The sequence below is a fragment of the Haemaphysalis longicornis genome, unplaced genomic scaffold, assembly GCF_048455015.1.
Source record: "Haemaphysalis longicornis isolate Haplotype H1 unplaced genomic scaffold, Haemaphysalis longicornis Haplotype H1 scaffold_27, whole genome shotgun sequence".
Taxonomy (NCBI): Eukaryota; Metazoa; Arthropoda; class Arachnida; order Ixodida; family Ixodidae; genus Haemaphysalis; species Haemaphysalis longicornis.
This window is the reverse complement of record NW_027526325.1, coordinates 744,954-851,864: the sequence shown is the minus strand read 5'-3', so window position 1 is coordinate 851,864 and position 106,911 is coordinate 744,954. Positions and strand designations below refer to the sequence as shown.

General features: G+C 50.3%; 3 protein-coding genes across 4 annotated transcripts in view; 1 reads left to right on the top strand and 2 right to left on the bottom strand.

The window, feature by feature from the left end:
- LOC144172921 (protein LZIC-like) overlaps positions 1-1,738 on the top strand; it is an 11,799-nt gene extending 10,061 nt beyond the window's left edge. Inside the window, exon 2 of the mRNA XM_077701516.1 lies at positions 1-1,738. This exon is cut by the window's left edge and continues 477 nt beyond it. The gene's annotated coding sequence lies outside the window, so the exon portion shown is untranslated.
- A 15,681-nt stretch (positions 1,739-17,419) lies between these two features.
- Positions 17,420-98,113, bottom strand: LOC144172920 (E3 ubiquitin-protein ligase Topors-like). Of its 2 annotated transcripts, none has more exons than XM_077701512.1 (4): positions 97,954-98,113; positions 86,708-86,884; positions 75,693-75,973; positions 17,420-19,328 (listed from the first exon to the last, which is right to left on the bottom strand). In XM_077701512.1, the coding sequence occupies exons 2-4, from the start codon at positions 86,873-86,875 to the stop codon at positions 18,359-18,361; spliced, it is 1,419 nt and encodes a 472-aa protein (XP_077557638.1). In that variant the 5' UTR covers positions 86,876-86,884; positions 97,954-98,113; the 3' UTR covers positions 17,420-18,358. The 2 variants fall into 2 exon arrangements, with proteins under 2 accessions (XP_077557638.1, XP_077557639.1); XM_077701513.1 differs by lacking the exon at positions 97,954-98,113 and adding an exon at positions 97,647-97,882.
- Positions 90,215-94,252, bottom strand: LOC144172919 (uncharacterized). The gene has a single exon (XM_077701511.1). The coding sequence runs from the start codon at positions 92,731-92,733 to the stop codon at positions 90,427-90,429; it is 2,307 nt and encodes a 768-aa protein (XP_077557637.1). The 5' UTR covers positions 92,734-94,252; the 3' UTR covers positions 90,215-90,426.
- Positions 98,114-106,911: the final 8,798 nt, after the last annotated feature.

The following is a 106,911-nucleotide window of genomic DNA, read 5'->3' as shown; positions in this document are numbered from 1 at the left end:
GCCTGCGGCGTCCTGCGGTGCCTGTGCAGAATCCTTGCAGGCGGGTTTTCAGTGACCCTTGCACATTCTTCTTCAAAGAATACTTGACAGTACGCACAGCCCGCTCCGCGAGCCCATTGGACTGGGGGTGATACGGTGCTGTTCGCAGGTATGTTGTTCAACTTCATAAAATTGTGAAACTCACAACTTGTAAACTGTGGGCCATTATCGGATACCAGCGTCCGGGGCAACCCGAATGTACTGAACAAGGTGCGCAGAGCCTCTACGGTGGCGTGCGTGGTGGGACTCTCTATGGGTATCGCTTCTATCCACTTACTGTGTGAATCCACCACAATCAGTAGCATGTGACCATCGATCGGCCCCGCAAAATCTATGCAGTGCAGCCTCGACCAACGCTCATCTGTTTCCGGCCATGCAACAGGGGGTTTCTTGGGGGGCATAGGGGCAGGTTGGATGTAACTGGGGCAGAACACCATGTGCTCATGCAATGTCATTATCGATCCGGGGGTACCACATCAAGGAGCGCCCTAGCCGCTTCATTGAGCAAATTCCTTGGCGAGTATCGTGCAGCAGACGTAATATCACTGATCGGGCACTCTTATGGACGATCACTCGATGGCCCCAGTAGAGAAGCCCGTAACTCCCCGTTGTCTCGGCCTTCCGGTTGAAGTATGGCATCAAGTGCTGGTCCTCGGGCCCAAATTTCTTGGCCACCCCTCCTGCACCCATTTTTGCACCTTTGCTAAATCGTCACCGAGCTCCGTGAGAGTGCCCAGTTGCTTCCCGGACATGACAGCATCATTGAGGGTTTTCGTGAGCAGGACATACTCACCGTACCCAGTTTCTTCCTCCGTCTCTGGCTGGGAAGTTGCTGACGTGGGGAGCCGGCTCAGGGCATCTGCTAGAACGTTCTTTCCCGGGCTGGTGTTTGATGACGTAATCGTATGCGCTGAGCAGCTGGGCCCATCGCTGGATTCGCGCAGCAGCCATCACGGGTACTGGCCAGTCTGGATGAAAAAGTCCCACAAGCGGCTTATGGTCCGTCATCAATGTGAAAGTATTGCCGAGTAAGTATTGTCGGAATTTCGATCCACTAAACACAAGTGCCAAGGCTTCACGCTCCCGCTGCGAGTAATTGTTCTCAGCTTCCGTCAATAAGCGAGAACGGAACGTTATGGGCCGAAGTACCCCGCTCCCGACATCGTGTGAAAGCAGTGCGCCGATTCCGTCCGGGGAGGCATCGCATTCCGGGACTAGCGGCCTGTGTGGGTCAAAATGCGCCAGAAAATCTGCGAGGATGAGAAGGTCTTTCACATTGCTGAATGACTGTTGTTGAGGGTCGCCCCACCCCCACTTAGCTTCTTTCCGGAGTAGTTGATATAGGGGCGCCATGGCGGTCGATGCATTGGGGAGAAACTTGTGGTAGTACGTGACCATGCCAAGGTAGGACCTTAATTCTGCAGGATTTCGCGTTCCTGAAACTGAAGGATGGCGTCTATGTTTTCCGTCTTTGGTTGAAGCCCTCGAGCGTTAATTCGATGTCCCAAAAAATCCACCTCTGGTTGGCGGAACTTCTGTCCCTCAATAGTACAGCAAGTGTTTGTGGCACACGGCGTCGGTGAAGTGTGACGAGCGGCTTCGTATCTCCTTCTATCGTGAAATTTTCGGTTTTTCTTGTGCTTTTGACTATTAGCATATATATGTGAAAAGCCAAGGAATAAACCTCAGTTGTAAGTCAGCGCTCGTGTTTGTCACCTCCTCCTTCTTGTGTCTTGTCTGAGTTTGCGCTGTACCCCTTTTATAATCATGCACCAACTCGCCTAAGCCTTAACCCTTGCAGACTCGATTCAGCCACCCGGCCAAAGCAAAAGAATGCCTGCGCAATAGTCTTATATAGTCACAGCTATATCTACCCGTCTTGGTCCGGTGTAATGTTCATACTTGTCAACATTGTTGAAGAAGAACAAGACATTACGCAAATATGAGACAACAAATCAATACAGAAGTGATATTTGCAGTGTTTCTTTATAAAAATTCAAACATGCTTGACTTTTGCGAAATTAAATACTTCATCAACTGCAGAAAAAGAATTCACTCCGCTGTCGCCCGCACCACTATAGCTGCTGGCGCCATTTTAAGAAATCAACCTGCAACAGTTACGCAAGGTTCCACTAGATTCCACGTTCTGCTTGCAACGCACGTGGAGTAGGGAAACGCGGTTCTATAAACGTTGAAGTAGGCTGCCTCGATTAACGCGCGTCTTCGCCGTACGGCAGCGTTCGCATCGAGACACCCGGTTTGGAGCAGGGGAACGCGCAAAATTTAAAATGATTTAAGCAAACATTTGGCGTCTTTACCTTGGGAGGAGCGCGACGCAAAAGGAACAACATGAGAGGTGAGCGGTAAAGCGAAGGGAGGCATTTACTTCGCAAAAGCCGATAAAGACTATCGTCTTTTGACGTCATTTGCAACGAAAGGAGCAGATACGCGGCCAATTTTTCTCTCTGCATTTTTGTAAAAATAAACGTCACGAGGAGACTGCACGTGCTTTAATTCATCAGTGAAGAAGGCATTCAGGAATGCTTTAATTATATTTCCTCCCTGTTAAGTCGCTTAAGGGGGGACACTGGTCTTGAGGACCGAAAATTTGCCAAAAAATCAATTTTCTGTATTAATTTTATTTGCAGTCTACAGGTCCCAAAGAATGTACCTGCAAAATATCATAGCTGTATCGTAAGTATTCACAAAGCTGTCGCCCTTTGAAGTCGCCTAAATGACCATTTTTGCCTATGTTTGCAAACTTCGTGCCCTGTTTTCTCAGAACCAATTTTTTTCCCACATGGTCAGCTGTCAGGTACAATATCTTGGGATGTACTGGTTCGATTTACATCATTTTTGCTGCATTCGAAAGCTTATGAACTGAACAGTGCAATAAAACCACAATAATATAGAATGTCTTTTTGCTGGCACAAGATTTTATGCAATTAGTTTTACAAAAACATTGGTAATTTATGACCTGACATTTACGGATTTTACAGCGTTCGCAAAAACCATGCTAAAATTACTGCAGTGGTATAGTTGCACTCCCTGGTCCTTCTAGAGCACAAAGGGATAAAAGCTATTTGAATATTTCATAGGTATATAATGAAAAAATTGCCCGAAACGGAGTGACATAACATGTTGCACAACTCTAAACTCACCCCGTAGACGAAAACTGACTGCATTTTTGTGCTCAGGATGTTGAAATACACTCAATGTGTAAATAACTCACGATGTCACCCGCGTTGACGTCCGTAGACCGCACCGTCGTTGTCCCTACTATATATATAAAAAAAACTATCCGACGCCCGGTTTCGATCCCTCGACCCTGCGGGAGGAACGGAATGTACATGGTGCTCTAACCACTGCACCACAAAGCCGACACAGGAAGGGACGCTACGGACGCGCCTTATATCCTTGACTCGTTCAAATTACTTCTGACGAGCGCTCTCTCGTCAGCAGTTGCCACAAGTGCAACAACATTAACGTAACGCAAACTACTTAACGTCGTGCGCCCCTGGAAATGCTCTGCATTTGATCGTGCCCCTCGCGAGGGGGATGTTTCGCACTTGATCGCACTTCCACTGCTCTCTGCGCATGCGGGCACGTCGCTATAGCAACGGAGGCGCGTCGTCTGCTTCGAGGACGCCGCGGCGCCAAATTGAAACGGGTGGTGCCGCACGCCGCTCGTCGAAACGCGCCGTCGGAAGCGAGAAACGTCGTCGCCACATCTACGATCGAGATAAATAAATGCAAACGTAAAGCTCCAGACATTCTTTTTAATTAAGCGCCTCACTAGATCAGTACGTGGGGGCATTCGCAGAAACTGCCGTCGATGCGGATTCAACAGTGCTATTTTTTGTCCTTCTCTCGGGGCGGCGGACACCGCTTAGCGCTTCGGCGGCAGCTGGGAATCGGTTGTCCCTAATTCTCGGAAGCATGCGAGGGGCGGGGGCCATGCGGTTTCGCACCGGGCGGCTTATTTCTAAAATGCAGGGAGCCCAGCGCATAGCAACCATACCGACACAGGATTGGCTGGTTTCAGAGGAGCGACGCCGAAACGTCCCACATAGCAACGCCGGCAAAGCCACCGGGCGCGTTGAGTGTCTGGGCTGCGGCGCGGAACCGGTAACGGCAGCGCAGCCGCCAGCTCATAAATCGCTGGGTCGACTCCTCACGAAGACGCGGAAAGTCAGAGCGGCGGCAGCGCTGGCGACGGCTTTCTTTGAAACTGTAACACGTTGTGTTTTACTTTGCAATGGGTAGTTCGGGGATGACCGGAAACGGAGCGACAACTGGACAAATTCTCAGAACCGTTGGCCGCGGAAACGGGCATGGTGCGGCGGCGGCGACCTGTTGCAAAAAAAGAAGCGGGGACACGCCGCAGGCGTTTGTTGGCATGTGGTGTTCGGGGAGTGTCGGCCTTGTCGGGTGCTTTGGGGCCACTCCCGAATCGGAGTAAGAACGCGTCAGACTTGATTACGAGTGAAAAAACAGCGCTAAAAAGGCAGGACAAGAAAGGACACAGGACCACGGCGCTGTCCTGTCTTTTTAGCGCTGTTTTAGGGGCGAAGCTCCTTAAAGGGGGCCTGAGATGGATTTCAAAGTGTTTTTGTTTGTGTCAGAAATCTACTCTATAGTTCTTGTAGAAACAAGTCCAAAAATAGTAAGCATATTCGCTCACGCTAACAAAAGTTATTACCCCGACGAGACAGAGCTATTTGTTGTCTCGGCGGCTTGCGATGACGACATAGTCCGACCTCGTCCGAGGCGAACATGGAGGAAAGAAAAGCTTAGGAGAGGCCCTGACGTCACACCCAGCGCAGCCGGAAACGCCATTTCTGTAAGTCGAATGGCGGACCATTGGCCCTCCATGCCATTGGCGGACTCTTTTTGCCTCTCTCTCTCGGTGCACCTTCTCCGCCTCCTCCGTCCTGTATCGCCTCTCTTGTCGTCGGCATCTGCCAGCGCCGAGCCGGCGGAAATCAGCTGATAGGCAGGTAGAAGGCCGTTTTGCAGCGCGTGACCGTGAACCTAAACGCGCGGTTACACTGTTACACGTCTTCAGTGTGGCCGCAGCAGGTTTGCGAAGCGGCTCGCTCTAACAATGCCGCAATGCTCGGTGCCAGGCTGCAAGTCGCGATCGGTACCCAAGGAATTGGGCGTCACTTTCCACCGGTTAGTGCATCATTCCGCTGACAAGTATTGCTGTACATGGGTGTGCATTCATCCTTTGTTTGCAATCGCCGCCGTTTATAGGTTCCCAAGCGATGGAGAACGCCGCAAACAGTGGGCGAACGCCATGCGGCTACCGGACTGGAAAGTGCCCAAGTTTGCGTTGCAGTTTCACTGGCAATCCCAGAGATGACTAGTCAATTAAACGGCCGTTCTATATATATAGGTAAGCAGTACTTCATGCAGATTTCACGCTAAAAAATTGTGGAATGTTTTTACCGTTGTTCGCGTGCCTTCGATAGAATTTTTTGCGAAGGAGGAGGAGGAGGAGCAGGAGGCAAAACGTTTTATTGAGTAAAAAAAAATGAGAGGGTGGGTGGCGTCAATAAACTTTTTTTCGCCAAGTTTCAACTTGTCTCAGTGTCAATAAATTCAAGGTGATATCAGTTGAAAACGTTCATACACTAAACTCGCAGTATGAAGCGTTGAAAAGCGAAATCCAGAGCGAGACCACAAAAAGATCCAGATTCCAGATCCAGCACTCTTCCAGTCAACAGACGGACACCTACTAAGGTAATAGGACGATGGAATTATATCAACTGGGAATCTACCTTGTAACAGTTGCAAAAGCACTGCCGGCCTACCAAACTATGTATTGCAGCGGCGATAACCAAAAAATTGAGTTGCGAATCGTTCGGTTGCAAGTCGCCTACGTACTGCACACCGTGTATCACTTCCCGAAAATCTACCAGACGGGTGTCCGCGCGTACGACGGGACGGCGCGTTCACGATATCTGCACTTCAATAGGCGCGTCGTGATCGCGACCGGAGCAATAGCTTGACGCGGTACAAGGTGCACTTGCAAGTAGAAATTAAATGACATATTCACATCGGCGCAGCTGTCGCAACTCGCAGCATCCTTTTCGAGTTCCGCAAGACCACAGCGCAGCAAAGCGAAGCAGCAATCTTCGCAATCGGACGACAAGGCAGGCGCTGCCTTTCCTCCATGACTGGCGAACGGCGGGCGGGCTGTTGCTAGGACGCCGTTGCTAACGCGACTTCCAATGGCCGCCGAAAACACGTGACTTCCTCCACACTTTTGCCAATGCGCGGGGATAGCTGGGGGCCTCTCCTAAGCTTTTTTTTTCCTCCATGGAGGCGAAGCACTCATTTCATGGTTGGCCGCCGGAATGTCCGCGATTTTTGACGGCGGCGGTTTGGTTTAGAGCGTCGTCGTTACCATGGTTACTTCAGCGAGTGGGTCGCACATGAGACGACGACGTCCTTTTTTTTTTTTTTTTAAGCTATGTTTTCAGTCTTTACGGACTTTGAGCAGGAGATACTGGTGATTGCGGAAGTCGACCTTGCATGCGCGAGAGTTTCCGTGAACGGTAACTTATTTTTACCGTCGCTACATAGCGATACAGAGGCTAGAATTTCTACCGACTGTAGTAGCGAGCCCCCTGCGCCGCCCACCCCCTTTTACGGGTGAAATATTCAATTTACTGAAAGACGCGCGCCCACCCCGTAAAATCCATGGCTTTAGCGCCGATGAGTGAACAAAACAAACCCGAATCATCTCTTCATGTGTAGATGCGGTCACTTATTCGTCCTTTCCGCGCTTGACCCGAAATTTCGCCCATCTCGTATTTTTCACTTGATATCACTGTACTTAAATTTGGGTGGGCGTTCTTCCTAAACTTTACGGCACAGCAAATGCGCTGTGCTCTGCGCTTCATGCAAGCAATCTTAGTTGATGTTGTTTACTACATTCTTGCTAAATGATGATCAGGAGCACGATAAATGACAATTTTTTTTTAGAATGAGCGAGCAAAATTTCCGCCCCTACTCCAGCTTCCCACGCTTCCAATGGTTCAGATGTCTTTATGAACTAGCATAGCTCTTTTATGCTTTCAAAATCGTCTTGGGCAAGGTAATATAGGTAACTGCGGAATCATTACAATATATCTTACCCATTTTATATCGAAATATTTAGCGGTGGCGTGAATTCTGGTTAATGCAATACTTGGTCCTAATTCTTCCCACTAGATGGCGGCGTCAACGTCATGTTTTAGATTTTTTAAGCTCTACAGTAGAAGTATACGGCTCTTTTAAAAAAAATTATTGTATTGTGAGAGTTCAATCTAAGACGTCTAAGATTCAAGCCATTTCAAGCGGAAGCGAACAGTTCTGGGCAACAAACGTTTGTGTCATTTGCTTTGCGACAAATTCGCCAGATGTCGCTACTCGGCAGAGCCGGTAAGCCGGAATGCAGAAACCGCAGAGTGCAATCCTTTCGTTTTCAGCGGCAAACGGCTACTCTTGCTTCATTTAACACGGTAAACGGTAAAGCGCGCTAAGGACACTAGGCAACAGGTTCATTCAGAAGGCCGGTGCAGCAAACCACACTTTCCTGCGATCATGACTTGATGGGAAGCAATGAAATGAAACTCTTTGGCAGTTGTCGTTACGGGATGAGCATGCTCTTGCCCTTGTCGCGACCGCCGCAGAGAATCAGCTGCGACAGCGTTTGGGCTTGAACTGATTTAAGGCCTGAATACATGGAGCGAACTTTCACGACGAAGTTCGCCCGGCGGAAAATCCGCTGCGGGACAGCGCCGAGTGTTCGTCGGGCTGCGCTACACGGGGCGAAGACACAGCGTCCGCCGCAGCCTCGCCGCTGGGTCACTGTCAGCGTGGCTAGATGAAGCAAATGCAGCGAAATAAAGTGCATCACAAACAAAAAGCTCTCGATACCACTACAACTTTTTGTAAAATTATGAAGCATTTCAAAAAAGCTTAAAATTATTGTTTAAAAATAGTTTCTAATCTTGTTGTTGTGTTGCCGATATGCATGTGCCGCCGCAGTTGAAAGAAAGCGGCGATCTGAATGTGGTCTGGCTACAGAGGGCAAAAATCGTCTGCACTTCATCGTCTGCTCCAGCTACGCGGGAAGCTTTCGTCACTACCTCCGCTGAATGGTTACGGTCATTAGGTAGGTCGGTGTTTGGGTGGCCGTGAAGTAGCCGAAAGCGGCTTATGGACAGTCGCTTATTCCCAGCTGCACAGGTTACCGCCACTTCACCGTGTGCACGTCGAGTGTGTGCACCAGCGTGAGCGGTGAACATCACGCCCATCAGACGACGCAGACAAGCGGAGCAGGCGGAAATGGGGGCGAGCGGCGAGACCTCCTGATTGGCCAGTTTTGGTACACTGTTTGTTTGCCGCTTCCGGTGCCGTCGACGCCGGGCGAACTTATCTGTCCTCGGCAGATCGGTGGCAGACGACGTTTTTTCCGCCGCCGCGCGTCGGGCGGACGCCGCCGGGCGTTGTTCGTCGACTTTTCGTCGCATATTCGCTCCATGTATTCAGGCCTTATTCAGCCCGCGTGAGCGCACTTGAGCGTGCGCCTCGTGATCACGAGCAGTGGCCGGCGTCGTCCAAGCGCTGCGTGCGAAGCTCCTCCTTCGTCGTCGGCGCGGCGCTCCCTTGGCGCGCCGTTCGTTACCACCTCTGAAACAACGTCGAGGCTACGCTCGAAACACAGATGGTGCAAAGAATCTATTCGGGTACAGCGTCAAGAAAGCAAATGCAAAGAAAACTGATGATACTCTAACACCAGACACGGAGCGCTGAGCGATCACGCTGGCTGCAAGCGTCGTTGCTCCTGCGCTCACTGTATACTTCCGCCGAGAACGGAGGAGCGTCAAGCCCGGTTTGGCCCGGTGTGTAAGTGCTTTACACTCCGGTATAAAACAAATATGTGTGACTGTGTAAAAGCACCCACACACAAAAGATGTTTTTTGTAGCTTTCTGATGTTTTTACGCTCGTAAAAAATTGATTAAATCAAGAGCGCACAAACACGTCACGATTAGTTCAAGAAATAGCCGTTGCGCTCCGATACCATCGACCCCCAAAAAACCCCATCTCAGGGGCCCTTTAAGGCGTGGGTCTGTCCATCCTCGACGTATGTATGTAGCCACCTCTAGTTTAGTTCTTGGATTGTTTACTAGATGGCGTGGCTACCTCTAGTTTAGTTCTTGGATTGTTTACTAGATGGCGGTACTTGTATATGATGAAAAGATGCGCTTGGATTGTTTACTAGATGGCGTGGCTACCTCTAGTTTAGTTCTTGGATTGTTTACTAGATGGCGGGGAGCGTTGTAATAAAATCCGTTCGCTGTTGGCGCGCGCTCGGAGTCGCCCGATGGATAAGGCTGCAGATGTGCGAGCCCGCGAGGCAGAAGCGCTCCGTGAAGCTGCGCGACGCCGCCGCCAAGATCCTGCCGTACGAGAGCGGGAGGCCGAAGCGTGTCGTCTGGCTGCGCGACGACGCCGCCAAGATCCCGGCGTTCGAGAACGAGAGGCCCAAGCGTCACGGCAACGGCGCGAGGAACCTGCCGTACGCGAAGCGGCACGGCTGCGGCGCGAAGAGGATCTCCAAAACGTCAGAGAACGGGAAGCGGCGAGAAAGCGCGCGTATCGGCAGGCAGACCCCGATGCAGTGAGAGCTCGTGAGGCATCTGCAAAACGCATCAGGCGAGCTCAGCCCCAAGGTGCCGACGCGCGGTTTAAGCGAGACTTTCTCGACGTTACGTTCGGACACAGATGTAGTGGGCGAACTTTCACTGAAGAGTCACGGTTTTACCGATGATTTCCCCTCAGGAGCTTCGCCCACTCATCATCATTCACCCCGTGGATATGCTGCGAATTTTTTTTTTCACTCGTAATCATGAACCAACCAGCCCAAATGCGTACCTTATTGCAGACTTGGTTAGTTTGTTTGTTTTTCGTCTCACGGCTACCGGTGCGAAGCCTTTCTGAGTATTGACGTCTAGTTTGCGTGGGAATGGGAAATGAGTTTGGGACAAGGGTGTCTCCGCCTGTGGCGGCTGTGTGGCCTATGAATGGCCAGTTATGTTCATTATGTGTCCTTCTTGGTCTCTGTGGTTCCGCCTTCCTTGGAGGCGTGGTTGTTTTTTATAAAACCAAGGTGTTGGTTGTAGAGTGGAGTGGAGAGAGCCGCGCTTGATGCAGGCTCGTCTCGAGCTATCCTCGAGCAATGGTACTGCGATGTCTGTCGTAACCTAGCTGTAAATATTGTAAGTGTACAGTTTGAGGAGTACACCGTCGTCAGTTATGTGCCTTCGATCAGCGAGCCATCGTCAAAATCAACATCATCATCGACAGACTTCATCCATCCTCATAATTTCAACTCTGCCCCACCTGATCTCCCGTCATCCCTTCCTTCCAAGTCTACTTCCAACCTGGGTCCGGTGCTTCGGGCGATGGCAAAAGGCTTCGCGTATCTTCTTTTTTTATGTGAAGGTGCACCCATTATTATATTCCTCCTGCAGGCAAATTGTATAGGTTATGGCGGCTGATTTAATGCTTAATTTTTTCGCGTAAAAATAATAAAAACTCGCCTACTCATTATAGTTTTATATGTTTTCTGCTTTATGGCTATTCATTTTTATTTATTTGTATTGCTCACATTTGTCTTTACATTTGTTCTTTTATATTTTTAGATTCATATATTTTATATTTGTTGTCAAATTTTCAACCCCCCCCTCCCCCCCTTCCCGCAGACAAAAATCCTGGGTGCGCTAATGCCTTTAAGCAAGGCTACCACTCGTGGGTACGAAGGTTCATTCACCTTATCCGGAGCACAGCGTCCGCTCAGTACGTCGACGGTGTGGGTGGACAGTGCAGTCACCAGCAGGGCCCGCTTCTTTTTGTCTTCCGTGATGTCATTTCCCTCAAAGAAGGCTTCCAGCCGAACCTGGTACGCGGGTCACTTGTCGCTCGTCTCGTCGAACTGCGGCAGGCTGGCGTATCCTCCCGCGGGTACAGCGGTCATGGTGGACTGAGTTGACGCCCCGTTCTCATCCCATCCTCGTCGCCACTGAAACGAACACGCCGGGGCAGTGGCTGGGCCAAGACAAAGCGTTTATTGCGATAGCGCGGGTTAAGTAGCGTTGTGTGAAAGGGGTTAAGAGGGAGGGAATTGAGAAGTGGTGATAACGCCGGCTTCGGCGGGCGTGACGTCGCAGATACATCATAAAAACCGAACCTTTCTTTTTTATTTAACGTGAGAGGGAGGGCTATGTAAGCTCGTACAAAGCTTAATATTGAAGTAGGATGGAGAGTTGGGCGAGTATATGGTTGGTTGGAAACAGCGCGTTAAAACGGGATCGCGAAGCGCTACGATCACGAACAGGACGAGCGCTAGCTATCAACTGAGATTTATTGAAGAAGAGCATTGAAGGGGAGCATTCAGAAATTCCCCTGCCCAAGTACACTGTTTGTGTCACTAAAAAATTTCTCATTATTTTTCTTAAACTACTTCAAGTTATATGCAAGTTGGTCCACACAGTCGTAAACGCACAGTCTAGAAAGCGCGTACTCTCGCTTTTTTAGTTTTGAATACTGGTCAAACAATATTATTCGAGATTTAACTACGAATGTACAGTAATAAAAGCTTCCGAAACTACACACTTCGCTTGGTGAACTTCGGTTTTGGTTCAATGGAAGAGGTTTGGGTCGACGAACCTCTGGGAAGGGGGGGGGGGGGGGGGTGAGGTTACCCCCCCTTAGGTGCACCACTGCCTGGAGAAGACAGAGTCGAACCGTGCCTCACAAGTTACCCTCTGGACCTTTCACAGCCGGAAGGCCCACTGAGCATCGCAACGCACAGTTGCCGGGAAATTTCCGAGGACTTTGGCAATGCTAGCTAGCTGCAGGCTCTTGCATTCCGTCTGTTAAGCTTGTCAATGGCGCACGGTCATTTCAGTGGCCTTAAAGGAGTACTGACACCACTTTTCGGCGTTAATATTACTGCAGTTTGCTTCCTTTACTCAACAGAATATCCTGGCTGAAGTATGAGCGGCCTGCGACGCGAAGAACACACTTCAATTGGATCTCATTTATCGCGCCGACGGAGCAGCGCGCGGAGCGGCACCCAACAAATGGACATCAGCGTGGCATCACTCCGTGAGGAAAAAAGTGACACGACAGATCTCGTCAAAAAAAAAAATAGCACTGTCGAATCCGCATCGACGGCAGTTTCTGCGAATGCCCCCACGTAGTGATCTAGTGAGGCGCTTAATTAAAAAGAATGTCTGGAGCTTTACGTTTGCGTTTATTTATCTCGATCGTAGATGTGGCGACGACGTTTCTCGCTTCCGACGGCGCGTTTCGACGAGCGGCGTGCGGCACCACCCGTTTCAATTTGGCGCCGCGGCGTCCTAGAAGCAGACGACGCGCCTCCGTTGCTATAGCGACGTGCCCGCATGCGCAGAGAGCAGTGGAAGTGCGATCAAGTGCGAAACATCCCCCTCGCGAGGGGCACGATCAAATGCAGAGCATTTCCAGGGGCGCACGACGTTAAGTAGTTTGCGTTACGCTAATGTTGTTGCACTTGTGGCAACTGCTGACGAGAGAGCGCTCGTCAGAAGTAATTTGAACGAGTCAAGGATATAAGGCGCGTCCGTAGCGTCCCTTCCTGTGTCGGCTTTGTGGTGCAGTGGTTAGAGCACCATGTACATTCCGTTCCTCCCGCAGGGTCGAGGGATCGAAACCGGGCGTCGGATAGTTTTTTTTATATATATAGTAGGGACAACGACGGTGCGGACTACGGACGGCAACGCGGGTGACATCGTGAGTTACTGAAATGCTCTGCCTTTAAAAGCGACCGTGGATGTGACGCAGGAGCTGCGAGTGCAAATGCTACCGCGGCTAAAGAACGACGCGCGACGCTGCTCGTGACGGGGGGTGGCAAGACGCGCGCTGGGAGCAGCCCGCCGGTCTGCCTACAGATGTGTTCGGCTTAGCACTGCAGCGGATATTCGAGTGCCGCTCTCGTAAGCGGTGCAGATGCCAATTTTAAGTCACTTCTTAAGCGACCCTGAACCTGCGTCCACCGGCGATGTCCGCACACGTGGAGATGGGCGCGCGCAGCCTGGCCGCTGACATGGCACATACCCACGTGGGGGATTGGCCAGGAATCTCCTCGTCTTTCTTGGCAACGGGGGGAGATGGGCGCGCGCTGCCTGGCCGCTGACATGGCACATACCCACGTGGGGGATTGGCCAAGAATCGGGCGTGAGAAGGGCTAATGCACCTGCTTAAAGGAGTACTGACACGAAATTTCAAAGCTGAGATCCGCTCTAGCAATCAAGTACAACGACAACACAAATAGGTGTCTGTGATTAAATGCATCTTTCTTTCTTTGTAGGTGTGTGTGTGTGTGTGTGTGATCTCTCTTTCGCGAACATTACCGAACCGCGCAAATTCAACTCGTGCATTCGCACTTTCACATCCTTCCCCTCGGGGAAATGCGGGGAATTTTTTAATGCAACCCGCCATCGGATCATTAACTCCTTACTCATGTAAGCCACTATGGTCGGGACTTGGGGACAATTCCGTGCAGCGGTAACAAATTAAGCTATCACTCGAGCTACCTGCGCCGGCCTGGGCCACTTCGCGGCCGCCGCCTGCATAGCGACCGTGCGGCTAGCTCAGTGGGCTTTTCGTGCCTCCGGCGCGTTTTCGCATCCAATGGTAATAAACAGTAATAGAAACAGAGTGCCTGGAATCGCTATAGAACTTTGGTCGCGGCCAGCTTCCCGATGAGCTGAAGAAATCACGGCGCCTCCGCCGCCAAAGATCGGGTCGTTCGTTCTCGAGAGCAGAAGCTCCGCCCTCCGGCCCTCCGATTGGAGCGGCGTGCCGGCGAAAACCGCCGGCAGTGCGGAAGCGGCAAACACAAACTCGTGACGTGTTTGCATGTTGTTTATTTACACAATATCCTCGGGATGTCGATTGCGCGTGATCCTCTGCTGGCTGCTAGGTTGCGTTTCGCACACTTTAAAATTGATTTTAAATATGCTCTAGGCTGTATTCGTCGCTGATATTTTGCAGATGATGTATATGTGTTCCCACCAATCTATCTCCGAAGTTATCTCGCCTTCAAAAATTTGTGTCAGTGCCCCTTTCAACTGCGGTGAAGTTTTTACCACGATAGACTTGCGGGAGGAGTCTGTTCAGCTTCACTCCCCTGCCGTTTGGAGTGGCCTCCGCGCCGGCCGTGTTTCAACGTCGTATGGAGACCATTTTGCAGGGGCTTCCGGGTGTTCAGGTCTACCTAGACGTCATCGTGGCAGAGAAACACAATGACTGCACCACACTGCGCGCAGTATTGAAGCGTATCCAGGATTGTGGCGTGCGCTTGAACGCAGACCAGTGCAAGTTCCGCCAACCAGAGGTGGATTTTTTGGGACATCGAATTAACGCTCGAGGGCTTCAACCAGAGACGGAAAACATAGACGCCATCCTTCAGTTTCAGGAACGCGAAATCCTGCAGAATTAAGGTCCTACCTTGGCATGGTCACGTACTACCACAAGTTTCTCCCCAATGCATCGACCGCCATGGCGCCCCTATATCAACTACTCCGGAAAGAAGCTAAGTGGGGGTGGGGCGACCCTCAACAACAGTCATTCAGCAATGTGAAAGACCTTCTCATCCTCGCAGATTTTCTGGCGCATTTTGACCCACACAGGCCGCTAGTCCCGGAATGCGATGCCTCCCCGGACGGAATCGGCGCACTGCTTTCACACGATGTCGGGAGCGGGGTACTTCGGCCCATAACGTTCCGTTCTCGCTTATTGACGGAAGCTGAGAACAATTACTCGCAGCGGGAGCGTGAAGCCTTGGCACTTGTGTTTAGTGGATCGAAATTCCGACAATACTTACTCGGCAATACTTTCACATTGATGACGGACCATAAGCCGCTTGTGGGACTTTTTCATCCAGACTGGCCAGTACCCGTGATGGCTGCTGCGCGAATCCAGCGATGGGCCCAGCTGCTCAGCGCATACGATTACGTCATCAAACACCAGCCCGGGAAAGAACGTTCTAGCAGATGCCCTGAGCCGGCTCCCCACGTCAGCAACTTCCCAGCCAGAGACGGAGGAAGAAACTGGGTACGGTGAGTATGTCCTGCTCACGAAAACCCTCAATGATGCTGTCATGTCCGGGAAGCAACTGGGCACTCTCACGGAGCTCGGTGACGATTTAGCAAAGGTGCAAAAATGGGTGCAGGAGGGGTGGCCAAGAAATTTGGGCCCCGAGGACCAGCACTTGATGCCATACTTCAACCGGAAGGCCGAGACAACGGGGAGTTACGGGCTTCTCTACTGGGGCCATCGAGTGATCGTCCATAAGAGTGCCCGATCAGTGATATTACGTCTGCTGCACGATACTCGCCAAGGAATTTGCTCAATGAAGCGGCTAGGGCGCTCCTTGATGTGGTACCCCCGGATCGATAATGACATTGCATGAGCACATGGTGTTCTGCCCCAGTTACATCCAACCTGCCCCTATGCCCCCCAAGAAACCCCCTGTTGCATGGCCGGAAACAGATGAGCGTTGGTCGAGGCTGCACTGCATAGATTTTGCGGGGCCGATCGATGGTCACATGCTACTGATTGTGGTGGATTCACACAGTAAGTGGATAGAAGCGATACCCATAGAGAGTCCCACCACGCACGCCACCGTAGAGGCTCTGCGCACCTTGTTCAGTACATTCGGGTTGCCCCGGACGCTGGTATCCGATAATGGCCCACAGTTTACAAGTTGTGAGTTTCACAATTTTATGAAGTTGAACAACATACCTGCGAACAGCACCGTATCACCCCCAGTCCAATGGGCTCGCGGAGCGGGCTGTGCGTACTGTCAAGTATTCTTTGAAGAAGAATGTGCAAGGGTCACTGAAAACCCGCCTGCAAGGATTCTGCACAGGCACCGCAGGACGCCGCAGGCTGGGCTACGATTTTCGCTCCAGGCTGGACAACGCAGTGTCCATTCCGCCCTCACCAGTTGACCGTCCCTCCCTCGATGTGTGGCAGCCCGGTGAGCCAGTCTGGGCGAGAAACTTCGGGCGAGGTGAGCCGTGGGCTCCAGCCAGCATTACATCGACAGACGGAGCCGCCTGGTGAATGCCGACGGTCCGGAGCAACATTTATAGAAAGGATCTATGAACGTTGGTCCGGAGGGGGAAACTATTCGCCGCCACGGCGGCCAGGTGAAGCCACGGGAGTTGGAGCACGACAAGGGAGAAGCCAGTGACTCCGGGTGCCAGGAACCTGCCGGCGGACCCCTGGCAGGAGGAACACCGAGGCGAGTGCCAACAAGGAGCGAGACCGCCAGGAGCACCTCAACTCCGGTGTTGCGTCGCTCAGGCTGGCAACGCAGACCCCCAGACCATTACTCACCGTAGGGGGAGCGAGATGATGTACCTGCGATGCCGCGCCAGCCAAAGCCGCTGTTATCACCACTGCTACATTAACCTGCACTATGGCGAATAAGCGCTTTGTCTTGGCCCAGCCACTGCACCGCGTGTTCGTTTCAATGACGACACTGACAACTAATCCACGGTCATTCGATGCGAGCCAGGTGCTGGTCACCTTTGGGGACCTCCAGATCGCTGTGGCAAGCGGCCACAAGAGGGAGCTCTTTGAATAAATGTCCTCTCTCCCTCGCTCTTCCGTGTGCCATATTTTGTTTCCGGCAGTTGCGTGCAGTCCTGGGAAAGCAAGCATTGGCCCTCGTGAGGCAACCCTGGCCCTGGTGAGGCAACCCTGCTCCCACCGAGAGAGTGCCGCGGGAGCCCCTGGGAGTGCCCTCTAATGCTGAAAGAGCGCAGCTACTGTTCCAATCAACTGGAGCTCTCCGCTATGCAGCTGCAAAACTTCGTTTCAGAAACTGAGCGGCCCCAGCACGCCGCTTCGCACCAGCTCAGGGGCAAGTGCATTGGCATTGCAAAGGAAGAAACCTAAGCTTGGTGTAAAGTCCGTTCCACACGATGCGAATTTACCTGCGAATTCGCAGCTGCAGCGGCGCTCTTGCGGCAGAACAATCTATTTTCATTTGTGCCGAAGCTACGGAGATAAGTTGTTTTGCTGCACAAGTGGTGCTGCAGCTGCGAATTCACGGGTAAATTCGCATCACGTGGAACACCCCTTAACATTTACTCAATGTGACTTAATAAATAAAGCTTGCTTTTCAAATCGGAAAACATCAACCTAGGTAACACTTACTCGTGTTTCCACAGTTATGATTTACGGCAGCAGCTGCGAGCACAACTTTCTATCAATAGATGGCAGCCTGGCTGACTCGCCTCACGCTTGCCCCCAGCACAGGGGGCCAACCACGACCAGTTTTATTGACAGCGTTCACGAGGAGTTCCGCAACTGTTGCACGTGGAGCAACCGTGCCAATGAACGCATGCGTGCGAGAGCACTCGGGGCCCACATCATTTATTGTCCCCCACAAGGGTGCCCTCAACGCAGGGGCCGCGTGTGGCAGCGGCCGAAGGCAATTTGGTCACCCATGCCACGGGAGCAGTGCTCTGCCACACTGCTGTCGGCAGCAAAAATTGGGTCGCCCTTTTAAGAGCACCTTCGCAGCATAGGAACGAGTGTCATGTGGAAGCCACGAGGAGTGGCACAGCCGATTTCTGGCCACAAATTTACACCAACTCTGCATCGTGCCGGGCCCGTCCGAAAACCATGCCGCAGAGAAGGCACTCGACAACAACAAAGGAGGACTGGTCAGCAGGGCGGCGCTTGTTTTCTTCCAGCGACGGAGACCATGCAATCAGCAGGCGACAGGACAGCGTCAAGGTCACACTTGCGGCCAGCGCGTGCACGCATCTGCTGAGCTGAGGCCGTTCAGAATGATTCCGCCTTGGTCAAAGCCTGGCCTCCCACCCACATTCCCAACAAGTGCTGCGGCCCCCATCGACGGCTTGCATGGCTTACTGGCAGGCAGTGGAACACCGCTCACCACCTGCGAAGGAGGGAGAGCTGCCCTGTAGCCCCGCCAGGCCCCCCGCGTCCTGTGCACTGCAATCTGCAAGCAACCTTCACAGACCGTCAAGCACACTTGGAGACCACCTCGGCAGCTTCCTGCGTGCTCCCTGCCACCGAACACACCACTGGGTGCCTCCCACACGGCCACAAGTTTCGGGGACGGCCACGCCCCAGGCGCCAGTCAGTCACAGTGGCAGCCACACCGGCAGGAAATTTTACCCCCTCTTGGATTCAGTAGTCCCGGCCAACCCGCGGCACCAATTGAAGGCGTCACTCGTCGCCCGACAGCCTCGCCCGGTGCGCGGCCCTCCGGGGCCGCTTCCTCTGCACGGTGCCACCACAGGGCGCCTGCAGCCTCCGCGGGGCCAGGCTCCTCCGCTGCAGGGGCCGTGCCTGCAAGCGGGGCTCTTCGTAGTCGCTGCCGCTCTCAGTCGAGCTGTCCGAGTCGCCCGACCAGAACTTGGAAGGCCGCTGCGAGAACACCTTGCACCTCCGCAGAGGCTGCGGCCGGGGGGCAGCCCCGGGGCCAGCGGACACCCGCGACGGGCCGGCTCCGCCTTCGTCGTCCGACGAGGACAGCTCGATCACCACGGGCGCCCCCGGCTGCGCCGGCACCACCACGCAGTCCGAGTCGTCGGAGTCGCCCGCCGCCACCAGGTCCACCGTCGTCCCGTGGTGCAGGCCACTGGGGCCCGGCTCGCTCGGGTCCCTCGGCGCCAGCAACACCGGGGGCCGCGCCGGGGCGGCCTCGTCGTCATCCGACTGCGCCGCCACAAACGGGGCCGCACGGGAGCCCCGGGCGAGCACGCTGGCCGCCGAGTCGTACACGGCCACCCGGTCATAGGCGACCATATCGAGCGGCGAGGCCACAAAGGCGGCCAGCTCGTGCAGGAAGTGAGCCGTGCGAGCGCCGAAGAAGGGCCGCACGTGCTCGGCGAACTCGGCGCTGCACACCTCGTAGCGGGTGATGAGCGTGAGGACCAGCTCGGTGGTGAACGCCAGCTGGGCCTCGCCGCCAGCCAGCAGGGCCTGCAGCTCGCGGTCCAGCCAGGGCATCAGGCGGTGCGTGCACCCAGGGTTGTCGCGGAAGAAGGCCGGCGTGAAGTGGCGTGCCGACCGGCGGTTGTTGGGCGGGCACACCCACAGGCCCAGCTCGTACAGGCTGCGCCGCTCCGCGCTCGAGCTGGGCAGCGGGCTCAGCTGGGCAGCCGCCACCGCCGCGGCCGACGATCGGCCAACCCTGCACGCCAGCCACCCACACTCTGGCTTCACAAGGCAAGCGGGTTGTGTGGCGCCCAGCAACAAGATCAAGGGTGCACTCTCTTTAAAGGGACACTGAAGTGTATGTATGTTTGTGTTTATTGGCGCAAGGGTAACTAGGACCAAAGAGCGCCAAAACTATGTTAAGTGGTCTGTCAATAGTCAGGTTTGAGCTTAAAATATGTATGAAATGAGTATGATATATCCTAAAATACTGTATATATGGGTGTAGAGGGCCCGTAGACTAAAAAATGGAGATGTTCATAATGGCGGATGAAAGGGATTGTGAATGGAACGCGACTGTAGCTCGAACCGAAGAGCACGCTACGGCAGCGGGCCCCTCGTGCGAACAATGAAAACATGAAGGCTTTGCTCAATGCTTGTAGGCTCTGAGGTCACGCACTGTACGAAATGAGCTTTAAAAACTTGACATCTGCAAGATAACTTAAAAGGGACTTGTTTGTGAACATAGGTTCATCTCCTAAGAACAGTGACGGGTGTAGCGGAATGTTGAAAGTATAGATTTTAGGGAAATGCCGTTTTCTGGCCTCATTGCAGGATGCGCACTCAATTAACACATGGAGGACGGAGAGCCGGTCCCCACACTTATCACAAACCGGTGGGGATGTGCCATTTAAAAGATATGCGTGCGTAGCGTAAGTGTGGCCGATGCGTAGTCTGCAAATCGATACTTCAATGAATCTGTTTTGTTTTTCTGTTGTGTATCTTCCTAGGTGGGGTTTTATTGAGTGGAGCTTGTTTTCTGTGTGTGTGTCCCACGTGTCCTGCCAGCGTTTACGGATTCCCCTTCGGATCACTGGCTTCAGATCGAGGTAAGGGATTTCCGCGACGTCAACACCACTATGGAGGGCCGCCAAAGTGGCGTTCTGGTCGGCAATTTCATTGCCTAGAATGCCACTGTGTCCAGGGATCCAGCAAACAAGTATTTTTAGTTGTAATTTATGAGCAGTCACGAGAGCTTTAAAAAGGTGATTGAGGACAACATTTTTTGTAGGTTTAAAGGAACCTAGTGCCGTAACGACACTTAAGGAGTCTGTGTAGATAACTGATTCTTGTATTTTGTTCTGTGTAATGTGCTCCACTGTGATTAAAATACCATAAGCTTCTGCTGTAAAGATACTGGTATTTTTGTTCAAGGTCCTCGTGCTGGCGAAGTCCGGGCCATGTGCAGCACACGACACAGCGGAAGCACACTTCGAGGCATCCGTGTAAAATGAGGTGTATGGATATGTGTGTTGTAGTTGTAAAAAATGCTGGGAGATCAGCTCACGAGGTGCACGGCGCTTATCAATGCGTTTAAAGGATGTGTCACAACGAATCGTTGACATTTCCCAAGGCGGGACTTCGTCGGCGATGGAAGTCTTCATGCCCTCATCGAAAGACACCCCTATTTCCTCTGCAAGGCCTTTGACACGTAAGGATAAAGGGGCAAGGATCGAAGGGCGCGCTAAATACAAATGGGCAGATGAGACGTCATTCAGAAATGAACTGCACGGGTGATTCTTCACAGACATTGTCCTAGTAGCATAGAGCAGTGCTGTATAAGCACGCTGGTGCTCTAGGCACCAGTGGTCACATTCTACATATAGACTTTGAATTGGACTTGTCCTGAAGGCTCCCGAGGCAAGGCGAAGGCCCAAATGTAGCACTGGGTCCAACATTTTTAGGGCAGTTTTAGATGCAGACCCGTATGTTACGCTTCCGTTGTCTATACGGGACCTAACTAAACTGATAAAGAGGTGTAAAAGGCAATCTTTATCAGCACCGTAAGACTGAAGCGACAAAACTTTTAAAATGTTTATGGTGTTTAGGCATTTCTGTTTGAGTGTTTTTATGTGCCGTATGAATGTTAGCTTTTCGTCAAGTATAACACCTAAAAACTTGTGTTCTTTTTTGACGGGAATCCGTTCTCCGTTCAGCGTAATGTCAGGTTCCGGATGGATTCCACGCTGTCTTGTGAATAAAACACATGTACTTTTCTGAGGATTCAGTTTAAAACCATTTTCCTCTGTCCATTTCCGGAGCCTGTTTACACCTAACTGTATTTGCCTTTCACAGATGGACAGGTTGGAAGACCTAAAGCTAATATGAACATCATCAACATACAGTGAGTAGGAGATTGTGGGTGGCAAGGATTTTCCAAGCGAATTCATTTTAACTACAAATAGAGTACAGCTTAATACTCCACCTTGGGGAACACCATTTTCTTGTATGTACGTTCTGGATACAACTGTCCCTATTCTTACCCTAAACATTCGCTGTGACAAATAACTTTCAATAGTGTTTAACATACGCCCAGACACACCGAAAGCCTTGAGATCAAGCAGTATGCCGTGGCGCCAAGTTGTGTCATATGCTTTTTCTATGTCAAAGAAAACAGAAAGACAGTGCTGTTTGTGGATGAAAGCATCTTTGACATATGACTCGAAGGCTACCAGCTGGTCAGTTGTGCTTCGACCTGATCGAAAACCCGCCTGACAACTGTCCAGGATGCCGTTATATTCAAGAAAATACACTAGCCTCTTATTTACCATTTTTTCAAAAAGCTTTCCCAAGCAACTTGTTAAAGCTATTGGTCGGTAACTGGCAGGTAGTGAGGCATCTTTCCCTTCTTTCAGTACGGCAACTACAACAGCTTCTCTCCAAGCTCTCGGAAAGTATCCTGCCGCCCAAATTTTATTGAAAAAGTGCAAAAGTGTTTGGAGAGTTTCTGTGTGCAGATGTTGTATCATTGCATAGGATATCCTATCTGCCCCCGGTGCTGAAGCCTTACATGTTCCTAGGGCAACCAAAAGCTCTGTTGAAGAAAAATCCGAGTTGTATGGTTCATCGGATGTTCTGTTATCTGTAATCGGTTTTTTCTCCATGGATGATTTGTGTCGTAAAAAAGTATTCGTGTAGTGAGTAGAACTTGAAACACATTGAAAGTGTTTTGCAAGTGCGTTGGCCTAGTCCTCCAGGGTGTCGCCCACACTGCTAATCAAGGGTAGGCTGTGTGTTTTATGCCCATTAAGCTTTTTAATTCTATTCCATACCTTGCCTGTATCTGTGTATGAATTGATAGAAGTCACAAAAGAGCGCCAGCTCTCCCTTTTGGCTTGCTGGCGAATGCGCCTTCCTTGTGCTTTCGCGCGTTTGAAGGAAATTAGGTTTTCAGAAGTGGGATACCTGCGGAGGACACCCCATGCCTTATTTTGCGCCTTCCGTGCATGCCGACACTCGTCATTCCACCACGGCCTCCTAGCGTTAGGTGTGGCACCAAATGTTTGTGGAATTGAGCACTCAGCGGCATGAAGTATATGGGCCGTAATCAGTTCACAGGCTTCATCAATGCCCAAATGGCTTAAAGATGTGTATGAAAGCTGAGATAGTTGTTTAAATTTCAGCCAATCTGCAGCAGATTCCCTAAACCTTTTATAGGAGTTGAAGATGTTAGGGATTTTGTCAATGCTTTTCAGGATGACTGGGAAGTGGTCGCTCCCATAAGGATTATTGTCAACTCCCCATTCAACAGATGGAAAGAGGACAGAAGAGCCGATTGTCAGGTCTATGTGTGAGTATGTGTTGTGTGTAGTGTTGTAGTATGTCGGCTGTTTTTTATTGAGTAGACAAGCTCCGGAAGAAAATAAAAACTTTTCTAGCAAGCGGCCCCGGGCATCTGTCCGTTGAGACCCCCAGAGTTCACTGTGAGCATTAAAGTCGCCTACCAATAAGAAGGGTTCCGGGAGCTCATCTATGAGGGACTCGAATTCTGAGCTCGATAGACGGTAATCCGGGGGAACGTATAAAGAGCAAACTGTTATTAACCTATTAAAGAGGATTGCTCGGACTGCCACAGCTTCGAGGGCAGTCAGCAACTGAAGAGGTGAGCAGGGGACAGACTTTTGCAAAACAATCGCTACACCACCAGAGGAGTGAGTGTAGCAGTCCCTGTCTCTCCTGAATACCGAGTATTGTTTGAGAAAGTTGGTTTGTGTAGGTTTTAAGAGTGTTTCTTGTAGGCATAGGATATTTGGATGGTACTTATTAAGGATTTCGTAGACATCATCGAGGTTTCTAATTAATCCCCTACAGTTCCATTGGATAATGCTTTGAACTGCCATAAAAGGTTAGAAGAAAGGTGCTGAGCATACGTTTTGTTTAGATGGAGATCCCTATGTCACTGAGCCCGAATCAGGGCCAATGACTCGGGGAGCTTGTGATTTTTTGCCGCGGCCAAAACTACCGCGCTGGTCTTTAGATGACTGCGATGCAGGCCGGGATGGCGTGACATCCATGTCCTCGTCCGGGTTTTGGGGCATTGACGGGAGGGAGGTTTTACGGCGCCCATCCCGCAACGCGTTTGATGGGATGGCAGAAGATTCAGCCACCACCTTTTTTGATGTGTTGGACATGGCTGCAGAAGAGGCGCCTCCTGTACTCACATCCATTGCCACCGCAGTTTCGGCGGTCGGGGTCTGTCGAGGAGTGACAGCAACGCCACTCCCAGAGCAATTCTGGTCAGGTGCAACGCCTGCGGGCACTGCTGGCGATGCACGAGTTGTTTGGCCTGCCAGGGGCAGCACCTCGAGGGGTGTGTGCGCCACTAAGTCAGTTTCACTATACTGAGTGGCCGCAGAAAGCAGACGCCGCCCCACCCCCCGGCGGGCAGCGCTGGCGTAGCTCCCTGAAGGAAGCAGAGCATAACGCTTACGGGCTTCTGGAAATTAAAGATTTTGCGTCACTTTTAGGTTGATGATTTCTTTTTCTTTCTTAAACTCCTGGCAAGAGCGAGAGTATGCTCCATGGGGTCCTCCACAGTTGCTGCACTTTAGTTGTGTGCTTTTGCAGTCGTCAGCATAATGGTCCTGCTCAGAGCACTTTGCACACGTTTGTTTTCCTCGGCACGAATTGCTGCCGTGCCCATACCTCTGGCAGATGAAACAACGTCGCGGGTTTGGTATGTATACTCTGGTCTTACAGCGCAGAAACCCTGCGTTTACGTACTCTGGCAAAGTGCATCGATCAAAGGTCAGTATTATGTGCTTCGTTTTAATTTCGTTTCCGTCCCGTCTAATGGTGATGCGTCGCACAGCGGTTACCCCCTGCTCGCGCAAACCTTCGAGCAGGTCAAAGTCTGTTTCGTTGATCAGTTCTGATTCGGAGATGACACCCTGGCAGCTGTTAAGGATACGGTGGGGAGTTACTGTGATCTCAAGGACGGCTAGCTTGGTTTGCTTCAAAAGAGTGTTGGACTGCTCTCTACTCTTGACTTCGATCATCAGGTCTCCAGAACTGAGCTTTTTCGCTTCATAGTTTTTTCCTATCAAACCTTCAATAAATTTCGCAACCAAAAATACAGATTTGCTGGTAACGGGAGTTTCTTTATCAGCTGACTGCATCACTAGGAAGCGTGGGAAGTTGTCAGGGTTGTTGAAGGCGAGGTTAGAAATCGGTTTGAAAATTTCTTCGGTGCGGCCTCGTTTCGGAGGCCGATCAGTTCGTTTGGATGGAATGGAGAAGGAAGCCATAAACTATGGAATGAATTCGGTGGCAAGGCCAGTCACCCACCACGGAGCCCAACAAGGGAACGTGGCTTTGCAGCGCACGCTAACTGTACGTTGCCACTATAACCCTATGCTCGGGATCTAGGTTGAAGCCTTCGCACAGGGTTAACCCTCGCCGCCTGGGGAAAACGGAGAAATGAAGAAAAGAGAAGATGACAGGACAGGGTTAGGAAGGACAATAGGAAAGCAAAAGAATGGAGAGGAGGACAGGAAAAGGCGACTGGCTGATTCCCCCCAGGTCGGGTCAGACTGGGGGCACCGTCTACGGGAAGCGGGGGCCGAAGTGGTGTGTTGCCTCTGCCAGGGGGCCATGAAGGTCCAAAACAACCCTGGCTTTGGCTCAACCACCAGGATGCCCTTTTCCCCGGACACGGCAAAGCCACGCACAGCCAAGGGCGTGGGTGGGTCCAACCCACATGGGCTCGGGGTCCGCGGTGTCGCCACTACCGTCACCTTGAATAGACAAGGCGCCCCTGCGGGCAGGGACACTGAAGTGACGGTCAAACTTCCGTTCGTGTCTCCACTGCACAGAAAAGCTCACATCAGCATACTTTTCACCGCTTACCGTATTTACTTGCGTAAACGAACCCACTTTCAAGGGTGAGACAGCTCAATCAGATTTGGGAGCAGTTTTTGGAGCAGCGAAATCTCGCGGGCGCACTAACCGTCGCTTATTGAGGCGCTATCCGTTTGCGATTGCGGCGCGCAAACATTAACGCCACAGCTAAAACGCTATACTAAAACTCTCTGTAATTAATAGCGTGCAGTAATAGCGCCCGTCCCGCTATCGGACATTGCTTGAACATTTTGCGGTGATGTAGCCTGCGCCGCCAGTTCTGCAGTGCCGATCGTCCCATTCCTACCACTCGCAAGCTCTCTGTCCAAAGCAGCAATAACTCGGCGTTTTATAACACCGCAATGAGTCCGAAATTTCCCTTCAAGCAAGCACCGTGCAGGCCCCACGTTGTTTTTGATGAACTCCCCCGTCTTTCAAGAGGCGCAACTTCCCGCCACGGATCAAACGACTAAATGTACACCCAGCCACTCCAGATAACCAAAAGCACAGCAGAAATCGACGAAGAGCACACTGCCTGAACCACGAGCAACTGCTTCACCTGGCTGCCATGTTCCCCAGTCTTTACCACACCAAGATGGCGGCGCCCCAGTATTGTCGTTCCGGAGATCCGGCACTCCGAAAATTGCCGTTTTTCATCAACAACTTGCACAAGTAGTAGTTTGTCGCCTCAGTACACAAACACAGAAGTATTTTTTCTACAGGACTTCATAATTGTTTCCGATGGGAAAACTTTAAAAACTCACAGAATATAGCATGTGCAACCCAACATTGTGACTTTAGAAAAAGCTATCTTGGGGACCATTTTATGCGGGTTTTTTATTGAATGTTCAATTAATCAATTGAACCTTTACAAACAGCAACACCTTGAAGATGCTGGAAAAGTATGCCGTCAGTAAGCATTTTTCCCCACTGAAACTGACGGGAGCGTTAAAATCCTTGGCTCTCACACTGTTTGGAGCAGATTGGTGCCATTTTTGCAATTTTCAAGCTTTTGGAGCAGCCTGGCGCAGGGAGAAAAATTTGTATCAAAAGTGCACAATATGCGCAGCTGTCCCACCCCTGCACCTTTTTTTCAGAAAATTCGGCACAAATGGACGGGAGGGTTCATTATGCGGAAAAAATTGCAACAGATTTTTAAAAGTTGAAATTTCATACAATAAAGTTGCTCAGAGAAGCACTGTCAGAGCCTTACGATTTTCGTAAAAACACGTGGGTAATTATGTAATCAAATTTCTTTTTCATTCCCAACATGCCAGTGGCCCCGTACACACCATGCCCTCCTCACTGACGTCACTTGCCACTTCACATTTGTCGTCGGCCCACAGTGCACCATCTTCCCTGCCGCCAAGGCACTCCATAACTTCGTTTCCCACACCTGGAAACTTCCCTTCTTTGGGACCACCAAACACACAGCAATACCTGTTCACTGCCCACAAGCCTCGTTTTCACCCATGGCGTACAAGTGCCGCCCAGCCGTGCAGTTTCCATGTGCATCAACGCATACCCCACTACTTTCAGTTTAAAACCGGCTGTGTAGCTCATGTATGGGCTAGCCCATTGTAAGGCGCGCTCCACGAGCACACACACACACACACACACACACACACACACACACACACACACACACACACACAAAAAAGGAACACAGTTGAACAACAAAACCACAGAGCGTAATGGCAAAGTTGCAGAAGAGCAACAGCAGAGGAGTGCGGAGTATGTATAGTGGTTTGTTCGCACACTGCCAGAACCAGCCGCAAGAGCAGAGAAGAGAGAAGGAGCGCAGGGTGTGTTTCGTGCTTTGTTCTCATGCCGCAACGCACAATTTTTAAATTGTGAGCCACGGCATTCGCACTCACGTCTTCGGCTACTGTTGAGATTTATTTTTGCTGGAATGCCTTTTTAGTGTTTCTGCGCATACTGTAGTGCGACATGAAGTTTCTGTGATTGTCTACGGCGTCAAACCATGCTGAAATAAAAACATATTCCCACTGCATTTTCTATTCAAAGTGACAAATTCTCAAGGAAGAAAAAGTTGTGGGGGGGGGGGGTTCACAACGCGACGCGAGTAAATACAGCATATCCTGTTGCTAAAGCATTTACGTTCGTATATCTCGAGGCTGGATCTGTACATCATCTGTAGCTGGGGCAATGATGGATTCACAGTTGCTTTCCACCCACTTCGCTGAGTGCACGAATAGGTCACCGGGCGCACCAGGCACAGAGGAAGGAGGAAGAAAAGGACACACGAAGTTTGCCGGTAACTGGGGCAGCCTGCCTGGGTGCTCCAGTGACGACACACTCGCAACCTGCGGGTTCCCTGCCAGTGGAGCACGCTGTTTGGGCCGGGAATGCACCTGCTAAAGGAGACATCTCAAAGAGGAGAACAACCACTGTGCTGTGGCGAGGGTATTTTCAACTTCATTGAAACAACGAACGTGGATGCACAAAACTGGGCCTCGTTGACAATGGGAAACGCCCCTGCACACCTTCTTCCCCATGTGGGCACCCACGCTTCCTCCACTAGTGGCTTTCCTGCAATGATGATGATGATGATGTTTGGATGTTTATGGCGCAAGGCCAACTGGGGCAAAGAGCGCCAAAACAATAGTGATATATGAGGGGTGAAACCTTAAACCCTACGTAAACTCAGCAAAACAAAAGTAAAATCACAAAACAACAATGAGCATGACTGGTGTATAGGGCCAGATTTCATTATGCATGATAGGAAATGAGGTTTAAAAACTTGACTTCTGACAAAAACTCAAACACACGTTTCACGGAAACAATGGCATCATCACCTAGAAAAAACAACGGATGTAGGGGAATATGTTGTCTGTAGAGTTCTCTGAAGTGTTTGTGTCGTGTTGTGTGAAGTGCCTTGCATGTGATTAGTATGTGTACTACGGATAGGGCCTCTCCGCACCTGCTGCACTGGGGTCTAGATGATCCCGTCAGCAGATACGAGTGCGTCGCATGGGTGTGCCCTATCCGCAGCCTACCCAAGGCGACTTCCGTGTGTCTGTTGTGTGAGTCAGTTGTGTATCGTCCCAAGTGTGGCTTTATTACGTGTAGTTTGTTATCTGTCTGTTCATTCCACTGTGCTTGCCATTTCCTACGAAGGTGTTGTCGAATTTGTGGCTTAAGGTCACTCTGTGGTAGCATTGTTATATCTACTGTGTTCCTTAGTGCAGCAACTGCGGCGTTCTGATCCGCAACCTCATTGCCAGCAATCCCAGCATGGCCTGGAACCCAGCACAACACCAGAACAAGTTTTTGGGCATATATAGACATAATAGTGTTGAAAACCATATGGACAATTCTGTTTTTGCATGGCTTGTACGATGCCAATGCGCGCACAACGCTCAAGGAATCTGTATATATGATGGACTTCGAGATTTTGTGTTCAAGAATGTGTTGTGCAACGAGTAATATGCCATATGCTTCAGCTGAGTAAATTGTGGTGTATGTGCTCATGGTTCTGCATGCATCAAAGTTTGGTCCATGAGCAGCGCAAGACACTATGGTTGCAGTTTTTGATGCATCACTATAAAACTCTGCATATTGATACTTGTACTGGAGGGACAAGAAGTGCTGCAAAATTGCAGTTTGTGGCACCCTAGTTTTATCAATATTCGTGAAAGACAAGTCACAACACACAGGTTGAAGCTGCCAGGGTGGTAAGACGTCAGTAAAAGAAGATGTGTGAATGTCTAAAAAGGAGATGTCGAAATTTGAAGCTTCCTGTCTCACTCTAAGTGAGAACGGCAAAGGAACAGACGGGCGATTTACAAACAGTGGCGATGTGGATGTATCATTAAGAACACGTTTAAAAGGATGGTCATTCAAAGATGAAATTTTAAAAGCGTACAGAAAGTCCACATACGTTCGTTGGTACTCAAGGCACCACTTATCACATTCAACATATAGACTCTGGGCCGGGCTAGTGCGGAACGCACCCGACGCAAGGCGCAGACCCAAGTGCAGTACTGGATCAAGACTTTTTAGCGTTGTTTTCGATGCCGACCCATACACGACACTGCCGTAGTCTAATCGAGACCCGACTAACGCTGTAAAGACCCGGAGAAGCAGTTCTTTGTCTGCACCATAGGATTGGTGGGAGAGGACCTTGAGAATGTTTAGTGTTTTGAGGCATTTCTGTTTAAGTGTTTTGACGTGAGGTATGAACGTGAGCTTGTTGTCAAATATGACACCTAAAAACTTGTGCTCCCGTTTAACAGGAATAGGTGCACGGTTAAGCGTAATCTCAGGGTCGGCGTTAATCCCGCGCTTGCGGGAAAATACAACACAAGTACTCTTGGCCGGGTTCAGTTTAAACCCGTTAAGGTCCGCCCAGCCAGCTAGTTTCTTAACACCGAGTTGTACTTGACGTTCGCATATTGACAGGTTACAGGATTTAAAAGATATTTGCACATCGTCTACATAGATGGAACAGGAAATGGTCGGCGGCAATGACTTTCGGAGGGAGTTCATCTTAACTATAAACAAGGTGCAGCTTAGAACTCCACCTTGCGGCACACCATTTTCCTGCAAATATACATTGGAAATTGCACTGCCAACCCTCACTCGAAAGGTTCGTTCGGCCAAATAACTACAAAGAGTGTTCAACATGTTGCCGGAGACACCAAATGACTTAAGGTCCCTGAGGATGCCGTAGCGCCAGGCTGTATCATAAGCTTTTTCAATGTCGAAAAATACTGTAAGGCAGAACTGGTTATGGACAAATGCATCTTTTATGTAGGATTCCAGTGCAACAAGTTGATCATTGGTAGATCGCCCCACCCTGAAGCCTGCCTGGCAGCCCTCGAGAAGACCGTTGTACTCCAGAAAGTACACTAGCCTACGGTTTATCATCTTCTCGAGGAGCTTACACAGGCAGCTTGTCAGGGCGATGGGACGATAACTTGCGGGAGAGGAAGGGTCCTTCCCCTCCTTCAGAAAGGCCACAACTATAGCCTCCTTCCAAGACCTTGGAAGCTGCCCCGAAAGCCATATTATGTTGTAGAGGTGTAGGAGTGTCTCAAGAGTGTCTGTGTGTAGGTGTTGTATCATGGTGTATGTAATGCTGTCTGCCCCTGGAGCTGAGGGCTTACAGGTGGAAAGAGCAACCTTCAGCTCATGAAGTGTGAATTCAGAGTTGTAAGCAGAATTCGACTTGTTCTTGTCTCGTAAGGGCTTCTTTTCTGCATTAGTTTTGTGTTGCATGAAAGTATTAGTGTAGTGTGCTGAGCTGGACACGTGTTGGAAGTGATGATGATGGTTTGATTTTATTGGCGCAAGGCCGACATGGGCAAAGAGCGCCAAACACAAAGTGATTTGATGAGGAGAGAACAAGAAATAAAATCAGTTAAAAGCTATGAGCATGGCTGGTGTAAAGGGCCAGGGTGAAGAACAAGAGTGGTTAAAAATAAATAAGGTGGCTGGTGTATAGGACCAGGGGTAAAAGCTATGGGTGGTATGAGATGAGTTGTAAAAAGTGAACTTCTGATAGGAACTGAAAGGTGCGTTGAACAGAAAACATGGCATCGTCTCCTAAGAAGTATGACGGGTGTGGTGGAATATGTCGTGTGTGTAGTTGAGGGAAGTGTTTGCGTCGTGTAGTGTCGAGTGCCTTACATTGTATGAGAATGTGCATCACGGATAGGGCCTCTCCGCACCTGCTGCAAAGAGGTCTTGGAGATCCAGTGAGCAGGTGCGAGTGCGTTGCATGAGTGTGCCCTATCCGTAATCTAGCCAAGGCGACTTCTGTGTATCTATTGCGTGTATCGGAGGTGTACGGTCCCAAGTGTGGTTTTATTACGTGTAACTTGTTGTCTGTCTGTTCGCTCCAATGTGTTTGCCATGTTTTGCGAAGTTGTTGTTTGATGTGTGGTTTCACGTCGGTGTAGGGTAATGTGGTGATGTCTACTGCATTCGAGAGTGTAGCAGCAGCGGCCATTCGATCCGCGGCTTCGTTCCCGGCTATACCACAGTGGCCAGGGACCCAGCAAAGGACGAGTTCAAATTTGTGGACATACACCGACATAATACCTTTGATGATAAGATTTACGACGTGATTTTTTGAAGACTTTGTAGAAGACAATGCCCGCACAACACTGAGGGAGTCTGTATAGATAATGGATCGTGGGATGTGACTTTGAAGGACATGATTAACAACAAGAAGTACACCATAAGCCTCTGCCGTAAAGATACTGGTATTACTGTTAAGAATTCTAGTGACACTAAGGCCGGGCCCATGCGCAGCGCAGGACACAGAGGTGGAAGTCTTAGAGGCATCCGTATAAAATTCAGAATAATGATACTTCTCCTGCAAATACAAGAAGTGCTGCTGAATTGCACATGCGGGAGCTCGGTTTTTATCTACATGTGTGAAAGATGTGTCGCATGACACAGGGCGGAGATGCCATGGTGCTATGAAATCTGTTACGGAACTTTGGATGGTGTCTAAAAAGGAGACAGCAAGCTCTGACGCTTCCTCTCTAACTCTGTAAGAGAAGGGCGCAGAGAACGATGGTCGGTTTAGGAGTAGTGCAGTCATGGAGGTATCATGAAAAACTGATTTAAAAGGATGGTGAGGCATGGATGAAATTTTAAAAGCATAAAGGAGGTCTGTGTATGCTCGCTGACGTTGTAGGTTCCATTTGTTGCACTCTACATACAGACTTTCGACTGGACTAGTCCGAAAGGCACCGCAGGACAAGCGGAGCCCTAGATGAAGCACAGGGTCCAGCATTCTGAGGGATGTTTTAGTGGCTGACCCATAGACAACGCTACCATAGTCCAGTCGTGAACCTATCAAGCTGGTAAAAACACGTAAAAGAAGTTGTTTGTCAGCACCAAAAGAGATGTGCGACAGAACCTTCAGGATATTCATTGTTTTTAAGCATTTATGTTTTAGTTGTTTTATGTGTGGGATGAATGTGAGCTTTTCGTCAAAGATTATACCTAAAAACTTGTGTTCCTTTTTGACAGGAATAGAGACACCGTGGAGTCGAATGTCTGGATCCGGCCGAATGCCACGCCTCTTGGAAAACAGAACACAAGTGCACTTTCCTGGATTAAATTTAAAACCGTTGCTATCTGCCCAGCCGGCTAGCTTGTTCACACCAAGCTGGACTTGGCGCTCGCAGACAGACAGGTTACAAGACTTAAAGGATAATTGAACGTCGTCTACATAAATGGAGGAGGCAATCGATGGTGGTAGCGCCTTACGAAGAGAATTCATTTTTACAATAAAAAGGGTGCAACTTAAAACTCCACCTTGCGGCACGCCGTTTTCCTGCACATGAACCCTAGAAAGTGCAGTTCCAACTCGCACGCGAAACATTCTTTCAGACAGGTAACTGGCAAGCGTGTTCATCATGTTACCCGACATGCCAAAGGACTTCAAGTCGCTAAGGATGCCGTACCGCCAAGCAGTATCGTACGCCTTTTCAAGATCAAAGAAGACCGTCATGCAGTACTGCTTGTGGAGGAAAGCATCTTTGATATAAGACTCTAACGCAACGAGTTGATCGTTGGTAGATCGCCCCGCCCTGAAGCCCGCCTGGCAGCTCTCGAGAAGACCATTGTACTCTAAGAAGTACACAAGTCTCCTGTTTATCATCTTCTCGAAGAGCTTACACAGGCAGCTTGTCAGGGCAATGGGGCGATAACTGGCAGGAGAGGAAGGGTCCTTCCCTTCCTTTAGGACAGCCACTACTATGGCCTCCTTCCAAGAGCGAGGAATGTGCCCCGAAAGCCATATTTTGTTGTATAGGTGTAGGAGTGTTTCAAGGGTGTCTGAGTGTAAGAATTGTATCATTGTGTAAGTAATCTTATCTGCACCTGGAGCTGAAGGTTTACATGTGGTCAAAGCAGCCTTCAGCTCATAAATTGAAAAAGGAGAGTTGTAAGAAGTGTGCGACTTATTGCTATCACGCAGTGACTTCTTCTCCGCAGATGTTTTGTGTTTCATGAAAGTGTTCGTGTAGTGTGCTGAACTGGACACGTGTTCGAAGTGTTGTGCAAGCGTGTTAGCCTGGTCTTCCAGTGTGTCCCCTGTTGTACTAACCAGGGGCAGGCTGTGTGTCTGTTGTCCTTTGAGCTTGCGTATACGTGTCCAGACTTTGTGTGTGTCCGTGTATGAATTAATGGATGTCAAGAAGGTGTGCCAACTCTCTCGTTTCGCCTCACGGCGCACACGTTTTCCTAACGCCTTGGCCCGTTTGAACAAAATGAGGTTACCCGACGTGGGGTACCGACGAAGGACACCCCACGCCTTGTTCTGGGCCTCTCGCGCCCGCCTACAGTCCTCATTCCACCACGGCCTCCGCTGGTTGCGCAGGGCACCAGAGGCGTGGGGAATGGACTTTTCGGCGGCGTCGAGGATGTGCGCCGTGAGGAGTTGGGTAGCTTCTTCAACGTGTAGGTGTCCTATGGATGTGTGGTGTAGTTTGGATGTCTCTGTAAATGTATTCCAGTTAGCTCGTGCTTCATTGAACCTATTATGGGAAGATGGACTGCTTGGGCCTTTGCCTATGTATGTGAGTGAGGTGGGGAAGTGGTCACTGCCATATGGGTCAGTTCCCACTCCCCACTCGACAAGAGGAAAGAGAACTGCGGAGCCAATAGCCAAGTCAAGACATGAGTATGTGTTGTGACCTATGTTATGGTATGTAGGCTGTTTATTGTTGAAAAGGCATGCTCCAGAAGATGTAAGGAATTTTTCTATCAGGCGACCTCGGGCATCCGTTCTGGAAGAGCCCCAAAGAGAGTTGTGAGCATTAAGGTCGCCTGTAAGGATGTATGGTTCGGGCAGCTGGTCAACCAGCGCCTCGAAGTCGGAGCTCGTGAGTGAAACATCAGGAGGAATGTATATGGAGCATACCGTTATCAACCTATTAAATATTATTAAGCGTATTGCTACAGCCTCAAGGATAGTGTTCAAGGTGACAGGGTGGCATGCTAAGGATTTCCGGACGATTATGGCCACACCGCCAGAAGAGTGTGTGCAGCCATCCCTGTCTTTCCTGTATACCAGGTAACTATTCAAGAAATTTGTGTTCTTGGAATTCAGGTGTGTTTCCTGAACACACATTACACTTGGCTGATTAGCATGCAGAATCTCATAGACGTCGTCAAGATTATTTAGAAGGCCTCTGCAGTTCCATTGTACTATGTTCTCTCTTCCCATTATGAAGTGTTCGGAGCTACTGGACTGTGTTGTTTATGTGTCGTCTTTCGGGGCTGTGACTCTCGTCTTTTTTGGCTTGTCGGGAGGCTTTGGCGTCGGGACGCGTTCCTTGCGGTGCACCGCAGACAAGAACGGACCGACGTCCATTTCATCCTCGGATGTCCTCGGAGCGCCTGAGGGATCAGGCTCCTTGGACCGCGAACCCTTTGGGGCGCGCTTTTCCTTGCCCGCAACCACCGAGGGGTTCAGGAACGCCTCGGATGGCACAGGCGGTGCGGTGGGGGTGGGAGCTGGCGCTGGCTCCCCCAAGTCCATCTCCTCTGCGCCCTCGCCTGTGGCTTGGGACGCTGGAGTGGAAGTGGAGGATGCAGCATCGCTTCCACCAGACGTGGTTGACCCCACAGCCGCTGCTGGCTCAGCGAGCGGTGCGGAGGCGGGTTGGGCTGCCCGAGGCAACCCAGGGGGGGGCGGGGGCGGGACCAAGTCCGACTCGCGGTACTGGGTCCCCGCAGAAACCACACGCCGCTCCGCCCCCCGGCGAGCTGCGTCGGCGTACCTCCCCAGAGGGAAAGAGGCGAACCTCTTCCGCGCCTCTGGGAAGGTGATGTTTTCAGTGACCTTGATGTTAATGATTTGCTTTTCCAATTGGAACTTTTCACATTTTCTGGAGTAGGCCGCATGTGGGCCCTGGCAGTTTACGCAAAGGAGTTGTTGAACGTTACAGTTGTCAGACGGGTGGTCGTGCTGGGCGCATTTTGCGCAGGTAAGTCGGCCGCGACAGGAGTTTGTGCCGTGCCCGAACCGCTGGCACTTGAAACAGCGCCGCGGGTTCGGGATGTACGGCCGGACTGAACATCGGATGTAACCTGCGTTGATGAATTCTGGAAGGATGGACTTGTCAAAGGTTAGGATGAGGTGCTTTGTCGGTATTTGTTTATCGTCTCTGCGGATGGTTATGCGCCTGACCGCTGTTACGCCCTGACTACGAAGGCCCTCCAGCAGGTCAGCTTCAGATTCATTTAGCAGGTCATACTCGGAAATCACGCCCTGGGAGCTGTTTAAGCTGCGGTGGGGCGTGACTCGGATTGGCAGATCGGCGATGCTGGTTTGAGCAAGAAGTTTATTGGCCTGATCCTGGCTACTGACCTCGACAAGAATTTCACCGGTTCGTTGTTTTTTGGCCTTATACGACCCTCCAACAATACCGTCAAGAAACTTTGAAATGAGAAATACAGACTGTGAAGCAAGAGGTTTTGATTGGTCTACAGATTCCATCACGATGAAGCGAGGATAGTTGTTCGGTTTCGGAGGACTCAAGTTAGGAAGTGGTGGAAAAGAAACTTCGGTGCGGCCCCTTTTCGGGGGCCGATCACGTTTGGGGGGGGGTTTTGAAAATGCCATATAGCATAGTATAAAAGCAGGGAGACTGGGGTACTTTCTTCTTTGACCTTACCCTGGCAGCCAAAGAGGTCCCGGAGCTCCCTGCCTGGTAGACAGACAGGGAGCCCATCCGCCGGAGCTTGACCTGGGCTCCGACGGCCACCGTTCGTGGTTTCTAACCCTCCACCTATAAACACATTGCCACGGTTGGATCCAGCGTATGTTTGGGGGCTCGGGGTCCGCGGTATCGCCAGTACCGTCACCAAGATTGCTCAAGGTGCCCCGTGCGGGGACGTGTTGGAAGTGTTGTGCGAGTGTGTTAGCCTGGTCTTCCAGTGTGTCCCCTGTTGTACTAACCAGGGGCAGGCTGTGTGTCTGTTGTCCTTTCAGTTTTCGTATTCGTGTCCAGACTTTGTGAGTGTCCGTGTATGAGTTTATGGAAGTGAGGAACGCGCGCCAACTCTCCCTTTTCGCCTCACGACGCACTCGCTTCCCAAAAGCCTTTGCCCGTTTAAAAGAAATGAGGTTATCTGACGTGGGGTACCGGCGAAGGACACCCCACGCCTTGTTCTGGGCCTCTCGCGCCCGCCTGCAGTCCTCGTTCCACCAGGGCCTCCTTGGGCTGCGGGACCCACTGGAGGCCTGGGGAATGGACTTTTCGGCGGCGTCGAGGATGTGCGCCGTGACGAGTTGGGTGGCTTCCTCAACGTGTAGGTGCTTTATGGATGTGTGGTGTAGTTGAGATGTTTGTGTGAATGTGCTCCAGTTTGCTTTTGATTCATTAAACTTTTTATGGGAAGATGGACTGCTCGGGCCTATACCTATATACGTTAATGAAGTGGGGAAATGGTCACTACCATATGGGTCTGTGCCCACACCCCACTCAAGACATGGAAAGAGAACTGCGGAACCAATAGCCAAGTCAAGATGCGAGTATGTATTGTGTCCTAAGTTATGGTATGTAGGCTGTTTTTTGTTGAAAAGGCATGCTCCGGAGGATGTAAGAAACTTCTCTATCAGGCGACCTCGGGCATCCGTTCTAGAGGAGCCCCAAAGAGAGTTGTGCGCATTAAGGTCGCCTGTTAGTATGTATGGTTCGGGCAGCTGGTCAACCAGTGCCTCGAAATCAGAGCTCAGAAGTGCAAAATCAGGAGGAATGTAAATGGAGCACACCGTTATCAACCTATTAAATATTATCGTACGGATTGCTACAGCCTCAAGGACAGTGTTCAAAGTGACAGGGTGGCAGGCTAAGGATTTCCGGGCGACAATTGCCACACCTCCTGAAGAGTGTGTGCAGCCAACCCTGTCCTTTCTGAATACCATGTACCTATTCAAGAAATTTGTTTGTTTAGAATTGAGGTGGGTTTCCTGGAGACACATGATACTTGGCTGACTGGCATGCAGAATCTCATACACATCGTCAAGATTTTTAAGGAGGCCTCTGCAGTTCCATTGGATGATGTTTTCACTTCCCATTATTTAAATTTAAGAATAACTGGAGTGTGTGTGTGTGTGTTTGTTTATGTGTCGTCTTTCGGGGCAGTTATTCTAGGATTTCTAGGCCTTTCTGTCGGCTTGGACATCGGAGGCCGTTCCTTGCGCTGCGTTGCAGGCAGGAACGGCGCGACATCCATCTCCTCATCGGATGCCAGAAGGGTGCCTGGCGGACCAGGCCCCTCGGACTTGGCCCCCCCCCCCCCCCTTTCGGGAGCCCTTCGTTTGAGCCGCCACCGCCGAGGGCGTCCGGGGCACCAGAGGTGGCACGGCAGGGGCGGTGGCGGACCCGCCGCGGTGGCTCAGTGGCTAAGGCGTTGCGCTGCTGAGCACGAGGTCGCGGGTTCGATTCCCGGCCGCGGCGGCCGCTTTTCTGATGGAGGCGAAAAGCAAAAACGCCCGTGTGTACGAGATTTCGGCGCACGATAAAGATCCCCAGGTGGTCAAAATTAATCCGGAGCCCTCCACTACGGCGCGCCTCATCGCCTGCGTTGCGTCGGCGCGTTAAACCCCACAATCAATCAATCAGGGGCGGTGGCGGTGGGAGCCGATGCGGGGCCCCCGGTGTCCATCCGGTCGGCACCCTCCAACGCACTGGAGGACGGGGAGGCAGAGGCGGGAGCGGCACCGGTCCCTACAGAAGAGGTTGTCACCACAACCGCTGCTGCCTCAGCAAGCGGCGTGGCAACGGATTGGGCTGCCAGAGGCAACCCAGGGGGGGGCGGGAGAGGGACCAGGTCAGACTCGCTGAACTGGGTCCCTGTGGACACCAGACGCCGCTCCGCCCCCCGGCGAGCCGCGTCGGCATACCTCCCCAGGGGGAAAGAGGCGAACCTCTTTCGCGCCTCTGGGAAGGTGATGTTGTCAGTTACCTTCACATTAATGATCGCCTTCTCCTGCTTAAACTTCTCGCACGTTCGAGAGTAGGCGGCATGGGGTCCCTGGCAGTTGGCGCAGGTGAGGGTTGATGATGGACAATTATCAGATGGATGATCATGCTGAGCGCACTTTGCGCAGGTCAGACGACCACGGCAGGAGTTGGTTCCGTGCCCGAACCGCTGGCACTTAAAGCAGCGGCGCGGGTTCGGAATGTAAGGACGAATTGAGCATCGGATGAACCCTGCGTTGATATGGTCAGGAAGTGAGGAGCAGTTGAAGGTCAAGATGATATGTTTCGTGGGGATTACCTTATCATCTCTACGCATCGTGATGCGGCGCACGGCTGTGACACCCTGATCCTTTAGACCTTCAAGAATGTCGGCATCTGTCTCGTTAAGAAGATCTGCCTCAGAGATCACACCCTGCGAGCTATTCAGGCTGCGGTGGGGTGTGACCCTGATGTCCAGATCGACCATTTTCGTCTGACCAAGAAGTGTGGTTGCCTGCTGTTGGTTTTTTACTTCAACAAGGACTTCACCTGTGCGTTGTTTTTTGGCGTTATAGGTTTTCCCAATGATTCCATCAAGGTATTTTGTAATCAAAAATACTGATTGTGAAGCAAGAGGGCGGGCTGTGTCAAGGGATTCGATAACAAGGAAACGAGAGTATTTGTCTGGCTTTGGGAAGCTCATGCTTGGAAGTGGAGGGAAAGATACTTCGGTGCGGCCCCTTTTCAGGGACCGATCACGTTTGGGGGGGGGTTTTGAATTTTCCATACAGCATAGAAAAAAGCAGGGGACGGGGGTACTTTCTTCTCAAACCTTACCCTGATAGCCTGAGAGGTCCTGGAGCTCCCTGCCTGGTAAACAGACAGGGAGCCCATCCGCCGGAGCTTGACCTGGGCTCCGACGGCCACCGTTTGAGGCTTCTACCCTTCACCTTTAAACACATCACCACGGTAGGTTACAGTTTATGTTGGGGGCTCGGGGTCCGCGGTGTCGCCAACACCGTCACCATGAATACTCAAGGTGCCCCGTGCGGGGCTTTCCTGCAATGCACCCGTGGCTGTCTCCCCGGCCTTGTTGAGCCAACTCTGCCCTCGGTGCAGGGCAGCACCCTCCAGACGAGAAAGCCCCGCTGCGCCCTCACACAGTCCCCCCCCCCCCCCCGTTGTCGGACCAGGTGATGCACAAAGTTGACGGCTGTTCAAGCCCACAGTGTCTTTCCATGTACGGCAGGAAAAATGAACTCGTCCAGACTTGTGCCCTCGATACCAGGATAAAGACACGTCTGCTACCACACCAATGCTGGTCCCAACTCTGTGTGCATGCCTTCATTTCAGGCACGATGGCCTCACCCAAACCCACACTGAATGATGCGTGGGCGCGCTTTCAGAGCAAGACTCGTGCCTTGTCGGTACCACAGAAGGGGCAGAGCGAGGGGGGTGAAGCCACCACGCCCCGAGGGCACGCCTGAGAGGGCTTGTAAGCAAGGCAATTGTTCATGCCCCCAACACTCAGTGTGTTTTCCCTAGGACTGACGTGAACGCTCATGGAAGTGACACTTAGATTCACAAGCGAGCCATAATAGTGCTTGTCAGAATATGCAGTTGTCCCCCTCATAACCCTGATACACTTAAAGGAGCCATGAAGAGAAAACACAAGTTTGGTTCATTCGAAAGATTGCCTCGTTAGAACCATAACGACACCACTTATAACGCAAACTTCGCTTAAATAAGCTACATAATTAGGAAAAAAGGAAATGACCATGCGACCCACCAGCTCATTTTCCGCAACAGAACCTATGATGTCACTCGAGAATGCTCTGCGATTGGCGGAGGCCAGCAAAAGCAAACGCATGTTAGGCAGGGCTTACAGTTTGCATAGCGAGCTAAATGCCCGTGAAACATACTGCACATTCTTTTTATGACAAAGAACGGTGGAGTAAACGGTTGAAGTTCCGAACGAACATGCAAGCGTGTATGCCAATGCGTACGAAACTACCGCCAGCCGAACTCGACATCTCGCCGTCGCCACCGTCGCGCAGACGAATTTTCGGGTTCAAGGCTCTTCGGGGCCAACGAACCGTCCCAGCACGCACAGCCGCGACCTTGCTTGGTATCGTAATCCCTTCACAGGAGGTTGGCCGTCATATCGCCAACCAGCAAAGGTAAAAATAGAAACAAGGGGAGTAAGGAACACAGGGCAGCAACAAGATAGTGCCACTCGTCGCACAGGTTTCGGTATGGAGGTCGTGTTGGCTTGCTGCTGCCGTTACGAGGTCGTTTACAGTTTACAACCACTGAAAACTTCAGTTTGTTCGAGTACTTTACAATGAAATTTCGCTGCTGTGTTTTGAAATGCCCATGTAGTATGGGCAAATCGTCGAGGGAGTGCGACATCCCCTCCGGTGAGATCTCCTTTCATGTGCTGCCCAACGACGAACCTCGGCGAAGCAAGTGGCTACGTTTTGTGAACTTGCAAACGGAGGAGAAAGAGAGCTAAAGGAAGTACGAGTGTGCTCGCTTCATTTCCGAAGAAGTGATTATGGCAGGGACCCGGACATGCTGGCGCTCGTCGCCGACTTCGTCAAATCGCCCTGACCTTGGGGAAAAAAATTGCCGTACACACCGCGCATTTACGCTCGAATCTTTCTGGTCGGAGCAGAGAGCTCGAGCGAATGGCTTTCCATACACGACACTGGCCAACTGGCGTAAGCGATACTGCTACCGAAATTTAAAATACAGCACATACGTACCAGTCTGCATTCGTCCGTCGCGACAGGGCTGACGAGGCAGCGGTGCCGACGGCTGGGCGTTCGTCTGTTGTGGTTATCGCGGAATGGTCGCTTTCCCGTCCACCGCGTATCCCACAACTCTTGCCGCTCGTGCACTTAGAAGCATTGAGTGTTCAAGTGGTGTGAGGTTGTTAAATGCAAGCCCGAGCTCCTCGGCGAGAGTTTTGTTCTCCGGATCAGGCGATTCCATGACTAGGGCTGCGGGTGCACTAGGTTTTACTAGTATTTTTAAAATGGCCGCCGCCTCGGTCGACTCCCGCGTGTGGGTGCTATATGGAGTCGACATACTAAGTATCTGTTTCATGGACCGGCTCGTATGACGCCATTGTTCACGTGACGAAATGTGCAATTTTAGCGGGAGATTTAAAATTTTGGCTTAAATTGCCTTATTTACAAGTGAATAAAGCATCATTTGCTTCCGGGAAAGCGCTTGCGGTACTATGAAACACCTAATCTTTCGAATAAAACAAACTTTTGTTTTCTCTTCATGGCTCAGCTTTAAAGGGACAGACAACCGATTTTTGTCGCGTATATGTTTTCTAGCTCATTGAAAGCCGGCGTTTTATATAGCCCCGTAACCACAAGCAATTTTTAAACAAACTGGAAGAAATAATTTTAATTTGGCAGCAAACTTCCTGAAATCGGAAGGGTGGCGGTTCGTAGTGTCGAAACTTGACACTACAATATGTGTCCCTGTCACGTGACCTGCAAACCTAGCAGCTCCTGTAACTGCTGAAATGTTTATTTACGTATTGAAAACCTTTTAACACAAGTATTTGTACAAGCTTTAATAGTATATGTATTTCTAAACATTACTTTGAAAATTCTTAAGACACGCCGCCTGCCGCCGCTGGGTTGCTCCCAGTGTGGCTAACTGAGCCACCATGGCCGGAATCAACGGCAGCGTTCAGTAAACAGACCTAGCGAAGGAGCTTTGACGGTTCTGTCTGAGTCAGGGGCGTTTGTTCCGCCAAAATATTTCATTTCAGTTTCCAAATACGCCAACGGCAGCTTTAAAAAAAAAAAAAAAAAAACGTCGCGCCCGGGGAGAATCGAATTTCCCGCCCCCACGTGAAGCCAGATTGTACCTATCGTCTATCCCAACAGATGGCGCATTCGTGCAAAATTGACCCTTGCATTAAAAAAAAAAAAAAAACACATAAAGGAACAGGAAAGCCTGCGATTCAAACTTTTTTAGCTGGGAACAAGTTTTTAAATGTCGTTTTTTATTTCGCTGACAGACAAAAGTATGTTGGCGAGCTACTCTATGTCATGGTTGCCAGCATTAGTTTTGGGAGGGACACATACGACTCGTAGATCAAAAAATTCGATTTAAAAAGTTCTAGAGCATTATCAGCAAAACCGTTTCTCGTCAAGGTGCTTTAAGTGATGCTCTTTCATTTGGGATAGAGAATATATACTCGACAAAAATCGGTTGTCTGTCCCTTTAAGCACATGTGGTTGACGTCACCATGTAAGATGAAAGCTGCCCCCACATGAAATATATTGCGCGGAATCTTACATGCTTCCTCAAAACGCAAACCCCGAGTATTGTGAGTGGTCAACACCCCCTTCGTGTTTCGCCACCACCATCATGATCACCTTTCCTTGCGTGCCATCCTCGCCATCGTGATTTGCCGAATAAACGCCCTCTGCCAAGCCTCCGGCATTGCCTCTCAAGTGGCGGAGCGTGCGTGTTGGTCCCTCCATCTCCGAGTGCACCCCTGCAGGCGTCGCTTACCGCAAGACACGACAGCGGAAGCTGCCAACGGCGCGGTCTCGGCCGCCAGCAGGATCCCCCAGTGCTCGCTGGCCGTGGCCCGATGCCCATGCACGCGTCAGCGCCTCCAACAGGTGGGACGACCACGCGAAGCCTCACGACGTTTCGTGGTCCCTGTCCGAACAGTGGGGTCCCCACCACTGACTGGTCCCACTTCACCACGCAGCTGTGCCACACTTCCGGCTCTTCCGCGGCCCGCTCCGACGGCACAAAGAAGAAGCTGGACCAGCAAACTCGCGAGACTTACGCCTTGCACGTCGAGGATCTCCTTGCGCTTTGCCTCATTACGAAGCGCATTAACCACTTTGCATGCACGGCTCTTGCCCTGCAGAACCCGCCGACCGTCGCCACGGTGACTATGATCTGCCAAAGGCTGGGCGAGCTCCGCGATCACGCTTCTCCTCGTGCCCCCGTTGCCCATCCCCAGCAACTCTTCCGACGATTCCGCCATGCTCAGAGGCCGCTGGGCGACCCACCGTGTGGCAGCCATTCTCCCTGCCAAGCTTGGCGACCACGCCGACAGGACTCCGCTGCGGGCCGACCGGTTTGCTACTACTGCGGCATACGTGGGCACGTCTCCCGGTTGTGCCGCCAGTGTCAAAAGGACGAGCGACGCGTGGCCACAAACCACACGAGCGCGACAACCTCCGACTGTACACTATTCCCTGGGCAGGAAACTGCACTTTCAGTGTCATCACACCGAATTGCAGAAGGCAACATGTTGCTTGCACCAACCGGAAAATTCTTCGTTAAAGCACTGTCTGTTTTTCTGGTGGACCTGCCTATCTCACCGCTATAAATACGACATCGGTAGATCCTCTTGGTTCCTCAACACGGCACTATTGCTTCTGTTCCACACAATGACGCCGCTGCTGTTCTTCCTTTTGACTCTATATCAACCATGCATCATTCTTCAGACCTTAAATTCCCATCTTGCCACGTCCAAACGGATGGCGAATCGTTCGTCAACGCCCGTACCTTGTGTCGCCTAAGGAACGTAAAATTATACAAGAAAACATCGACAAACTGCTGAAAAGAACAATCTTCCACCCTTGGGCAAGTTCTTGGTCATCATCTGTGGTTCTAGCTCAGAAGAAGGACGGTTCAGCAAGGTTTTGCATGGATCACCGGTCCCTCAACAACATCTCACACATAGACGTCTACCCGATGCCACGCATCGATGAGGCTCTGGACACCTTACAAGTTGCGGAATATTTTTCTAGCCTTGACCGTAAATCCGGATTTTGGCAGATCCCTACGAATGAAGCAGCAGACAAAAAAAAAAAACCACTTCCTGATGGACTCTACGAATTTAATGTAATGCCTGTCATGATTAAGGGGGCAAAGATGACGTGTCTTAGTAGAGCCAGAGGCCAATGAAGAGGAAGACGAAGAGAAGGCAAATTTCCCGCGAAGAGAGCGGACTAATGATGAGGTGACGCGATAGAGGCACGTGGCGAATTATCCAATGTGGTGGTGACCCGTGCGGCGGACACGGGCAGAACGAATGGATGAGTGCCGCGACGGCCGGGCAAAGCTATTTAATCCCGGGGCACTGGCCGAGAGGGAGAGATCAGAAGAACGCCACAGCAGGAAGGTCAGGTGGCACGAGTCCGAGGAACAAGCCGGGGGTACGAGGCCACGCCATCGACCAGAGCCACGTCAGCCTGGGCCGGAGTGGACCGACGTGGCATCGGCTCCCACTTCCGCGTCGTACCACCAACCTGTGCTTTGGTGGCCCCAGCGGCGACGGTCGGGCGTCTACGTACAGCGAGCACGCACCGTCAACTAACGCCTTGGCGGTCCCCACGCGGCGACGTTCCCGGAGCTCCCGGTGCTACCTGCTTCCATGGTGACGGCCCCGAGGCCAGGGGTTGCTTCCTGCTACGAGGGCTACCACGAGGAGTAGCTGAAGAGCGGTCCACCGGGTGACTACCACGCACAACTACGTTGGTACCACCACCACCGGCACCGCGGCAGCGGACAACGGCGACCACCAGCGTTTCACGGCCATGCTACGGTTACGACACGTCAGCGCCGGAGACAGCGGCAGGCCCGTCCGCTAGGGACTTGGGTATTATATGACCCTTATTGTCAAGATTGTTAACATGGACGTTGAATAGAGATGAACTAGGACTGGTTGCATTATTAAGGACTTCATTGTAGTGACTTTTGGTTTGGTTTGGTGGCTTTTCTGGGTTGCTGTTAGGAATTAGTATTTAGGAATTTATTTGGTGGAAGTCTTTGTTTGCTTTGGGTTTACCTACTTTGCTTAGGGGTTGTAGCTGTACATAATAAATGTGTGCTGTGGTAAACGTACCAACGACTCTCCCCTGTCCATTCTTCTGAGCTGGTCGAGACGTGCCACAAGACGTGACAATGCCGTTCAGACTTTGCAACGCTCCCGCCATCTTGGAGCGAATGAGAGATAATGTTCTTTGTGGTTTGAAATCTCTGCTACCTAGACAATATTGTCATCTTTTCTTCCACATTCCATGAGCATGTCCAACGCCTACATCAGGGGTCTCAAACTCACATGACTTTGCGGGCCACAGTCACGAATTTTAATCCCGCAAGGGCCGGGATATTCAAGGTTGAAACACAAGGCAGGGGGGGGGGGGGGGGGGGGGTTAACAAATTGTGAGATAACGCTGCCATTTGAAAGCAACAAGTAGGTCTTTCTGTCTTCTTTCCCACATGTTGTACATATGCTTGATCATTCCTGAATATATTTGGCATCAAAATTTGAGACACATATCGATACCCATCTACAGGATGACTAATATGGGGATGCCGATTTTGAAATACAAAAAAATTTGTTCCACAATTATGCTCTAACACATGGTGACCACATTGGGTGCCACACAAAAAAAAGCTTGAAGGCAGTTGCGTCTGTGTATGTTACTAGAATAAAGCGTTATTGATAGTAATAGACGAGAAAATATTGCGAGTATCATTTAGGAAAGTCACAAAACTTTATTCCTTGAGAAGAACAATATAGCTGCTATTGTTCTAAACATGCTGGCTGGATGCCTGGCAATGCTTGGCTGCGACTAGAGAAGAAATGTCTGCAAGAACTTCTTGCACAGAAACGATCCTCATGGTCGATCGCAGGTGCTCATCAGTCATCCTCGACCGGAGAGCTGACTTGTTCACTTTCAACAAGGTAAACAGGTGTTTACACAAGTAGGTGCTTCCGAACATGGCAATGATCCTGGCAGCCTGTTTACGTAGCGCCGGGAAACTTGCGTCATCAAGAAACCTGTAAAGTCTGGTACAGCCACGTCCTGAAATGTCCGCTTCCACGGGGTGCTAGCCTGCAGCTCAAGCAGTTCCATCTGTAGCTTGGGCGCGGCGTCATCCACCGGCACCGAAAACGGCAACAAAAAACTTCGGAATTCATCGGCGAGGCTGCTGATGTCTTGGAAGCGTCCCTCGAATTTTTTTTGGAAATCATGAAGGAGGTCAGCGAAGTTATCACAGGATTGTTTACCCACATTCTCCAGCGACTTCAGGGTTAGAAAATGATCAAACTTCTGATTTCTCATCTGTCTCTCCCAAAGCTACAATTTGAATAAAAAGGCCAGAATGTCGTCATGCATTTTTGTGATCAGTTTGTTTTTTCCCTGAAGTTCAACGCTCAGGCAGTTCAAATGATCAGTGATATCAGTGAGGAACGCAAGGGACAGAAGCCACATTTCGTCTGGCAGCTCAACAATGGCCCTGTTCTTGCTCTTCATAAAGGCGTCAATTTCGTCTCAGAGATAGAAAAATCGTTTCAGCACTCTTCCACGACTCAGCCATCGCACCTCTGTATGGTACAAAATTTCACCATATTCACTGCCAACCGCTACTAAAAGAGATACAAATTGGCGGTGGTTAAGAGCTCTTGAATGGATGAAGTTCACTCAGCTAGATGCTCCGTCCCGCTACGAAGACACTGGACCAAATAAACAAATTTTCTTCAGCGTCTAAGACCAGGCCTGGTCACACACACGCAGGCCCTCCCTAGGCTCAAAAATAAATGAACGGGCCCGGGCCGGGCCTGGGCTTGAAACGATGGGCCCAGGACGGGCCTGGGCTAGGCTCACTTATAAATGCCCGGGCCGGGCCCGGGCTTGATGTTACGGGCCCGGGTCGGGCTCGGGCTCCACGAAGCGGACTCGGGCCGGGCTCCGGCCTTAAAATCAGGCCCGTGCAGTGCTCTACCCTCGCGCTCATCCCAAGGTAAACACACTAAAGGTTTGCGCAAGGCAATTTGAATTTACCGCGTTCCACTGCTACAGGCCGGGTTCCTCGATGCCAGCGCTGCAGTACGGCAGAGACGCGCGTGAATGGAGGCGGCCGACTACAAGGTTTATAGAACTGCGTGGCTGTGCTCCACGTGCGTTCCAAGCAGAATGTGGAACCTAGCTAGTGGAACCTTTTGTTGCTGTTGCTCTGCGTGATTTTTCATATGCCGCCAGGAGGCGGCAGTTTTCTGCAGTAGATGTGGAATATCATTTGCTATTGAAAAACCAAGCATCCATGAATTTAATAAAGGAACACTGTAAATATCCCCTGTGTACTAATTTCCTGTCTTATATTTGCGTAATGTCTTGTTCTTGTTCAACAAAGTTGAGAAGTATGAACATATAAACCGGGCTTAGACGTTTACATTTGGCTGCGAGTATATAAGACTATTGCGCAGTAAGCATTTTACTTTGGCCAGGTGGCTGAATCGAGTTACAGACAGACAGACGGACAGACAGACAGACAGACCAAAATTTCTGGGTTTAAGTAGCCCAAGAAAGACTATCGTCTTTAAAAAAAAAAAAAAAGCCACTATGCAAGCAAGTTCATCAAGGTCTTGGGTCACGTTGTGAGAAAAGATGGCATTCGTCCTGACCCCGACAAAACAAGAACTGTTTCCAATTTCTCTCAACCTGCCTGTCAGAAAGAACTTGGCAGCTTCCCGGCTGCCGAGTTCTTTCGGCGTTTCATTCGTGTCGCGTGGCTGGGGCCGCGAGAACGTGCGGGAGCACGAGCGGCCCGAGCCCGCGGACAGAGGCGATGTGCACACCCGCTTGCCGAGCCGGGAAAGAAAGCCCCACCCTTTATTGGGTGCAGAATATATACGCACAAGGATTCAGGATGCCACACACTAGAGGCAGCCTAACAAATAGGCTGGAAGGTGGCGACCTCTACAATGTGCAAATTTTCTATTACTGCTTCCCTTTTACACAGTAAGCTCCTAACCTTAGGTGCACCCTTTGTTTGGCCCGAAGATTGCGGAGCTATATTTTTGAAACTTGCACAGGCCCTTACTTCTTCACCTGCACCGAGCCACCTTGACGACAGTGCTCCGGCAACACTGCACACCGACACCAGTGGCTGGTGCAGTGCTCCTGCAACGCACTGCATCCTCTTTGGAGCGAGTGGTTGCACACGTCAGCCGAGAAAAACTGCACTGCATCTGAGCAAGGCTACCTTGCTGTTGTTTCGTCCGCTCACAAGTTCCGGCCACACCTGTACAGACCAGGGTGTCGGAATGAAACGAAAACCAGAAACGAAAAATGAAAAACAGAGTTTGTGGTTGCAACGAAAACGTAACGATATTTATTACTTCGTTCAAGAGCGAAACCGAAAAAATTTCATTTCGGTTTTCGGTTTGAGTGGCAATTTCATGTGTTTCAGGATTCATTCAATTTCCATTCAGCGAAACTGGAAATTGCCGCCGATTTGCTGGCATGAAATCACCTTTCGTCTCTATGGCACCCACTTTCCTTCAGAAGGCTTGCTGCCTGCTTCCATACTCTCTCCGTTTGTACTGATAGGCGCGCTGCTGAGGTCCACGCACGATTGACACGTGCATCTGGCATCGATGCAGACGTCTTTATTTATTTAGTTTAATAACATACCCACATTAGCCCTACAGCATTGTTTAGGGGGTGTGATACATAAAGAAACACGAATATCTTAAAACATGACATAAGAACAAGGAGCAAAGCGTACAACCTTTTGCATGAACACCAGCATACACCCCTAGCTGTGCAAAAAGCAGATTACAGCCGTACTCTCAATGCAAACAGCTAGAAGTCATGTTGCACTTGTAAGCAACTGCTGCCAGAGCGCAGCGGAAAATATTTCATAAGGAGCGCGGAAGCAACAATGTCGGGCAGGAAAGTGCGCAATTATTATTCACCAATTTCCATGCTGTTATCCCTTCGTCCGGATATATACGGTGGAAGTTGGGGGGTGGGGGTTTGCTGAGGGTACTGATGTTACTCCATTGCTACATACTCGCACTCAGTCTCTTTTAAGATTAAAAACAGGAGTTTTTCAGTGTTCCCTGAGACAGACCGTTTTAAACTTTTAACTGCTGGTCATCTCAACTTCTTCCTTAAGACATATGACTGCATCAAAAGCCACTTCTTTTGGCCCGGTCTCTAGAGCAATGAGCGTCGCTAAACACGTTGCATCCTGCGAGTCCTGTCGACGCCCGACTCCAACTCCCGTGGGACTGCTACAACCTCGGCCATGTCCTTTCGCCCCATCTGAAGTCGTCGGCATTCATCTGTACGGACCTCTCCCAATCCGGCAATTGGAGGGTGGTCACAGCAGTGCACCACTTGACCCGATATGCTGAAACCGCTGCTATTCCCATGGGCTGCGCCTCCCCAGCTTCTTTTTACGAGCCATCCTCGTACGTCACGGTCCTCCCTGCGTTCTATACCCTAGTTACATGGCGGAAGTAACCGCAGTGACAATTAACCGTGGTTACTAAACTTTAACCATGGTTGTCGCAAACTGCAGTTTTGGCTATTACACGCGAAATACCAAGTGTGGTTATGAACGTAACAAAAATAAATGAACAAACTTCTAACCTCACGATAAAAAAACAAAAGAGAAGCAGTTTAGACAAAAGGAAATATTGTTTCAGACCCACACGCGACACACTCGCGCTTGTGAGAGAAGGGCTTCCCCAACAGCTCGCAACCGGCTTGGTTTTCTCAGGTCGGCTCGCTGTTGGACCTTTAGGCTTAGCATCGCGGTGGATATTTGACCGCCGCTATCTCGACAACCGCGAATTGCAATACATAGCACAATTTTTCCACCACACTGACACCCACTTTCTCGCATGTGGAAGTTCTTTTCCATGACCAGATTGATTTCGAAGAGCGGTGCCAAGCTGTTGCTACCGTGGTCTGGGCTGGTTCAAGCCGCTGCCAGTGCTGTGCGGGAAGGCGCACACCGGCATGTTTGCAGGCACGGCCGACGTGCGCGCGGATCGTTTTCGAGTGCTGATAGCACTTCACGATTGCCTGCTTTATCCATGTCTTTGGTAAACGACACACAGAATTTACAAATTTAGCATGGCTTTTCTCGTAGTTGATCGGGCAGATCGGGAAACGAGCCGCTGCTCACAGGCAGTCGCGTTGACTGCGAGAGCAAAGCGAAGAACGCAAGCGCCTCTTGTGGGCAGCTTTGGGGAGCCGGTTATTTGAGGGCCTTCGTCTCCTCTAAACGCCAGGTCATATTTTTTCGCCTCTGCTGATGCGCAATTGACTGATGCGTCCGCGCTGACTTGTGCGATTTTGAGCACTGGGGCAACTGCGGTTAGCGTGACCGAACTGAGGTGGCCAAGCTCTGTTTGCGTTAACCATGGTTAGAGGGGTAACTCCAGTTTCGTCTGTAGTGTAACTCAGCACACTGCAGTTTTGTCTAACCGCGGTTTGCTTAACCATGGTTAAGTGTGCCCGCGTGACTAGGGTATTAGTGGCCGCGGAAAAACATTCCCTTCTACTCGTATTTTCAAAGTGCTCTGCGCAGCTGCAACCGTTCACACGACTACGTCCAGCTGCCATCCCCAAAAGAACGGCCTGACTGAACGCTCCCACTGTACCATTCCGACATGCTTTCCTTTTACGTTTGCCCTGACCACACCAACTGGGACACCAATCTATTGTTCGTTGCCTACGCTTACAATACCACTGTTCAACAAACCACTGGTTTCTCTCCATTTTTCCTCGTCTACAGCCGTTCCCCTTCTGTACTTTACGAGTCTTTCCTTTCCGCACCAGTCTCTTCTATGGCAAGCCTTCCCGACCAGTTCGTTTCTCCATAGTTTTCAAACAATAACTAGGGAGGAATGTGGCGCTGCGATCGTCCGCCGCAAATGGGCGTGATGGATAGTTCTGGATTCGTAATGGCGCTCGATGGCTTGAGGAAGTTACTATGGATTCGAATGTGCAGAGAGTTTCATTTTCGTTTTGGACTTTTATGAATGCATTTGCCTACACAGTGTGTTGAAAGAAGCGTTCAAAAATACGTTTGTCCTTAAACTGAATGCCGCATGTGGACTGACGCTGCCCCGAGTTGAAATATTTTATAAAAACCAGAGTTGTGAATCGGATGGGTTATCAATTCATTGTCGCACAGCGAGCACGAAAACACAAATGACAGCGCTCTGCGCGGCGAAGTTGTCTGCGAATCAGGAGTTGTGGCAGTGCTCATTCGGCAGAGCAATGTATTGCCAAAGCTGTCGACGGTTGCGAATTGCTTGGAACAGCCACACCTTTCGTGCAAACGCTGGCTTCTACGGTGTAGACCAGCAGTACCGACGGCTGATAGGAACGCAGCTTGATGAATGTCACTAATTCAGGCAAAAATAACTTCTCCAAAGGTTGTGGTCTCTCTACCTCACAATATGCATAACCCTGGCATTGCACAAGGCATGCACTCGTGCACACTGCGAGGAACCACCGTGGGTTCGAGCTATTTGAGCACGCTCACGATACTGAAATGCCGTCGCGCCAACTTAACACCGCCTCTGTTGGGCAGGTGGAGAAGGGGGCGACAAAGGAATATGCCCAGGGTACGGAGGGAAGACATTTAATTTACACCAACGTCCCAGTTACATAATTTACAGTACAGGTACGCACTTCCCCTTATGTGATAGGGGCGATGGGGCGCCACGCGTCGTCGGCACAGAGCCACTGGGCTCTTCAGTCAGGGCAAAATCCGGGGCGCGGTGCAACCATTGTGCGCGCGCGCATCGCCATGCTGGCCGGATCGGCTCGCAGCAGCGAGGGAGACGCGGCCCATTCGCTCACAGGAGCATACCGCATGGTGTGTTCGTCGAGTGGTAGGTATGGCCTTACTATATGCAAGCGTACGGACAACAGGAGCAGCCTTAAGGCACGGACCGGCAGCCGGAAGGGCTGGTGGGCTTTCGCCGGCGCAACAGAGTTGCAGCCGGCTGGTAAAGAAAGCGTCACAGACCTTCGGCTGTGGGAGCCTCCGACCTGCTCCCCACTTTCGCCGCTGCTTTTGGGGCACGTTCAAGACTGAGGTTTACCCTTTCTACACATTCGAAATTCATATTAAGGTGCAGCAGTGACTCTGTTTCCAAATGTGGTGTGACGGTAAGCATTTCTGACGCACTCTTATGGCGAATTCCATTGGGAGAACAGGAGCAAGTGGAGCGAGCAGCCAGAGCAGCACACGGGAGTAACGGGGACGTGTGCTTTTGTTCCGCGAATGAAACATTCGCGCTGCTCCGGGAGCAGTGAAAAGAGGGGGAGGGCGTGATGTCAAGAGTCATGTGACCAAACTTTTCCCGCTCTCGCTTCCCGGAGCATTTCGCGCGCTCGTGTTGTCCGCACGCTGTTCCTCGCCAGTTTTGCCAGATACGTGCCGGTGGTTTTGTGTCTGCCTTCCGCATGGCGACGAATGAAGAAGCCGAGTAAATGTTCATGTCCATGATAGGGTCACCATCGTATCTCCCAAAAATTAGCTGCGAACGATAACAGCATCCGCCGTCTTTTCCAGATACGACTCTACCTTCGGTCGCTGCTCCGGCGGGGTGAACAGGGGCTCAAACATAAACTCATGCAATGTCAAATCATCGTCATCGTCGCTGCTGCCGCTGCTGTCCGATGATGAGTTTGCGCTTGAATCTGTGGTGCTTTCATCATCTAAAAGTAGCAGCATCGTCCAGACGGCCGCGCTTAGCTGCTGCCGTACGCACTGAGCGACTATCGCGGCTGCCGGATTCCGCCATTTTTCCTCCGCCACCGGGGGATAAAACCAGAAATGACGTAAAAGAGGTCATGTGTCTTCCTCGGCGTTCCCTGTTACTCCGCCGCTGGCGACAGAGCACCGAGAACTGCTCTCGGCTGCTTTCGGCGCCAAAAAAGTGCTCCTCCTCGACCAATGAAACACGACGCCCCTGCTCCTGCCCGACCACTGGAAGACGCCAGAACTCGCGAGAGCACTTTGGGTGCAGTTAGAAGTGCTCCTGTTCGCCCAATGGAAAGCGCTATTAGTGTGCTACATTCAGTGTCACAGACCGGCCTCACGAAATCGGCCTATGCCTGGAGCTGATTGCCATTCCACTGCTCTGAAATTTAGTAAAAATGTCTTCCAGGGCGTCTAGCAAATTGCCTAATTCAATTTCCCTGACTTTTCCATGTTTTCCATGACAATTTTAAATGAAATTCCCTGACCTATACAACAGGCGCCATTCTGTAGAAGTGGTCCGTGCAGCATATAAAAAGCGTAGGAAAACACATTCTATCATTGGGAAAAACACATTGGTTGCAAGTGCCCTAACTCTCAAAATGCACTTTGATTAACTCCAGTTTGTTCAGTTTGAGGTTTGCTTGACTTCAGTTACGGCTTCAGAGAGTTTATTTCATCTTGCGGGGTAGAAGCTTCAAGCAGCGCTTCAGTGAGCACCTTTTGCTTTTTTTCTTGATTGTCCTGGCTCGACATGCAACGTGAACCGCATGGTACGTTTTTGCACGCGATTCGGGCGCGTCGGTGTTGCGCGCGCGATTTTTTGACGCCCGCGTCGGCGATTCGCGCACGCGGCAGCGAATTCTGCCTCTCTCAGAAAATGATGCCCGTCGCGCGCGGCAGTGGGAGGAGCCTGACGACTTGTGCCAATGTGGAGCCGCGCGCCTCAAGGCGGCAGTTTCGAAGCTCTCGAGACAGCCGGCTGGTATTGCAAGGGCGCTTTCACTAGCGGCGCGGATGATGTTTTATAGTGCCGTTTTTCGCCCACATTATAAGCTCCTTTACCTCACAAGCAACTTCGTGCGTGCCTGTTGCGGCATTTTAGAGAGCACTTAGAAGCGGTCGCTCAAACTCCCGTCACCACTTCGCGGTCGAAGCCGCCGCCATGTTGCCGCCGCCGGCAGCACCGCGCGCAGCGTGCGGGTGGTTCTGCGGCAGCGTCAGCGCGCCTATGACGTGCGCGGCGCGTTTTCGCGAGCAGCAAACGCCCCATGCGGTTCACGTTAAACCATGTCATGTTCCTTTTTGATTATTGGCTCTTGATGTCACAAGAAAGAAGTTCTTTCAAGATTAGCTCCCAAAAAGCGCTGCCATTTAAAATTCGCTGAAAAAAAACAGCGCCTTGTGCGTGCGATTTGGGCACCACTATATCGTCCCTCTGCGCAAGTGCACCCTGCAACCTAAGCCAGCTGCGAGCTGCGTGAACCGCACGGCGTGTTTCTGCACACGATTCGTGCGCGGCATTTTCACGGCCGCGTCGACGATTTCGTGCCTGCGGTGGCTCCTTTCCTGCACAAGCAAGTGCGTTTGTGCCTTCAGTAGCATTTTAAAAAGCAGTCGTTGGAGCTACCGCACTACTCCGCGGCCGGCGCCTGCCGCTCGGCAAGCACCGTGCTGGTGGTTTCCGCGGCAGCGTCAGCGCGCCTCAGGCGTGCGCGGCGCGTTTTCGCTTGCAAAAAAACCAGAAAACGTTTCACGCGGTTCACGCTTTCGTCGCGCGCGATCGTGTTGCATTCGGTAACTTCTCGTGGGCCTCAAACACTCGTTTTCCCTATTCTAAAACTATGTGGGCAGGCCCCGAAGTGGTTTTCCCTGACTGGTACTACATGATTGAAAAATTCCCCGACAATTCCCTGACTTTTCCAGGTGGGTCAAAATTCCCTGACTTTTCCCTGTTTTCCCGGTCGCTAGACACCCTGTCTTCATAAGCACTGTTTCCTCAGATGGTCATGCTACGGTTATACACTATGATGCAAATCGGTTTTGTGTGCTCACATAATGTAGCAGCGCACTCATACGTGACAGCACACCAGTTATACTTGCAAATATCATACCTCAAATACTGATCGATACCCCAGACAAGCCAATCTGGCACAAATTGCACGAAAATTCTATGATGGGTAAAAAAAACAAAATTACCGTAAATGCGGAATATAGGTCGAGATTTTTTTTTCAGAAAAAATTGCCGAAAAGTCACCCCTCGACCTATATCGCAGTCACTGGCAGTTGTCATCTGGCGACCGGGCAGCCCATCAAGCCCATCCAAACCCCAAAGGCACCTGTAGAATCTTTTCGAGATCACAGCTGCATCGCCATCGACCGCCGTCAACCTGCTGCAGCCAGCTAACCTAATCGACTTGATGGCCTCCGGCCAATCTCCCTTGGCTGGCATCAGCATCATCAGGGATCGCGCTTCACGAGCGCACACACTGCTTCTTTCCCTTCCCTTTGATGTTCCATTAAAGACAGACCTCCATGGTCACTTCTCTCCCCCCTTGACGGTCGAGTCTCGTCCTTGGGGGTCGACGGATCCCACAGCACCATCGCCACCACCATCAATCGGATGCGACGCCATCTTTGTTTTGTTGCTTCTCTCGCTGTTGGCGAATGTGTGCGTGCTATTTTCTTCTTGCTCAAAATGAGTTTAGGCACTTGGTGCCAGTTTACAGCAGCGTTCAAAAGAAAAGTTGGGGGGTTTTCCAAGGCCAATGACGTGTCCGCCTTACGCCAGTTCAGTATCACCAAAAGAAGTGTTGCTAGCGGCGTTAGCTGAAGGGGCTGCTCTCGGTATGCAACGCTCGGAAGGCCTCGTTTCATGGGCGCTGCTCTGTGCACCTGTGCTTCTGTACAAAGGGGCAAATTTTGTCCGCTAGCATCGTGCGATGTCTCTACGAATGGACAGCCCAAGATGTTTGCTGACCGCCTGCACAGACTGGCTGTCGCCCCGGTCTGCACACGAGTGTCCCCGCTTTGCGCTCGCTTCACGATGACATGGTCTTGCGAGTGTTTAAGAAGTGCTGCATGAGCAATTCCCTGGACTGTACCGAGGACGACCTGCTGTGTGGGTGACAGCGAGCCAGCAGCAGTCGTCCGACGATACTTCAGACAGATTTGAATGAGTAATCTGAGACGAAACAATTTATAGTCTCAATAAAACAATGGCTGGTACCTAATTACTTTTTTTGCTACAAGGTAAGGGGGTCGACCTATATTCCGCCTCGACCTATATTTCGCATTATACGGTGCACTCGGGAATCAGCACACAACAAAAAATTTAATGCTGGGTCGTCTTGTCGCAAGGTGAGTGCTTGCAACATTATCATACCCTCCCCAAGCAGCACCAAGACAGGTTCATAGAGTAATCCACGTCCGTGACTAAACGCTTCTTTAAAACATCATGTGGCACAGGGAGCCTGCAGAATCTAGAACAAGCCGAAATCGGAGGGCCTTATCAAATACCACACTCTTCCAACGACACCTTTTGTCGCTTGTGAACTGCCTACCCTGTATTCTTCAAAAAAATGTGTCTGCCGGGTGGTCAGCTGGTTGTTGAAGGACAGTGAACGCGCAGCTTGTGTGCGTGATTACTAAAAAGTCCACCCCTTGATCTCGTTCCGAGTTTGCACACCACGCTAGTTGTGCCGACAAAGCAGTGCTCGCCTAGTTTCCTGCACGAGGCGTCACCGCCTGGCCAAGTTTGCCAGCAGAAGCAGCGGGACCCTGCTTGCATGCTCGGACATGCCCGGTGCCGAGGAGAACAAGGTGCAGAGGAGGCGATGGGGTATTCTGGACGCATGCGACCCGACAACCGGCCACGAAGCACCCCTTGGAGTGCGAGAGCCGACCCGTGAAGCTCCTGCAAGGCGAGGCTCGCAGAGCAATGCGAGCGACTCGCAGGAACGGCTACGCTTCATTCCGGCCTTTGTGAACGCCCGCTCGGACGAACTAGAAGGGACCACGCTGGTTCGTTCATCTTATCAGACGGCCTCCCAAGAAAACAATTGGCAACACAGCCAGGTGCATGCCGAAGGTGAATTACAGCGGAGGGAAAAGGCGCAACAATCATTTGCTTGAGTGAGCAACTTGGTAGAAGACTGCCTTCACTGGCTCTGGACTGGTTTTGTCTCGTCCAAAGCAGGCTCAGAGACAGAGAGGGAACTCCTCGCTCTACCGGCAGCGGCGAGAAGCGACGCGACCTCGCATGCTCCCACTGAAGAACGGCACGGGTCAGCAGAGCGCGAACAGGAAGCCTTCTTGTTCTCTATCCTCCCAGTTGTGCACCTCTCTGCCCCAGTGCAGAGCGGCCAAAAACCCCGCCCTTGCTTCGCCGCTGGGTGGCAGCCTCATCCGCGCGCCTTTTTGCCTTCCTCCGTGGCTCTGCTTGCCCCTCCCTCTGGTCGCGTGAATTGCTCACCACGACCGGCCTGTTTGCTAACCACTGTCGCCAGCAGCGGTGGCCATAAGACAACAGTACGCGCAAGGCTGCTAGTCTCAAGCGGATTTTGCTTTTTGCATTGGGTCTATGCAAAAGCACACAAACGTTCCCACCTTGCCCGTCCCGGCGGGAGTTCAGTGTTATCACTCGGTGCAGCATTATTCCATTATTTGCAGCAGCAAGCAGCCCATTACACGCTCCAGACTTGGCCGCGCTGCACGCAATGTACGAAACGGAGCATATGGTTACTCGCATCGCAACGGGCCTTCCCGTGTTGATTACACACAGCCGCCACTCCATCCCCCTTGCTGCGGCCAATGCCTTGCTGCTGTACATGACACCCCCACCTGTCAGCCCGCACAAAAGTTGCCCTCGAAATGGCAAAATGTCGACAAACTGTCCAAGTCCTGCTGGGCGTGTCCCACTGGCTCAACGCTGCAGGGAATACAAAATCGCGGCCCCGTCCCCTACCCCCAGGTCCCGGCTATGCATCCACATCCCATATCCTGCAAGAGACCATGACACGTGGCGCCACCTACGGGGCCGTTTCTCCTCATGCCCCGCTCAAACAAGCGTGGGCAGGCTGGCCTCGTGGTCCAGAGGTTCCACCGCCGGCTCACAATTGTGCGAGCCATGTTCACAACCCACAGGCTGTTTTTTAAAAGCGACGCTTTCTACGCCCGACTGACGGCGTCCGGAAAAATGCCCTGCACAAGAGCCAGCTTTACTCGACACAAGAGAAAGAGCGCTTCCCGTAGTTGGCCCCAAAGCCGAGTCCCTTCCAACATGGTCGAAGCATTTCAAGCGCAGCTTTCTGTGCCTCCGCCTGTCACAGGACGGAACGCCTGCCCAGAGGTGCGCGGCAAGAGCGCTCATTGCGCCACACGTGCGGGTGCAGCAGCAGTGCCCCACATGCTCCCCCTTCGAGGAAGGTGCAAGCCCCGGCCACTCTTGCCCCGAGAACGGCCACCGTCTCTCGCTGCTGCGACTCGTTGGGGGGCTGAGGCATTGCGGCCGACAGATCTGGTGCCGACCCAGTCAACATTACTAGATTATTTTCAGTTGTAAAACTGGGCGGCGCTGCCCGGAACCGCCACCGACCGCTGCCCGGAACCGCCACCAAAACCGCCTGCGAGCGCCCCGGCAACCGGCTCGGTTGCCGGGGCGCTCGGAGGCGGTTTTGCTTATGCTTCCCTTCGCGTTCCTAGTTCAGCGCTCGGCGCGTACGTTTCTCGTGCGCGCGCGGGCGCGTGGGTGGGCGCACACATCTGGTAATTATTTACGTTCTCGGAAGCAAATAGCTACAATAAACACCAGACACAATGACATTTTTTTCGCCCCTTGTGTGGTTCTTCCGGGTCCTTTTTTTGCTGAAGAGCAGTACTCGCAGTAGCCGGCGCATTCGGTGCCCCGGTCTCCGCCGTTTCTTGTTCGCGCGGTCGTTGTCAGTAGTGCTGAATGAGCCATGCCGTTGGAGTGGCACGTTTCGTGATTTTCTAGCGACTGTATTCCATTGATGTGGGCCTCTGCATGTGAGGCTGAGGCAGACAATGCCGACCTGCTTCGTTCCCGGGTGCACCAGTGGCTACAGCAGCAACAAGAGCAACACGGACAGGCACTTCTTCTCGGCTCCCAAAGATGCGACGCTTCGCTCGCTATGGAATAAGGCCATCCCGCGCGCGGATAAGGAGCTGTCGACAAAGTCCAAAGTGTGCGACTGCCATTTTCACGAACAGGACATCGACAAATGGTACGTACACACCATCAATGGCAACACTGTTCAAACGCCACGTGGGAAGTGGAGCCTTGTTGATGGTGCCATTCCCAGTGTTTTTCCAAACCTGCCTTCTTACCTGTCCAAGCCGCCTCCGAAAAAACGAAAGCGACGGGAGAGTATTCCAGGGGCCGGACGCAAGAACGCTGCGCCGTTCGGTGCCGATGCAGGCGACAGCGCGCAAGACGCGGGCTGATGTTTTGCTGCTGAAAACGTGCAGGAAATAACAGTAGCTGACATGAAGAACGTAGAGTTACCCCCTCTGTGGCGGAGAATCGCTTTGGAAGATAGCAGCGGCGAATAGGTAGCCTTCTTCACCGTCACGTCAACCAATAGAGTACTGCAAATTGAAAAATGTGTGTGCGTCGGAGGAGACAGTAAAGCATCGGCAAGCGCTCACGGGCGTCCAGCTAAGGCATTTTTGAATATCAGTGTGCACTCCCTTAACGACCTCAGCATTCTTCTGGACAAAGTTGACAAGCTGCTGATTTGTCACGGACAACAGCACAACGGTGGCTGCTTGTCACCAAAATGCAAAGTTCTGTCGCCCCAAGAGACTTGCTCTTCCTGTCGAGCTCAAAAAAAGAAACTCCTGGGGAATGCCTTGCGAAGAAAGAAGCGACTGACACGGAAGCAAAAGAAGATGAAGAACCTCCAAAAGAAGGCCATGAGAGCTGCAGCAGCAAAAGTTGCCTTTTTGAAGGAAATCAAAACCTTGAAGCAGGAATTGACATGCAGGCCCACAGAAACAATCAAGGAGGCAATTAAATCCCTTTCACCAATTCAGCAGGTGGCCTTTGAAACGTCACTGAACAACGTGAAGGTTAAAGGACCACAAGGGGTACGCTATGCAAGGACATGGGTCATGAACTGCCTGCTCCTACGAATTGCTAGCCCGAAGGCGTACAACTTGTTGCGCAGCATGAAGCTGCTGCCACTTCCCACTTGCAGCCGATTGAACCAGATTCTTTCAGGCGTGCCCTGTGAGTACGGATACAACGAAGTGGCCCTTGACACTATTTGTGCGTTTTTTAGCGATAAGCCGGCTGTGCAACGGTATGGGACGCTTGTCCTTGACGAGATCAAACTGAAAGAGTCAGTTGATTTTAATAAGTCAACGTACAAGTTTGATGGATTTGTGAATTTTTCAAGTTCGCAAGGAGAGGCTGCCACCGTGCCTGCTGATCACGCTCTTGCGATCATGTTCATACCCTTTTTTCACAATTGGGTGCAGCCAGTAGCAAGCTTCGCCACGAGAGGTGCTGCTCCTGGCTTTGTTCTGGCCAAACTTGTCTTGGAGTGTGTGATTGAACTTGAACGCCATAACGCATCAGTGATCGCCGTGGTCAGCGATGGCGCAGGGAACAACCGTTCAATGTGGAAACATGTTGGGGTATCAGGAAAGCTGCACAGTCCGGTGAACAAGGTTCCACATCCCACACTTGAAGAGGGACGGTTTCTGCACTTCCTGTGTGATGTGCCACACATTCTGAAGTGCGTGAGGAACCACCTTCTGTCCCACACGTATGCAAAGGTAAGTAAAAACATGCATGGGCATTTAACTGTTCGAGATTATCAAGCTTCGATCGGTAAGCCAATATGTTTGTTCGTTGAAAATGTATTTTTTCTTTTTTCGTGCGTCTAATCCCAGGCGGGCCCTCACTGCATAAACTTCAAGCACCTGTACAAGACGGAAGAAAAGGCGCAGCTGAAGGTGGTCCCAAAGCTCACAGCCTCCCATGTGAGCCCCGGCAAGCTGGAGAAAATGAACGTTCGGCTTGCAACGCAGGTACGCAAGCTCCATAATGCCACCACTTGCGCTATATAATCACCCCCTTCCCCATGCTTTTTTTTCTAATTAAGAGACGCGTGCCGTGCTTTTTATAAGACCACTCAGAGGTACTTTTTCAAACTTTATCACAGCTCTTAAGCAGAAGCGTTGCCCTGGGACTTCGTTTCTACAGAGAGCAACGTGAACCTGGTTTCGAAGACACTGAGGGCACCGAGAGGTTCACTACACTCATAAATGAGCTGTTTGATGTCCTCAATGCAAAAATACCGGTGGAAGGCATCCGCAAGGGCTCGCCGAAAATCGAGGTGAGAGAACAGTCGCCTTTGACACGTCATCCGGTTTTGGTACATTTTTGCTACTTTGTAAAGGGATCACTAATGTATTATTTGTTGCAGGTGATCCGAACCTTTCTACGCCTTTTAAACACCACAGAGGAGGACAGCATTCGGCTCAAAACAAAGTTGTTTGCCTCACAGATGACCACAGAGTCTCTGCGTGTCACTTTAATGTCCGTGCTTGACATCATCATCCTGTTGCATGACAAAGACGTGATATACGTTCTGACTGCAAAGCTAAACCAGGACCCGTTAGAGGTAAGCAAGCGCAGGCATTGTGCACATGCAGTTCAATTTACTGTTTTTGCAGCTAGCCAGTTTGGTGCCTAACCAAATGTATCTTTGTTGTCATTAACAGCGCTTCTTCGGAGTCGTAAGGAGCTTCGGCGGCGACGAGGACCACCCGACGATCAGCCACTTCAGCCAGATATTCAGGCTCCTGAGCTTGTACACACCGCTCAAGATGGCAACCAAGGGAAACTGCACGGGTGACCAGGAACAAGTTCTTGTGACGGTCGAGGAGAGCCTGAACGTCAAAAAGCTAGCTGCTTTTGCAGAGAGGCAGGCCCGTCAAGACAAGCTGGCAGGAACCGTCAGGAGGATTGAACTGAAGGAACATTCCGAGGGCGACACTCTTCAGCACAGCTACTGCCGGCCTGCTGCCCCGGATGCTGTCCTTTATTGCCTTGGGGGCTGCATTGTGAAAAAGGCTAGCAGGTTCTCAGACTGTGACGACTGTAAAGCGACCGTTAAGGGTAGAGGTCATGTCCCAGCAGCAGCTATCCTCACAGAAATGAGGTCGTTTGTACCAGGCGCCCTTCAGCACCCATCAGATGCTCTAACCTGCATGCTCTCGGGCATTGAGCGAGTTATTGAAGAGAACACAGAGGAAAAGCAGGTCTTTGGGGATTTGTTCTGGTCTATACTGGAAGACCTGAGCAAAAAGTCCCTGGTGCGGGTGGGGTGCGACGTTCACTCTGAGGAATTCTCTGCGCGCGTCATCAAATCGTACTTGGGGACGCGCATGCATTTCTATTCCAGATTCCTTCAGTGAGAACGTCCCTTGAATGTGCAGAATTAAGTCGGCGCGCAAACGCGCTAAGCTGCTGTAAGCACGCTGGCAAAGTTGTGGAGTTTGTTGTAAATGAAAAAAAAACCTTGCATACATGTATCTATTCATTACTTTTTTTCTGTCAACATGATTTGGTATTTTCTAGCCATATTCACCGTTAGAAAAAAGATGACGTGGAGTTGATTTGTAAATAAAAATGCTCGCATGTATCTATTCATTACTTACTTTGTTTCTCTTAACGTGCTTTGGTATATTGTAGCAATATTCACCTTAAGCAAAAAAGATGTGGTGTTGATTGTAAATAAAAAAACATTGCATATATTTTTCTATTTTGTGTCTGCCGTAAAGTGTATACTGTGAAAACCAATAAATTGCTGAAAATAACTTTATGCTTATTGACATGTAATCTGATTTAACTTCGTCGGTTAACTGACTCAATAATTCTTTCAATTAGAGATATTTCGCCTTTTGCAGAACTGTCGCTTCTTGGTGACGTTTGGTAAAGCTTCTTGGTGACCTTTGGTAAAATTTGTTGTCAGGGCAAAACATGGACAAGATACTATTCCAGAAAGGATGTCGAGACAATTGGGAAGTTTCTTCTTCGAGTGGCCTTAATTCCTAGAGCCACTAAGTGACGTAGCTCCTATGGTGACCTTGCTGCTTTGGCTGGAAACAAAATGAGCGGTTTCATGATTTTTTATAAAATTCGTTAGAGTCAATCAAAACAAGTTTTAACGGAGGCTTATTCCATGCTACCAGCTCGCTGCAGACCGTTCAAGCTCGTGGTTGACTGCCAGCGAGCAGCCGACGCAAGCGCGCGCGAACTACGATGCGCTTCGGCTGACCTGTTGAAGAAAGCAATGTAATGGGCGTAACGAATGGCTTTTACACCCCACATTAAAGGAGTACTGACACGAAATTTCTCGCTTTCAGTTTTTATGCTGTAAAGAATACCTATTGGCCCAGTAATTACGAAAATCGAACCGAAAGCCGTCAGCCGCCAACACAATTAATTATAGCACGTTTATTGCCACCAATTTCAAATTTGGTCGCTGCGCGGGAAAATGGCCGTTCGAAGGCCAGCCTGCAAGCGGGCAGCCTTACGTCATGGTCTCACCCGTGACGTCAGGGTCGTTTTTCTTTCCTCCATGCGTTCGCCGCATCGTCTGCTACGACTGCACATGGTCCGCGACTCGCCCGCGCAGTCGACATGTCGTCTGAATCTTCAGACTCGGATGAGTCACTGCCACCCGACAGACAGAACAACTTTATTTGGCCAGGCGATTAGGCCGGCGATGTCTTTGCCGTCGTCCGTTTTTTAATATCACTGTGGCTCGAACCGGCGCAGACCGTGATAGAAACAGCTTGTCGCCACTCTTCTAATCAATCTGATCACGAAAAAGAAGCTCTACATGCGAGAAACTAGATGTTAGTGTGTTGAAAATTGTGCTAGGAGTTGTTATCAGCGCTGAATTTAAAAGTGGCGTTCAGATATTTGCCGCGATGGTAAGCCTACGCTGACCGTTAGCGGAGGTTCGGCGCTCCGACCCAGCACTGTCGGCACCACGGTGCGGCGAGCGGCCGAAAGATGACGCCACCTGCGCGCTAGAATCAAAACAGGCCGCGGTAGATGTCTTGGTCACCGATCGCAGAAACGGAAATTATTGCCAAAATAAAGCTTCATATGCGAAAAAGGGGATGATAGTGTGGTGAAAAGTTGTGTAAGGGATGGTCATTCGCAGTTGTACAGATACCAGCGATCAAATAGTCGTCACGATACTAAGTTCCCAACACCCAAGGTGACCCGTGCAACCCCGAGCCCGCTGGCTTGGGCGACAGTTCTTGCGGCCGCCGGCGTGCACGAACTCCACGAAGTCCACGTTTAGCGCTGCATGTCGTCGCGTGGAAAATAATGCATCTTGGCGTCGTCGTCGATTTGCTCGGGCAGGCTTCCACGAGCAGTATTTCGCATACCGCGAGCTTGCCATAGCAAAACTTGGGCGAGCTCGGCGACGCGCACCGCCGCGTCGCCGCGGTGCCCGTCGACATAGCGCACCACGCCGTTTTCGGCACCAGTGCCGAACACCATGCGCCGGCAACGAACTGAAGAGCAAAGACGTCGAACACGCAACGTTTACAAGCATTACTCACACAGCTACGCCCACGTCTCCTGCCCAAACGAATACCACCGACAACAGCAGCGCAGGATATCGTTTCCGGTTCTGAAAACGACTATATGACGTCACCCTGAACCGGCCAGACACGTAGGCCAATGTTTCGTCACGCCGAAAGCGATTGCGCTAGTGCTGCCGATTTGTGGAAGCTCGCGGCCTGGACAATCAAAATCGATTTTAGATGTGATTCCGGCCTCGGATCGCTGCAAAAATTTCTGTGAGGCAACTGTACAAACTACTGAAGCCAATTATATCATTTTTTAGGTATCAAAATTTGGTGTCAGTACTCCTTTAAGCGATACTGAGCAGCTACTCAAAAGTATTCTGGCCTAGATGTAGTCTGGACGCGGACAACTTCACGGCTAGCGGGTAATCTTTAATATTATCGCGCACTAACGTCATGAGAAGGCCGAAGAGGCGTTGGGAGAGGCGCCGTTGCACCCGAGGAGGAGCGGCCGGGTAGAGCAAAATGCGGCGGTCCCGCCCTCTCGCGGCACGCCGAGAAACGGAGACGCCGGCGATGCACGGCGCATGGGGAGAGTTTTACAACTGAACCTATCTAGTAACGTTGGACCCAGTAGCGCCTCGGCATGCCTTGGACCGGGCCGAATTTTCCAAGGTCCACCACCGGGGTCCGGTGCCGGACGTCCAAATGGCTTCTTCCTGCTCTCAGCCTTGCACAGGAGGCCCGCAGAAGCTGGCAAAGTCGTGCACACCCGCTCGGAGTTCAGCAGGCTCGCCCTGTACACCAACAGCATTCGCACCCCCCGCCTTCTCGAGGGAGCCCTTGATGACTTTTATGGCTGCTTCCACGATCTTTGCAGGCGGAAAGCCACATTCTTTGGCGAAGGCTGCAAACGGTGAGTGAGGTCCCTTTTCACCACTGCCTCCCCAGTCAGGCCCTCTGTCCACTGCAGGGGCGTCTCCCGGTTGGCCTTGTGCTGGAGGCAGGCCCGGCAGGACTTTGTGAGAGTCTCGATATCAGCGACAGTGGTAGGCCCCCAGACAGCCGCTCTTGCACGCTACTCGCTGATGCCGAAATGGCCCTCATGCAGTGCGTGCAGAGCCGACTCCTGTAGCCTTTCAGGCACAACTATCCCGAAGCCCTGCATCGGGACGTCGTTGACTGCAGCTATGCTGTCCTTATGCGGCCACAATTCCTTAACTCTGTCGTTACCGTGGGAAATGGACCGATTTTTGGGTGTCTCAGAAAACTTTTTTTTTGTGCAAAACACATTGATTGGGCACTAATTGCAGCAACATGAAATGCAGATGATTTCATGCCCTTTCCAACAACACCAGTTTTTGTAAACTTTTCATATAGCAGACTTGCAAAAAAAATAAAAATGAGAATTTTTGTCAAGTTGTCATAGAAAATGGTAAAAAAAGGAGTTTTGTATGACAAACCACCAATAGTATAAAAAATTTTGAACATACCGTAAAATTCCGAGCAAGCGCCCCCACCCGTGCAAGCGCCCCCCCACCACTTCAGTGCTAATTTCAAATTTCAGCGCCATTCCGGGAAAGCGCCCCCCTCCCTCCGCGCAGTTATCCCGCACCACATGCAGGCAACACTGGCTTGCTAGAGCCAGTCTAAGAATCCAATCCAATCTGCTTAACCGAACGCTACACGCCATTTGTTTCTTTGTTTTGGCGGTGGTAGGTCATGCATTCCTACACAGTTGCAAAGAAAATCAAGGTGATCCGATGGCACCAAGAGCACGGGAAAAACGTGCACCAGACTTCTCAACAGTTCAAGCTCGACCGAAAGCACATACGTGAATAGGTGAAGAATTTCGACAATCTCCTGCAGCAAAACTTCGGAAAAGCAAAACTTCGATGGAAGCTAAGCAACGGCACCCCAGTGTTCAGCGAGTACGTGGACGATGCGCTGTTCGAGTTCTTAGAGCGCGAAAGAAGCGCGGAACGCGCCATTAGCAACCGGCTGCTGTCTGAAGAGGCTGTGAAAATAGCAAACAGCATGCAGTTAGGTAACTTTGTAGCTTCCAGCCACTACATAAGCAGGTTTGGAAGCAGCAGTTCGGCGTTGCAATGCGCCGCGCCATGAACGAGAGCCAGACGACGCCCGAGGAATCTGCGGAGGCATTAAAGGGAAGCTGAAGCGCTTTCCAAAAAATTTGAGTTAGATTAACAGTTATATAGTTTCTTGAGCGCTGATTCCGAATATCACCTTGAAATTTATCGTACATGAGTCCAAGTGGCATTTATCTTGCAAAAAGCGCGGCCCCGTTTCAAAGACGCGCGCTTTTCATCTTTTGACGCCCCTGATTGGTTGCGCCCGTCATGACGTGAAAGGAGGACACCCTTCGGCCGCGCGGGTTGTCGGAAGCATTGCAAACGATCGCACGGTTGCCTTTGCGGCAATTTAGCTTGCAGTTTAATTTTCGCACATGACTGGAAGTTTGTTTTATAATTTCCCGTGCTGTTGGTTCAACTATCTTGGAGCTTAAATTTGCTTTACACGACAGAGAACCCCAAAGCAGTGACTGTGACGTCGACTAGTGGGTTCCATCAAAATATTTTTGAATTAGGCAACCAGCATAGGGGGATTTTATACCTTATGTTAATATTAGGTACTGCCTTAACTGTTTCTTATTATACACAAAACCATTTATGCCGAAGATTAATGGGCGTTTTATAAACAATCTACCAGCGAAAAGCACGTATACGTGCACTGCGCGAAAAAATAGCGTTCATGCGCTGTAAACGTATATGCGAGACCCATCTTGCCGGTACACGCATAAACCAACAAGCAGACTCTGCTTCCGCGTTTCCTTTGTTCGTTGTCGCCCACCCCAGCCCTGTTACTCATCCCCGTACACAGACCCACACGCTCGCGCCATTTCAGCAGCGGCGCTACGGCGCCTCCGCGATTGCTAGCTGCACTTCGATGAGTGGCGTCTTACTGCTTCACATGCATTTATTCTGAAAACACTGCAGCATACTAGTGCCTGCTCAGCATTTTTGGTTGTAGTAGGGCTTGATTTTCGCTTGCGCGTTTCGCATTCTGCTACAATATTACGGCCACCTCGTTATAATTAACAGACCAGTCGGACAAGGCAGTTACGTTGTAGTTACGTTACTTTAGGTAACAATCACCAAACGTTCGTGATAATGAATCGTTAGCCTGTTTCAGCATTTCTAGATTTAAGCATTTACCGCGCTAGTCGGACAGAGGCCGTATTTTTACTCTTCGCTCCTAATTTTTTTAGTATCATCATTATATATATCACCGACTATCACTGGAGAACACTTGAGGTTCAGTGACAACAAGTGCTTGCCAGGTTATAATATGCAGCCACACGGAATCTTGGGCAAGAAATTAGGCCCCCGCAGTCAACACAAATTATGGCACGGTGTTGGTTCGGAGTGGTGTTTTTTTTTTTTTAATTCCAGACAAACATAATCTTATCGTGACATGTATACTTGCAAAATAAGTAATCTGGTTGTCTTGGTTCTCTTACTTTGTAGGAATACTGCTTACCTCTTAGCCGGGAGAGAACTTCTGTCAGGATTGGCCCCTTGTTTTAGTTTCGCCAAAAAAATTGTTTTTTTTAACACTGTCCTGAGCCCATAGGGAAAAAAAAACCGACGCGTTTAACGAAAGAAGTATTTCCTGAACAAATGTGACTTGGTTTCTGGAATGGAACGAAACATCCCCGGCCAAAGTACAGCAGTATTCCCCATCCTTCCTAAATCTAGAATCTAATGTGAACATTCACGTCTGTCGCAAAAAAAAAAAACGCATTGGAGCGGTTTACAAAGTATTTAACGTAGTGTAGTATATTCTCTGTCATCAAGCACAGCCACCTCGGCTGTCGCTTCCGTATGTTATCAAGCATCCCGGCGTGGCATTATTCTGCTTAGGAATACGGCATGATAACGTATGCCTCGTTTGGCGTTCGTGCATACTTTTTGAACACGAAAATTGTACGAATGAGTGCTATCAACCACAACAACAGCAAGTATCATTCACAAGGAAACACGGCGAAAAGAGCGTGGCCGAGGCGGCCGATCCGGCCGGAAGTCCAGGTATGACGTTTTTCAGCCGGTTTTCGCCCGCGCTCTTCGGTCTTCCGGCATCGCGCGGCGAGGTGGGGGCGGGGCATCGGGCCACTTTTGTTTGCTCATTGCGCCGCTTCTATTGGATGTATTACGAAAATATTTCGCACACATGAACTATTCAATGTGTACTTGCTGCTAGTCAACTTTTCTTTTAATTCTAAAACCGCTTCACCTTCCCTTTAAGTGCCTTCTGGACTTCCGTGAACTTCCTGCAATGGCGAAATGACGTCAAAAGGCCACTTTTAAGAAGCCGTCGCGGCAGCAGGTCCTTGTGGCGCGCTGCTTCAAGGGGTGCGGCATTGCAAACGCAATCGATCGCTCTGAGGACGGCGACCTGCACGGCGGGCTGGCAGATGTCGGAGCCGTGGTGCCAGAAGACCGGGGCGGACTGGAAGACGAGTGCGCCGAACTGTTTTTTGCTACAGACTCTGAGGAGCCTTTCGATAGTTACGAAAGTGACGAACAGCAGTAAGATCAAGCCGTGGCACCCGAAGACTGATGCAGAAGAGTGCTGCGAACTTTTTTTTTTGCTGCTAAGTTTTCCAATGGTTTCCAAAGTCACTAACAGTAACATCTTTTGCGTAATAAAGTTCATCGTCCTAATGAAAGTTTAAAACCACGCACACTGCATTTTTTTTCGTAAAAACAATTGTCGCCGCCATCTTGAATTTTGGTGCCGTTCCGGGATAGCGCCACCCCTTCACTTTGCTGGTAATTCCACCTTGCTGAGGGGGGGGGGGGGCGCTTGCTCGGGATTTTACGGTAGTTTTTGTAGGTAAACATTTCAAAAACATGTCCTAGAAAGAATGCTGACTTGCACGGAACAGCTTGTCAGATATAAAAAAAACGTTAGCATGCTTGGTGCCCACACCATGCGGTGAAGCCCAACCTCCATTTTAAAATGCGCAATTTTGGGTGGTTTCCTGGAAGAAATCTGGAGGTTTGACATTATCAGAGACACAAATTTGTCCCCATGTGACAAAAAGATCTTGTCAATGACTGACTTTGCATTTACGGCCAGCACAGTATTCGGGACAAGCACGCGATGCGGAAAAATCTGCATGGCGTTGAAAACAAAACTCGGTGGTTGATGCCTGTTGAAGTGACTGTCAGTCATCTTTCAGAACATAAACTTGCGGTTTATTATCAACTTCTGACTCGCTACTGTAGCCCTGCTTGCAAGAATGAGGTGCGGTGCGCTACAATCATGCCCTGCAAGCTCTCACCGAGTAGCTGTTGTGTGATGAAAGTTTTCAGCACTACGAGCTTTGGGCGCCACCTAACATTTTTAAAAGAAATAATACCAAACTTCCGTCCGAATAGACAGCACTACTAAGGAGCAACACTAGACCTGCAGAAGTACCCTCATACGGAAACAAACCTGGCTGGCAATCAGATGGCAGCATGCAAGGCCAGATTGAAGCGCTCTCCTTGTCAAAACAGACATCTGGCGACTGGGTGTTATCTTTTGACTGGCATCGGAAGTTCTTATCGCAGAAATCAAGTTAGGACTGGATGAAATCACGAGCGACATGCTTTTTTCGACGATCAGTAGCAGACGCTCAAGGCGCCATGGCAGATAGGCTTGAAGTTAGGTAACTGCATACAGTCTACGCTCGTTACAGCGGATCCGGCAACAACGGACTTTCGTTTACAACAAACCATTTCCGTTGGTTTGTCTGGTCCCCATGCATTTTAAATGGAGTCCACTCTGCTCACAACAGACCCGGCTAGAGCAGACTATCGGCTACAACAGACTAAATTTTAGGCGAAAATTGTTTCGACTGAACGTTTATAGTGGACTTCCGCAGGGCCGGCACCCGATGTGCTTTTTCTTTGTTTATTTTGTCAAGAAAACTATTATGCCTGGCAACGTTGCTGGCAGCCGGGTCGCCGGGTCGTTGGCGCAGCCAAGCCAAGCCAGTGCCAGTGGCTTTTTTTGTGTGCGACCAGCGGCATGAGTGACAGGGTAGCTGATTTCACTGTCGGATAAATTAAGCGTAATTAACGGTGTTGAACACGGGGAAAAACAGGCTGACATCGCCAGAAGTACAGGCCTGTCTAAGCAGAGTGTCCGCTCTACCATCAAGAACAAGGCCGCGGCCGATAAACGCGACTCCGGTGAGATTGAAAACAGGGCTATCGAATACTCGAAGTGGTGCACTCGGAGGCGAGTCTGCCCTCGTCAGTTTTTTTATGTAATAAAAAACTCGGGTTCAGTGAAGCTTGGCTTTTATTATTCCCACGCATGCATCGTTCCCGTTCCGTTCGGTGAAAAAGGTAAGAAATGCCTCAAGTAGGGGTTGTTCCCCATCCATTGTGTGCAATCTGCCGGTAACCGTGCGCAGTCCAACTGGTCTAACTTTCGATTTTACAGCTGTCCGTCATCAGTTTATTTTATTACAGCTGTTTCAATGACCAGAATAAAATCGCTAAAAATGTGGGAGCTACCTTGAGGGAACGTCGGGCAGCGATCCGATTTGTTTGACGAACAGTGTCAGGAAAACCTGCCTCGTCGTGAGGGGATTTAAAAGAGCCTAGCTAATGCTGATGGGGACGACTGATGTTTTATAGCTGGTTTATAATTGCGCCTAGTTATATTCTTGCTTTATTTGCTCAGCTTATCTTGCGTCTCTACACGCTTGACCGCACGCGCTAGGCCTTTTCGAAGTGCCGGTGCTAAGCTTTGGAAACGGCCCTCGCGCGAATACTGTGCAGAGGTGCTGCAGGCGTGTAGAAAGAACAAAGTGTATGTACTATGCATGCAATATTGGTCAAAGTACCCACTGTAAAGCTGATACCCCCCCTTCGTTGGATACTGCATACTTCGGCTACAGCGGGCGTTTTTTTTTCCGGATTCAGAGGGTCCGTTGTAATGGGCGTAGACTGTAGTAGCACCAAATATGAATTCGCGAATTAGGTAACTGCATAGTAGCGCCAAATATGAATTTTGCAATGCAAAAATGAAACCAAAAACTGTTGCAAACTGCGTTCGAATGGTCCTGTGGAAGGAAGTACAACACGACTTAGAACAATGTGCGCAAAGGCAATAGAACTACCTAAAATCATAAAATAACCTTGCAAACAGCCACGGCTTGACATGTTCAGCCGAATTCAGGGGTTAGTACTGTCAGAGTGGAAGCCTGAAGATTAAAACTCATCTTCTGATTCACCATTCGTGTTCTGATAACACAAACCAAATACTGATGCATAATAATTATGAGCGGCACGTCTTCTTTTTTGGTAGCAGTGATAACGTGCCATGGCCACGCCCCTTTTCCACAGCCAGGTGATGCAAACGTGCGGCAAAAATCACATTTCTGTTGCAAGAATGAAAACAAAACTGGATTTGAAAGGGCATTTTCTGAGCTAACCCCAAACAGCTTTACCTGCTCCAGAGACACCTGGAACGCTATGGAAAGGGGCTATGGAATGAGAGCTAGTCCTTCCTTTTCAACCAGGGCGTATCGACGTTCCGTTTCAGTCAGCACTCGAGAGGCAGAGGCGATGACAGCGAAGAGGCCGTTCTCCTGCTTTTGGTCGGCCTGGCGTTGCTGTGCATGGCTGGAACTGGGCCAGATGAGAGCATTGTCTTCTTCCCTTTGCCGAATGCATTCTCTCGTGCGGCCTCCCACAGGGGCCGCAGAAGTTCCGCCATGCATGTCGCCACGCCCAGTAGCCACCCAACTTCGTCTTGGAAGTTGGCCTAGGCATTTCTGTGGTGGCTTTGAGCTTGCGCTCATCAGGTCCAACATGGTTGCTACACGAGACCTTCGTGACGGCATTTTCCCATGTTGGGCGCTACGCTGGCCTGTGGAATCCACTCGTCGTGTTCGTGCTCGGTGGAACCCCAGATGACAGGCAGCCCCATCGAGGCCCCGCGGAATGTGTCCGGGCACAGAGCAGACGCTCAACGATAGACAGCTGCAGCAGAAGCGACAAAAGGCCGTTACAAAGGTGGTGATCAACCCGAGGTTGTGCTGGTTTCCTCGAAGCATGCCAAAAGTGTGTGTGCTCAACAGCCGGGATCGGATGCGTAGCACTTGCTTGTTTAGTTCTGTGCAGTCTACACAAATGCGGAGCGCCCCTGACGGCTTGCGTACGACGACCATTGGCGCGCACCATGCTGTGGGTTGCGTGACGGGAGTGCCAACTTCCTGCATTCGCTAAAGAGAAGAAGCGGCACCCGACGTGCGGACGTTGAGCAGACGGAGTTGTGTCGGGTTGGAGCACGATGCCGTACTCGTGCGGCAGCTTTCCAAGCCCCTGGAAGACGTCGGGAAAGTCCCTTTCGGTGGTTAAATGAAAAATAGTGTTCACTAATGGGAATAAACCAAGGTTGGTGATGGCTGGTTTTCCAGGTACAGCTGAACGTAGACCAGATAGGATGCAGACGTATTGCGTGCTTTCTCAGCCGCTGAACTTGAAATGATGCCTTGCTAGTCCCGAGATGTGCAAACTCTTTCCATCCGGACCCTCAAGCCTCCGGTCGGTGGGATTTCGAGCGACGTGCTTGAAGAGCTGTCAGAACTGTCGTTCCAGGATAACAGTGTCAGTTTTGAAGGCTTGGGTCTGCGACTGGACGCAGACTGGACGACCCCCCACCTGGATGACGCTGTCGTCGCCCTGAGGCCCGGGAAACCTGGCTCCTGCTCCATGTCTCGTAGAGCATTTGATGAGCGGCAAGTGCTTGAGAAACGGCCCTTTTCCCCGCATTTTTGGCATCTTTAGCAGGACACGTGGCCCTCGCATGACGCTCTTTGCGCACAAGCCCATTTGATGGGACGCTTTTCTCTGAGCCTCTGGTGTACTGTGCGCTGCTTGGGGGTGGCGTTGCAGGGGGCCTTTAGCGGGTCTATTCCGGCACGCTTCAAGAGCATCGAGGTTGACTGCTCCCTCTGGCGTGCCCCACAGGAGTTCTGCCTGCTGCTGTTGCACTGCCTCGTTTTGAGGAGCAATGGTCAAGGCCCTCATGAGGTCTAAGCTGGGGTCAAGCTGCAGAGTTTACAACATTTTGTGGTTCTTGAGGCCCACGACTAGTCTGCCACGAATTAACTCTTCGCGGAGCTCTCCGCAGTTTCAAGTGCCTGCTAGCACGTGCAGGGCTGTAGCAATATCTTCGACGAACTCAGCGTCCCTCTGGACCTGGCAGCTGTTGAATGTGGCCCACTCGTACATGATGTTCCGCCGAGGTATGAAGCAGCCCTGGAAGCCAGCGCTGCGTTGAAGTTCTTCTGCTCGTCATGGGTCAGCTTGAGTGCCTCAAAGATGTCTTCTGCCTAAGGGGCCTATCGCTCAGCCCTGAGGCACCCCGGCAGCGGAGAAGGTGAACGGGCCGCCGAGGATGCGTCGTCTCCCGAGAGGGGGGTGCCAGGCTGGCCGAGGCAGAGGCGGCCGTTTCAGGACCAGGGGTGGGTGGGCGTGTCACTCCTGACACCACAATGGGTGCAGTGGCAAGGGCGCTTTATCGTCTTCACTACGCTACACGTGCGGCTGTCCCACACCGAAACTCACTGCGGCACAGCCAACCTTCGCCGAGGGTGAAGCGAAAGACGGTTGAAACTCTGGTCGAAAGCCAGTGGGCTCCATGTGCACAGTCCACGCCCAAAAACACCCTGCAGGAAAGCCCACTTGCGCAACGGGTTACCACCGAGGCGCATCACGTGCACCCCCAACACTTTCTCCCCGGCCGACCCCCCCAGAGAGCGAGTACGGGCCAAAACACTTCAACGGCATCGTTGCCATCAAAGTCCACGTCCACGAACAGATCCCCCAAAGGACTGCACTGCTTCCCCTCAGTTTGCTGGAGAGGAAAGCTTCACGTTTCAACCACCTTTGTCGCTAGACGAAGGGTTTGATTGATTGATTGTAGGGTTTAACGCGCCGACGCAGCGCAGGCGATGAGGCGCACCGTAGTGGAGGGCTCCGGATTTTGACCACCTGGGGATCTTTAACGTGCGCCGAAATCTCGTACACACGGGCGTTTTTGCTTTTCGCCTCCATCAGAAAAGCGGCCGCCACGGCCGGGAATCGAACCCGCGACCTCGTGCTCAGCAGCGCAACGCCTTAGCCACTGAGCCACCGCGGCGGGTGCTAGACGAAGGGGCTGTGACTTTTCGTTCCACTTCACTTGAAACAATCCTTTTTAATATGCGCGATACCCGTTCTGTGGCACACTCACACGTGCTAAGCTACATTTGGGGTGGTTTTGTTCCCTTTAGGTCCCCTCCAGCTCTTGTTTGGTACCCCTCAGTGGTTTGGTCCCACTTATGTCGGTTTCGGCTAATTTCCTTCAATGCTTTTCCACATTAGTGTGATTTTATCCATGGTTAGGTGGGGGCTTGGGTCACCACCTCGCTTATGTTGGGTGGTTTCCTCCCCCTCTGGTCGGTTGTTTCTGCTGCGCCGTAGCCAGCTGAAGAAAGGCACTAGGCACACAGCTGTGTTTGAACCCTGGCGCTGTCTAAGCTTGGGCTGCCGGTGCCAGCGAAGAAGAAGGCCGACACAGGAGAGAGAGCGCCAAACAGCACGCGTCAGCACCGACTGGAGGGCCTGCGCCAGCCTCCCGGCCTAGCCCCCTAGCAGGGCTCAACTCTACTCGGGGAACGCGGCGCTGCCAGTGGCCGGCCGTGCGCTCAAATAAAACAGTGGCGCAGGGCTGGAGAAACAGCCTAGCTCCTTCTGGCTCTGCCAGGTTCCGGCTGCGTTCGGCTAGGTTGTGTGATGTTCTTGCACGGATAGGCCAAGTGCTCAGGGGTGAGGCCCAGTTTAGCTGGATTCTACAAGGCTGTTCCAGTTGGTCCCGACCAACCCGCAGCTCTGCCGTTTCTCCAGCCTGGCCCCACCAAAGCAAGCTGTGCCAATTCTTTAGTTTTTTCCCAACGTGTGCTGTCGTGCCCGTGGTAGGCAGGCGCGGGACTGTGCAGCCCGGCCGGCCGCTCTCACCTGGGCCGGCGCCCGGGGGCCGTCGTGCGGCCGTTCCTCCTCCGAGGCCGCCACGCGAACATGTGCCGGCTGATCCACTGGTCGGCCCCGAGCAGGGGTGACGAGTACACCAGGTGGTGGGCCAGCAGCAGAGCGCTGCCCAGGGCCGCGTGCGACGACGAGGACGCCGACGAGGACGGGCCCCCGCTGCTCACAAAGTACCGGTCGTAGTCCTCAAAGGACCGCACATTGTGCACGATGCTCTTGAAGCGCTGCTTGCACAGCGGGCACTCCGCCTTCACCTGCATGGGGCAAGGGCACTCAACTGGCCGCCAGCTGCACCTGCCGCCCCACAAGTGCCCACCCGACGCCTCCGTTTCAAGGCCCCCGCCAAACTCAGCCCAACACAGACGGGGGCAGAACATGTGCCACATCACACGGCACCCTTTCAGTTGGCCAAGAATGACCTGCACAGCCCCTGACCTGCAAGCTTGGCCCAGATTTGGGGAAGCGCCGCACCGATTGCACCTCAGCACTTTGAACACAACTGTCACACACATTGCGCTCACTCACGTAATGACCCCACTTTTTCCCAGAAAGTTTACGTGAATTTGGGGGGAAGGCTTATGATGCGGGAAAAAGTTGAAACGCATTTTTAACAGTTGCACACAATAAACATGGTGAGAGAAGCACCATGCAAATCCTACGTTTTCAGCAAAAATACGTATGAAATTAAGTAACCCAATCACTGCTTGATTCACAACGTGCCCCCCACCCCACCTGCATGTTGGCTCGTTCCCCTACTCGCCGATGGAGCTGCTTTCTCACTGAAGTCGCTTGCGGCTCCCTGGTCCACAGTGCCGTCAAGACTGTGGGATACTCCCGTCTTTTTTGAAGCTGCGGACGATGAGCTCGAAGAAAACGGCGCTCCATGCCTCCAGTGGCAGAGCGTGTGGACGGACGGCCTCCTTGTTTTCCCAGCTGGGGCGGCGACTCCCCTCGGTCATCCACTCCGTGTACAAGCCTCTTGATCAAGACGTCGAGCGGTCAGGCCACCCGGCCATGTCGGTGCACATTTCCTGCCTCCGGTCCGCCGCAGAGGCCGTCCCCGGTGAGCAGCACAGGCCCCGGTACACGCACTGGGTCCACACTGACGTGCGGCTGCCCAGCCGAGCGGTTCCTGAGTGCACCAACGCGTGCTCCACCCCCTTCAGCTGAAAACGGGCTGTACATCTCGTGACACCGCGCACCAGGAGCACAAACAACGGTCGCAGCGCAGCTGAGCTAAAATGTGTCGAGAAACGGCCAAGTGGCAGGACAGCACAAGGCAGGGACAAAGTGCGGAGCGCATTTGTTGCTTTGTTTGCACACTGCCGCGCTTCTGTGGCGCCATATGCACGAAGGTGTGTTTCGTGGTCAGCAGATGGTGTTCCGCAAGCGCGCAGTGTCTACGTATTGAACTGCAACTGTTCGTGCTCAAGTCGCCAGCTACTGTTCAGATTTCCTTCGTCAGAACGCTTTTTTTAGTGTTACTGCCAATACAGTGGCGTGATGCTCAGTTACTGCAATCAGCGAACACACCGAGATAGGAATATCGAGCAGCACCTTTGCTATTCGCACCGCATTTTCATGGCAGGCAAGCCAAAGGTAATCCTCAAGAATAAAGTGGGGGGTGGTTTCATTACGCCAGTAATTGCTGGCCTTGGTCGGGGGAGGGCACAGGTGTGGCGAAAGGGAGAAAACAGCTGGGGAATGCTGCCACGGCCGACATGACGCAAATGTACGGCCTCACATGCAACCATCGCTCCCGTCATTTGTCCCGCCAACGCACAACACTTGGCTCATTCAAAACCGAGTTGGTCCAATACCAATGATGGCAATTCATTCGTTCCAGGAAGCGAGCTAGATAGCAAGGAAAACAGGCGAAGACTACCCACCCGCTTTCCCTGTGCGGCCAGTGGCCCACCAATGGGGAAGTCCTGTGCACCCTCTCCGTTTTCACCCCTGCAGCCAGCAGCGTTGCGGAATGGGCATCCCCATTCCATTCCAATTCCATTCCGGGGAATTAAAACTTGTGATTCCATTCCTTTCAATTCCTCGGAATGACAGAAGTTAGCCCATTCCCACTCCTGGAATGGACGGGAAGTTCAATTCCATTCCTTTAATTCCTCAACATAAAAACTGCCTCAGATGCTTTATCGAGTTACCGAGGAACGCAACATGAATTGGACGTTATCATACGGGTTTTTCAACCCGTCTGAACGTCCGAATGTATGCAAAATGTATCACTTGACACCGAAGTTGGGAGGTGGTAGCAGGCTGGTTACATATCTCGTGCAGAACTACGCAATGCAAAAAAAAAAGATAACCGTCCCTTCTTAATAAAACTAGAGAGAAGCATGAAAGCTAAAAGTTCGTCCTACTTTCGCTGAAAGTGCATCTAACCGAACGTCAAACCATCAGACGCCCAAACCGCAAGCGAAGAAAGAACCCATGCAACGATTTTTCGCGCACTACGTGAACACAACTAGAGCGATCTAAATGTACACCGTTACGTGGTGTATGAGATAAAGGTTTACTATAGTGCTCCTTCTTCATGATCGACGCGTGTTTGGTCTTATTTAGAACCGTTCATTTATGCGATTTTAAAATAAGCATTTTGACACAATGCAAGCGCAGTTTCAGAAAGAGAGAGAGAGACACAAAGACAAAATTTGCAATCCCCGGTTTCACGCACGCGCCGTGTGTCTAGAGACCTTATTACAGCTTTTCAGTTGACCAACTGGTCTAAGGGGGACTGAATTAGTTTCTTGGCAGCATGCGATCGGTCCCACTGAAAAAGCTTTAGCTTTAAAAAGGGGCAGTGTCACACTCCCCCTTTCTGCATACTACTAAATAGCGGGATCCCACTGCTTATTATAGTGATTGCATGATAGCATGTTTTAACGATTTGTTCTTGCGCGAAGCGGGATGAAGCAGCTATTACACTGATGTCTGCATTTTCCGTTTTGTTGCACAGTCTGCGGCGTGCTATCTTGCCATCTGCTTTGCTTACCGTCATACCAGCGCTATTAGTTTGCTGTGGCTAACTCAGAGACATGTTGCGTGGAGCTCGCTCACATGTACACGCACTCGAAACGCTTATTTCAATGATTTCAAGTGAATTTACAGCATTCAGCACTAACGCTACTCTAACAATGCGAGACGGGAGGGCAGCGTCACGGAACACTGTTAAGACTTTTGCATTCGCCGTAGGAAATTTAAGTCGCCATCGCTTTCACGTTGACCTCCATTTCGCTTTTTTATTGCCCTGGCACTACATGGGAGCAATCCATTCAATACAGGACATTACTTATGACCCCCTCATTTAAAGTGACAGAACCACATCGTGACGGGAGCCCTGTCAAATTAAAGAAGTACGGTCAGGCAGTTTGTTTCCGTGAACGCGCAACAAATCTGCACGAGGACCTGATCAGAATTTTGAAATGAGAACTTCCCACCTAAATAGCGGCGATGCTCCAACTTTCAAGACAACGACTAAGGCTTCAGTAATCAGGCAAGTTTGTATCCAGGCACAAAGGCCACGTGCACACAAGCGCAGCAACCAAACCACGGAGAAGTTTGGCACAACGGGAGGAGAGGGCTGCACATTCCGATTGAACCAAAGCACGGTGCCCCACTGCTGAGAGCTGTCAAAGCACTCGCAAAGAAGGGCGCTATTGGAGCCGCAATTGTTACAAACAAACGCCTCACGGCAGCTGTGTGTTCTGCATTGTCTTATATAGCACGAGATCGCGGGTTCGATTCCCAGCTGCCGCGGCCGCTTTTCTGATGGAGGCAAAAATGCCCGCGTGTTCAAGATTTCAGCTCACGTTAAAGATCACCAGGTGGTTCAGATTAATCAGCCCTCCACTACGGTCCGGCTGAGTAGCGTCGGCGCGTTAAACCCCACAATCAATCAATCATTCAATAAATGCATTGTCTTATATAATAACTAAAGTAATCATATATCCCTGCCTGCCCACTACCAGAGCGTGGAGGTAGAAAGCTCAGTAACACATCCAAAGCACGCTTCTTACGCTTATGGCGGGTGCCGGTCAATAAAATTCCTCACCCTTAATTTTCTTTTTTCTGCCTTGGTTTCGACTTGCTGGAGCCCCGGGGCCCCGTTGCACCGCACGGACACGTGGTCGACAGGTTGGCACTGTATTCCCGCAAGATGCCTACCAGGTCGGCTTGCAAGCTACAAGGCACACTGGCTGCGGAGGGTGGGAGGAGAACACCAAGCAGACTCGCTGTTTCATGTTTCATATGCGAACGTTTTATATTGTTAGCTCCAAGATTTCACAGCATCAGCTTGCGGTGAGAAGCAGCGTGGCTTTGGATGCGAGCTGTTCGTACCTACCCCCCCCACCTCCTTGCTTCTCCATGCTATTCCCCGCCTGCTGGCCTGGCCACACTGCGCCTGCCATTGGGACGGTGGTCTGCAATCGGCACCAAGGACAGGTGTACAGAGTAAGCTATGCCTCAAAAAGCCTGCCAAAGCACGGAGAGCCGACACAACGGAGCGACCGGCCAGGCGCGCTTGCGCGGCCCGAAGTTCATTTTCACACGCGCTGCGGCAGGCTGCACGGATTCAGTTCTCTAGATGCCCGGTATGCATTATCGTTTTCGTCGCTGCTGCTCCCTTTGAGATATACCGACGCAGTCGTCGCCACAGACTAATTAAGCAGCCGGAGGCTCCATAGATGGCAACACCGTCGTCTGAAAATCACCATTACATTCCCATTCCATTCCGGGCAAAAGGCGCCTAATTTCATTCCCATTCCATTCCGACATCTTGAAAAGGTGGAATGAATCCGGAGTCATTCCAATTCCGGAATGGTCACTCTGCAACACTGGCAGCCAGGGCCACTACGCAAGCCATGCGTACGGGCACAGACACTTTATGCACAGGGGTGAGTTGTGGCGGCAATTTCACGCTGCCGTTTCCGAAGGCCAGCCTGGGACGGCATGGGCAGCGTTTGTCAACCGTGGGGCAGTGTTCAATCTCAGTTCGTGCAAATGCACGGTGATGTTCATTTGCACAACACTTATTTCTGTGCAATGAATCATGTCAGGCCAGTTGCGCTTAGGGTATGACCCAACAACAAGGAATTGCAAAAGGCTTACTGGCATTTTTGGGTGCCGCTTTGTGTGTGAATCGTCGGCTGCATTGGCGCACCGCACCATTTGACAATTCAATCTGTATCGCCAGTGACCAAGCTGAAAATGTGTGTTCTATTTGTGGTCCACAACTAGAGAGAGTGTCTGTCCCACTCCATTCCCTAGCTGAGCCTTATTTGCATGAAAGCATTCCACAGCGGTGATTTCGGTGCAAACTACCCACCAAGGAAGGAAAAATGAGGGGCGAATGCAATATGAACGACGAGACAAACAAGAAAGAGCGAGCACCAGATTCTAGTGCATTCGCGAGCGTGCTACTTTCAAGGCCCAATAGCCCTTGGCAACGGAGGTACAGTCGGTGGAGCACGATTTCCGCGTATCGCAAGCTTCACCCAGCTTATTCAGTTGTGCACTATTTCAAAATGATGAAATACAGCATTGCTGGCACTCAAAGTGGGTTTTTTTGGGCGGCTGCTGTGCAGTAGGCTCCCCTTGAGCCTCCACAAATAGCCGATCACAAGCGACTGCTTCACTTAATAAGACAAGAAATCGTGATCGCAAATGTGCGTCTCCTCAGCTTCCAAGTTCACCGGTTGCATTTAAGGGCGGACACTGGTCTTAAAACAACTTCTTTTAATTTTCCAGTAAACTTTGTGAAACTTGCCAGTCTTGCTGCTTTCCCCACCCCCTGATTTCGAATATGCCATTATTTTTTCAGCTGGTCAATTAGTTCCCAAGATAATAACATATATTAGCCAATATTGGTCAAACAATAGACAAAACAGCGTTGGTTGATTGATTGTGAGGTATAACGCGCCGTAGTGGAGGGCTCCGGATTAATCTGGACTACGTGGGGATCTTTAACAATCTCGTACACACAGGCGTTTTTGCTTTTTGCCTCCATCAGAAAAGCGGCCGCCGCGGCCGGGAATTGAACCCGTGACCTCGTGCTCAGCAGCGCAATGCAAAACAGTGTTGGTCATAACTGCAATCTTTATTCATAGTGGTGAAACAGCGCGCAAAAAAACCAGGACAGAAGGAAGAGGACAACAACACGAGCGCTGTCCTCTTCCTTCTGTCCTGGTTTTTTTGCGCGCTGTTTCACCACTATGAATCTGTACCAACTGGCCCAGTTCGCGACACTTTTGCAATCTTTATATTTTCCAATTATATGAACCCTGGTGAATGCAATAATTGAAGCAGTCTTGATGCATCGCTTGGAACTAATTTTACAGCTCATTAAACGTTGGTGGCACCAGTGGCAAGGAGCCATTCCGAGTGCCCATTTCAAACACCGAAGTTTAATGAGCTCCGACGAAGATCTGATGAGGACACCTAGAGCCGGCAGTTTGGCGCACAATGTGAAAGTTGCTTGTGCAACCCTCCACGAGCTCTACAGCACGACGGTGTAGGTGGGCAGCATCAGTAACGGTGCCGCCCATGACGTGGTGAGCAAGCTGGTACGTTTGCACTCGTGCCCCCCGACGCAGTCCTTCGGGCTGTGCTGCTCTTTGACCCGGACGAGGAACGCGAGCGGATGAAGGTGCCGCACCTGCCCCAGAGCAGGGGCCACCCTCACGGAAGGTGTTCCGGCACAGCAGCGTGCACACGCTGCATCCAAAAGGACCCGTGGCGGTGACCCACAGGCGGACCTCACCGGTCAAAATGAGGAGGGCGGCCACCAGGCACCTGCTGCTGTGGGACTGCGCCGGCCTCTCACCGCTGAGGGACAGGCGTTCCCTCACTGGAGGAATGGGCAACCCCGCCCCCTCCCCTGGACGCAGCGAGCACGGCGCTTTCCTTGTGGGAGACAGACCAGACCGGACGGCCACCCCACTCCCTTCTTCCCTCTTCCCCAACTAGGCCCCCGGAAGCGTTAATGGGGTGGGCTCTTGCTTCTGGCTGGGAAGCTATGAAAGAAGGAAGGGCTCTTGCGAATCCAGGCCTTTCTCGCTGCCTGTCATGCACACACTGCTGCTTCCGGCCGCGACGCTGCAGTGACAGGTGGAGACTACCCGGGACTGTTCCACAGTACTTCATTTCTGCCCGTGGAATGCCCACTGCGAGATCAGCCCTCAGGCCTGCTTGCATGCTCGCACACCGCTCACAACTACTCTGGACTGGCAAATGAGGGAGTGGACCATTGGTTTCCTTGCACCTGCAGGCAGTTATGGTGGCTTGAAGTTGCAATTGATCGTCTCCCAAGGAGCACTACTAAAGGCTAAATAATTTGTGTTTTAACTCAAAGATCATACGTTTCATAGCTCTCTCAGCTGTTATTTTACGACTAACAACGACTCGTTTGCTGTGAATTCAACCTGCCGTCTCTGCCTGCCATTTCCAGTCCATTTTTTCACGCTGACTTCACTCAGTTTCATTTTGCCCCTGTTGCATGAGTGCACCACTCGTAAGCAGGAACTGTAGGCCGCGATGTTGCCCCGCATGCATGCACATTTTGGCTGTGCTTGCATGCATACCTGCCAGATTTGCCGGGATGGCATTAGGGAGATCTTACCGGGTCAACAACAGAATGGGCAACTTTACACACATTTTTTGATTTACTTACAAGAGAGCAAGAAATGAACTGTTTCTTCGCCCAAACTACCTACAAGGTGCACCACTTAAATGTTCGACATTGCTAACGCCGCCCTTTTCAGAAAGTCCTGGAAATAGTACGTACTGCAAGCGCAATACAAAACAGCAGGAACTGAACTGTTCTGTTGTTTCGTCTAAACTAACAACAAGCTACACCACTGGAGACTTGCTAAACCTTCAGAATGGCCGTGCTCGTGCGTAAATGAAAGTTGCGACGGCGCTGCGTTTCTATAAACAGTAAACTAACAATGGGACGAACAGGTTCACCGTCTGCGCATGGCCGACTGCGCTTTTTAAGCACTTCACTGATAACGATGCCAAATGGTGTCGAGTTGGATTGTCAGGTATACCTCCGGCGCATTGTCACCATACTGGGAAAAGGATTAAGACGAAGACGGGTGCATTTTCGGGAGATTTTTGTTTCGGTCATACAATCGTACAAAACCATGAAAATTCGGGAGTCTCCCGGAAAATTCGGGAAACCTGGCAGGCATGGCATGCAAGGCAAAATGTTTCCACAAAAAACTGAAACAACGCTAGCCGCTTCCACTGAAGTCTTATGTTTGGAAGCTGAGCTTTCATCCCTTAAAAGAAAGCGCACGAGTAAGCTCACATGCGCCTGACTCAGTGTCAGCTTCAGAAAAACATCTCGGCAAGCTCCACCAATCCTGTGATTCACCATTCAAGACTTCTTCTGTCACAAAATGTAGTGTGGGAAAGTGTATGGGGCAACGATACCTGTTTGCATGCTTTTTGCTTTTTCTGTAATGATAAAACTCTGCTGCTGCTGTGAGTGGCGTGTTTGTATTCACGACACTCTGCTGCTACTAACACAGGCCCACTTGCTTGTACACTTCAGTGCAGCTTTAAGGCAGTGTGCTTTCCACCATCAGAGTCAAAAACCACTGGCATCGCTGCTACTGGTGCAATGGTTAGAAGCGTAGGTATTAGTATTTTCTTCAATTAGTGGTATGGTGATCTTTCTGTGGTGTTCAAATGCATTGAAGTACTCTGTTGCTATTTCAAAAGACACTGTTAAAGTCCTAGTATATGAAGTTTTTGACAGCAGACAGGGATGGCTGTCACCACGATGCAGTTCTGGCGAAGAAAATTTTGGTAGCCTTAAAAAAGACTGTTTCATCATGGTGATGGTGGAGACGGTCGAGTGCGGATGAGGGCAAACACCAGAGACGTCTTCTCCCCTTTGCAGTGGCCAAGTGCCTAAGGTGTTGCACTGCTGCGCCCAAGGATTGGGGATCCATCCCAGCCACGGTGGCTGCTTTTCTGATGGAGGCAAAAAGCAAAAACGCCTGTTTGTACGAGCTTTTGGCGCACGTTAAAGATCCCCAGGTGGTCAAAATTAATCCAGAGCTCCCCACCACGGCGCGCCTCACAGCCCAGGCATAGCTTCGCCGTGTTAAATGCCACCAACCAAAGACTTCATCGGGGGCAGTTGTGCCATTGCAAGCGCTGTCGTCATCGTCCTCAAAGCTCATCAACAGGCCAAACACCTGAGATGTCGCTGTCAGAAGGAGTGGCGTCGTCGGAAGTGCTTCCGTCGTCTTCCTCAAGCGCGACGACGATTGGGTCAATGTGGTCACTTCGGCACGTCACTTGCTGAAACTCTGCCTCGAGTGTTTGCACATGCCTCAGAGCCTCCCGCCAATGCTCGGCTGTGACCTCCGCAACCTTATCCTTCAGCAGCTGTTCCACATGCGCAATGCTGAACGTCCTGTTGGCCGCTGCCACAGCATTCCGGCGCCCAGGTCAGTTCCACAGGACTGAACTCGCAGCGGTACCACTATAAAGCCTGCCTTCTGTGCAGCAGTGTCGACTCAGCAGCTCACGAAATGTGGTTGCACTCGAGCAACTATCCCCAGCAGCTGCTTCTTGGCCAGCCCAGCGCCGCACTGGATGCCTTTGCTGTCCAACCGCTGTGTGATCGCCCGCTTGAGGGATTTCGTCGTTGGCACCGCCTCGTTCCGCCGTGAGTGAGGCACTGTCCATCACCATGACGCTACCACTTGGGAGCCACTGCAGCACACCGTCAAACCAGCTCTTCATGCGGGGGCCGTCCATTTCTTCGTGGTAGTCCCCAGTCTGCTTGCCATGGATCGAGACATCCATCAACGAAGCCATCCTTGCTGCCTATGTGGGTTACAATGATCCGATCTCTCGAAGCAGACGAAGAAAAGTCCACGGCTTCAGCGATGGGTCACCTGTACGCTCCGAGAACTCCTTTGTGATCTCTGCCACCGTCGGTATTTCGTTGCGGCGGAAAAAGTGGTGCTTGCAAGACCTCAGCGCATTCAACGTGAAGCTGTTGTACAAGGCACTGTGTCGCTTCTTCTCGGCATTCCACGGGCACTTCCGAGGCGGTGTTGACAGCACCCCACCAGTGCCTCCTTCTTGACCGCAAACACGGTCTGATCACATGGGCGACAAATGCGGCAGCACCTTCCACGGTGCATTTCAGCTCCCTGGCCTGCCAGCACTCGTAGCAGTGAACAATCAGTTTCCGCGCACTGCGGTTGAGCACATTGCCGCTCTTGTTCCTCTTGCTTGGGGTCCTCGGTGCAGCGGCTGAAGCTCCACCAGACTCGCGAGGCAAGAAAGAGTCGCGTGCCGATGTTACCCCGTGGGAATCCTTCGTGAAAGAACAGCCACACAACACACTCACAGAGCTGATGAGGGGACGCGCGATGCAGGTGGTGTTGGCAGCACACTATGCATATGCGAATGCGTCAAAACCTGACATAGGAAGTAATGCGTGCGTAACTTACCTGACGCACTTTTAAAAGACAATGGATAAAAACATTCTGTCATGCAATGAAAACAATTACATACATTCCCCCAAAAAGCTAATTTCTTGTTGTTCTGCTGCACCACATTTTCCATAATGTTTTTTTTAAGTTGTTTGTGCGTTGCGTACCTTCTAACTAAATAGTTCTTCATGGTGTAAAAATAACTCGATATGGATATAATTCCCTTCTCTGTAGTGATCATCTACGTGTCAAACAACATAATCATTACGGAACTACATTCTGAACTGCAACAGTCTCCCAAGGCGCATCACACCGTGGGCAGAGCTTCTCGTGCGGAGTTAGCCTGTCAGCAAGTGCGGTGGAATGGCCCACGGGGATGAGATTTTCTGGGCCCCTCAACATGCGGCCTGAACTCGGGGGCCCTTCGTCGGTGACACGCTGCAAAGTTCCGCCGGCTCGCAAGCCAGCCCGAGCACACCAGTCGGGCGGCGGGGACAGAGGGGGGCGCACCTTGGACCACTCGAGCAGGCAGGAGAAGCAGAAGGTGTGGAAGCAGCTGTCGGTGAAGGACTGGTTCTCGGGCGGCCCCAGGCAGATGGCACAGCTCTGCTCCGGGGACACGGGGCGCTCGGGGGCCTCCGCCTTCGGGCCGCCAGGCGCCACCCGGCTGGCCGCCATGCTGGCACGCTGGGAGGAGGAGCACAAGGAACGCTGCCTCGCAAGGGCCGCTTCGCTCCAAACACACGGCCCCGGATGAGGCCCACACAGATGCGGGAAAAACCCCTGGTGCGCACTCAGGGCCACAGGGTCCCTTTTCCAAGCCCCGTTTCCTCGACACGAGTCGCGAGCCCCTTCCATCAAAGGAATCGCCAAGAGAAAATGTATTTCCCTTGGCGTCAATTTTAAGAACATTTCCAGCACTTCAAGGATTTTACGGGCCACCTCTGAATGCTTGTTCCTGGGCGCACTCCAAGCAAACATGCGACACCATTGGATGGCAGAGCTACTAGCAGTAACGTCGCTCGCTCTAAAGCAGTATGTCTGCTAACCAAACAGCATCCCACCCGGCTGATACCCCTGTCACATGGGAAATCTAATGGCATTTAGAGCAAATAACTACGGCTGTGAATGCCATTAGTTTGGCACTACAAACAGACACTTAAACGACACAGGTGAATGGCATTCAGTGATCAAATGAGTTTGGGGTACACATTCGCGTTAGCTACTGACCCAAATCAGTAGCCTCAACAGCAGTGGTCTGTCATCAAACATGGAAGTTGGATAGCAGTGTCTTTAAAACCTACCAGTAAATATTTTTTTTAAATGTTATACGTATATAGAAAAAACACACTGGCAGAGCTCCACCATGCCTGCTGTTACCCAGGTATGGATTTATTGCTTACCTGTCTCGGCTTGCGACGTGAATGTCGCCTAATAGAGAAGTACACGTTTTACAGCGAAGCTGTTAGCCCCTCATTGGTTGGAAAATTTTGTGTCGTAAACAACCAACCCAGGCACTTCCCATTGAAGACGCTGAGCGCATGCGACAGGCTAAGCAGTGACAAGGCTGCCGAGACAACGAGAAACCTTCCACGTCAGCATGTGTAGTGGTTTACAAAAGCTTCACTGGACAAAAACGTGGAGGGATGGCGGCAATTTTTTTTCATTTACAAAGCTACATTTGTTTTGCTTAGAAAAACTGAAAGGTGTAAGAACATCACGGACCGTGATCTACCCCATCGTCACTGGTGTTTCCCGAGTGGACCCGCACGGCAAAACAATGCAATTTACCGAGCTGAAAACATTCGCTTGGAATGCCACTAGATCCGCCGAGCGACGGGGACATGAAATACATTCCCCACAAAGTCTGCCGTACCAGTGTGAATGACACGAACAAACTTCAATGCCACTGCCTGAAGCAGAGTACTGTGCATACACTGGCCCCCCATGAACACTGACCTGGTCCAGTCCCTGACTGTGCCTGATCGTCTGAGGTGGAGAGCCCCGACTGAAATGGCCCGCGCATTGGCAAAGATGACGGCCAACTCCACACTTCCGCGCCTGGGTTTTAGGAGCTGCATTGACATTGCGGAGGGCAGGCTGCTTTCCCAAGTACAGCAGTGCTTCCTGCACCGTCCCTTTGCGGGGGCCATGGGGGCACGTGCCATTCGTCAGAAATGCTTCCCACCATGACGCCCATTTCCCTGCAAACCGAGTGTTACTGACGAGACACTCCACTTTTTCCTCCGATGTTCTTTGTGCAATTGACGGCCATCGACCACTGGGGCTCCCTTCCAGTTCCATTTCGTCGTCCGACTTGAATGCCAACGTGCTGTTAACACAGCGACAACTATGCTTTTTGTACTGGCCCACATCAGGTGAGGTCCCCTGTCATGCCAATACCCTTGCGCCTTTTCCGCTAAAAATGTCTTCTGTTGCTGGAACGGTGCCAGCTGAGCCACAAAAGGCCAGTTCTTCCAAAGTGAGCGTGCATCTTGTCTTTATGGCACCTTCCGGCTGCAACTGGAAGCCCAGTCACTGGAAGCACTCACAATGGAATTGCCTCAGCCCAGCTCTGGCAGCCAGTCAGAGCCAGTCTGGAAGGACACAGCACTTATGGACCCACCACGATGCTGCCGGGGCTCTGCGGTCTTCACCATTCTCTTCTGGTCGACCCAAGGGGTGGCTATGGGCTGGGACATTTTCTTCTAAAGGAACGGCTTCCCTTCATGCCAGCATTTCTTAACAGCTATAGTCCTGACGACCGTACAGTGACTAAAAGCAGCACATGCTCACAACACATACCATATTTTCCGGTGTATAAGTCGCGGTTTATTTCTGAAATTTTCGTTGGTGCATCTTATCCACCGGTGCGTCTTATGTTTGAAATAAATCTGGTTCACAGCGGCTGCGCGTGGCCAGCGCACGTTGAGACACAGCTCTGCGGTGTAAATCAATCCCAAGTCCACCGGTACGGCATTTCTCATAGCCCATATGTCGCTTCGGGACATTGCACCAAAGAATTTGCAGCTTTTTCTAGTCAAAAAGAATGATAATGGCCTGCGACAACCACACGCCACTTTAGGCCATGCGCAGTAACTACAGTTCAGAATACATTCAAAGTAACATCAAACTGAGTTGCAAAAACAAAATGCAGCTAATGAATTATTACAGACAGTTACTCTGAAGGAGGTAAACGTGCTGCTAATTTTTAAAATGACAGCTTGGAGATAAGTTTTGATTTTCGTGCCACTTCCCGTCGTGTAACTTCCGTCCGCCATGACACCTTTATTGCGCTGATTTACGACAGCACACTAGAGACGCGCGACGTTTGGAGAGGTGGCCAAATGGGTCTCCGACTCTTGGGACTCCATTTCTACAAAAACAGTTGTAGCCGGGTTGATAAAGGCCGGAGTAATCCGGTCCGCGAGCGGCAACAATGTTGGCGAAGAAGACATCAGAGAGTCGGAGGACGACAGTGATAGAACTCCCACTGAAGATACTGAATTATTTGTTAGCGAGTCTGAGGAAGAAGACTGATGGTTTTGCCTAAACACCGTCTGTAAGTACATGCCATCTGTGTGTATCCATAAACCATTTTTGAGAAGTTAGTTCTGTCTAGACTTTGGACGGTATATGCACGTGTCTAGTCCTCCTTACCGGGCGATGCGTTGACAGGCGGCGGCCGCTGCAACCATGTACTTTCGCCGCTCTTTTTAACGATCTGATCCTCTATGAGTTTACCTGATTAACAAGTGCGTCTTGTACACCGGTGCATCTTATACAGCGGTGCGACTTATACACGTTTTTTTTCCGGAAAAACTGTCGTTTTGAGGGGGGTGCGACTTATACAAAGGTGCCACTTATAGACCGGAAAATACGGCAGGGTTCGTACAGGTTTCGAAGAGAAAAATTCAAGGGTTTTCAAGGACTTTCAAGCCCCTGTGGGAGGATTTTTCAAGGCCCTCTGCGCGAGGTTATTTTGATTTTTTTACATCAAAGATCTGCAGACAAGGCTTTCAAAAGGCCCGACATATTTATTGCACAAAGAAAAAAATCTCACAATGCAAATTTGCTTGCACTGAACAGAAAAAATAAGAATAGGTTTATCATATATCACAATGCAGATTTGTTCATGTCACACACAATAGAAAATTGTTCTATTGCCCCAAATAGCATTAACTGCACAAAGCAAAAAAAAATTAAGCAGCTCCTCCTAGCCACCCTCTTCAGGGGAGCTCCAGTCGCTTTTGCTGAATTTGGACCTTGATCGAGTGAAGCTCAGCTGTCTTGTCCTTTGCCGTCTTCCTGAGGCTATTTGACTTGACAATGTGTGTCACATCATTTTCTGCCTCTGCTTTTTCCGCATAGGCATCTGCAGAAGCCACGAGGTCATCAATTGTGGCTTCCAGCTTTTGTTTCTTTCTTTTCATTGCGTCAAGCTCTTCCTCTATGCAGTGCTTTTTCCTCTGCTTTGAAGCATCAAGGTCCTGCTTTTTCTGGGCTTCCAGGTATGCTCCGTACCTCTGCCTAGCTGCCGACACAGCAATCCTCAGTTCCTTAGTGATTGGAATTTGTAGGACACCACCTGCCTTCTCAACCGCATCACACACAACCCGTTGCGACACGTATGAAAGCTCCTTCAAGTTCTCTACGCACACCTGCCGGTTCACACTGAATCCACGTTCAACTGTTGCTTGGCCGTGACTGAGGACAAGCAGAAGTTTCACAATGCTCCACAACTCCGAGTAGGTTGAATTGAACTTCAAGAGGTCAGCATAGAATTCATCCAGCCTATCAGTGCCCTTGTCAAATTGTCTAAGTTTATGTTTTTGCTCATGCAGGAGCTCCGTGTACTCAGCCAACACTGTGTCTCGAACGTGGTCAGCCATTCTACCCACAGTGATGAGGGTATCCAACACTTTTCTGAAAAGAGGAAGGCATTCGTCTGGCTTTGTACACATCTGTCTTGGGTCCAGTGAAGAAAGGCCCCTAACAAATGCAAACTTCAGGGGGCTTCTCTCTAGAACCTTCTTTGTGGCATAGATCAAGAACTGTTTACATTCCATCCGGAACTGAAACACATCCTTTGCGCTTGCATGAGAATTCTTGATGATTTGCTCTGCCTTGTAGCCTATATCCACCTTTTCTAGTGGAATATGGTTCTCAGCATTCTCAAGGTCGACCTTCAGCAGGCCCACGATTCCTTTGGCAGACAGGACTGAACATTTCAGAAACTTTGTGAACAGCTTCCTTAGAACAGTCTCTAAATCCCTTGCGAGGAAAAAGGCCATTGCTTTGTCTGTCTGGTACTCTACCAAAAAAGGCTTCAGTGCATTTGCCACACACAATGCAAAATTCAACTTTGCTGGGAGCAAAGCATCACAGCTGAACTCCAACAAGTTGTTAAACGAGGCACATTTAGGCAGGTTGACAGCTTTTTTTCTAGCAGCCTCAATGTACTTGTTGATGTCAGACCACACCAACAACGCTCGCTCAATTACAGGGACATTCTCTAACCACCGGTGGGCGACAAACTTGAGAGGAAAAGTGTGCTGGCCGGTGACTGCAGAAAAGTCCTCTCTCCGTGCTGGGGCATCTTCAAAAAGTGCATTCAGACTAGACAACAGGCAATCAAGTCCCCATTTAGTTGCTGAAACTCCTGCCCTGTAAGCGTTGTGCACTGTGTGAAGCCCGCAAGTGCCTAAGTCCACACATTGAACCTGGTAATTTTGTTGCAAGTGCACTTGGATGTGCCTAAAGAACTTCAGATTAACATTTGGACCATCCATAGATATCTGAAGAACGTTTGCAAGGGGCAATGGCTCAAGGGCACTCAGCAACTTCTCCTGGATGTCATCAGCTGTAGAATGCCCCAGAAAAACGGAGGTATAATACCTCGTCGTCACTTTCTGAGCGGAGTCCCAACACCTCACGTGCACATCCATTTGCTTGCTGTGGAGACAGTCATTTGCCGACTCATCGAAAAGTACCACAAAAACTTCACACTGTTCTATCTCTCGCTGCAAAGCTGAGAGAAAGAAAGGCCTCAGACCATGACATGTCACATAGGCGCATTTCTTTTCACCACACGAAAACGCCTTTGCCACTTCACTGTCCGGGAACATGCGCTGAAATAACTCCCCTGCTTGCGATGACATCCGGTACGACATGTGGGATGTGACGACTTTCAGAGTCCAAATAATTTCAGCGTCAGTAACAAGCTCGTGCGTTTTGCAAGCGTCGTTTAGGCTTGGTGACGGCAACGGAGCCGTGGTAGCGGACTGCCCTGTCTCTCTCGCGACAGCAGTGAGATGGCTGTCCAACACGCGACCTTGCGTTATATTCACTGCAGCAATATGCTTGGCACTTTTCATGTGGCTTTTCAAAGCCGATTCACCCATGGCAGTCACATCAAAGGTTTTGCAGCAAAGCTTGCACTTAGCCCGATGCGGACTTGTTGTGTCCGGTGCAATCCACTGCTTGTAGTCGTCATGGTGGAGCCACGTAGTCTGAAACTTGCTTTTCCCGGGCATTGTCTCACATATCAACACATCACTTTCACTGAACCGAAGAAGCCACGTTCAAAAAGCGCTGAAATCACGATTAGACAAATACTAGCGCACGGACGCGGCCGTATGACTCAGCGAGTGATGGCGAGGTAGCGATGCGATAGCGATGGGGATGGAAACGGCTCGTTGTCTTCAGTGTTGCCAGCTGCCTAACAGAATCGGCTACAGAGGTATAAAAACCGGTGTTTTCTTGACTGCGGTTCAGAATGATTAAACAAGAACAAAAGTTCAGCAACAAAGTCCGTTTTCTTGATGACAATTACTAAATTAAATCTAGAATTCAAGAAATTCAAGACTTTTCAAGGACTTGTAAAAAATTCAAGGTTTTCAAGGGCCTTGAAAACAGACTTCTGGAATTCAAGGGTATTCAAGGTTTTCAAGGACCTGTGCGCACCCTGATACGGTAATTACTGCGCAACGGAAACTCATGGGCTCGACAACTTTTTTTTAAACACGTTTCAGCACAGGGGTAGCTAAGAATGACCAGTCTTCAACAACCAAGGAATGCGCAGCCAAGACCCTGGACAGTCAAACAGCAACAAAATGAAGAGGCCCGAGTCGATATGAACAGGTGTTTTGGACCCGCTGCGGTAGCCCAGTGGCCAAGGCGGCTGCTTTTCTGATGGAGGCGAAAGAAAGAGCGCCTGAGCGTTGGAGATTTCGGCCCGTGTTAATAAACATCCCCTGCAGGTGGTCAAAATTAATCCGAGCCTCATCGCCTGTGAAGTGTTGGCGCATTAAACCCCACAACCAATCAATCAATCAGAGGTGTTTCATACTCTACCCATCCATTCACAGGTGCAGCAAACCTGCTGCTGTGGAGAGTTGTTTGGTTGCCCTCATTCGAAGCGGCACGCTCCACCAGGCTTTCGTGTCACATTGCTCACGGGTACAAGAAACCACAATCAAGTGCAAAGATGACCGTGCACCCTTCCTGTCAGCTTCAAAAACTGCGAAACTGCAAGGCCAAACAGCATTACACACCGACTGCCGGCAACTGTGGAGCTGCACACATCCAAGGTGGCTTCGGCTGCATACACCTTGACAGTGACAGCACCGCACCCACAGTGCCTTGTCACGGCTACCCGAGTGCATTCGTGTGTTTTTTTTCACCCGTCGACATCTCCACAAGCGTGCCAAAACGCAGTCAGAGCAACCACCGTTTCAACATGCTGGGAAGTCTTGAACCATTTCAGCGTTTTGCTCATGCAAAAGCAACTGGACACAGCACCCAGGCCACAACGCCTGCAGACATGGTTCACTACCAAGTTTCCACAAAAGACCAAGTGCTTTGAAGCAAGGAAGTGTCTATTATCAAAGCAACCGTGAGAATTACCGTCAAATTTCTCACGGCAGTCGCCTCTCATTGGCTAAGCATGCTACCCAGAGATTGTATGGGATAAATATTCCCTATATAGTGCCGCTGTATTCGCCTTGAGATGGAACACAGTCGTCCCCTGGCAGCGGCGCGACGAACCGCTCCTAGCGTGGATGGCGCTCTCGCGTCGTCTGCTCGTTCACGTTGCGCGCAGCCCAAGACGCGTGCTGCACACGACAAAACAACCACTATGTCTACTTGCTTGGCAGTCAGCAATGACATAGTTTCCTGTGCTTGCGAATTTCCTCTAGAAACGCAATAATCAGCAGCCGTTGCGGGTTAATGCGCTGGTTTAATTCCACGAAACATCTTCGCCGTGGTCACCGCTTCAGTGTGAAACGTGTTATAAACGTTGCTTCGACACATTGCACCTTTTTTATAGATGAGCGCAATCGACTGCCGTTTCGGGAACGTCAAAGGGTACTTTTTGAAGGTGGCGTGGGGATTATTTAAAGGATAAAAGTTTAGTGCACAAAACGGGTAAGAAGCGACAAGACCTGTGCATACCCGTGCATTTGCCACACCCTTGAAAAATTTCGCCGTGTAATTATAGAAATAAGAAACAAACAAACAATTACACTGCACACGACCCGTGCACTATCGCCCATACATTACCGGAGACGTATTTTATACTCGCAAGCGCCTGTGCGATCAAATTCTTCCCGTACCCTTTCGAAAATAAATACCATTTCTGTATAGTCGTTGCTTATACTCTGTTGCCAATTTTACACATTATTTAAGATACGCTTCTGTGGATGCGCAAGAGTATTTCGGGAGGATTTCTGAGTAAAATTACGCAGTTGTGAGTTTGCGCTTGTCCTGTGGCATTACGTGCGTCATTTTTATATGGCCCCTTTTCAAATCCCGACATGAATCACCTTGTCCAGAAATGTGTTTCACTCAGCATAACTAAATGCCTAATATGGTCACGTCTTAATATCTTAAGGTGAACCTAAGTTTAAAGAGAGAGGAAAAATCGCGTAATATAATGCATATTGTTGCCTACATGTGTGGAGGGTGTGTGCCATGACTCGCTGGATTTCTTTATTTTCCCCACAATGCTTGCTTCACTACTGTTTTGAAAAAGGCGACCCAAAATTCCTGGACAATCTCGGACCAAAAGGGGCGTTAATCAGTTTTGAAAATACTGGCTTCTAGTTGTTGAAGTACTGCTTTTTCACTGCTGCAAAACACGACGCCGAGCGTACTTTCAGTTGCAAGTAATACTGATAACCAACGTTTCGATTTTTGCGTTACACGTGTTTTCTTCTCGCTGCTCTTGGAACGTTGGCAGAACCCCCCCCCCCAAGAAAAAAAAAAAACCGAAATGCACAGAAAACATTTTCTTCCTTGCCTTTTTTAAACAATCCTCAAGAATTAGATGTCAAGACAAAAGCAAGATTCAGTTTACAAAACAAAGAAGCTACCGGGAACCCGTAGCGCTGTGTCGTAACGAGAAATAAAAAGGAAACGTTTTTCTACATCTGCAACAGTGCAACTTCATTTGCCATCTTTAGGGTTCGTAAGCGCCCTTATACGCAAGAATGCAAACACATCTCGCTGTTGCAGGCACCTGATAGATTTTATTTTTATTTAACGATACTGCAGGCCAGTATTTTGGCCCTGGCAGGAGGGGCTACACAGTATACATACAATATAATGAAGATTAGTAACAACAATCAAGACAACACGAAGACTATAGCAACATTCAACCATCAAAATTTACAATGTGGGACTCAAGCTCTTTCATAAAAGGAACGCAAATGGTCAACAGAGCAGCCGTAGCAGAAAATTTGTGTTTCCTGTGAGGTCCCAGAAGCTTGGTTTGCCCACTGTAAACCTGCTTGTCACTTTGCAAAAACCTAGCTAAACATGAGATGTGATTGTACTGCGTGCGTTCACAATTCAATTCGAAAGTTCACTTGCGACGAAAACCATAAATAAGTGATCCGACACCGTCATTCATCAAACCTGCCTTCAGAGTCGCTAAAATTTCATTTAACTAAAGCTGCGAGCAAAGACCGTTACAACGGTTGCATTTATATCTCTGGTCCGGTTAAAATTCCGTAATTTTATGTTGCCTTTCGAACACACAAAAAATATCGTAAGCAGATAGAAAAAAATGTCTGGGCAGTTACGTGCTACCATTTCAGGGCATCCCACAAATGCAAGAATGCGTCATGCTACCAGCGAAAGTGATTGAAACTGCTGTTGTAAACGGAATTCCAGGGATTGAGGCTCCCTGATTTGTATTTATGCTTTTATTGAAAGCTCAAAGCCATAGTCTGCAAAGATCGAGCTTACTACGAGCCACGCCGTAAAAGTTCATTGTCATTATTGCGGCTGTTCTGAGATTCCTGATCGGTCGCCGCTTTTTTGTTGTAGAAATGAAAACTTATTGCCGCTTCCATGCTATCACATTGAATGTTGAGGAACTGAAATACAGCATACCACTCTTGTCTGCGCCTTTCATGTGCACATACGGCGCGAGAAAGGCACGAAGCGCGCCCACAGTGTGCATTCTACCGGGCCGCTCGGCGGAGCATCCGCACTAGCAGCGTGACGCTGCCGCCACCTACATGTTCATCTCGCGGCGAATAGTACTGGCTTTTAAACAAGAAAGCTGAGGTTCGAGTGCGATTTTGTTTTCCTTTTTGGCTTTCGCAATTTTGTTAATCGACGCGCAGGACGTCTAGAATGGGTTGGATTACGTTTAATACAGGTTGTGTTCTGTGTCGCTCGGCTGGGTTAAATTAGGTTTGCTGCAGTTGGGCGGTATTTGGGTAGGTTATAATATGCGTTCGGTCAGGTTACGTTAGGCTCGGTGAGGTTATGTTAGGTTACATTTGGACAAAATATTATTCAGCGAATTTTAGGCCAGCCAGGTTTTATGGAAACTGCCACGAGATTAGACGCAGCCTTTAAGCAAGCTTGGCGACACGGCATAAAAATGCTGTGGCGAAAAGCAGATGCGCGGCACACGACCAGCCCCTACGAATACGATTATGAAGGGACGACATCGGTTCGGCTGCGTTTGCGTCCTCTGCATGTAAATGCTGGCTAGCTGCGCATGATGAACCTATAAGTGGATACCACAGGACGCCTGGCTCTACACATTAAAAACGGGAATAGATTTTAGCACGTCGCTACAATGGCCACTATGGGAGGCGAGCCTTTGTAACCTTTCGTAGCCGCTTTCTTTTTTTTTTTTCAGTGAAGGACGGGCATGTGAAGCAAGCAGCGATTCTTGAGGGGTAAACACGTAAGCGCGTCTGCAACATGAAAAAAGCGCAGCCGATAGGTCATAGAGCATGCTTGGCATCGCACACGGCTTTCACGGTGCCGTGCGACACCAACAAATGCACCAGCCCCGTGGCCGTAGGCAGGCCATTAGTGACGGACACGCAGCAAGAGCGGCTACTGCTTGGCGCGAGCCATCCCCTGGGACGCAGCGGCTTCCACAATGCGCGTTGTGACAAGGAGGCCAGCCTGCACGCACCGCTCGAGATGATGGGTCACGAGATGACCTCCGTCAGGGCTTTCCTTTGACCCGGGCTGACACTGCCATTACCGCTGACGCTGTTTCGATGTTCTGGCGTCTCATGACTAGATCCCAACAGTGAGTGAGAACGATTCCAGCGCAGCTCAAAAACGAAGAGGCAACCGGCGCTAGGCCTTGCTGTTACGGGAAGTCGTCAAACGGACTGTTTTCAGCCAACCCTGTCGGAGGGATACGACCTTCTCCTGCGGGGTGATCGGTACAAAAAAAATAGAGGGAATGTCCAATCGATCACCAGTGCTCTCACCTGAGACTACAGCCAGGAAAACATAAGCAAGGCTGAAATCACCAGTCAACACTCCACAGGCAGCCGCGTTATCAATACTAGAAGCATCGTTAGCGAACGGCCAGCAACTGGCGGCACTGACGGCTCACGGGCTGGCTAGAGGGACGCTCTCTCCGGCCATCAACAGATCGAGGTCGTGACGACACAGCCAAAAGTCACGTGATAAAGACATTTTCGTCACTTCCTGGGTCGTAGACCTTTTTTTTTGTTTTTACTTTTATCACGAAGGCACTGCGCATCAACGTTTTGCGCACAGCACCGAGAAGCTATGCACTGCGGTAAGGTGTTGTTTTATCACTATTGCGCAAGTGCGCCCTTCTGCAGCGGTGGGTTCACTTTGGCGTTTTGTTTGATGCCCGAGTACCTGTCAACGTAGCCGCTGTGGACAGTGCTTACACGATTGTCAAGTGTTGCGTCGAGCTATCTGCTGTAAGCGTGTTGCTCATGTTGCCTGTTCGGCAGTCACTGACTCCACCATAACTCCGTTGTATACGTAGTACCAGTACCAGGCCCATAAAAAGTTTGGATGACCGATATCGTACTGCACCAAAACGAAACAAAAAAGGACGATGCTATATGTACTACGTAGTGGAGCCCCACCGGAAATTGCTATACGCACTACCCGTATAGCGCCATCTATGAGGCTTTGTCAGAAACACTCCCGAGCTTGCTTGGTGGCGGGCTGACGCGACCTTCGTACGAACGGCAAAGTACCTGCGTACCTGGCTTCGGCCACAGCAAAGTTTGCGCTGTAGTCATGGGCGTGAAATAGATTAAGGCTGCCCACAGGGCCGTTTACGACACGTTTGAGCATTTAATTGAGGCAGGAACAGAAATTACGCGGGCAGTCGGTGCATAACATACGGTGTTGATCAACATATCGTATTGTGTCGGGCCGCCCGCGTCATTTTTTTATTTTACTTTTGAGTTTTGTGTAATCAAGTATGTATCTATAGTAGCCTCAAGCTGTCTATTCCTGGGTATCGTCAACTCTCTAAATAATATCCCACGGCGGCTTTATTCGCCTTAATAAGATTCTGAGATCCCTGAGTGCCTCTTAGCGCGATGTGGTTTCGGCGGCGCACAAAACACCAATTTTAATTGAATACGCAGCAGTTAACTAAAGCATGTTCTACAGGAACTCTTGAGTACAAATGGGGGAACGCGCACCTGTGCTTTCAACTCGTATGTGTTCGTACACCTTGCCTCGAGCTGTTAAAGTTGGCTTTTCCGCATGGCTGTTAAGCTGTGCAAGAAAGTCACCGGGGCTAAACGTGATGGTAAGAAACGCTTCTGATGTAAATAAGCTAATCGATAGTGTTTGCGAAACTCTTAAGACACATTCTTTTGCAGTGTGACCTTTAAACGTTTCACATCCCTCCTCCCACTCAGCTTTATTTTGGCAAATAAAGGCGCTTTCAACATGCAGACACAGGAAAAGGAAACCGGAAGATGTATAGAACTTTTATCCTGCATTCTTTCGCGTGCATGTCACATGCTAGGAGTGCCGTTTGTCCAACACGGTTTATGTTGTGCATTGAAGCAGTTTCTTACCAAGCTCCAAAGACTCGCCTAGGCAATTTCACATCACGAATGGCAAAAAAAAAAAATATATCTGTAAATTAATTATGTGGAAGCAATGCCCATTTCTTCATTATTGACATTTTCTAGTTTATCAGAGCTGCTGCAGCCAAACATTATGTTATTTATAAAGTAGAAAATACAGAAAGGCCATTTCTAAGCAGAAGGAAATATATATTGATTAGCGTCTGCATTGTTGAATTGTATGTTTTCCAACTGGCAGGGCAACTGCTATTATTTCTATGCCACATAAGATGCCCATGATTTTGCTCAAGTATGTGGACTCTTAGGTGGTTACATGCTGATAAAAGAATTCTGTGCTACCTTCATGCACACCCTGCAACTCGTCCGTGCCCATGGTGAGCATGCAGCTAGGGTGCACGTGTGACGCTTAGCATGATAAACTTCAGGCGACGTCAGCTCAATTGTACTGAGAGTATGTCTACTCCAGAATGCTTAAATAACTGAATCAATTGTGAAAAACAGTCAACTCAAAACAACCTGAAAGAAAAGAAGCACCACCTACCCTAAAAGAAAAAGAAGACAAGAAGAAACGGGTTAACTATTTTACATTGTTTTCAAGTTATCCAAAAATAAGTCTGCATGCAAAAGGTCCAAGAAAGGCTGTTGTTTCTTACACTTTCAAGAAGACATCAACACTGCTATTGTTTTACAATATGAAGTAAATTTTTATTACACCACATCCTCAGCTTCAATTGAAGTTGTCCTTTCTGGGTGACCTGTAAAACCAAAGGTGAAATACAATTAGCAATACGGCCATGTTGCTTGTATACGATAGAAAAAAGCACAAAAACAAACATGGCAAAACCCAGGACCTTTGTTATGTTTTTTTCATTTTGTGCTATTTTTGTCTTACTGGCACAATTTGAATTCTTGAAACCAACTTTCGTGAAAAACCTATTGAGCACGATTTTCCATAACAACCATTACTACATTAAATGGCTGCACGATACTTTTTGCCTGAATGTAAATGTGGCTAAGAAATTTATTATTTTGAAGCAGCCAGTTTTTATGGCCAGTCACAGAAAATGGGAGCAGATGCCGTTGGTGCAGGGCTGCTCCTGCACTAAGTGCAGGGTTGCTCCTGTAGCGCACACACCTTTGGCAATCGCCTTCGCATGCTTGGGTGAAACTAAAGGAAGTGACGGCTACGTTGACAGAAACTCTATCATCAAACAAACGCCAAAACCAACCTACCGCTGCAGTTGGGCGTACTTGCGCAATAGTGATAAAAAACACCTTACCGCAGTGCATAGCTTTTTGATGCTACGCGATAAAAGTAAAAACAACAAAAAAGCCCACGGCTCAGGAAGTGACGAAAATGTCTTTATCACGTGACTTTTGGCTGTGACGTCACGACCTCGATTTGTTGATGGCCGGTCAGAGCGTCCCAGAGTGTCTAGTACACTCTACTATGGCTGGTCCAACCCATGGTCCAACGTTACTAGATGGCTGGCAACGTTGTGGCCGCTGACCAGCGTTGCCAGATCGGAAAGAGGCTTCGGCACCAAATCTTGGCCAAAATTTTACCAGATTTCACCAGCACTAAAATATGGCTTTTCTGACGTATTTCCGTCTTTTTTACCTTTTTACAGTGAAAAATGGAAGCAGTATACCTTTCGTTGGTCGGAAAATTTCGTGGCGTAGCTATACTAGGGACCTTAGGCGTAAACACTCTGAGGCGACATTTTCTAGTTTCGTTTTCTAATGTGGCGATCCTAGCGGCCTGGAGCCGCTGCGGGGAGTGGGTTTCATTTTCCCTGATTCCTCCACCTCACAGGGCCGGCGCTAGAGCACTGCACGGGCCTGATTTTAAGGCCCGAGCCCGGCCCGGGCCCACTATGTGAAGCCCGAGCCCGACCCGGGCCCGTGACACCGAGCCCGGGCCCGGGCATTCATAAGTGAACCTAGCCCGGGCCCGTCATCTCAAGCCCAGGCCCTGCCCGGGCCCGGTCATTTATTTTTGAGCCTAGGGAGGGCCCGCGTGCGTGTGACCAGGCCCACCCTAGCAAAAATTCTGATACAAATTCTAATACACGTAATGCTTATTGTCACTAATAGACCTATCAGTTTGCATTAGCCTATTAGTTCTATCAGTCTGTATTAGTCTATTAGGTCTATCAGTCTGTATTAGTCTATTAGGTCTATCAGTGTGTATTAGTCTGGTAGGCCTATCAGACTGTATTAGTCTGATAGGTCTACCAGAGTGTACTAGTTCTATCAGAACCAGTGCAACTTCGAACAAAGCAATGAAACATGGCAACACATTTTATTATCAGGGTACACAGGCAAATTCCTCTGGCTGACAGAAATCTGGCTGAATAATTTAATGATACATAAGTTCGTAACCTGATTAAGAACGAACGAATAAATTGCCATGCGAATCCACAAAATAGCTGCAGCATGCAATCAGAAAAGCTCTTCAAACCTGTACGGTCCAGCCATAGGTACACATCGAGCGCATTAATGGCCGATTGAACACCATTTACATTTCGATGCAAATTCAAAACAGCATTCACCCTTCCGCAACACGCGATTAGAATGGAGTCTCTTCTTCGTGAGGCATTCCCTTGAGAATGAAGAAAGGAGTCCGAAGCGGCGAGGTGACGGGTCAAAGATGGGTCGGGCGGCGGCCGGGATTACATTTGTCAGTGTTAGGCGGGCGCTTGACACATCGCCAACACTTCTGGATGATGTGATGCACACGCTTTCTTCGATGCCAGGCGTTCGTTACACAGCATAGCAGACAGAGCAAAGATGTCCGGAGCCGCGAGGTGACGGGTCCATGATGGATCGCGCTGCGGCCTGGTTCATACTTGCCAAAGTTATACGGGCGTTAGACACATCTCCAACACTTCTCGATGACGCGATGCACACGCGTCTGATGCGAAATAACGCTAGAAGCCGCTTCCTTCTAACCGTCTTCTTCCTGAACGTACACACACGCCAGCCGCACTTTGATGTCGCCATATTGGCTACCCAACGAAGACCATTGGCATGGCTTGGCTTGACTTCGTTGCAGTTTTTTTGGCTTAGATTTCTTGCTGCTCTTCTTGCAGCTGAAGTCCCTCGATCGGCGTTCGAGGGACTTTACTTGCAGCCTCGCAGGTGGTCAGGTAAGGTGACTTATCGCTGGCGCAGTACTCCCAGCTCCCATCAGCTCTCTTCATGTAGCGCATTTTTTAGGAGCGAAAATAATAAAAAAAATGTTGACCTATTTTGCATAATAATTTGGTTGGAGATTAACAGAGATTTATTAGTGAACAAAACGCTTCATAATATTATACCAAATAAAAATTATTGCTCAAGGGCGATCATTTCAACCTTTTGTCTTGTGATTTTCCGAAGAAAATAAAAATTCAGGCAATAGCACTTTGCGGGTCCATTTGTATTAGTTTTTATTTAAACCAATACGTCTCTATTAGTTCGTATTAGACTCAGCTCTATCAGATCTATTTGTATTTGTAAACCAATACGTCTCTATTAGTTTGTATTAGACTCAGGTCTATGAGATCTATTTGTATTTATAAACTGATACAAAGTAATAGGTGTATTTGTATTAGACTAATACAACTTGTATATGAAACTTATAAAACTGATACAAGTTTGTATAAGACTAATACATGTCTTATACACCTAATACAAAAATGTATAAGACTAATACAAGTTTCTATCAGAATTTTTGCTAGGGCGGTCTTAGACGCTGAAGAAAATTTATTATATTTGGACCAGTGTTTTCGTAGCGGGAAATCAGACGGAGCATCTAGTCTGTACAAGCACGTCCTGAATTGAAACGCAAAAAATAAGTGTTTAAAAGTGCACATAGTTTAGCTTGCACCGTCTGCAGTTCACGCCACATCGGCTTGATAGCTCGCAACCGTACACGAGAGACACCATCACCTTTGATCACCAGAATCTTGGCAACTTCACGTGGTTGTCTCGGTCACAAGTTGGTATTGCTGAGATTTCTTGCTCCCCATTTGAATCCACGAGTACGTGCGTGCGTTGAAATATTTTCTCTGCAGTGGTTGTTAAGCGGTGGCGCTTCTCTGGCACGCGAGTTTGATTGCCGGCCATGGCAGCCGCATTTAGATTGGTTCGACATCGTAAAACACACGTACATAGACATAGGTGTACAGCTCCAGGGTGTCTTAATTCCTTCCCCGCTAGGGCATTCCTTGTAACCGTATCTTTGATACGTTATACACCCAAATATAAAACGTGTATGCAGTACATGCAGTATGCAGTACTGCATGTATGCAGTACATGCAGTACAGTGATTTTAATTACAGTATAGTGACTATCAGACCTAGCAAAACATGTTTTTAAAACAATAAGTACAACTAACATCAAGAAGGCGTAAAAGTAAACTTAGAATATTCAATTTTATGCTCTTTTCTACACTTCACGTCGGAACTATTAATGACAGGGGCTATGAATTAAAGACCGGCCCGGGCCCATGGCACTGAGCCCGGGCCCGGTCCGGGCCCGCCAATAATCGACTTCGGGCGGCCCGTCCCCGCCCGCGGGTCGGGCCCGGGCTTTCGGGCCGGCCCGGGCCCGTGCAGTGCTCTAGCCGGCGCATATGGGCCGGTGTTTACATATGGGCTGGCTTCCCGCAAAACTGCACATGCGCAACGGCCCGTTGGGAGAGTTTTTTTTTTTTTTACGAAGAGCAAGAGCAGCCAGCGAAACCTGAAGTTCAAGAACGGTGGACGAGCCCTACTGCGCATGCGCCAACTAGACATCAAAAGCCTTAGAGATGTGGCCCGGGAGTCAGTGCTGATGTTTGGATCCGCTTCCTTGTGCCGAATAGGCATGGAGGCGTATATCGAATTCTCAGGGCCAAACATCGTTCCAAGTTGTAGTGAAAGTCGTGGAACAGACCATGAAGGCACCCGTGCCCTTTTTCTTATCGTTTCTCTTTGAATCAGCCTCGTATTTATGCATTGAGAACCAATTCGGCCAGCGGCACACTTTATTGGTTCCTCATGTATATATAAGCATGGGCGTCAGAAGGATTTTATCTTGAGGGGGGCCGGCAAATCCAGTTTCACGAAGGAAGAGGCAGAGGGCATGGGGGAGGGTGCAAGTGCTGGGGTAGCTTGGGGGGGGGGGGGGGGGGCAATATATACGTTCCCATTCTGCAGTATGTTTCTAATCTTGTACATTGCTATTTTGAATCAGAAGTGGTTTTCTTTGGGTGGCAATTCCTTTTTCCTAAAAAAATGTAGTTCTTACTCTTAACATCACCAAGCAGCAAAAAAAGGATATCAGCTAGTTCTGAGAAGGAAAAAGGTTCACGTCAATTTATAAGGCTATGTCAAAGACTATGACAGCTTCTGTATGTGGTGTGGTTCCAGTTGGGCTAACAAGTGATTTGCAAAAAAATTGGACACCACTTCACACTGTGTGGTCGCATACAGTTCTGCACCATCTGCCCCTATTTTCTGTGACTGGCAATAAAAACTGGCTGCTTCAAAATAATAATATTAGAAATTTCTTAGCCACATTTATTATTTTGAAGCAGCCAGTTTTTATTGCCAGTCACAGAAAATAGGGGCAGATGGTGCAGAACTGTATGCGACCACACAGTGTCAAGTGGTGTCCAATTTTTTTGCGAATCACTTGTTAGCCCAACTGGAACCACACCACATACAGAAGCTGGCATAGTCTTTGACATAGCCTTATAAATTGACGTGAACCTTTTTCCTCCTCAGTTAGAACTAGCTGATATCCTTTTTTTGATGCTTGGTGCTGTTTACAGTAAGAATTACATTTTTTTAGGAAAAAGGAATTGCCACCCAAAGAAAACCACTTCTGATTCAAAATAGCAATGTACAAGATTAGAATCATACTGCAGAATGGGAACGTATATATTGCCCCCCCCCCCAAGCTACCCCAGCACTTGCACCCTTCCCCATGCCCTCTGCCTCTTCCTTCGTGAAACTGGCATTCAGGCAAAAGCCATTTCATGTAATAATGGTGGGTATGGAAAATCATGCGCAATAGGTTTTTCACGAAAGTTGCTTTCAAGAATTGAAATTGGGCCAGTAGGACAAAAAATAACACAAAATGAAGAAACAACGCAACAAATTAAGGTCCTGGGTTTTTCCATGTATATTTTTTTGCTCTTTTTCTATCATGTATAGAAGGAACACAGCCGTATTGCTAATTATATTGCACCTTTGGTTTTACAGGTCACCCAGAAAGGGCAACACCAACTGAAGCTGAGGATATGGTGTAATAAAAATTTACTTCATATTGTAAAGCAATGGCAGTGTTGATGTCTTCTTGAAAGTGTAAGCAACAACAGCCTTTCTTGGACCTTCTGCATGGAGACTTATTTTTGGATGGTGGTGGTGGTGCCAAAAGAGGTGGCTCATACCCACTCAGGGGGATTGGCCAGGAAAGGGGCGCTCACAGATAGAAATTACAAAGTAATTAAAGAAGCACATTTAAGGAATTAAATAAAATATTAGGGAAATATAGACAGAAAAAAAACTGCTCCAACATGTATGAGACGTAGCCTCAGGAAGTGTTGTAACCAACATAAAATAAAATAAAAATACAGGAAAGAAAACATGAAAAGTATGTAGAGAAATAAAACAAGAAGGGAAGCTGGCGAAGGAGAGGCAGTGGCCGGGAAGGCACCGATAGCAGCGATCATACACGCAGGGATCGATCTTTTTGAGGGAAGCCCGGCATGGCCTGGGGCTAGCACGGGAGACGGCCAGATTCCGAAATGAACAAGGCACGGCGGAGCAAAGATCTGCGCGGCTGAAACCCAGTGCCTTCGCCACGAACGATAAGATCAGAGGAATAGACAGTGGGAAGGCCAATTTGTTAAAGCTGTTTTCTAAGTATCTTTTTCGTATGGAGGAGTACCGTCGGCAGGAGAGGAAAAAATGTTCAGCTGTTTATAATTCGTTACAAAATGTACAGAGTGGTGAAGGGGCCAGATTGCAGCGATACAAGTAATAATTTAAATTTGGGACACCACACCGAAAGCTGGTGAGGGTAACTTCACAAGCTCGTGACTGACTATAATCCGGCACTTCCATGAGTGCCGAAGGTGCTCGAGGTCTAGAACTTGCGTACGCAGATTCCGCCATGCTTTGTAGCAGGCCTAATCTTCGAAAGCGTGCCGAGGTGACAAAATTTATGGGTGGTAGAACCTCCATCACTGGGCCATCCAATGCAATGCCCGCCAGAGTGTCGGCCGCTTCGTTGAGCCAGATGCCTGCGTGTCCAGGCACCCACACCAAACGAAGTTTTTGTAAAGACGGAGGCAGTAAATACCCAAAGGCCCGACGT

Excerpts from the sequence above, each read along its gene's own strand:
- LOC144172919 (XM_077701511.1), bottom strand. The coding sequence starts at position 92,733 with ATGCCCGGGAAAAGCAAGTTTCAGACTACGTGGCTCCACCATGACGAC.
- LOC144172920 (XM_077701512.1), bottom strand. The coding sequence starts at position 86,875 with ATGGCGGCCAGCCGGGTGGCGCCTGGCGGCCCGAAGGCGGAGGCCCCC. Across the intron at positions 75,974-86,707 it reads GCCTGCTCGAGTGGTCCAAG|GTGAAGGCGGAGTGCCCGCT; the intron begins GTGCGCCCCCCT and ends TGCCCCATGCAG. Across the intron at positions 19,329-75,692 it reads GCCCCCGGGCGCCGGCCCAG|GGTTGGCCGATCGTCGGCCG; the intron begins GTGAGAGCGGCC and ends GCTGGCGTGCAG.